Raw genomic sequence first — 144,179 nt, 5'->3', positions numbered from 1 at the left:
TTACTTGTTTTCGATGCAGGGAGAAAGGCCATTTCAAGCGGGAGTGCAAAGGAAGAGAAGCTAGCGGAGCACAAAATCCATTCGGGAAAGATGACTACTATCGCAAAGCTATCTATCAGCAAGTCGGCCAGTCCCAAGAACCTCAAACAGCTCATGGGAGAAAGATTGAAGATCCCAAGAGAGCATGTTTGGTAGATTTCAACTGGAGTGATTACATATCATCTGAAGTCAAAGCAGCACGTATTATCGATCAAGATGATGAGAAACTACCAGAAGGTTTCAGTTGGGATATGTTTGTGGATAAGAAGGGAGAGTTTAAAGCCTTCATTGCCAAGATTGTCCGAGAACCAGATTTGTTTGCTACTTGGATGAAATCTATTGGAGAGATTGTGAAAAGTGAAGATGAAAAGTCTATGTCATCTGATGAAAGTTCAGACAGTACTGATAAACTTTCAGAACATTCTGGGGGTGTTTCAGAAAGTTCAGATGAAGATTTACAGGGCTCAGATGAAGATATATAGAGTTTTGATGAAAATGTACAAAATGAAAATGTTCCAGAAAAGAATGTTGTTTTTTGATAAAACACCGACTGATTCTGATGTGTCTGATGGTGATTCTAATAAGTCTGTAAAATTTGATCAATCACCAGATCACAGTAGCAGAGATGATGAGGAAGAAAAGCATATAAATACTGCAAAAATTCATCTATCTCCTGAAAGTTTTCATTTCTATTTTGCCTAAAGAATGGAGAAACTGAAGGAGAAACGAGCTGCTAAAGAACAACAAGCTGAATCTGAAGGTGATATTCAAGACGCTGAGAATGTTGCTGAGAAGATTACTGAGGTTGTGAAAGAAGAAGAAAAGGTGATTGAAGTTGAAGAAGTGGTTGAAGTTGTTAAAACAATTGAAGTTGTGAAGATTGTTGAAGTCGTCAAGCCGTTTGAGAAGTGCTTGGAAGCTTGCAAGGATTGTGCAGCTAAAGACGACATCATAGCTGAGTATGAGAAGAAGAAGGAGCAGTTACTGTTCAATCTCAACTATGTGAAAGAATCTTACGATGTTTTGAATAAAACAGTAACTGGTCTTCAAAAGACAAACTCAGAGAGAGAACAAGCACTGACGATGTTGAATGCAGTTTTAATGACAAAACAAAAAGCAATAATTTTCTACATCGAAGAGAGTGCTAAGTGGAAGCAAGAGTTGGAGACGGAAAAGATAGAGAATGAGAGAATTAGACGTTTATTGCAAAGTTATTCTAGTTCTGATTATCTTATTGATCGTATTTACCCAACTGTTGCAGGTATGGAAGCTTTCAAAGATGAGAAGCTAAAAGACAAGAAAGACTGTGGTAAGAAATCGACTGTTAGTTACAACAAATGTCCGCCTCCAATTTGGGATGGTTATTCACCTAGGAGACCAAATGAGGAGCAATTGGATAAAGCAGTCAATATAAAGCTTAAAACCGACACAACTGACGGTTTACCAGATAACATAGATATCACGTATACCTCGTCCGATACTGATCTTGAGTCTGTTCTAATCAAAAAGGTGGTCGATCAGGTGTTGGATACTGATGAGGAGTCTGAGTTGAAATCTGGGTCTGGAAAGTCAAAGTCGTCAGTCAACAGTCAAAATTCGTCGGAAAAACGGTCTTATAGTAAAGAATTTTTATTGTAAAAGGCAGATTTGAATGATGAAACTTTCGAAGTTGTGTATACTTTGAATGGTTCGGACAAATTATATTACAATAAGGAGTTCCCAATAATGAGTATTAAAACGGAACTAATAAACAAAACTTTCAAACTTATAGAGGTGAATATTCCAGAATTAAAAGTTTTGAAAAGTTTTGAAAAATCTAAAAAATATACTTCTAGAGTTCAGCAACGTTTAAACAAGAAAAAAGGGTACAACTCTGGTCCTGGTTTTCCAAAGAAACCTAATCAGAATCGTAGCTACAAAAAGAAAGGTCTTGGTTTTATTCCACCAGAAAATGATAAAAATATGAAAAATTCTAAAACAAAATCTGAATTTGTGTCAGGTGGAAGTGCTGAGGAGGAACAACAGAAACCGTTCTGGAGACAGTCTAATAAAGAGTTTCTTGCTGAGAGAAAGAAGAATGGAGCTGATATATGTTATCTAAGAGAGACTAGAACCTGTTATAGATGCAATGAAGCTGATCACATTACATGGAATTGCTCAAAAAGTGCACAATCAAAACAGGGAGTTTCTCAGAAGTTGAAAGAGAAAGTTGTTGATGTTGACACACCAACTAATGGATCTAAAATTTTTGACAATTCAAAATTTGAGGTTGGCGAGTGTTCGAAAAAGAATTTTTACAAAAAGAAAGGAAAAGACAACCAGGTATGGGTGGCGAAGAAAGGTGAAGTGAATGTCGGCAATGAATCTGGTTCCACAAAGCCAGAAGAGCCACAGGTGAAGAAGAAGATTTCAGTGAATGATGAGGAATTTCCATCATTGAAGTTTGAGGAAGTAAAGAAGAAAGTGGGAAAAACTGAGATTTCTGATCAGTTTTATAAAGAAAAGGATGAATTTGATGTCGAGAAAACATTCAACGGGAATGTTAAAAAGATTTTTGGGAAAATGTTGAGTGGGAAAGCTAAGGGGGTAAAAGATTTTTATGCAACTAAAAAGGCAACATACAACCCTACAGCTCAGGAACTAAAAGCCATCAAGTCTGAAAATTGTTTTCCATGATAGTCTTAGGACTACGCCGGAGATCCCAAGTTTATATCGTGGATCAGGAATCGGCATATTTCTAGTGTTTGAAAAGTTTGTTTGAAAGATTTTGAATAGTGTTTGAATGTTTTTGCAGGTTGAAGGACTACGCCGGAGCTTCCAGGATGGTAATTGCGAAGCAGGAATCGGCATCCTGATTGGTAAAATGGTGATGTAGACGTAACATTCCTACAAGTGGTAATCTTGATCCCACAAGTGGTATTTGTGGTTAAATTTTGAGATGTTTGTATACTTTGAAGTAATTACATTTACAAGTGGTACAGAAGGTTCTTAAATGAAAATGGTAAATCAGGGACATTAAATTGTACTTGATTTACTATTTATGGCAAAAGATAGACAAGATGATGAACCACATCCCCGTTTTTAAAAGATAAGACCTACAAGTGGTTGTTATCAACACAAATTCATTTTCCGGAAAAGTCATTTCGATTAAAACAAAATTAAGTGTTTTGAAATCTAAATGAGAAAATGATTTGTGATAGGGGGAGTTCAGATTGTTTATGCTAAGTGAATGGCGATTTGAGGTGATTCGATATCAGTTGTCAAGTTTCTGTACAGTTTGTATTGTTTTCTATGTTTTTCAAGTGGGTCAAAAGTCTTTTTATTTTTCAAATTTCCTTTTAAATGTGTTTGCATTTTAGGGGGAGTAAGAAATTTTAGAAAATCGAAAAACATTTGTAAATTTGAAAAAGCCAAAAACATGATAAGATTGAAAAAATGAGTTTTGTTGTGAAAAAGAGGAAATGATAGTACATCAGTGGACTATCACGGCACGCTAAAGAAATGTAAAGTTAAAATGTGATAAACAATCTTACTGTGGATATGTCAGTAGATTTTCGCACATTTAGTAAATTGAAACGAGATATAAACCTAAATTCAAACTTGCTTGATTCGTGGGTAACTATTCTTGAATATATGGGTAACCTCCGAAATCTTGTTTGAAAGGTCCCATATTCTGAGATACTAGGTCTTTATACTCAGTGATATCTGGGGTATTATCCCGGGACTTCTGCTGTATGGAAGTACTGACCTAGTCCCCGGATAATACTTTCTGCAAATGTTTGAAAAAGCGCCGCCCTCAGCAATCTGATTAAACAATAAAATTGATAGTCATTGCTGTTGTAATTCAAAAGATCCTCTAAAGGGGACCCACCAAAAGTCGAGCCGTCATCTCTCTGCTGAACGGAAGTTCTGACCTGAGCTCTCACGGTTTCGCACCTAACCCCTTTACAGATATCAGTTGTGGTATACTCACCTGTAAGACTGAATATTTGGGATCTGGATACAGGAGTATATTCAAGTGGAGTGATACACAATTAAGTTTAAGTCTCTAAAACATTTAATATCGTATCTCGAATCGATTGAAATTTGTGTTGAGAATTTAAGAGGACAAACATACTAACAATCTAGGTAAATTGTTTAGAGCTTAAAATGAAATCAAGCATAACGGTGTTGGTGATTTGTCTCATAAACTGATATGATCCTCTTGCATGAACTCACAAAAATATTGATTGAAAATATTACATTTCTGTATGTTTTTTTACTAGGAGTGTCAGGTAATATCTCTCAGAAAATTCAAAAAGATTTTGTGTGTGTTTTAGCATAATTTTTGAAAAAGTCAAAAAGATTTTCGACAACTGATGTTGAAAAACTGATTTTCAAAATTCTGAGTGCTAAACATGATGAACAGCATTTGAGGGGGAGTGTTTGTGTAAATCTAACCGTTTTTCGTTAATTCTAACCTTCTTCAAGTGGTTCATCATAGATTGTTGAGAGAGAGTCATGTGTTGGTGCACAGGTTTTGATATGTGATGAAACTAGAAAATTTATTTCTGGGTTAAGATTGTGCAGGTAACCAGGTTTCGATTTTTAAAGATTTCTGTTAAAAGAGAGCCTAGTTTCAATCCTGGAAATCAATTCTGAAAGAATGAGTAGAGTCAGATTCTGATCCTGAAGATCACGTCTGTTGCTGATGCTGATGAACTTAAGGAATCAAGAGATCTGATCAAGGGAATTAGAGTGTTTTTAGAGCCAGGTTATTCGATTCCGAAAGCCTGTGAAGATCAGACAACGATCCTGAAGATGTTACTGAAGAACGAAGAAATACCAGTAAATCGAGAGGGGGAGTTTGAAGATAGAGAGAAAGAGAAAGCCCAGAGACTGATTAAGACTGAAGATGTGAAGACACGGAGACAGTACTTGATAGTCGACTCCATCAACATCTGAGGGGGAGTCTTTTGGTGCACTACATCTGTTGATTGCGTCTAGGTGTCTAGGATCAGGTCTTACATCGTATTGTATAGCATAGGGCACAAAATACGAGAAAACAGGAGTCTGTATAGGTGTTATATGCTAGGACCGCTCAGATGGACATAGGGTGTTAGGACCACTTATTTGTCAGGTATGGATCGCTTTAGTGAACATCTCTGGTCCGCTCTTATGGACATGTGTCACATGAGCGGACCCAAACCACTATATATAGGGGTCTTTAGGGCGATCCACACAACGTGTATGTGAAATTCCACGCCGAAGCTCTGCCGGTGTGACGATTGAGCTGTAAAACGTTTGATATCAATAAAACAAGCAGTTAGAAAGGAGAACAAGCTACTTCTACTTGTATTTCTTATTATTCCGCATCTGAAACACAAGAGATAACCTCTGAACGACTCGTTCGGGTCAGCAATCGATCCTACAACCCCCACCAACCCTACCCAAAAAGACCAAAAAGAAAATTACCAAAAAGCCCACCAAACCCCCCCCCCCAAAAGGATCTTCTGGAAGATGAGATCCCAGAAGTAACTCCTGTGACAACACAAAAGTCACGAAAAACCACTGTTGCTACTTCCTCACAACAGTTGGTTAGATCTCCACCTAAAGCCTCAACTCCTCCTGCTTCCTCACAAAAGAAATAGGTTGTAAGCACAGGGACACCACTCTATGATACATTATCCTCACTTGACGATATGTTCAATAGCCCTGCTCCCAGGGCAAATTCTCTTTCAACTCCTATCCATTCTTCACAAATAGCACCGTCAATAAAACCTCTGTTTGATGCCATTGAGCTTCAGAAACAAAACAACCCCTCTCACCAACACATTACTGAGAGTACAACCACAACTTTGGCTGTGTCTGAAATACCTCAATTGGTTATCCCACAAACAGTTGAGGAGGTTACACTGCAGGAGTTTCATGAAATTCCTATCAGTAGTTCAAGTGGAGCAGCTACTACAGGTGTTAATCCACTGATTTACACCTGGACAGTAGTTACATAAGTAAGCCTCCCTTGAAGGCAACCACTACTAATGCTATCAAGGTATCCACTAGTGTGTTTCAATTACCTACTGGTGTGTTTACTAAGATATCTAATGCAGAGGGAAATCCCTAGTACCAAGAAAAAGGGGCATCAGTGGATGAACCATTGGAGACTTCTCCTGGTCTAACTTCTGATACAACCACTGCTAGTGGGAAATCAGATGATCCTATTCACTTGGGTGATGGTTTAAGATACCAGGAATTGACGAAGAGAGTTACCAAAATTGAAACATCTGTGGCAGATATCAAAAATATGCTGCAACAGTTGTTACAATCCTCAAAGGCTCAATCCACTGCTTCATCATCTGCTCCCACCACAAATGAGCTATGGCAACTCCTACAACCTGTGCTACATCAACAAAGATAATATGCTGATCACCAGCATGAAATTCAGCTACAAATGTTCAGAAATGTGATGGATGCAAGGTATAAGGATACTCAACCTGACATTAAAGCAATAAAAGCTCATTTACTCCAAACCACTGGTACTTCTCCTCTTACAATTATCTATGTAAACACTGATGATGCCAAAAAGGGGGAGAAAGGAAAGAAAGGAAATGAAGGGTTACATCTAGAGCCTAATCCAAAAGCTAAACCTGTTGTAGAGATTCCAAAACCAGATTGTTCAAAGAAGGTTGGTGTGACTCTCAACCTGTTTGCTGAAGAAAAAGCAAAGGGAAAAGAGAGAATGGAACGAAAGGGCTCTGTAAGATTTGCAGAAGAAAAGAAAGTTCTGATGGCAAAGGAAGAGCAGGGTACTTCAAAAAGAAGAAGAACTACCAGAAAGGTCAACAAACCCACTTCCACACCTTCCAAACCCACTGAACAACCTTCTGAAATCCCCAAAAGTTCCTCATCTCAAACCACAAAGCCAACAGATGTTGAGACACCTGTTATATCAACAGCTGTTGATACATCAGTGGTTTTGAACAGATGTTGTTTCAACCAATGCTCTCATCACTTTAGCAACCACCACTCAATCCACAAATACACCTCCAAATTCAACACCACCAACCATACCAAAAATCAAGAGAAGCAGGAAACAAATTTCATACTTGAAGATGACACCATACCTTCTCTACTTCCAATATCTTCACAACCTCTGATCCTATCCACTGTGCAAAAACCAACTTCAACTACATCAATTCTAACCCCTGAACAAACAACTGCCTTGGTTCCTTTGGGAGTGAAATATCCTCTAGATCTTCCAGCAGTTAGAGAGGAGGTTAAATCCTTCTATTCTGAAGATGATCCTCAAAAGAGAAACCTCCCATCTCTTCATGGTTATCCTTTGACAAAGAACATTGATGAATACCTACAATTGAAAGCCAAACAAGCAGAGGATATCTCAAAAAGAGACACAAAAGGAAAATCTAATAAAGAAATACAGAGAAATCTGCAATATCTACTCAGCCAAGTCATAACATTAGAACAGTTTCAAAAGACCTTTGTCAGCAGTTATCAGAAAGAGATGATGAAAGTCTAAGGCAAGATTACATTGAGCACATCATGGAAAACAAGAAATACAAGGCAGAAAGGTATCAATTCAAAGACTGGACCATAAGTGAGCTCAAGCAAGAAATTAGAAGAATACAAAAGATGCTTGATGACTCAACAATAAAACCAACCCCACCAGTCTGGTCTCAGTATAAAATGAATCTACCTGAAAGGGTTTTGAAGTTGAAGAGAATGAAGGAAGAGCTTATAACTGCAAATTATGGCTTAAGGAGTCAAATCACAAGGTGGACAGAGACTAAAGTAATAGAGACATACAAAACGTTGGAAGAAAGAAGAAAGAAAGATCTCTCTCTTCCTAAAAAGCCAGATTATCTAGCATCAGAGGTTTCAACCAAACAGACCCAACCAACTAAAAGATCTGCTAGACCCACTGTTCCATCTGCTATTGCTGTCTATCAAAGAAAGAGGCAAAAACAGATGGATAAAGAAGAAGAGGCACAAGAAGAATCCGAAATATTTAAAGTGGCCATCAAGGAGATGCTAGTTGAAAATCCCAACTCAGCAAAGCTACAAGAAATAGCCAAGAGATTCATGAGCAGGCCTTTATCACCAAACTCCTCACAAATAAAAACTCTCCCAAGAAACCCACCAGACTCAAAAATACTAAAGTGGAAGTCTGATCAAAAGACCCACGTATTGACATTGCTCAAGTCTAATGGTGAAGTTGAACACATAACAAGGGAAGATGCACTAGGTCTGAGTGTAGATAACCTTCAAGACTTGTTAGAACTTCAACTGTGTAGAGATGAGGATGATGACGATTCCCTCAACTTTGAACTTCATGTAACACCCCGTGTTTCGAAAGTCAAAGTCAAAGTCAAGATTGAAGTCAAAGGGAGACAAGATTGCTAATTGCGATCTGTCACTCCTTGCTCAATTCCTGTTTTGACTTCTTTGACCTTTAGTTAGTCTATTTTATGCTTAACGTTAGTTGTATTATGTGGAGTAGTTTATTAATAATCGAGGTTTAATCGATAGTTACCGCCATTTATCACATGCTTTATCGCTTGTCGCAATCGCACTCGCAACTCGAATTACGCGCTCTGGATATTGTTTTACGTGTGTGCCTTATGTGTTACTTGTGCATGTTTATTTATGTTATGTTGTGGTGAATAATCGAAACGCAATCGAAACTCAATCATAATCAAATCGCAAACGCTAAACGCAAGTGAAACGGCAAAACTCGTCGCAATGAATGCTCGAATCAAGTGGCCAATCGACCAAGTGACCAGCCAATCGACCAGCTGTTCGATCGAGCTACCACTCGATCGACCAGCCATTCAATCAGGCTGCCACCCGATCGACCAGCCCTTTCTACATTGGGAAACCCTATAAATACCCCCCTGTCACCATCACAACTTACCACTTTTGGCACTCTCCTGCCCTACCAGCGCTCCAACCTTACTTTTTCTCTGATTTCTCACAATTCCGGTAAGATCTCCACCTAAATCTTGTACATCTTTGATCTACACATGATTCTACACCTTTCTATCTTTTGAATCTTAACTTGTTCTCACTAGAGTGTCCAACCAATCGGGATGTCGTTCGATCGAACGTCCGTCCGATCGACCGACCTGAAAGGTAGAGACATTTCTATGTTTTCAAAATACTACAACGAAAACTTCAAAAGTCAAGCCATCATACACAAACACATCCTTCCTAAAGGAAGAATCAATCCACCCGAAAGGTCACCCGATCGGATGACCAAACGAGCGGACTGTCACTCGAACGACCGACTATCCGATCCAACTGCCGTCCGACCCACTAACACTTGTATCGTTTTACGCGCCGCTTATCGTTATACTATGGTTCTGATCAGGCTAACCCTACTCTCTAGCGCTCCCTTTAATCCATCAATCGCTGTGAGTATACTCGATCCCTTTTTGCTTTACGCACTTTTGGGTGTTACATACGTTACTTATTCTAAATCACATCAAACACAGTACGCTATACTTTAACGCTAACCGTTACCGCATGTTATACGTGACTTAATGAATGCTTGTTTGTTATGTTTACACATGGAATGTTGTCTACCTGCCTTAGCAACGTTAGTACTATAGTTTGGACTCAGCACCTGTTCACTCAGGGGTTGTTAAGGACAATTAGTTACATGGCTCACAGTGGTGAGTATGTATCGTGAACTGCCTGGGGCAGTCAACCCGCAGTCATTGGTATCGATAGGTTCATGTCGATAACTAACATGCCTCATTTTACATTGTGTACGTGATGGTTATGCGTAACGATTTCGAACTCTATTATATCTATTAAACTTGTATGCTCACCTTTACACTATGTGTATTGACTTTTACTTTAACGTATGTGACAGGTGCTTAGAATGCTTATTTGCTTACCTTGCTGTGAAATCGAGGCTAGGAACAAGAAACAATTGTCTGTAATAAAAATTTGAGTTGTCGGAACAGAACAATTTGACTAGATATTTTCTATAATAATTGTATTATCATTTATGACATGGTATGGGACGTGTTGCTTTAAATATTTGGTTAATATAGTTGTTATGGAAACTTCTGGACAATCTGTTTTGCTCAGTGTCGCGCCCCGATGATTACGCCATCGGTTAGGGTGTGACAGATTGGTATCAGAGTCATAACTATAGGGAATTAGGCAAGACTTGACCTAGTCCGGGCCGATGTCTTAGAAACGACCTAGTCTATAGTTAGGTACCAACAGACCGACTTGTGCATATCCTGTAGGGATTCTATACGAGCTTGCTTACTATTCTCGCCATTCTCGCCCATGCTACACTATTACTGCACTTTAATTTTCGACAATGAACAAGCGATTTGGTCGAGATTAGGTGTGAATACCGCAAACTCTCGACTAAATTGCTTGTCTGAACCGCATTTTTATCTATAAACACGAGAATTTGCGTTGAATCAGGAGTGAAATCCATACTTTAACGCAGATTTTCGTCTCTATTTTTATCAAAACAGGAATAAAGTTGTTAAGTCAGGGGTGAAACCCGAACCTTGATGACTTGTTCCGACCTCTACTTTTGTTTTTAAAAACTCTCACCAAAGTCTCGACGGACTCCAACGACTTGAAGTCGCACTGTAACTGAAAGGATGCTTGCCGAACGCCCAGATTCGAGGCGAGAGTATAGTCCCGAAGGCCAAAGTGTGAACTAAAGTCCTTGTGAATAGTCGAATCACTTTGGTTAGTCAATGTCTATCTAGCCGCAGACAACCTATTTCTCGATTTTATGTGTTTCGATTCTGAGATCGCTACTGCCGACTCTGATATATGTCGATTTTATGTGGTTTATGTGATTTATCTATTTATGTGTTACAATTTTTGGTGATTTATTCGCTTTTCGCCCTTTGCTTAATCGACACACACGACTCGCACTACACCTCTATCTCAAAACGTTAACAAATCGCTACCATTCGTGGAACGACCATACGCCATGTAGTTTGTTATGATTATTCGCTTATGCTATACTACTCGCTATATCATTCGCGATCGCTATTCTCGAATGCGCGCAGGCTTTGAATGATAGGTTTCTGTATTCTGACTGCATCTTGTGATTACGTGCGTATGTGTTTCTGTGACTTAAGTGCTTACGTGCTTCTGTGCTTATGTGAATCCGTGATTATGTGCCTATATGTTACGTAAACATGTTCCTGAGCTTTAGTAGTATTAGGATTGTGAGGTGAGATTCGATTATATTGTGTTGAGTCCTGTGGCGATGTCTGTTGCAGACAATGTCGTCATCTTGATCTCGCGCTACCCGAGATGCTCGCTGAAAGCAAGCAGACAAACGCCTCGCTGATGATTACTAAGCAAAAGGCAAAGGTCGTACCCCAAGTCGTCAGTGAACTGTACGAGAACATGAGCAAATCGTCTGAGTAATCCTGGACTGAGACTCCCAAAGCTGCTTTCAGCTTCAAACAGTTCAAGGCCTGCGGACTGAAAGAGTTCACAGGAGAAGAAGGCCTTACGGCTTTGTTTCAATGGTTCGACTCGATCGAAGTCACCCTGCGACAGACCGGATGTCCTGATAATCTTTGCACACTGAACGCGATCGGCGTCTTCCAGTTCGGCGCTCTAGACTGGTGGACGGCCAAAAGCAACAAGCGCGGAAATGATGCAGCCTATGGTCTGTCATGGGACGAGTTGAAGAACGTTATGCTCGAAGAGTTCTGCCCTCCCCACAAGCGCCAAAAGCTGGAGGATGAGTTCTGGCACATCAAGCAGAAAGATGGTGACAGCGCTGCCCTGACTGCTCACTTCAAGCGGCTCAGTATCATCTGTCCCGATCAAGTGAAGACTACCGACATGGCGATTAAGAAGTATGTTGGTGCATGAAATGTCTGTTGACTACGTTTGTATTGAGTCTTAGGTCTAGAAAGGTTGTACGGAGTTGAAATTTAGAAATTAGGGTTTTAGAGTGTTAATTTCGCTCATAATGACATATGTGTCATTATAAGCGAAATCAGTTATATAGGTTTCGCTCATATGTACATAGTTAAGAGTAGGTTTCGCTCATTAGGTTAGTTAGGGGGTTTCGCTCATGGTTACCAGGTAATTTCGCTTTTATGATCACATCTATAAATACCCCATGTGTGATCTTCATTGTAACCATGGGAGCGAAATCTTGTCTTGTGCTATGTGACGAAACTCTGTCAAAATCTACTCAGAAAGCATTAATAGAGAAGGAAATTGAAAGGAAAAGCTGTTGTTACTTTGTCTACATTGATTCCGCCTTTGTACGCAAAGATGAACTACCTTAACTCGGGTCATAGAACGGTCCAACAAGTGGTATCAGAGCTCAGGAGGAGGAGTTCATACTACTACAGCTTGATTCTACTAAATTATCTTACTTCTACTCACTTCTTCTCATATTTTTCTAATTTGAACTGGTTCCTACGGTTGAAATGGCCTGAATTTCGAATATAACGTGTAAAACATAGAAATAACAAACCCTAGAAAGAATCAGGTTAAAATTCAGACTAAAAATGGTGAAAAATAACTAAAAACCTGATTTCGCTTTTACAGACATCGCGCTTATAACTGCTAATTTCGCTCATAAGAACCTGATTGATTTCGCTCGTAGGGACATATTTCTGATTTCACTCATAGGAAATTCTTGATTTCGCTCATAGGAACTTAATTTGCTGATTTCGCTCATAGGGACATATTTCTGATTTCGCTTATCAGTCATATACTACTGATTTCGCTTATCAGTCATATGCTGCTGATTTCGCTTATCAGTCACTGTTTTTCAAAAATATCAAAAATTTTTCTAAGTGTTCACTGATTTTTCAGGTACGTTCAAGATGGATGACATTTTCATGAACCCGTTTAGCGACATGTATGCATTTGCTGGAAATTCGGGAGATGATACATCTACAAGCAATAACAATGAGAACCCGCCAATCGCCAAGAAGAAATTATCGGATGCTTTGGAGGTTGAAAGTGCTTTCGGAACTTACAACAAACCACCGAAGTTGATGGCTATCGAGGATTATAGTCGGTGGGCAAAGAAATTCGAAGATTGGTTAATGGCATTTGCATTCCCTAGATGGAAGAGTCTCAAAAATGGCTATGATAATGGAGGCAAAGAGGGTGAAACTTTATCAACATCTGATGAGATAGAGTCATTTGTTGCTGAGCAGAAATGTATTGCGCTGTTGTTTCAATCTGTTCGTGAAGATATAATCTCTCTGATCAAATACTCTAGTGCAAAAGATCTCTGGAAAAAGTTAGAAAAGAAATGTTTAGGGAGTACTGAAATCGTGAAAAACAAAAAGAAACTTCTTAGGAAAGAATTTGATTTGTTTAGGTGTTTAAAGAATGAATCAGTTTCAAAAATGATCGAGAGGTTTGGGCACCTGAAGCTGGAACTAGCTAGACATGGAATTAAGTATCCTGAAGATGAGCTATTAGACAAATTGTTCGATTCATTGCCAGACGAGATGGATTGGCAATATTATGCAATGATGCTGAAAAATACTATCAAGGATCCAGAAGTATTAACTGTAGATTTGCTGATTGAGAAACTCGAGAGTCATGAATTGGAATTGAAGAAGACTCACAAAGTCAATCACTCATCATACCAGCAGAACTTGGATTTGTATTATCCAAAGAGCATGATGCCAAAGAACAATTCTCCCAAAACTGCGTTTTCTGCTGAGAATATCTCTACACCAAACAAAGAAAGTCAAAGCAGTGGATATCATAGTTGTTATCAAAGTGGATTGTCATCAAATTCAAGCCAGTCTGATGCAAAGAACTTGTTTCACTGTAACATCGCTGTAGACATGAAGAATGCTCAGAATTTTAGCGAGGAGTCGGCTAAGCAGCAGATGGTTTTCCTAGCGTCGGTTTTGGAATCGTATGAAAGCCTTGTAGCTGGGAAGATTGGCAATACTAACGTAACAAAAGAGGACTATGATCAAATTGATCCTGAAGAAATGGAACTAATTGACAAAAGGTGGTGCATGGCCAGTGCTGTTCGTCGAGCTCAGCGTTTCATGGAAATAACCGGCAGAAAGTCAATTGGTGGACCATCTACCAAGTTGGGGTTTGGCAAGTCCAAGGTGACATGCTTCAAGTGTAAGCAGAAAAGTCACTTCAAGCGTGAGTGCAGAAACGCGTATGCTAATAAGTCTGAGAACCCGTTCAGGGAAGATTACTACAAGAAGGCGATATATCATCAAAACAAATCGGGGCCGCCAAGAATGAAGCAGATTGAAGAGTACAAAGAGAAATCTAGAGCTCTTGCGGTGATTTATGATGATGAGGGTTATGACTGGAGTGAACTGCTACCGGAGGAAGATGCGGTTGGATACACTTTCATGGCAAAGAATGAACCTGTTCCGTGGAAAGACAACAGAAATGAAGAACAAAAGTATAATTACAGAAGGTTGTTGGCCACAAACAGAATGATCAGAATATCTGGTATCTTTTCGGAGGCTAAAAGAGCAAATAGATGGGATCCAGACAGGGAGTGTTATCTTGACCCATATGGAAACATTGCTATTGATCACAACACTCTTGATTTAGAGACCATAATCAAAGAGTTAAAAGATGATGATGATTACTGGCAGAATAAATGGTGGGGAACTAGAGACGAGAAAGAGAAGAAGGAAAAAGAGGAGAAAGAGAAGTCAAAGAAGGTTGATACTGGAATCATTGACACTACTCAGGAGTTGACTGCTGAAAATCTCGGAAAGATGGCTGACAAGGTGCTGGCAGCTAAGGCGATTGAGGTAGATTCTAAATCCGTCTCTGAGTCTAAAAGCCAGGTCAGTTCAAACACGTCAACGACTGAATCAGGTAAGAAAGTTAATGGGGATGTTGATTGCAAAAATTGCATCAAAAAATGCAAATTTTGTAATACGATCATGTATCTCAACGGTAAGAAGGTTGATGATCTGACAGCTAAGGTCAGAAGCGTTGAGAATCAAATTCTTGATTGTGACAAGATGCTAAAAGCTTCAAATGAACGGATAAAAGAATTAACTAACAAAATTGAAAATGAAAAAACTGATCATGAGAGGATTAGAAAAGAAAATGAAAAGTTAGTTCTTGAAAACCGTCAAATCACTGAAAAATTTGAGAAGCTTAAAAGCACAATGAAAGATAATGATGATCGAAATGGTAAAACCTATAAAGAAAATATTCAACTGAAAAACTGTGCTTAGATTAAAAGAAGAATCAATCAACCAACAACTGGATGAAATCGCTAAATTGAAACTTAAAGTTCAAGAGGCTGAAATTGAAAATGAGCGAATCCAGTTGAAGCTTAACAGTTACAACTCCGCAAGCTTTGTTTTGCAACACATTGTTCCAAAACCAATCGGGAAAAACAAAGCAGGTGAAGATGTTTATTCTGATGGAACTGGGGTGGGTTTTCATAGAGTTCCACCGCTAATTCTTGAAAACTATACGAAAAAGCAATCTGGGTTGGTTGAAATCGAGGAAGAAAATGAAGTTAAACTTCCGGAGAACATTGATGTTACTTTTTCTACATCATCTGATGATAGTGTTCAGACAGAGATTGTTAAGAGCACAGCTGAAAGTGTTTTGATGTCTGATTCAGCTGAAGATGATGGATGTTTCTTGGACAAATACATTCCGAAACAAAAGTCCAAAAACAACTTAAATGATGAACCTGCTCTTGTTATGTACAAGATGTCGGGATCTGATAAGTTGTATTCGGATTCAGAGTTTCCAATTGAGAATGTGAATGTGAAAAAGTTAACAAATGTTTTCAAGTTGGTTGAAGTTGAGTTGTCGGAAGTGAACAGTCTGAGTCAAACAAAGAGACAAATGAATTTTGAAAAAGATAAATCATACTATAAGAAACCTGTTATTTCATCGCGTTTTTATCATAACAAGAGTCGAAACAATTGGTCGGGTGGTTATCAGGGTGGTAAGAGTTATCAAAAGAGAAATGTTCAAAACAAAAGGTTTGTTGAAAAGAAAAAGTTTGTGAACAGTTCGAGTTCACTTGCTGATGAAGAGAAAGAATTTTTTTTCAAAATCGAATGAAGGATTCTTTTAGAAGAGAGCTTCACAGGCTCACTCTGAAGGCACGAGTCAGGTAGTTGACACTCGAACATGTTTTAGATGTAATCAAGTTGGTCACATTGCAAGAAAGTATACCAACGTGAAGCCTAAGACTGAAACTGTGAAGATTCAAAAGAAGAAAGTTGACGAGAAGGGTAAAGCACAAATGGTTGTTGAGAAAAAGAGTGTGAAAAATGACAACACCAAAGTGAAAAATGAACCCGTAAAGAAAATGGTAACTAAAAATGACAAATTTTACAAACGGGTTGCATTATCTCAACAAGTTTGGAAACCGAAAACTGAGAAAAAGATTTCACCTTCTGAGGATTCAATTGAAATTGATTATGATGCAAATTTTCCACCTCTGAAGGCTGGAAACTTTAAAATTCAAATTGCGAGAGTTAAAAGTGTCAAGGTTACACCCAAGGCTGATGAGGCTTGGGTGGACACAATGTTCGACTAAACAGTTTGAATTGCTGGAGCTTCCTTGATCGCGAAGCATGAATCGACATCTTTATTGAAGTGTTTAAATCATGTTGTTATATGTGCAGGATCTTCTGAGATTGGTCTCACGATGGATTATGGACAGTGGAGCATCTCGACATATGACAGGGAAGACTGCATTGTTGTATGATGTGAAGAATATCAATGGAGGTTACGTTGGTTTTGCGGGTAATCAAGGAGGAAGGATTATTGGTGAAGGAACGTTATCCAACGGGATTGTGACGTTTGAAAGAGTTAACTACATTGCTGAGCTGGAGAACAATCTGCTGAGTATCTCGCAGATCTGTGACAGGATGTATACCACTCACTTCACTGATAAAGAATGTTTGATCTTGAAACCAGGATTTGTTATCCCTGAGAAATGGATTATCATGAGGGCACCAAGAGTTAATGATCTGTACGTGTTGGATATGAGGGTAGCTACTACAACCACGGGTCAGGCTCATTGTTTCGTGTCCAGAGAAACTGAAAAAGAATCGAGATTGTGGCACCGGAAGATGGGACATATACATCTTAGAAAAATGAATCACTTGGTGCACAATGATTTAGTTCTTGGAGTTCATGTCAAAGGTTTTCATCTGGATGGGGAGTGCATTAGCTGTGTTAAAGGCAAGCAGAAGAACAAGTCACACCCTGCAAAGCAAGTCAATTCAGTCTCAAGACCCCTGGAGAGACTTCACATGGATTTGTTTGGTCCGGTGAATGTCAAGAGTATTACGGGAGATAAATATTGTCTTGTGGTTACTGATGATTATTCTAGATTTTCATGGGTTTCTTTCTTGAAAACGAAAGACGAAACGTTTGACGGTTTGATGGCGTTGTTCAAGAAGATTGAGAATCTGTACCAAAGGCGTATCAAAAGAATTCGAAGTGATAATGGTACTGAATTCAATAATAGTAAGATGGAAGAATTTTGTGATGAAAGAGGTATTTTGCATGAGTTTAGTGCTCCGTACACTCCGCAGCAGAATGGAGTAGCAGAACGCAAAAATCGGACACTAATCGAGACGGCTAGAATGATGCTCGCAGATTCAAAGTTACCAATTAATTTTTGGGCTGAAGCTGTTTCCGCCGCATGCTATATGCTCAACAGAGTTCTCACTGTCAAAAAGTTCAACAAAACATGCTTTGAGTTAATCAATAACCGCAAACCGAATTTGAAGTATCTTGAACCGTTCGGGTCACCCTGTACTGTTCTAGAGCCATATGGAAAGTTTGGTCCGAAGTGCATTGAGGGTATATTTGTTGGTTATTCAAGTCCTTCGCGACGTGTCTTCGTTCCAAGTGAGAAGCGGATTATTGAAGCTGCGAATGTTGAATGTCAAGGTTATACTATGCCGCCACAAAATCCAGGAGATTCATGGCGTTATCATCATGACAAGTTGTGGGATTCGTTTGATATGAGAGAAGAAGAAGAAGAAGAAGATTTCTTTGATGAGTTGGATATTTTGCGTGAGTACGAGTCACAGCAAAGATTCCCAGCTGAATATTCGAGGCAACCACGGGACACTTCAAATGACGATGAAGCAGGTCCGAGTAATGCAGGTGAACACGATGATGTCCAACAGAATGAAGTTGCTCAAGATAATCAGTCGATTGAGAATGATAATCAAGAAGCTGAAAACATGCCGATCTTTGATCATGGAGATTCAGATTCTGAGGGGGAGCAGATTCAGGATTTAAGTCAAATAAACCACATGAGTGAACAAGGTGCAAATCAAAATGTTACTATTCTGGAAGGCGATGTGGATGTTCCAAGTGAGGCAATGCCACGAACTCTTTCATATCATCCAGAGGAGTTGATCATAGGAGAATTGCAAGCAGGCGTTCGCACGAGACGTCAAATTGACCAGGGCCTTACATGTTTTTATTCTACAGTAGCACCTTTACAAACTAAATTTTCACTAAGTTGTTTTATCTCGCAGATCGTACCGAGAACTTACAAAGAGGCGCTTACTAAAGACTCTTGGGTCATACCGATGCAAGAAGAGCTAAGTCAGTTTGAAAAGTTGGGAGTGTGGAAGTTAGTGGGTTTGCCGGATGGTCATAGGAAAATCAATACGAAATGGGTATTTAAGTGTAAGAGAGACGACAGAGGAGTTGTTGTAAGGAACAAAGCTCGACTCGTTGTTCAGGGCTTTAGTCAACAGGAGGGGATTGATTTTACTGAAGTCTATGCTCCTGTGGCACGACTAGAGGCAATCAGAATTTTCCTTGCATTTGCGTCTTGGAAGAACTTCAAAGTATATCAGTTAGATGTAAAATCGGCGTTTCTTTATGAGAAAGTTAAAGAAGAGGTTTATGTCGGTCAGCCGCCGGGCTTTACTGACCCAATCCACAAAAACAAGGTCTACTTATTGGACAAAGCGTTGTATGGTTTACACCAGGCCCCGAGAGCTTGGTACGAGACTTTGTCTCAACACCTACTAGCCAACAGCTTTATACGTGGAAAAGTGGATGCCACTCTCTTCACTAAAGAGGTCGACGGTCATCTTCTGATAGTTCAGATTTATGTGGACGATATAATCTTTGGGTCGACAAATGAGAATCTATGCAAAGATTTTGAATCAGTGATGAAGCAAAAATTCGAAATGTCATCAATGAGGGAGATGAAATTCTTTCTGGGTCTATAAGTTGAACAACTACCTGAGGGAATTTTCATTCACCAGACGAAGTACGTTCATGATATTCTAGAGAAATTTGGGATGTCAAGTTCTACTCCAGCTGCTACCCCACTTGCAACAAATCATGGGATTCACCCAGATCTCACAGGAGACAGGGCTGATGAAACGTTTTATCGATCCATGATAGGTTCTTTTATGTACCTAACTGCTTCACGTCCTGATATCATGTACCCAACGTGCCTCGCAACAAGATATCAATCTAACCCGAGAGCTTCGCACATGATTATTGTGAAGAGGATATTCCGCTACTTGAAAGGAACTCCTTCATTGGGGTTGCAAAGTCAATTCCAAATCAACAACTGCAGGATGCCAGTTCTTTGGACCTAGATTGGTTACCTGGCAGTGTAAGAAACAAACGTCTATGGCGCTATCTACATGTGAAGCGGAGTATGTTTCTGCTAGCAGTTGCTGCTCTCAGATCCTGTGGATACAGCAACAGATGCGCGACTACGGTTTGCAGTTTCTTAACACACCTCTTTTTGTTGATAATGAGGCCGCGATAAATATAACAAAGAATCCAGTACATCACGCTAAAAGTAAACACATAGAAATTCGTCATCACTTTATTCGCGATTGTTTCGAGAAAAAGTTGATACGAATTGAGAAAATCCACACTGACGAACAGAAAGCTGATTACATACCAAAGCTTTTGATAAAAATCGATTTAAATATTTGTTAAAACTGAATGGTATGAAGCTTCTTTCGGTGTCGGATGGTATTATCGGCGTTGATGAGAGTACTGTTGCGGATGAAGATGAGAAACAATCTGCAATGGTTTGTTGATTTTTTACTTGTTTTGGTATTTAGGGGGAGTAGATGTAAATAGTTTATTTTCATAAAATACAAAAACAGTAAATAATGCAAAAATACAAAAACATGATAAAATTTCAAAATCCAAAAACAATAGAAAACCGAAAAAGAGCTTGTGTAAAAAGGGAAAATGATAGTACATCGGCTAGACAATTACAGTATGCTAGAGAATTGTAAAGATTAAATGAGTTAAACAGTCTCACTAATGATGTGTCGATAGGTTTTCGCACATTTAGTAGATTTATTCGGGATATAAACCTAAAATTTCAAACTTGCGAAATTTGTGGGGAACACTACTTGGATATATAGGTAACCCCTGAAATCTTGTTTGAAAGGTCCCATATTCTGAGATACTAGGTCTTTATACTCAGTGATATCTAGGGTATTATTCCGGGACTTCTGCTCTTTATACTCAGTGATATCTAGGGTATTATTCCGGGACTTCTGCTGAATGGATGTTCTGACCTAGTCCTCGAATAATACTTTCTGCAAATGCTTGAAACATAGCATCGCCCTCAGCAAGCTGATGAAACAATAAAATTGATAGTCGCTGCTGTTGTAACAAAAAGATCCTCTAAAGGGGACATACCGACAAGTCGAATCCGTCATCTCTCTGCGTATACGGAAGTATCGACCTGAGCTCTCACGGCCCTCGCATTTAACCCCTGACAGATATCATCTGTGGTATACTCACCTGTAAGACTGAATATCTGGGATTCTGGATACGGGAGTATATTCAAGAGGTGGCACACATGAATGAGCTAAGTTCATAAGACATCTAAATCGTATCCTGAGTAAATTGAAATTTGTGTGAGAATTTAAGATGGATCAGTATATCGACAATCGAGGTGAATTGTTTAAATCTGAGTATGAAATGAAGCTTAACGGTACTTGTAATTTGTCTGAAAAGCTGATATGATTCCCTGACACGCTTGCCAAAAATAAATTTGTAAATTGTTTACTTTGTTTAATTTCTGCAATTTAAGTTTTTGTATTTCATTTCTTAGTTTAGAACACTTTGCTAAAATCCAAAAAGATTTTATTTCTGCTTTATTTTTGACAAACCAAAGTGGTGAGTTAATCGTTGGATTCTCGAAGATTGAAGCAGATGTAGGAAAAGTTCTGAGCTGAAGAATGAGGAGAGCTTACGTTGATAGAAATTGGTTTGCTGAACAATGTTTAAACAAGTTCATTAATTTGATACTTGTTACATTTTTCAGAAAATGTTTGAAAAAGTTAAACAAAATCAGTCTGTATTGTCAAAAGATCAACCAAGGTCATTAAATTGGACTTGGTAGATTAATTGAGTAATCAGGGTCATTAACTTGGACCTGAATACTTGAGTGGATTTCTAGTACTGATAGATTGTGTGATGTTGTGAAAAGAAAAGGTTGTAATGTTTGATGTTTGAGACACAGGTTTTGGACTTCATTATTCCCACGGAAACTAATTGTCAAAGCTTGAACCAGATCAAGACCTTAGATTCTAGCATATTGAGAGGGGGAGTCTGTGAAAGAGGGAGTCTGGATCAACAAGTCAAAGGGAAGTCTGAAGATGGAGCTAGGAAGTGATTCTGAACCTGTAAAGATAGAGTTTTTATGATGAAAAGACAAAGTTGGAGAAAAGACCAAGACTGAAGACTCGGAGCTGAAGACTTCGTCAACATCCAAGGGGGAGTCTGTTGGTGCATGAAATGTCTGTTGACTACATTTGTATTGAGTCTTAGGTCTAGAAAGGTTGTACGGAGTTGAAATTTAGAAATTAGGGTTTTAGAGTGTTAATTTCGCTCATAATGACATATGTGTCATTATAAGCGAAATCAGTTATATAGGTTTCGCTCATATGTACATAGTTAAGAGTAGGTTTCGCTCATTAGGTTAGTTAGGGGGTTTCGCTCATGGTTACCAGGTAATTTTGCTTTTATGATCACATCTATAAATACCCCATGTGTGATCTTCATTGTAACCATGGGAGCGAAATCTTGTCTTGTGCTAGGTGACGAAACTCTGTTAAAATCTACTCAGAAAGCATTAATAGAGAAGGAAATTGAAAGGAAAAGCTATTGTCACTTTGTCTACATAGATTCCGCCTTTGTACACAAAGATGAACTACCTTAACTGACTTTTTCGGGTCATAGAACGGTCCAACAAAGTATATCCGCGCTCTGCCGGATTGTGTTGCCGAATTTGTGCAAGCTTCCAAGCCAGCAACAATCGAAGAAACTTACTTGCTTGCCGCTGAAATCAACGACAAGCGAGTAAAAGCTGGTTACTGGGATAAAGCTTCAAAGAACCTGCACCAAGCTACCGCCGCACCAACCACTGACGCCACCGCATCGCAATCATCCAAGTCCTCTCGCCGCAAGAAGAGGAACAACAACAGCAGCTCCAGCAACAAGAAATGTGCAGTCACTACCGCTGCTCCACTTCAAGCGGTACCAGCTCAGCAACAACAACAACACCAATCAGCCCCAACTCCAATCACCTATGCGCCGCCCGCAAAGCGTGCGTATACTGGTCCCCACCCTGCTTGCCCGACATGCACTTATCATCACCCGATGTGTCTAGCCTTCCGTTTTTGCGCGCACTGCAATATGTACAGCCACTTCACGGCGAACTGTCGTACTGGTCCCCGCCAACCACCAGCTGAAGCCACTGCTCATCAAGCTCTGCTCCCAGCCCCTAAAGGCCAACAAGCGACTCAGGCACCCGTGGTTAACGCCAGAGTCTGCTTCGCATGTGGTGATCCCAACCACTTTGCGAATATGTGCCCGAACAGGGTTGTGAAACAAGAGCCCCAGCAGCAGCAGCCTCAACAACAGCAACAACAGCAGTAGCAGCCTTAACAGCAACAGCAACAAGCCGCCCGCGCCAGAACGTTCAACATCAACGCGCGCCAAGCACAAGCTGACAACAATGTGGTTAATGGTACGTTCCTTGTGAATGGTGTTTATGCTTCGTGTTTATTTGATTTCGAGAAGCTCTTCAATCGTAAGCCCTCCCATCTTCACTCAACGTTCGATGTCGAGGTCGCCATCGGAAGAACTGTCGCCGTCAATTCTGTTCTTCGTGAGTGTACTCTTGAACTCAACAATCACATCTTTCTGATTGATCTTATTCCGATGCAGCTCGGAAGTTTTGACATCATAGTAGGCATGGACTTTCTTCGTGAGAACCATGCTGAAGTTGTGTGCTTTGATAAGATGATTCGATTCGCGCTCGCTAACGGTGATATATTGTGTGTCTATGGTGAAAATCCCTCGAAAGGTCTCAAGCTCATGTCATGTGTCCAAGCTAGTAAGTATCTCTGCAAAGGAATACAAAGCTTTCTTGGCCAACGTTGTAGTAGCGGAGGAGGTAAAGAAAGGGAAGACAGGAGTGAAAAATGTTCCTGTGGTTCGTGAATTTCCTACTGTGTTTCCTGATGATCTTCCTGGCTTACCGCCAAGTCGTGATATCGACTTTCGTATCGACCTCATTCCTGGAGCAAACCCTATTGCTAGAGCTCCTTATCGACTCGCTCCGTTCGAAATGCGTGAACTCTCGAGTCAGCTCCAGGAATTACTTGATAAAGGCTTCATTCGCCCAAGCACCTTTCCATGGGGCGCACCAGTCATTTTCGTCGAAAAGAAGGATGGGTCGTTTTGGATGTTCATCGACTATCGGGAGTTGAATAAGTTGACAATCAAGAATCGCTATCCCCTACCTCGAATTGATGATTTGTTTGACTAGCTACAAGGTGCTACGTGTTTCTCGAAGATCGATCTACGCTCAGGCTATCACCAACTATGCATTCAAGAGGAGGATAACCCCAAAACCGCCTTTCGCACTCGATACGGCTACTCTGAGTTCGTTGTTATGCCTTTTGGTTTAACTAACGCACCCGCGGTTTTCATGGATCTGATGAATCGGGTGTGTAAACCATTTCTTGACCGCTTCGCCATCGTGTTCATTGATGATATCCTGATTTATTCCAAATCGAAAGCCGAACACGCGCAACATCTACGTTTGGTTCTCGAGTTACTCCAAGGGAGTCGACTCTATGCCAAGTTCTCCAAGTGCAAAATTTGGCTGGAGGAGGTTCAATTCCTCGGTCACATTGTTAATAGTCAAGGTATTCATGTCGATCCCACGAAGATTGAAGCAGTTAACACCAAAGAACCCATCTGAAGTTCGTTCTTTTCTCGGACTAGCAGGCTACTATCGTCGATTTATCAAAGGATTCTCTAAAATCACTGTGCGGCTTACCGCTCTCACTCACAAAGACAAGCCTTTTGTTTGGGGAACCGAACAAGAGTCTCTTTCCAGACCCTCAAGCACATGTTTTGCAATGCTCTTGTCCTTACTTTACCTGACGGAAATGACGACTTCATTGTCTATTGTGATGCCTCAAAACTTGGTCTTGGTTGTGTTCTTATGCAACGAGACAAGGTTATCGCCTACGCATCTCGTCAGCTCAAGATCCACGAGAAGAACTATACAACCCATGACCTCGAGCTTGGCGCGGTTGTTTTTGCATTAAAGATTTGGTGACACTACCTTTACGGTACCAAGTGTAAGATCTTCACCGATCATAGGAGCCTACAACATATCTTTGATCAGAGAGAACTTAATATGCGTCAACGCCGATGGGTAGAACTTCTCAACGATTACGACTGTGAGATTCGTTACCATCCAGGCAAAGCAAATGTCGTTGCCGACGCTCTCAGTTGGCGAAGCTATCTACACAGTATTTCCAATGTTCCAGCCCAGCATCACCTCGAAACCCTTATTCGCGAAGCCCAACATGCGTGTTTTACCGAGCGCACTTTGAAGAAGGAAAGAATTCACCATGATGGAGCCCATTGTAGGATCGTTTTGTGACCCAACCGATTCGTTCAGAAGAGTTCTTAGACTATACGAAAGGCGGAAACAGACGTATAGACTCGAAACAGCTTGAATATCACTTTAACCTTCTTGTATATTGAATTGACAGAGATTACAGTTACAAGAAATACCGGCAGCACTTCGGTACAAGTTTCTGATTCCCCACCAAATGACATGATCACTAGCCTATTTATAGAGTTTCTGATTCCCCACGAAAGTGCAATGTTCATTTCGTGGGAAATCAACAATTTGTCATTTCGTGGGAAATCAACATTTCGTCATTTCGTGGGAAATCAACATTTCATGGGAAATCAAAATTAAAACCCTATTTTTCTGAACTATGTGACTCGATCTAACATATCTAGTGTAAGACTGGATACAAGACGAAGTTGACAGATGTATGCACTAACACCCATCTTGTTAATAAATCGAATGGGATATTCCACTATCTGGACCGAATTTGGATCCCTAAGCGGACCGATTTGCGACAGATTTTGATGGACGAAGCCCACAAATCTCGGTATTCTATTCATCCCGGTGCCGATAAAATGTACCAGGACCTTCGCTACAAGTACTGGTGGTCGGGCATGAAGAGGGATATCGCTCTATTCGTTGGAAAATGCCTGACCTGCTCGAAGGTTAAGGCCGAACACCAAAGACCCTCTGGCTTACTGGAACAACCCCCGATTCCTATATGGAAGTGGGAGAGTATAGCCATGGACTTCATAACTAAACTCCCGCGCACACCATCAGGACAAGACAGCATCTGGGTTGTCGTTGACCATTTGACCAAATATGCCCATTTTCTACCAATACGAGAAGACTACAAGGTAGAACGATTAGCCCAAATCTACACCGACGAGATCATTTGTAGTCATGGGACGCCTCGCGACATCATCTCTGACCGTGATGCTCGGTTTACCTCGCGACTGTAGGAAACATTTCAAGCGGCTCTCGGTACTACGCATAATCTGAGTACCGCGTTCCACCCTCAAATCGACGGTCAGACTGAGAGAACGATCCGTACTCTTGAAGACATGCTCCGTTCGTGTGTCATAGATTTCGGTGGTAATTGGGATGCTTACCTGCCGTTAGTCGAATTTTCGTATAATAACAGTTATAATTCCAGCATTCAAATGGCACCCTTTGAGGCTTTATATGGAAGAAGATGTCGATCGCCTATTGCATGGCACGAGATCGGGCACTCGCAACTAACCGGTCCTGAGCTATTGCAAGAAACGACTGACAAAGTCCTCCAAATTCGAGACAATCTGCTGAAAGCTCGGAGTCGTCAGAAAAGTTACGTCGATAGACGACGCAAGCCCCTTGAATTTGATGTTGGTGACTACGTACTCCTAAAGGTATCACCTTGGAAGGGTGTGGTCAGATTCGGCAAGAAAGGGAAACTAGCGACTCGATGTGTTGGACCTTTTAAGATTCTGGAAAAGATCGGAAAAGTCACCTACAGACTCGAACTACCAGAGGAACTTAGTAACGTCCACCTGACTTTCCATGTTTCGAACCTCCAAAAGTGCCTGGCTGAGCTAGATTTAATTGTATCTCTTGATGATCTCCAAATAAACGAAACACTACACTTCGTGGAGAAGCCTGTCGAGATCATGGATCGCCAAACCAAGCAGCTCAGACACTCGCGCATTCCTATTGTGAAAGTCTGATGGGAAGGTAAATGAGGCGCAGAGTTCACTTGAGAACTCGAAAGCGACATAAAAGCGAAGTACCCACAGTTGTTTGTTACAGCTTCGGCCTAATTTCGGGACGAAATTCCCTTAAGTAGGGGAGGCTGTAACACCCCGTTTTTCGAAAGTCAAAGTCAAAGTCAAGATTGAAGTCAAAGGGAGACAAGATTGCTAATTGCGATCTGTCACTCCTTGCTCAATTCCTGTTTTGACTTCTTTGACCTTTAGTTAGTCTATTTTATGCTTAACGTTAGTTGTATTATGTGGAGTACTTTATTAACAATCGAGGTTTAATCGATACTTACAGCCATTTATCGCATGCTTTATCGCTTGTCGCAATCGCACTCGCAACTCGAATTACGCGCTCTGGATATTGTTTTACGTGTGTGTGCCTTATGTGTTACTTGTGCATGTTTATTTATGTTATGTTGTGGTGAATAATCGAAACGCAATTGAAACTCAATCGCAATCGAATCGCAAACGCTAAACGCAAGTGAAATAGGATGATTGTATGTTAGATATAGTAGTTGGGATTAAAAGTAATTTGAATAGGAAACTCTATCGTATCGCGACGCTAGCAATCGCAATCGAAACGGCAAAACTCGTCGCACCGAATGTCACACCCCAAAATCCACATGCGGAGTATCACCGCTTGGAGGCGTGACTGACCAGGATCAAGCCACCATTCATATTGAACATAGCATATAAATAAATGCAAAACCCAAACGCAATAATGTTTAAAATCAAAGTATAAGTTCAAAAGTATGATAAATGTTTAACATGACATATGACTATCCATGTCCCACAACGTCCACGCCTCCTCGTGCAAGCTCCGAAAGTACCTATTGACCTGCAAGGCATGTAACAACGAGTCAACAACAAAGTTGAGCGAGTTCACAGTTGGTTGTTCAGTTTTACCAGTTCGTTTTGAAATCATAAGTTGTTTCGCAAACCACGAGTTAACCAGTACTTTTGTTTCCCAAACATATTTATAGTTTGTGGAGGCTTCCCATGTGAATTACCAGTTTACCCTGTTTCCTAAACATAACCATAACCAGTGCGGGGCTTCCCCTGTGAACCACTAGACCATACCATATCGACTACTAACGAAATATAAGTTGTGCCCTACATCAGTATCTATCATCACTGACAGTTTGCCATAGTCCATTAGTACATGTGATGTGTGTAAAATGCAACATATAAATTACATCAAATGAGGCATAAAACTAACCCTTTTTAAGTACTAATGTTGGAAAAAGTGTGCTTTTGTCTTCCTTTTGTATTTTCAGGGTTAAAAGAGCTTAAATGAACAAAAGAAGCAAAAATGCAGCCAAATCCAACATAAATACAAAGAAAAGGAAGAAACGTGGCATGCCCGACTCCTCGACAGCATCTCCCAAAGCAAAAACAAGAAGAAAGCTGAGCATGGGGCTGTGCCCAGCTGAACACGGGGCTGTGTCCAGCGGACACGGGGCGTGTCCAGCTCAACACGGGGCCGTGCTCAGCGAGCACGGGGCAGTGTCCAGGATGGTCAGCCCTGGCACAAAAGACAAAGTGGTAGAAGCTTCTATTACCCACCACGGGGCCGTGCCCAACGGACACGGGGGCGTGGTCAGAGTGCTGCAGGTGCATTTATTGTAATTGCGAATTACAATTAATGAAGAGAGAGAGTGTCAGACGGGCACGGGGCCGTGTCCAGCGGACACGGGGCCGTGCCCAGGCTTCTGTTCAGCCTATAAATAGGAGTGCTTTGCTTCATTTCAATTCATCCCTTGGCACACCACCTCTCTCACACTTCATCCACCACCCACCACCACCATAACACCATCATCCACCACCATCATCCATTGTCCATCGTAGAGTGTGTGAGTCTTCTCGGGATCCAAGATTGATCGTAAGAGTTCTTGACAATCAAGGCCATGTTTGCCTAAGTTTCTTACATCACTTGGTGAAGACAAGTGTTTAGTATAATACTTTTTATTTTTAATCTTTTGCACTTTTTATTTGGTTTTGTATTAATGACTTTAATAACTAGTTACTTATGTTGAAGGTGATCTTTCCTTATCGTTTGTCCGTGGTGTCTTGGCGTTATTTTACTGTCTATATAAAATAAAAGATTTTCACCATTCATATCTCCACGGTCTATATGGAGGAATGTTGGCTACCTGGTCGGGGGTTAAGGGAACGGTTTGGTAAGGGTCTTGCCCTTGTTCAGCGTTTAGAGGTCCTGCTTGGGACCTGGGTCAAATTTAGTAGGATCTCCTTCAATGCCCATAGGTATTGGATGGCGGGGATCCAAACTCTTTGACCCCCTCATAAGTTAACTACTATTAATACTATAACCCGGCTATTTAGGACTGTATCCCTGCTGACTCAGACTACTTAGCCGAGTGTAACGTCACCGCCGAAAGCGGGGCCTACCACAATTTGCATTAATAACTTAATTCATTATCTTTCAATAATCCGACCCTTTAGGATTGTATCCTTGCTGACTCAAACTACTGGGTTGAGGGTAACGTCGCCTTCAAAAGAGGGGCCTACTACAATAACTGAGATAATCTCTTAAACAAGTGCAAAAGTGCAAAAATAATCAAAGGTTATACTAACACACGTGTCGGATCCAAGTGATTCATCTTGTCTATCTGTTTTTATTTTATTTTATTTTTCAGCATTTAGTTAGTTTTTATTTTTCTTAGTTTAAAACATTTTTCTCACTTTTTGATTTGGTTAGACGTTGAGGATAAACCGGTATTAAAAGCTCTTGTGTCCTTGGACGACCTCGGTATCTTACCAACACTATACTACGTCCACGATGGGTGCACTTGCCCATATGTGTGTTTAGTGTTAGTGAATATCGTGTTTTATAAATTTAAAACTTGGCTAAAAGTGTAAAAAGGGCTTAAATATATATCAAAATTATATACACACTACACACGCATCAAGTTTTTGGCGCCGCTGCCGGGGACACAAGGATTTTAAGAAAGTTAGGAATCGACGGCGTAATCAGTTTTTCAAAACCTTTTTAAAACGCGCGCACATTTTTCTGCATTTTAGTTTAGTTTGCATTTACAGTAGCCTAAACACGGGGCCGTGCTCACTGAACACGCCCCCGTACTGCATTTTTTTTAGTTAGATACCCAGATACAGAGTCTGAACACGGGGTCGTGCTCACTGAACACGCCCCCGTGCTGAACGTGACCAGTAACTTTAATTAAAACACCCAGATACAAATCCTGACCACGGGGCCGTGTTCACCCAACACGGGGCCGTGTCCAGCTTCTGTTTCCATCTTTGTTTTGTTTTCTGGTCCCGAGACTCAGTTGTGGTCTGTTGAGTGATCCTTATGGATCAATACTCAGGAGGTTACAACTACACCTATGATGAGGATGATTATAGGGGTAATTATTGCACTAATTGTCGTAACACACACTCGGTTCAATATAGTAACTCATATCAACCATCCAATTTATACAACCATTATGAGGAGCCCAGGTACGAACCATCAACTTCATACACATCCTATGAAGACCAAAGGTATGAACCTCCTCCTTCATACTCATATTTTGATGAACCAAGGTATGAACCTTCATACTCATACTTTGAAGATTCAAGATATGAGCCACCACCTTCATACACTTATTATGAGGAACCATGGCGTGAACAACCCACCTCATATGAGTACTATGAAGAACAAAGTTTCGACCCTTATCCATCATATACTTACCATGAAGAACAATGGTGTGACCCATCTACTTCACATGAGTATTATGAGGAGCCAAGGATCGAACAACCGGATTCAAGCTTTGAGGATCCCAATTCTTTTTCTCTCACCGAAGTAACCAATAGGATATTAGAACACATTAAAACTATCGAACGTTGCATAAAAGAATCTCGCACAAGGGAAGAGGAATCCCGCGCAAGAGAAGAATTAAATTGTAATAATAACGTAGAGATAGTTGAAAATGTAAAAATGGAAGAACAAGAAAGTGAAAAACCGGCACATGAGTTAAACAACGAAAAAGGTGAGGGCGGTAATGTTAAATTACAAGAAGAGTCTAATTTTGAAAAAATTGATCTCTTGTCACCTACTTTCGAAAATCATTGTTTAGTAACCCCTCATGCAAAGTTTTTAAAAGAGTTAAAACACTAGTGCTAAAATCAAAGAAATGGTAAGTGTTAAGTTAACTAATGATCAAACCTCGCTAATAAAAGAAGATCCTTTTGAAATTAACATTACACCGGTTCCATGTTTCTTTCAAAATTCATTTATTAGTAATATCACCATTGATAAAGATTTTTGTGTTAACATAATGCCTAACTACATTTTTGAAAAATTAAGTATTAGTGATTTTTCTCCACTTCAAATACCCATTTTTCTATCCGATCGGAAAGTAATAAAATCAATCGGTGTAGTTGAGGATGTTTTGGTTCAAACAAATCAAATGGTAATCCCAACCGACTTTGTCATCCTTGATGACGCTCCTCTAGTCTTGGGAAAACCGTTTGTACAAACTCATAAGCTTTGAAAAACCGGAAATTCAACAATCTACCTCTTCAGTTAGGGGCATTCAAAAGGAGCATAGATCTTGAGCGTTCAATGAAATATCCTTTTGGCAATAATGACCCCCTAATTGAAGATGAGCCAGAACCACCCGATAAGGAGGGTCTAGCCAAGGACCCTTATAAACGTGGCGCACCACGGAGGCATTCCGCGGAACTATCCTTAGTTTTAGATTAGTTTAACTTTTATGCTTTCTAGTTTAGTTTTAATTTGCAGGAATAAAACACACTCGGGATGGTGAAGGATACTAAGGGAAGCTTGAACCAACACCCCGTACATAAAAACAGAGCCTTCCGACGATTTTTCTTCATTACAGCAAGTTCAGCACGGGGTCGTGCTTAACCCAACACGCCCCCGTGCCCAAAACTCTGCAGAAATGCCCAGTTCAGGTATCTGGACACGGGGTCGTGCTCACTGAACACGCCCCCGTGCCCAGCCTTCTGTTTACTTTTGGTACTGGCAGTCTGGACATGGGGCCGTGCTCAGCCAACACCACCCCGTGTTCAGCTACCCAGTAACATAAAATCTTGTTTTTTAACCCACTTTTACACATTTTAATCAACCGAAAATCTTATTTTTTGGAACACATTGAGGACAATGTGTAATTTAAGTGTGGGGGGATGCTAAAACCTTGAATTTTGCAAGTCCTAATTACAAGCCTTACACAAAACTCTATTGGAACCGCTAATCACCCGAAATTTTTTCAAAAACTTTTCGTTTTTTTTACTTGTCTTGGTTTAATTTGGGAATAACAAGTTCTAAAAAGGTTATATTTTTACAAATTTACAACCGATAGCGTCGTGATAAAAAGAACCAACATAAGAAAAGTATGAAAAGGCATGACAAATCTAGTTAAAATTTAATTATATATATTTGATCACATTATAAACCCATTCCCACAATAAGTGAGTTTTGAGCGTTTATTGAGCATACAAATACACATCTTTAGATTAAATGCTCATTTTTCGTTTCTTGTGTGAATAGCCGTTTGGTTTCTTACAACTCTAGAACTTGCCACGACGATACATTCCCGATCTTTACCAACTTAAACCCGAGTAAGTAAATGATGGAGGCATTAGGACTAACCCCTTTTTATTTCTACACCATTATTTTTCTTTTTTTTTACCACCTACCCAAAATCCCCCTAGTTAACCCCTTTGAGCCTAAACCTTTTCATTTCTTAACCCAAAACAAACACCCTTTTTCCCACCAAAACCCCTTTTTCATTTTAAACCCTTTATTTTAGTAACAAAGCGCGGTTTTTCTTATGGCTTCCTTATCCAAAAAAAAAAAAAAAGAGATGATAATAATGAAGCCAAAAGAAATAAACAAACAAGGTTATCAAAAAGAACTTTGTTTGAAAAAAAATTGCTTCATTAAAATAAAAATTCAAAAAATAAAAAATAAAAGTCTTACGAAAACCGACGCTTTTTACGCCTTTCGCCCTTTTCTACTAACCACTAACCCAACCACCTACCTTTAACCCAAGCCTAACCCTTCCCCCAAAAAGTCCTCTTGATATTTACAAAGGTATATAGTTAAAAAGGAGGAGGATTGATTGCTTGGCAAGCTTATGGTAGGAGTAAGTTCCATGCCGCTCTCGAGTGATTCACTAAAAATACACCTTCGGCCGAGTGTTGAGTGATCCCCCGTGAGGTATGTGAACTTGTATATAAATGAAATTTTAAAGAGGCATGTTATGCCCAAATAAGTAATTTCTCTTATGAAACGTTCTAAATAAATCATAACGAATAGGACTGTAAATAGTATAAAAATAAAACACAATAAAGATCTTGGATTCCCAACACTCAAAGACAAGCCCAAAACCTTCTCTTCTACCCATTCCATTTGGGAGTGTAAGCCACATATTAAAGAGTTTTGCTTGAGGACAAGCAAAGATTCAAGTGTGGGGGTATTTGATGTGTGTAAAATGCAACATATAAATTACATCAAATGAGGCATAAAACTAACCCTTTTTAAGTACTAATGTTGGAAAAAGTGTGCTTTTGTCTTCCTTTTGTATTTTCAGGGTTAAAAGAGCTTAAATGAACCAAAGAAGCAAAAATGCAGCCAAATCCAACATAAATACAAAGAAAAGGAAGAAACGTGACATGCCCGACTCCTCGACAGCATCTCCCAAAGCAAAAACAAGAAGAAAGCTGAGCATGGGGCTGTGCCCAGCTGAACACGGGGCTGTGTCCAGCGGACACGGGGCTATGTCCAGCGGACACGGGGCGTGTCCAGCTCAACACGGGGCCGTGCTCAGCGAGCACGGGGCAGTGTCCAGGATGGTCAGCCCTGGCACAAAAGACAAAGTGGTAGAAGCTTCTATTACCCACCACGGGGCCGTGCCCAACGGACACGGGGGCGTGGTCAGAGTGCTGCAGGTGCATTTATTGTAATTGCGAATTACAATTAATGAAGAGAGAGAGTGTCAGACGGGCACGGGGCCGTGTCCAGCGGACACGGGGCCGTGCCCAGGCTTCTGTTCAGCCTATAAATAGGAGTGCTTTGCTTCATTTCAATTCATCCCTTGGCACACCACCTCTCTCACACTTCATCCACCACCCACCACCACCATAACACCATCATCCACCACCATCATCCATTGTCCATCGTAGAGTGTGTGAGTCGTCTCGGGATCCAAGATTGATCGTAAGAGTTCTTGACAATCAAGGCCATGTTTGCCTAAGTCTCTTACATCACTTGGTGAAGACAAGTGTTTAGTATAATACTTTTTATTTTTAATCTTTTGCACTTTTTATTTGGTTTTGTATTAATGACTTTAATAACTAGTTACTTATGTTGAAGGTGATCTTTCCTTATCGTTTGTCCGTGGTGTCTTGGCGTTATTTTACTGTCTATATAAAATAAAAGATTTTCACCATTCATATCTCCACGGTCTATATGGAGGTATGTTGGCTACCTGGTCGGGGGTTAAGGGAACGGTTTGGTAAGGGTCTTGCCCTTGTTCAGCGTTTAGAGGTCCTGCTTGGGACCTGGGTCAAATTTAGTAGGATCTCCTTCAATGCCCATAGGTATTGGATGGCGGGGATCCAAACTCTTTGACCCCCTCATAAGTTAACTACTATTAATACTATAACCCGGCTATTTAGGACTGTATCCCTGCTGACTCAGACTACTTAGCCGAGGGTAACGTCACCGCCGAAAGCGGGGCCTACCACAATTTGCATTAATAACTTAATTCATTATCTTTCAATAATCCGACCCTTTAGGATTGTATCCTTGCTGACTCAAACTACTGGGTTGAGGGTAACGTCGCCTTCAAAAGAGGGGCCTACTACAATAACTAAGATAATCTCTTAAACAAGTGCAAAAGTGCGAAAATAATCAAAGGTTATACTAACACACGTGTCGGATCCAAGTGATTCATCTTGTCTATCTGTTTTTATTTTATTTTATTTTTCAGCATTTAGTTAGTTTTTATTTTTCTTAGTTTAAAACATTTTTCTCACTTTTTGATTTGTTTAGACGTTGAGGATAAACCGGTATTAAAAGCTCTTGTGTCCTTGGACGACCTCGGTATCTTACCAACACTATACTACGTCCACGATGGGTGCACTTGCCCATATGTGTGTTTAGTGTTAGTGAATATCGTGTTTTATAAATTTAAAACTTGGCTAAAAGTGTAAAAAGGGCTTAAATATATATCAAAATTATATACACACTACACACGCATCAACATGCCCGTTCGAACGACACGGTGTGAGGTTTGTTAAACCTAATAGCGCTATTAACTAATGACCCGCTCGCCATCGGCCTCGGCGATTAAGTCGATATAAAGACGAGGGACTTCATGATAGAGTTTTGTCTAGTAAGTTAAGGTTGTTGTCCTACCCAAGGAGGACGAACGTACGTAGTTCTACCCAAGGAGAATACGCAGAATTTATAGTGGCATCCTACCCAAGGAGGATGGCCGTACCTATCCTACCCAAGGAGGATATGTAGATTCCGTTTTAGTTTATTAACCCATTCCCTACCCTTGGGAATCCCATGCCTTGGAGAAAGTGTGAACTCACATCGGTTTGCTCGGTATGCTTAATTACTTGATTCCAATTAATCAGTCAAATCCTATGGTTTGCATGTACACACAATCAGTTGACATTCACAAGTTTCGCCTAACAGTCAAGATCATCACGTGCATGCAAGTAACCACTAACACATAGCATTTATCAGTTAAACAAGTTCATGCAAGTCATGCTTATCATTAACAACAGCTAACTAACCCAGTTAACCCTTAACAGACTTAACTGAGTTCACTGTGCAGTTTACCCATCTGACGAAACGCCCTAGTTTCGTCGTGATCCCCCTTCGACGAAACACTTGGTTTCGTTGTGCATTCTTTCGGCGAAACACCCTTTTGTTTCGTCGTGACTGGCGTTTCGTCATATCACATATGTTACGTCTTGTATCACTTTCAAACACAAAAAACCCTAATCGTCTACAGCCGTTACACAATGATCATCAACATCAGAACTTTATCCATGAATCACATGTTACCAGATTATTGACATGACGTAACTGTAATACTTATTCACTTAACCAATCTAAACAAATAACATCATGATTCACTAGCACCAACAGATTATGAACTGTGAACATAAACCATTACACCATCTCATACAGATCATCAAATCCTAATTTTACAAGTATCATACTCATCAAACGATTGAATCTCAACATACAGATCATCATATCCGTCTACCCATACAACCCTATGCAAAGATCATTAGACAGAAACAATCAAATGATTCTATCATGGCATCGTGCAAATCAAATACGACAGGAAATTGAATCGGTTAATTAATTTCTATACAGTAACCGGTTACAAGGCGAACAAGCAAGGATCCGAGAGAGATGATGGTGAAAGATGGCAGTTGCCGTCGCACAGAGAGAGTTCTAGGGTTGAAAACTGATTACTATGACATTTACGTAACCCTACCTCGTTAAATATGTAGTTGTAACGTGTTGGGCCCTAACTGGGCTTCGGAGAAACTGGGCCGGCGAAACACCCGTTTCGTCGGGGTGCTTATGACGAAACAACCCTGTTTCGTCGACCCTTGTTTCGTCGAAGTGGGGTTATGGCGAAACGCTTGGTTTCGTCGAGCTTATACAAGGTGAATTCGTTTTAAGTTTTTGTTTTCAAATAGGTCACATGATCTATCATCAAACACTTTAATCACATTAAACAGATAACATATCCAACAAACATCTCAACATACAATCCAACGTGTACAATTACAAGGCAAACAAGCAAACAACTAAACAATTAACGTGCAATTAATGTGAAGATGGAATCTTGGAAACTCGAGTTGTCACATTATCCCCAACTTGAAAGAAATTTCGTCCCGAAATTTAGCATGCGGTTACTGAGGAAGCTAGTCAGGTTGCATGGTTTACTGGTTTTCGTGGGGTGTCACATCATCCCCCCCGTTGATTTGGAATTTCGTCCCGAAATTCCGCAGTAGCTTCAGCCTCAGTAGTAGTCGCATTGTTCTCGAAGAACTGGGGATACTTGAGTTTCATTTGGTCTTCTTGTTCCCAGGTGAACTCTGGGCCACGACGGGAGTTCCAACAAACTCGAACAAGGGGTATTCTGGTGCGCTTGAGAACTTTCACATCTCGGTCAGTAATCTCTACTGGTTCCTCGACGAATCGCAACTGGTCGTCTATAGTGAGTTCCTTAGGAGGAACTATGAGGGTCTCATCTGACAGACACTTCTTCAGATTTGACACGTGAAATACGTTGTGAACTCCACCGAGTTCTGTTGTTAGGTTCAGTTTGTAGGCCACCTTACCTATTTTCTCGATGACTTCGAATGGTCCAACGTAACATGGGTTAAGTTTACCTCGTTTTCCAAAACGAACCACACCTTTCCATGGTGAGACTTTGAGTAGCACTCGATCCCCAACCTAGAACTCGAGTGGTTTACTACGCTTATCAGCGCAGCTTTTCTGACGATCACGAGCTGCCGCCATTCGTTGTTGTATCTGAGCAGTCCTTTCCGTTGTGTCTACTACAAGTTCTGGACCCGTGATCAGACTATCACCCACCTCTGCCCAACAAAGAGGTGATGGGCATTTACGCCCGTACAATGCCACAAATGGAGCGGCCTGAATACTGGTGTGGTAACTGTTATTATACGAGAACTCCACTAACGAGAGGTGTTTTTCCCAGCCATTGCCAAAATCAATCACACATGCTCTAAGCATGTCTTCAAGGGTTTGAATGGTGCGCTCAGACTGCCCATCCGTCTGTGGATGATAAGCGGTGCTCATATCTAAACGTGAGCCAAAAGACTTGTGCATTGCTTTCCACAGCTCAGAAGTAAAACGTGCATCACGATCGGAAATAATGGAAGTTGGCACCCCGTGCCTCGAAACCACTTCTTTTAAGTAAACTCCTGCTAGAGTAGAGAACTTGTCTGTTTCTTTGATAGCCAAGAAGTGTGCGGACTTAGTCAATCGATCCACTACCACCCAAATGGTGTCGTTTCCGCGTTGGGATCTAGGCAGGCCAGTAACGAAATCCATGGAAATTTGCTCCCATTTCCGTTGCGGTATCTTTGGTTGTTGAAGTAGGCCTGATGGTTTCTGGTATTCAGTCTTGACTCTCGCACAAGTCAAGCATTTGCCAACGTAGGTTGCTATGTGGGCCTTCATGCTAGGCCACCAGTATGTAGTCTTTAAGTCGTGGTACATCTTATCTGAACCAGGATGTACCGAGTAGCAAGACTTATGCGCTTCATCCATCACTAGCTCGCGTAAGTTTCCATAAAGTGGGACCCAAATACGCCCCGTTACATAGTAAGCGCCATCTTCCCTTTGTTATAACTGTTTCCTTGATCCGCGCAGGGCCTCAGCCCTGACGTTTTCTGGTTTCAATGCTTCAACCTGAGCTTCTCGTATCTGGGAAGGAAGACTAGACTGAATGGTGAGTTGTAACGCTCGCACACGCCTAGGTGTAGTATCCTTTCGACTGAGGGCGTCAGCCACGACATTAGCTTTGCCTGGATGGTACTTGATCGCGCATTCGTTGTGACAACTGGCAAATAACTGGTAATTCCGTACAATCTAATCACTATTTATATTTCTAAATCTCATGCATTTAGCGTAACTTAATTACGTAACTGTGTCGTATACTGGATAACAGTGTTAGGACAAGAAAACAAAGCTAAAACATATGTTGGTTTTTGTCGTAATGCGAAACCAAACAAACAATGTCCTAAAAGTGTTGGTAAAAAGTGTTGTGCGCACTATTCACGGTTACACTATTCATGCCAGCAAAACCGTGAAAAGAGAACGAAACACTGAAAAACGACACACTGATAACATAATTGAGTCCATTATTATAAGAAAACTCTAATACGAAAACATATCTTGCAAAGATACAAGACTTTCCGGTATAACGCCCAAATCTCAAAAATGCCCGTTTTGGCTTAAAATATAGCATTTTTAACGCGTCCGTACCTATAACAAAGCATTTCCGGGACTTCGGAATAATGTCAATTGATGAAAAACATACTAAAACAATAAGATGATATCAGCGGAATGTTCATAATCACAAGTTTCCGGCGTTACGTCACTATGCACTAAACTAGTCCGTTAGCGACTCGACGAACTAATAGGCGATATTTTTTGTCACGAAACAAACGAAGAATCTAGCGAGCTAGTTAAGCTAAATTTGGGACTCGGAATCACTTCATACAACCTACGGATACAAGAAAACAACTTGCGGAAAATCCTTGTCGGTACGACATAAAAGCATCGTAGGTGAACCGGCGCTTAACCGGGAACCGTTTAAACTAGTTAAACACTATTTTAACTAGTCTAGTGAACTAGTTAATAATAATATTGGTTCCGAATCCCTAATTACCCCACTAATGATGTACTTAAAATACTAATCACCCTACACCTCCTAATGACCAAAATATCTTACAATTAGTAACTTTTATAAAAAAAAATAAATAAATTAACATCTCCCCCCATGTTATTTACGTAAATCAAGGACCCCACCCCTTGATCTTGTTGAAAATTGAAAGATATGAAACATGGCACAAGTTGTGGGGGTTGTTGAAATATTGAAAATACTTACCATACTTGAAACCATCATTCCTTTCACAACTTTTGAAACCAAAACTTCTCTCTTGTTCTTCCATATTCACGGCAGCCATAGGGTAACCATAAACCCACCTTCAAGTTCCATTAAATTTCCCATTTTACACTACACTTAGCCATTTCAAGATCACTTATACATGGGATAAGCTTGGAGCATTATTTGGAGCACTTTTGGAGCTTAATTTCTTCTTATTTTCTTGTCTAACTAGTGCAATTTTGTAAGATCTCTAACCATCATTTTTTAGCTCCATATTATTAGTAGATTATTATTGTACAAGTTGATTATCTTGAATTTAAAGCTTAACATAATCAAAAACCCTAAACACAAAGCTAATAAACACTAAATATAACTATATTATGTGTTGATTTATTTGATTTGTGATAGCTAGTTAGCATAATTTATGTTGATTATGTTAAAGTAAGTTGTTTTAAATGGGTGATCTTTTTATGATTAATAAAATAAATGATGATTTAAACATGGTAATGTTTAAATCTAAACAAGATCATCAACCTCTTGTTCCATGAACTTTACTACAACTTTAAAATGATTTATTACACATAAGTGACTTTTATAAAGAATAACCACCATGATTCTTATTATGATAATCCTAAAAGTTTACTAAAAAAAGTGGTTTAAAGAGGAGATTTAGTTAGAAAATATAATGGAAATGGTGTCTTTAAGGTCCTACTAAATATGTGAAGATTTCATTATTTTTAATCAAGTTGTTAAAAATATACTTATAAAAGTTCATGGAAATAAAGAAGGGAAAAAAAAGCATGAATCATGCATGCAAAGTTGGTGTAAACTTGATTTGGAAATTGATTATGATTATGGGTTTAAACATGGTTTAAACGCGTTTTGAAAACGTGGGAAACGTTATAGTTTAGGGGAAACTATGGCGAATTTTTCTAAAAATCTAATCGCGATTAAAAATGGGATCAAAGGGTGATTAACAATGTTAAACGCGATTAGTGGTCATAAACGTCATCATGGAAACTTTGATGGGAATATTTAAGGTTTAGATATTCAAGAAGTTCTTATGAATTTAAACTTATATTTTTACAAAAATAAATGGGTAAAAATATAACAATGTGTAAATATAATTTTTGGTAAGAAAAATTATATATTTTCGGAAACTTGCTAAGTGCTTGCAATGTGTGCTATGTATGTGTATGTAATAGATATCTATAGGGTGATCAAAATAAATACACAAACATGTTCCTACATGGTCCAAGAAATGCTAGTAAAATCAGACAATTATATAAAATGGCCGAAATGGAAATACATAACACTTGATGACCAAAATTTGGGCGCATCGACACCGTAAACAAGTTACTACAAAGTCGAGCCTAAAATAACATATTTTGGACGTTTAAACGAGCACATATGTAAGTGACCTATAACAAGAATCCGGAAAGTCGAAAACTATTAAATTTACCATGTATTTTTCATAGAAAAATGAACTTATTTAAAGTTTGCTACTTGGTAACATTTTGGTAAAAATTGCAAGATTATGTTAATGGACTCATAAAGTGAGAATTGGGCCTATCAAAGTTAGTAATGGGCTAGGCCCAAATTCCTTAATACATGGGCTAGGGCCCAATGGCTATATAACATGGGCTCGGCCCAATAACAATAAAACATGGGTTAGGCCCAATAACATAGATAACATGGGCTCAGCCCAATAACAATAAAACATGGGTTAGGCCCAATAACATAGATAACATGGGCTCGGCCCAATGACATGGGCTCGGCCCAATAACATTAAAACATGGTTGGATACGATAACATAGATGACATGGGCTCGGCCCAATGACATGGGCTCGGCCCAATGACATGAGCAAAGGCTCAATGACATGCGTGCACTGCACGAGGACGTGTGAAGAACGAAGTCGTTCGCATATAATTCAATACGTATAGAATACATGAATACACATAACAATCGAGCGAGTAAACTATCAACGCTCTAAAATACAAAGTTGTTCCAAAGATGACAAACGAGAACATAATAAAGAATTCAAGATGAACAACTTGTACGAGGTCCGAAAGACCTAGTGCCTAACGAGATTAGTACAAATGTAGGTTACTGACACGTACGGACGCTCACTTCGATATCATATTACACGGAACGCAAATTTGTGAGTTCATGTCCCTCCTTTCACTGATTTCAATGTTTTGTTTTCAAAAACATCGAGGGGAAATACATGCTAAACTATTGGTATGTTAGTTACGGAGTAGAAGATAACATGATCAATGTGCATAAGTAGGACGATAACATTAGTAACCATTAATCACATAGTGACCAAGGTGCAAAAGGTGTAGATCTATTGGGCTTGAGGCACGCCCCACTCCTGGTTGGTATACCCTGGAGTGCTTTTGTGATCCCAAATGATGACAAAGTGTTCTCGGTTTGGTTATTTACTTATGGTACATTATGTCAGGGGGCTCGCTACCCACTGATAGATCCTTAACAGACTCCATGAATGAATCAGAACATACCATGATTACAAGATAACATTTACGAGATTTCATATGATAACAAATACTGCATGAACTCGCTCAACTTTTGTTGACTCTTTAAAACTACATGTATTTCAGGAAACAGGTCTTGAGCCGGTGATTCACTATGGGATTCGGGAAAACAAATGACAACGATGGCCACTTTTGGAGGGTTTGTCTTTTATATCCCAACTTCGTATGGGTATATAGTGGACAAAACCTTACTATGTTTTATGTCAAAAGCTATCTTTTGTTATGTGTAAATAACTTAGAACTATGCTATGTCAAACGTAGTTGAAAACTTGTAATCTTTTGTTGAAAACTATATATCTATGGCATCGTTGTTGGTTCATGTTGTTAATACATTTGGATGCAATGATTACCTTTCTTACGTCACACACAATACGCTTCCGCTACTAGCAGGGTGTGACAGATTGGTATCAGAGCTCCGATTGTAGTGAACCGGGGACAAACTTTTATAAAGTTTGGTCTACAATCACCAAGGGCTCTCACATGAAAACAAAGTTGATAACATTACAAAGATGATTTCAAAAAGTATGACAAAATGACAGAAGGTTTTCATTGTGTCACTATAACATGAGGATCTATCACACGGGCTAGTGCGGTGAAGGATTTTTCCTACTTTGGGCGATCGAGATCCATGGAGTATGGGATACACGTTGTAAAAATTGGAGACGACCGTTTGGTTTCTCCTTCTCAACGAGTTACTTCCTTTCCCATTTAGGCACATGGCTAATACACTCAAGAGGTACTATGCATTTTGGAATGCATTTATTCATGTAAACATACCAGAGCAACGCTGTCTTGAGGTTTCCATGACCAATCACATTCTTAATTCTTAGGCACATGATAGGCTATATCTGTCCAAATAAAAGCCTAGACCCAATGATACTATGTATCAAAAACAACGTGGCATCGACAAGAAAATCTACGCCTAGAAGAGGGTCAGTTAATCAGCGCCCTACTATTAAAGTTGAACTAGAGGTCATATGGAACAACGTGAGGTTGTCGAGTCGACACTAGTGATGGTACTGATGGTACCGGTAGTTCAAGTGGTTTAAATTCCGATGGGACGAGAATGAGTGGCAATGCCACATTTGGAGATGCAATCACACCAGATTTTAATCCTAAGGCTTTTCCGGATTATAAGCCGCGAGACCTCATTGATACGAAAGGTGCGGTGAGTTCTATCCGTTAGATAAAGACAAGGACGTCAGTTAACCTTGCTAATAAATGTACTCCTAAGTAAACACTTTGGGTAAACTAATAGCCTTCTGTTGAATGAGGCGTTAACTTGGTGGAATCTCCAAGTGCAAACTATAGGGAGTAATACAACAAGAGGTTATTGTGGGAAGAACTCAAGAATCTTAAGCGAGAAGAGTATTTCTCGTTAGTGGTAAATTCCAAGGTTGGGAACCGAACTCTAGAACTCGATTATGATTAGAGCGAACGTAGCTGGTTACCCCAACGCCTCTACGATCTCTCAAGGATTGTTGCATACTGGATAACACCCGAATTCAAACGCACTGAGTGCTAAATTTGGGGTTTAGCCCTGAGATCCGAAGCATGATCTCATCATGCCACCCTACCTAGATTTTTTTTGAAACCCTCGCAGTTAGTCTCATCAAGGATGCGGGGAACATGGGGAAATTATCAAAGAAAGGTGTAGAAGGGAAAGAAACGCATGTGGAATCTACTAGCAACAGGAATCGAAAGTTCTCACACCTTAGGAAAGGTTTAGGAATGAGTAAAAAATGAGAGAAAACGCCCACAATGAGATAAACGAAGGCATTTGCTGCCATAATCGATGTTCGCACCAAGAAATATGCTAGTAACTCGCCGAAATCCTGAATGAGATAAGTAAAACTTTCATCATGAGGGAACTTGCAAAAGTGCCAAGAGTAGCAGCGTGGTGAGACTGCGCACAAAACAGACACTAATGAGTTAGTTATACTCAAGAAAGAACAATGAGGTCTTAACTGTGGCAAAAAGATCACTACAATCATGGATTTCTAAGGACGAATCAAGCAAGAGAATAAGCGTGTGTACGGTTAGAACTATGAATGCTCCACGAAATCCCAATGTTGACATGGGTATGTTCTACTCTACAACCAACATGCATCAATTATTTGAATACCAACGCCGGCTTAACTTAGTGTCTCTAGATATTAATCCTATACATGAATTAGAGTCATGTAGGTTAGACATGTCTTACTCTCTCAAGTTAGCTAATGGGAAATTAGCAGACTCATGTGAAGTCATTAAGAGTCACCGATACGTTCCTACCAACCGACCCGTTGCATCCGTGTTGTTTAACATCGGTGTCGGTATTAGCTTCATCCCCATAAAATTCAAAGTATGCTTGGCCGAGTCAAGTAAACAAGACATCCTCCCATTCAATAGGATTGACCAATGGTAAATTAGTCAAGTCAGGAAAGACATCAAAGGATGCACACTCGAACTTGGAGCACGAAAATTCCGTAACGACTTTTCACTCATTCAATTAGGTTTTTACGACTTAACTTCTGGCATAGACTGGTTGGCCGACAACCGAGCAGAAGTAGTTGTGCTGCGAAAACTATTATTCTTTTTCCCCCTGTCCGACGAGAGAACATCTTTTGGTGCACAGAGAGAAACACGACACACGGCTGCTGACCAACAACTGTATGAAGGCTCAGAAGAGTCTGAGAACAGGATGCATCGCCTTTCTTGTCCATGTGGTCGACAAGAAGGATGAGTAGTGCAAGGGGCAGGATATCCCTGTGGTAAGGGAATACCCTGAAGTCTTTCCAGAAGACTTGCCGGGACTACCTCCGCAGCGACAAGTCGAATTCAGTATCGATCTTGTGCCAGGAACTGCATCGGTGGCGAAAGCTTCATATAGACTCGCACCCTCAGAGATGCATGAGTTATCTACTTAGCTTCAGGAACTTCTTGACAAGGGATTCATTAGACCGAGTTTCTCGCCTTGGGGAGATCCGGTATTATTTGCCAAGAAGAAGGATGGAACCGTACGGATATGCCTCGATTACAGAGGACTAAACAAGTTAACAATCAAAAATCGGTATCCTTTACCGAAGATCGACGACTTGTTCAATCAGTTACAAGGTTCCAATTTTTATTCCAATATTTATCTAAGATCTGGATATCATCAGCTGAGATTCAAGAAGAAAGCATTCCTAAGACGACGTTTAGGACTCGCTAGGGCATTACGAGTTCCTTGTTATGCCATTCGGCTTAACAAACGCTCCCGCCGTGTTCATGGATTTGATGAACCGAGTATGTGAGCCATATCTCGACAAGTTCGTGATTGTATTCATTGATGGCATTTTGATATACTCACGGACTGAGGCAGAACACGAACAACACTTGAGAACTATTCTGGAGTTGCTTAAGAAAGAACAATGGTATGCCAAGTTCTCTAAATGCGAATTTTGGATTCGCGAAGTCCAATTTCTCGGTCACGTTGTGAATGGGAATGGAATACATGTGGGCACAGCTAAGATAGAAGCCATAAAGAACTGAACCGCTCCCAAGACCCCAACGGAAGTAAGACAATTTCTAGGCTTAGCGGGATACTATCGTAGATTCATTGAGAATTTCTCTAAAATTGCTCAACCGCTAACCTCGCTCACTCAAAAGGATAGAAAGTTCGATTGGGGTGAAAAACAAGAAACGACATTCCAATTACTTAAAGATAAACTATGCCAAGCGCCAGTCTTATCACTCCCTGACGGTACCGATAACTTCGTGGTGTACTGTGATGCAACGCGTCAAGTCTTGGGCTGCTTGTTAATGCAACGTGAAAAAGTCATCGTGTACGCGTCGCGACAGTTAAGAGTTCATGGAGAGAACTATACCACTCATGACCTGGAATTAGGCGCGGTGGTATTCGCTATAAAGATTTGGCGTTATTATCTTTATGGTACTAAGTGTGCCATATTCACCGATCACAAGAGTCTTCAACATATATTTAATCAAAAGGAATTAAACATACGCCAACGTCGTTGGGTGGAGTTGTTGAATGACTATGACTGAGATATCAAGTACCATCCGGGCAAAGCAAATGTTGTGGCAGATGCTTTGAGCCGGAAAGAGCGAGTCAAAACCTTACGAGTACGAGCTTTAGAGTTAACCATTCAGAGGAACTTCACTACTCGTGTGCACGATGCACAACTAGAGGCTCTGAAGCCAGAGAACATCCAAGCAGAATCCTTGCGAGGATTAGAGAAACAAATGGAAGAGAACAAAAATGGCACAAGGTACTTCATGGGAAGAATCTCGATTCCTTACTTTGGCGGATTGCGAGACTTAGTGTTGGATGAAGCACATAAGTCAAAATATTCAATACATTCCAGACCTGATAAGACGTATCAGGATGTAAAGGAGTATTACTGTTGGCCTAATCTCAAAGGAGATGGTGCGACCTACGTTAGGAAATGCCTAACTTGTGCAAAGGTCAAGGCCGAGTATCAAAAGCCATCTGGACTATTACAGCAACCCGAGATTCCCGTTTGGAAATGGGAACATATATCAATAGATTTCATTACAGGACTCCCACGGACCTCTCGAGGTCATGACATGATTTGGGTTATCGTCAATCGATTAACCAAGTCAGCTCACTTCTTGCCAACTCGCGAGAAAGACAGTACAGAGAAGTTAGCTGAGCTTTATCTCAAAGAAATAATAGCACGTCAAGGAGTACCTATTTCAATAATCTCGGATCGCGATGGTCGCTTTGTGTCAAGAATATGGCAATCATATCAGGAATCACTTGAATCTCGTCTGGATCTAAGCGCATCATTTCATCCGCAAATCGATGGACAAAGCGAACGAACCATCCAAACGTTGGAGGACATGCTTCGCGCCTGTGTGATGGTTTGGGCGGAAACTGGGATACTCATTTACCGTTGGTGGAGTTTTCCCTATAATAACAGTTATCACACAAGCATCAAAGCTGCCCTATACGAAGCACTATACGGACGGAAGTGCCGATCACCGCTGTGTTGGGCGGGAGTCGGAGACAAACAACTCATTAGCCCTGAACTAGTCCAAGAGACTACTGACAAGATAGCAAAGATACGAGACCGTATCAAAGTGGCTCGTGACAGACAAAAGAGTTACGCGGACAGAAGACGTAAACCATTAGTCTTCGAGGTCGGAGACAAAGTCTTACTGAAGGTCTCACCTTGGAAAGGCATAGCCAGATTCGGGAAACGCGGAAAACTAAACCCGAGATACATTGGGCCATTTGAGATTCTAGAAAAGATCGGTACCGTCGCGTACAAGTTGAAACTGCCAGAAGAACTCAGTAATGTACACGACACATTTCATGTGTCGAATCTCAAGAAAAGTCCGACCGTTGATACAGTTATCATTCCAGCGGATGAAATTCATGTAGACAACACGCTCCAGTTTACCGAAGAACCCGTTGAGGTTATGGACCGGAAGGTCCACAAGACAAGGAGAAGTAATATCGAACTAGTCAAGGTCCGCTGGAATTCACGTCACGGACCCGAGTACACATGGGAACGTGAAGATTAGATTAAGGCAAAATATCCCACTTGTTTAAGAAGACTCCTGCAAAGGATGACTCAACTTGAATTTCGGGACGAAATTCTTTTTAACAGGGGGAGAATGTGACAACTGGCAAATAACTGGTAATTCCGTACAATCTAATCACTATTTATATTTCTAAATCTCATGCATTTAGCGTAACTTAATTACGTAACTGTGTCGTATACTGGATAACAGTGTTAGGACAAGAAAACAAAGCTAAAACATATGTTGGTTTTTGTCGTAATGCGAAACCAAACAAACAATGTCCTAAAAGTGTTGGTAAAAAGTGTTGTGCGCACTATTCACGGTTACACTATTCATGCCAGCAAAACCGTGAAAAGAGAACGAAACACTGAAAAACGACACACGGATAACATAATTGAGTCCATTATTATAAGAAAACTCTAATACGAAAACATATCTTGCAAAGATACAAGACTTTCCGGTATAACGCCCAAATCTCAAAAATGCCCGTTTTGGCTTAAAATATAGCATTTTTAACGCGTCCGTACCTATAACAAAGCATTTCCGGGACTTCGGAATAATGTCAATTGATGAAAAACATACTAAAACAATAAGATGATATCAGCGGAATGTTCATAATCACAAGTTTCCGGCGTTACGTCACTATGCACTAAACTAGTCCGTTAGCGACTCGACGAACTAATAGGCGATATTTTTGGTCACGAAACAAACGAAGAATCTAGCGAGCTAGTTAAGCTAAATTTGGGACTCGGAATCACTTCATACAACCTACGGATACAAGAAAACAACTTGCGGAAAATCCTTGTCGGTACGACATAAAAGCATCGTAGGTGAACCGGCGCTTAACCGGGAACCGTTTAAACTAGTTAAACACTATTTTAACTAGTCTAGTGAACTAGTTAATAATAATATTGGTTCCGAATCCCTAATTACCCCACTAATGATGTACTTAAAATACTAATCACCCTACACCTCCTAATGACCAAAATATCTTACAATTAGTAACTTTTATAAAAAAAAATAAATAAATAAACATCTCCCCCCATGTTATTTACGTAAATCAAGGACCCCACCCCTTGATCTTTTTGAAAATTGAAAGATATGAAACATGGCACAAGTTGTGGGGGTTGTTGAAATATTGAAAATACTTACCATACTTGAAACCATCATTCCTTTCACAACTTTTGAAACCAAAACTTCTCTCTTGTTCTTCCATATTCACGGCAGCCATAGGGTAACCATAAACCCACCTTCAAGTTCCATTAAATTTCCCATTTTACACTACACTTAGCCATTTCAAGATCACTTATACATGGGATAAGCTTGGAGCATTATTTGGAGCACTTTTGGAGCTTAATTTCTTCTTATTTTCTTGTCTAACTAGTGCAATTTTGTAAGATCTCTAACCATCATTTTTTAGCTCCATATTATTAGTAGATTATTATTGTACAAGTTGATTATCTTGAATTTAAAGCTTAACATAATCAAAAACCCTAAACACAAAGCTAATAAACACTAAATATAACTATATTATGTGTTGATTTATTTGATTTGTGATAGCTAGTTAGCATAATTTATGTTGATTATGTTAAAGTAAGTTGTTTTAAATGGGTGATCTTTTTATGATTAATAAAATAAATGATGATTTAAACATGGTAATGTTTAAATCTAAACAAGATCATCAACCTCTTGTTCCATGAACTTTACTACAACTTTAAAATGATTTATTACACATAAGTGACTTTTATAAAGAATAACCACCATGATTCTTATTATGATAATCCTAAAAGTTTACTAAAAAAAGTGGTTTAAAGAGGAGATTTAGTTAGAAAATATAATGGAAATGGTGTCTTTAAGGTCCTACTAAATATGTGAAGATTTCATTATTTTTAACCAAGTTGTTAAAAATATACTTATAAAAGTTCATGGAAATAAAGAAGGGAAAAAAAAGCATGAATCATGCATGCAAAGTTGGTGTAAACTTGATTTGGAAATTGATTATGATTATGGGTTTAAACATGGTTTAAACGCGTTTTGAAAACGTGGGAAACGTTATAGTTTAGGGGAAACTATGGCGAATTTTTCTAAAAATCTAATCGCGATTAAAAATGGGATCAAAGGGTGATTAACAATGTTAAACGCGATTAGTGGTCATAAACGTCATCATGGAAACTTTGATGGGAATATTTAAGGTTTAGATATTCAAGAAGTTCTTATGAATTTAAACTTATATTTTTACAAAAATAAATGGGTAAAAATATAACAATGTGTAAATATAATTTTTGGTAAGAAAAATTATATATTTTCGGAAACTTGCTAAGTGCTTGCAATGTGTGCTATGTATGTGTATGTAATAGATATCTATAGGGTGATCAAAATAAATACACAAACATGTTCCTACATGGTCCAAGAAATGCTAGTAAAATCAGACAATTATATAAAATGGCCGAAATGGAAATACATAACACTTGATGACCAAAATTTGGGCGCATCGACACCGTAAACAAGTTACTACAAAGTCGAGCCTAAAATAACATATTTTGGACGTTTAAACGAGCACATATGTAAGTGACCTATAACAAGAATCCGGAAAGTCGAAAACTATTAAATTTACCATGTATTTTTCATAGAAAAATGAACTTATTTAAAGTTTGCTACTTGGTAACATTTTGGTAAAAATTGCAAGATTATGTTAATGGACTCATAAAGTGAGAATTGGGCCTATCAAAGTTAGTAATGGGCTAGGCCCAAATTCCTTAATACATGGGCTAGGGCCCAATGGCTATATAACATGGGCTCGGCCCAATAACAATAAAACATGGGTTAGGCCCAATAACATAGATAACATGGGCTCAGCCCAATAACAATAAAACATGGGTTAGGCCCAATAACATAGATAACATGGGCTCGGCCCAATGACATGGGCTCGGCCCAATAACATTAAAACATGGTTGGATACGATAACATAGATGACATGGGCTCGGCCCAATGACATGGGCTCGGCCCAATGACATGAGCAAAGGCTCAATGACATGCGTGCACTGCACGAGGACGTGTGAAGAACGAAGTCGTTCGCATATAATTCAATACGTATAGAATACATGAATACACATAACAATCGAGCGAGTAAACTATCAACGCTCTAAAATACAAAGTTGTTCCAAAGATGACAAACGAGAACATAATAAAGAATTCAAGATGAACAACTTGTACGAGGTCCGAAAGACCTAGTGCCTAACGAGATTAGTACAAATGTAGGTTACTGACACGTACGGACGCTCACTTCGATATCATATTACACGGAACGCAAATTTGTGAGTTCATGTCCCTCCTTTCACTGATTTCAATGTTTTGTTTTCAAAAACATCGAGGGGAAATACATGCTAAACTATTGGTATGTTAGTTACGGAGTAGAAGATAACATGATCAATGTGCATAAGTAGGACGATAACATTAGTAACCATTAATCACATAGTGACGAAGGTGCAAAAGGTGTAGATCTATTGGGCTTGAGGCATGCCCCACTCCTGGTTGGTATACCCTGGAGTGCTTTTGTGATCCCAAATGATGACAAAGTGTTCTCGGTTTGGTTATTTACTTATGGTACATTATGTCAGGGGGCTCGCTACCCACTGATAGATCCTTAACAGACTCCATGAATGAATCAGAACATACCATGATTACAAGATAACATTTACGAGATTTCATATGATAACAAATACTGCATGAACTCGCTCAACTTTTGTTGACTTTTTAAAACTACATGTATTTCAGGAAACAGGTCTTGAGCCGGTGATTCACTATGGGATTCGGGAAAACAAATGACAACGATGGCCACTTTTGGAGGGTTTGTCTTTTATATCCCAACTTCGTATGGGTATATAGTGGACAAAACCTTACTATGTTTTATGTCAAAAGCTATCTTTTGTTATGTGTAAATAACTTAGAACTATGCTATGTCAAACGTAGTTGAAAACTTGTAATCTTTTGTTGAAAACTATATATCTATGGCATCGTTGTTGGTTCATGTTGTTAATACATTTGGATGCAATGATTACCTTTCTTACGTCACACACAATACGCTTCCGCTACTAGCAGGGTGTGACATTCGTAGTCATTCAAAAGCTCGACCCATCGACGTTGACGCATGTTTAATTCCTTCTGTTTGAAGATATGCTCGAGACTCCTGTGATCGGTGTAAATGGTGCACTTGGTACCGTACAGGTAATGTCTCCATATCTTAAGTGCGAAAACAACAACTCCCAGCTCCAGATCGTGTGTAGTGTAATTCCTTTCATGAACTTTGAGTTGGCGCGACGCATAAGCAATGACTTTATCCCGTTGCATCAATACACAACCAAGACCCTGAATTGACGCGTTACAATAAACCACGAAATCGTCTGTGCCCTCTGGCAATGAAAGAATTGGTGCGCTGCAAAGTCTATCCTTTAAGTGCTGAAATGCTGATTCCTGTACATTTCCCCAACGATAGGTGACGCCCTTCTGCGTTAGTGAAATGAGAGGTTGCACAATCTTGGAAAAATCCTTGATGAACCTTCTGTAATAGCCCGCCAAACCCAAGAATTGGCGGATTTCTGTTGGGGTACGAGGTGCAGGCCAGTTCTTAATCGAGTCTACCTTGGATGGATCAACATGAATCCCATCCTTGTTTACCACGTGGCCTAAAAAGTGGACTTCACGAAGCCAAAAGTCGCATTTTGAAAACTTAGCGTACAACTGTTCTGTTCGGAGGAGTTCCAAAATAGGCCGTAGATGGTGCTCGTGTTCCTCCTGACTCTTAGAATAGATCAGGATGTTGTCGATGAAAACAATAACAAACTTGTCCAGATAGGGCTTGCACACTCTGTTCATAAGATCCATGAAGACTGCAGGCACGTTTGTCAATCCAAAAGGCATAACCAGAAACTCATAATGCCCATAGCGAGTCCTGAACGCTGTCTTAGAGACATCCTCGTCTCGAACTCTCAGTTAATGATAGCCTGACCTCAGATCAATCTTCGAATAGTAGCTCGACCCTTGCAGCTGATCGAACAAGTCATCAATGCGTGGAAGTGGATAGCGGTTCTTCACAGTCACCTTGTTGAGTTCACGGTAATCGATACACATTCTGAAGGTACCATCTTTCTCCTTCACAAATAATACTGGAGCTCCCCAAGGCGAAGAGCTAGGAAGAATAAAACCCTTGTCCAAGAGCTCTTATAGTTGCATGGACAGTTCTTCTAGTTCCGATGGAGCTAAACGATAAGGTGCTCGAGCTATTGGCGCTGTTCCAGGAGCTAGCTCGATTTGAAATTCAACCTGACGATGGGGTGGGAGACCAGGTAATTCCTCAGGAAATACCTCAGGAAAATCACGTACAATCGGGATATCTTCTATCTTCTTCTCTTTCCTCGAGGTGTCAGTAACGAGGGCTAAAATAGCAGTGTGGCCCTTTCGCAAACACTTCTAGGCCTTAAGAAAAGAAATGATGCTCACCACGGCACCACTCTTGTCGCCATGAATCGTTAAAGGTTCTCCATTCGAACGAGGAATGCGGACGATCTTCTCCTGACAGAGGATCTCTGCTCGATGTTGCGATAACCAATCCATACCAATAACAATGTCGAAACTACCCAACACAATAGGAATGAGGTTGATAGAGAAGGTCTGACCAGCTAAGATGAGATTACAACCCTTAACTATGTGTGTGGTCTCTAAATTTTTACCATTTGCCAACTCTACGACATGCTTGGTGCTCAAAGGTGTTAGTGTGCGCTTTAACATTTGACTAACTTTTAAGGACACATAACTGGTATCGGCACCTGAATCAAATAAAACAGTAACAATAAAGTCGTCGAGAAGAAACTTACCCATCACTACGTTAGGATCATTCCTTGCATCACCCTGCCCAATCACAAACGCACGGCCCTGGACGCCATTGTTTCCATTGTTTCCCCCGTTTTTATTCCCGTTGTTGTTTCCGTTCCCCTGATTATTGTTGTTATTCTGGTTCTGGTTCAACTAAGGACAATTTCTCTTGAAGTGACCTTCAGCACCACACTGAAAACATCCTCTATTACCCTGCTGTTGCTGCGGCTGATTCTGTGGAACTTGCTGTTGCTGTTGCTGTTGACGATTCTGATTCACAGGTCGTGCGCCCCTACAATCCTTCGCTTCATGACCAAACTTGTTACACCTCTGACAACGACCCTTGTTGCACTGCCCACTGTGATGCCTGTTGCATCGGTTGCACTTGGGGTGGTTTCCCCTGTATCCACACTGCCCTTGACTACCCGAAAATTGCTGATCAGGACTCTGGTAGTCATCAGTCTTTCGCTGCTGAGAATGAGACTGAGCTGATGTCGAACCCTTGCTTGAGATCCCATCCCATTTACACTTGTTGTCACTGGGGGCATCAGAAGTAGTAGTGGCTGTAGTAGTAGTACCAATACGCTTGGGCAGTTTGTTCTGTTCCACCGCCTGATTAGTGAGACGATGAGCAAGTCGAGTGACTTGCTGGATAGTGGCGAGGTTTGCTGCTGTCACGTGACTCTGGATCTCTGGCACTAAACCTTTGAGGTACAACTCGATTCGCTTGATGGGAGGATCCACCATAGTAGGACACAAAATTGCCAGCTCATTAGACCTTTTCGTATACGCTTCGATTTCTGACCCCGACATCTTTAAGTTGAAAAACTCCACCTCTAGCTTATGGATGTCGTCGCGACTACAATACTCTTCCTTGATCAGTTCCTTAAAATCATTCCATGGGGTGGCGTTAGCATCAACAATCCCCAGCATTTGAACCTGAGCGTTCCACCACGTGAGCGCTAGACCTTCAAGAGTACCAGTAGCATACTTCACCATACGTGCCTCAGGGAATTCACACATTTCAAAAATTGATTCGAGCTTCTCAAACTAGTGGAGGAGGCCTAGAGCTCCTTCAGTGCCGTTGAAAGTAGTAGGTCGGCAGTCCATAAAAGTTTTGAAGGTACACACAGGAGGTTGTGTAGGTTGACCTGTCGTGTGTGTAATAAGAGACAAAGTTAAGCACAAGTGTTGGTTTACGAGAGTAGGATCTAAAGATCCTAGAGTAAGTTGCAACGGCAGGTTATACCTCCTGCCTGAGCGGCTGCTAGTGCTGCAGTAACTTGTTCATTGATTAGAGCCGTTAGCTGGGCTTGAGTTAGGTTAACGCGTCCACTCATGATCTTCATATCAAAGGAAACATGAGTGAGAGATGTTCGCGAAAGTGCGATGACAGAAGAGAGTAAGCACACATGTGTTTTCAAACAACAGTTGTTATGTTCATCTAAGCATACCATGAGCAAAGTTCTATGTAACTAGCAAGTAGGCAATACAAACATAAACCATACCACCTAGAATGTTGAGTCTTGCACGTGGAGCGAGGCGTCGTTGTGGATCGTTGAGCACTGTACAGGTTATAGTCTTATTTTACCAAAAAGCTTTTCCCCTTTTTAAAACCAAGTTCACTATAACCAATGGCTCTGATACCAATCTGTCACACCCCCAAAATCCACATGCGGAGTATCACCGCTTAGAGGCGTGACTGGCCAGGATCAAGCCACCAATCATATTGAACATAGCATATAAATAAATGCAAAACCCAAACGCAATATAATTGGTGTCCAAACAAACCATAGTTTAAATTGTAAGCAGAAGCATAATGTTTAAAATCAAAGTATAAGTTCAAAAGTATGATAAATGTTTAACATGGCATATGACTATCCATGTCCCACAACGTCCACGCCTCCTCGTGCAAGCTCCGAAAGTACCTATTGACCTGTAAGGCATGTAACAACGAGTCAACAACAAAGTTGAGCGAGTTCACAGTTGGTTGTTCAGTTTTACCAGTTCGTTTTGAAATCATAAGTTGTTTCGTAAACCACGAGTTAACCAGTACTTTTGTTTCCCAAACATATTTATAGTTGGTGGGGGCTTCCCATGTGAATTACCAGTTTACCCTGTTTCCTAAACATAACCATAACCAGTGCGGGGCTTCCCCTGTGAACCACTAGACCATACCATATCGACTACTAACGAAATATAAGTTGTGCCCTACATCAGTATCTATCATCACTGACAGTTTGCCATAGTCCATTAGTACATGCCCGTTAGAACGACATGGTGTGAGGTTTGTTAAACCTAATAGCGCTATTAACTAATGACCCGCTCGCCATCGGCCTCGGTGATTAAGTCGATATAAAGACGAGGGACTTCATGATAGAGTTTTGTCTAGTAAGTTAAGGTTGTTGTCCTACCCAAGGAGGACGAACGTACGTAGTTCTACCCAAGGAGAATACACAGGATTTATAGTGGCATCCTACCCAAGGAGGATGACCGTACATATCCTACCCAAGGGGGATATGTAGATTCCGTTTTAGTTTATTAACCCATTCCCAACCCTTGGGAATCCCATGCCTTGTAGAAAGTGTGAACTCACCTCGGTTTGCTCGGTATGCTTAATTACTTGATTCCAATTAATCAGTCTATGGTTTGCACATACACACAATCAGTTGAAATTCACAAGTTTCGACTAACAGTCAAGATCATCACGTGCATGCAAGTAACCACTAACACATAGCATTTATCAGTTAAACAAGTTCATGCAAGTCATGCTTATCATTAACAACAGCTAACTAACCCAGTTAACCCTTAACAGACTTAACTGAGTTCACTGTGCAGTTTACCCATCTGACGAAACGCCCTAGTTTCGTCGTGATCCCCCTTCGACGAAACACTTGGTTTCGTCATGCATCCTTTTGGCGAAACACCCTCTTGTTTCGTCATAACTAGCGTTTCGTCATATCACATATGTTACGTCGTGTATCAGTTTCAAACACATAAAACCCTAATCGTCTACAGCCGTTACACAATGATCATCAACATCAGAACTTTATCCATGAATCACATGTTACCAGATTATTGACATGACGTAACTGTAATACTTATTCACTTAACCAATCTAAACAAATAACATCATGATTCACAAGCACCAACAGATTATGAACTGTGAACATAAACCATTACACCATCTCATACAGATCATCAAATCCTAATTTTACAAGTATCATACTCATCAAACGATTGAATCTCAACATACAGATCATCATATCTGTCTACCCATACAACCCTATGCAAAGATCATTAGACAGAAACAATCAAATCATTCTATCATGGCATCGTGCAAATCAAATACGACAGGAAATTGAATTGGTTAATTAATATCTATACACTAACCGGTTACAAGGCGAACAAGCAAGGATCCGAGAGAGATGATGGTGAAAGATGGCAGTTGCAGTCGCACAGAGAGAGTTCTAGGATTGAAAACTGATTACTATGACTTTTACGTAACCCTACCTCGTTAAATATGTAGTTGTAACGTGTTGGGCCCTAACTGAGCTTCGGAGAAACTGGGCCGGCGAAACACCCGTTTCGTCGGGGTGCTTATGACGAAACAACCCTGTTTCGTCGACCCTTGTTTCGTCGAAGTGGGGTTATGGCGAAACGCTTGGTTTCGTTGAGCTTATACAAGGTGAATTAGTTTTAAGTTTTTTTTTTCAAATAGGTCCCATGATCTATCATCAAACACTTTAATCACATTAAACAGATAACATATCCAACAAACATCTCAACATACAATCCAACGTGTACAATTACAAGGCAAACAAGCAAACAACTAAATAATTAACGTGCAATTAATGCGGAAATGGAATCTTGGAAACTCGAGTTGTCACACCGAACGCTCGAATCAAGTGGCAAATCGACCACGTGACCAGCCGATCGACCAGCTGTTTGATCGAGCTACCACTCGATCGACCAGCCATTCGATCAGGCTGCCACCCGATCGACCAGCCCTTTCTACTTTGGGAAACCCTATAAATACCCCCCTGTCACCATCACAACTTACCACTTTTGGCACTCTCCTGTCTGACCAGCGCTCCAACCTTACTTTTTCTCTGATTTCTCACAATTCCGGTAAGATCTCAACTTAAATCTTGTACATCTTTGATCTACACACGATTCTACACCTTTCTATCTTTTGAATCTTAACTTTTAACCGTGAAATCACTAGATTTGAGGTGTTCTAGGATGATGTCATCATGGTGTTCTTGAGAACTTCATGTTTTTAGCCTCAATCCACCGAGAACAACTTAGATCTAAACGAGTTCCACACAAATAAACAAAGATCTTTCATAGATCTAGACATATTCACGGTGAAAAGGGATTGAAAGATGGTTTTCCAACTTTCTTTCAACTCTTTTACACTCAATGCACTCAAAACCGATAGAATCGGAGCTTGTTCTAACCTTCTACTATTTCTCGTTGATGTGTTGGTTCAAGATTTGGATCCTATCCACGAGACCACCAATTTTGGGTTAACCAAGAACAACCGTCTGGAATCGGTTAACTGGTTGAACTTGGGTGATTCCTGTTCAATCGGGTCACTAGGGTCAGAATGGGGTTCTGTTGGTTAGCACATTGTCACACCGTCTCGATAAAACTGCAAACTGTCAAAATGACCAAGGAAGAAGACGATCAGGTCGACCAGGTCAGAGTGTCGTCCGATCGGACTGTTGTCCGAATGGACTACCACCCGATCGGGTTGCCACCCGATCGGCTTGCACCCTGGGTCCCACAATTAACTTATCTTTCAAACATCTGAAGTTTTAAACGTTGAACGAATTGTTGTCCGATCGGATTACCACTCGACCATGTGACGATTAGACTTCAACACTAAAACAATTTTCAACATGTATAATGCCAGTGGATTGCCACCCGATCGGACTACAATCCGATCGAGTGACAAACTGCGGTGAACTTGTTCTCACTAGAGTGTCCAACCAATCCGGATGTCGTTCGATCGAACGTCCGTCCGATCGACCGACCTGAAAGGTAGAGACACTTCTATGTTTTCAAAATACTACAACGAAAACTTCAAAAGTCAAGCCATCATACACAAACACATCCTTCCTAAAGGAAGAAATAATCCACTTGAAAGGTCACCTGATCGGATGACCATCCGAGCGGACTGTCACTCGAACGACCGGCTATCCGATCGGACTACCATCCGATCGAACTGCCATCCGACCCACTAACACTTGTATCGTTTTACATGCCGCTTATCATTATACTATCGTTCTGATCAGGCTAACCCTACTCTCTAGCGCTCCCTTCAATCCATCAATCGCTGTGAGTGTACTCGATCCCTTTTTGCTTTACGCACTTTTGGGTGTTACATACGTTACTTATTCTAAATCACATTGAACACACTACGCTATACTTTAATGCTAACCGTTACCGCATGTTATACGTGACTTAATGAATGCTTGTTTGTTATGTTTACACATGGAATGCTGTCTACCTACCTTAGCAACGATAGTACTATAGTTTGGACTCAGCACCTGTTCACTCAGGGGTTGTTAAGGACAATTAGTTACATGGCTCATAGTGGTGAGTATGTATCTCGAACTGCCTTGGGCAGTCAACCCGCAGTCATTGGTATCGATAGGTTCATGTCGATAACTAACATGCCTCATTTTACATTGTGTACGTGATGGTTATGCGTAACGATTTCGAACTCTATTATATCTATTAAACTTGTATGCTCACCTTTACACTATGTGCATTGACTTTTACTTTAACGTATGTGACAGGTGCTTAGGATGCTTATTTGCTTACCTTGCTGTGAAATCGAGGCTAGGAAAGACCTAGGTCAACAATAAACAATTGTTTGTAATAAAAATCTGAGTTGTCGGAACAGAACAATTTGACTAGATCTTTTCTGTAATAATTGTAATATCATTTATGACATGGTATGGGACGTGTTGCTTTAAATATTTGGTAAATATAGTTGTTATGGAAACTTCTGGACAATCTGTTTCGCTCAGTGCCGCGCCCCGATGATTCCGCCATCGGTTGGGGTGTGACACTTCAATTCAAAGGGAAAGTTAGGGAAATGTTAATGAGGCAATAAAGATCAGAAATAATGAAGTATTTTGGCATCATCTGTTCTAGGGGGAGATTGTTGGTCCTAGAAGAACAGATGATAAGGAAAGTCAAAATTGGTTCAAAGCACTACTGATCATCATAAGCACTGTTGCACAAGGTTCTCCCCTTGACAGTAATTATTCAACATCTGATAGACTCCAAGCACTGATCATCACAACAACTGTTAGCCAAGACCTGATGAAGTATAAAGAACTAATGATAGACTCCAAGTACTCTAAATAGAACAGTACTCTGTACTGTTCCATAAGCTCTTTCACCACAAGTCATTCAGTACGAACAAATCACAGAGCTCAGGCTGAGGGGAAGTCTAGTGTGTACATGCAATTTAGTTGAATCTTGTAATAGATACAATCTTTCGACTGAATGAAATCATGTTTACTTAAAACTATTCTCCATTGATTGTGTTATCAAAGTTTATTTTCATATTCCGCTGCAATTCATATCTCTGTTTCATCTTCATTTTAATTAAACAACGCAATCTAAGAAACTCAGATCCTAACAAAATGGGATCGCGCAGGTTTCCTTCGTACGAAGCCAGGTGCCTTCATACGAAGCCTCTACCTTCATACGAAGCCGCCTGTTTCGTCAGACTTATTCCCGTTTCGCGTGTCGGGTGTTCGTTTGGTGCGTTTTGTTGTGTTAGTTAGTTCGAATATGTTAGGTATTTTAGCGAGATATTAAGAGTTGCGTTGCGTTGCGTTTTAGCGTGACAAATTGCATTGAGCGAGTGAGCGTTTGGTCGTTTTAAGAGAATAAACAACCACATATACATATTTAACATTCAAACACACAATTAATAACAATAACATAAATAAATCCGCGTTTTGAGTTTGCATTGAGTTTGCGTTGCGATGAGTGTTTAAGTAATAAGCGTTTAAATGAGATAAATAAGCGATAAAAATGCGTTTAAAATGTAGTTAACCCTTTCTTAATCATCGAATCTCAGAGTTCAAGTGTTTATGAGTAAAACAACGATAGAAATAGGAACAACCAAAAGGTCGGGTTGTTACATAACAACTAATATATATATTATCAATTAGCAACAACTCAATTTGCCATTTTTTCAAACCTCGTAGGTACGACATGGTTGCAACAAACACTGTCTAGCCAGATTACAACCACCGTCACAGACAGATTCTAGCTTCCCAATGAAGCCGACAACAAAGAAACCAAATCTAAATACCCAAATAGGTACAAAACCATTAACACAAACTACAAACCAAGAAAACACATAACAAAACCTAAGCATATGGTACAAACCAATATACCACACCTATGTTGCTAACTGACTATCTATAAACTGTCATTCTTAAAAAAGTCCAACCTCAGAACCTTCAGATAGCTATAATACACGGTGCCACGCCACATAAGAAGCACCATCATAGCCATTGCTCTCCGATCATTAAGTAACCATCTTCGTCGAAACTCAAAGAAATGGTTCACTGATAAAAAGTGTTGCATTAGCCTCCCAATGGCTGTAGTAAACACTACCGCGCCAAAATAGAGGCACCATCATAGCCATTTTTCTCACATGAGGAACAACACATCTTCATGGAGACCCAAAAGTAACAACTAATTCTACAAAATCTTAGATGAACAACAAAGATTCATCTTCATCGATAGCAAAAGACAAACAAATTAAACCAATTAGAAAAACCAAGCGGATATATAACAATTTAATCTTCACTTAAAAATATCGGATGAACAACAAAGATTCATCTTCATCTGTTGGAATTGAACCCTACCAGAGGAACAGATAATGTAAAGCCAAAACTGGATCACATCAGTGGACTAACAATAAGCAGCAGTTTACACTAAGCTCTCCCCTTGACAGTGGTTACATATCTGCTGATACACTCTAAACACTGCTCAGAAGAACAACTGATGAACCAAACTCTGATGAAACAACTAAAGACTGCTGGAGACAAACACTGAGCTCTATCTACTGCTGTCTCTTAAGTACTGCTGAAGATCCAAGCACTGCTCATTCAAAGACTGATCACCTTTTGAAGAAAGCACTGATGTTCAAGTAATCAGTGCTTAGGCTACAACAGTGGAACGTGAACAGTGTTAGACTTATTTTGCATTGTATTATCAATCAGTTGTTAGACATCAGTAGTTTTGTATAGATCAGTGTTTATAGGTTGTTAGGCTGTTAGATGTCACTATCCTGGTGACGTCAGCTGAGGTACATCAGTGGTTTGGTTTGCCTATAAATGGAACAGTACTCTGTACTGTTACATTTGATTGACTGAGTGGATTCTTCTTCTTCAGTCCGATCCTTTCATCTTGTGCAACCAACCTTGGGGTATTAGGCTGAGGGGGAGTTTAGATATGTAAGCATGCTTGTAATTTTTTTTTATTTTCATTGTAATCATTCAACTCAAAGTAAAGCAAGTGTTTATCATACTATTCTCTTCTTTGGATTGTGTTTACAAAGTTTGTATCCATTTCCGCTGCATAAACTGTTCAATTTATACAAACAAACACAATCATGAGAGCCTCAGATCCTAACAATTGGTATCAGAGCTTGGACAGTCAAATTCGATCTAACAATCAATTTGACATAACAATTCAGCTCAAAATTCATTGATACTAAGGATGGTTGTATTCAGTTGAAAAACAGAGTAACGAGTAAATCATGATCAAAATGGTTACTCAGAAACTCTGAAAATCAACCAAGATGTCATATGACACACAAATTTCAAGCAACAAGTGTTATCATGCACAAGTCACTCATAATTTTCAGATCTGTAAAATATCTGATAAATTATGGGATCGTTCGATTTTCTAAATTGATTTCAATTGTTACTTTGATATTTGTGATGTCTTCACTAAATGCTGAAGTATGAACCTCAGATCAGCAAAAACTATGTTCATCTAAACACTAGTATTATGCTAACATGGAAAGAGGGAAATACAGCTTTAGTCAAAATTTCTTATGTGCTCAAAGGCAAGTTGAGAATCCTCAAAAGGACAAAAACAACTTTGTCAAAACACATTAAGAAAATAAGATGTCTGAACAGTTCAAATCATACGTAATGTGAGATATGGTAATAAAACATACACAAATGTGGCTGGATCTCTCAAAACATTACCTCAAAATGATTTTGGACTAACCTTCTTCAAAATAACATCTCCCAGTGAGTATTTCTGTACTTGTGAATGGGAAGGGTAAAAAGGGTAAAAAGGGAAAAAGAAAATTCACAAAAACTCAGAAGTGTGTTTATCTCAAGACTTTTCAAGTCAAAAGAAAAGAGTATAAGCATAAAACACTTATGAGGTCAAAATTGGGCAAACAGTGGTCATCATGCAACTGTGTGCTTTCATCAAATACAGAAATTGTTCAGGTAACAATGGCATCTCCAGTGATTGTTCTTAATAGAAGTATTTACAATTAATTGACATGAAAATGGCCCCAAACAATGGTCAAAATAACTTGAGAATGATATGATCATGTTTGAAAAGCTGTCAGATCCTTTGATATTTATCAAAACTTCCTTTATTTTTTTTAAATGTGTTTTTCTCTAAATAAAACCAGATATATATTGCTTTTTATAAAATATATTTTGTACTTTTACTCATTTTTTATAGTAAAAGTTCTTCTCTGGTCAGGATGCAATTTCCTTATTTTTGTGTGAAATTACTATCCTAAATCTGATCAAATGGAAATGGCACACATATCTAGGTCATGTTAAGCTCAAGTTTGGTTATCACAAATCATAAATTGATTGCAAATTGATCTTGGACTACTGAGATACTCATGTTCTAGTTCAAAGTAATTAGACACAAAATGAGTAGCTCCAGTAGAAATGTCTTCATCATCTGGAATGCTAAGCCACTGTCTGGAATAATGGACATTTGGCAAAACCTTGAACAAAATTTCTGCAGATAACTGCTGGCAATTTAATCTTGATAATATACATCTAAAATGTATTTTGTTAAGAATAGCATCTCTGGTGCTCAACAGATGTTAGATAAGATATTGAGCTTTCACAAGACAAAATCAATTTCTACATCTGAACAAGCAGATGCTAACATTATTTGTCAAAAGTTAAAACACTGCTGCACTATTAGTTGTTGAAATAAAAGTCTTCATTTTATTTTCTACCACTGTTGTACCTAAAATGTTGTTGTGCCTCAACATCTGCTCTCTAAATATTTGTCCACTGCTGAAAGTCAACCCCTTCTCCTTGAGAACCTTCAAAAACACTGATGCTCAAAATCAGTGTTCTATCCACTGATACACCTACTGCTTCATTTCATTACCGTTGTAACTACTGATGCTTGATCCATCAGTGGTTGTCAAAACAACTGTCCTCCATTATTTACCATTCCATCAGGGGTTGGCACGTGGTCAGTTTTTAGCCGTCAGATCATTATAACCGCTGCCACATCAGCATTCACCTTTTCCCTAAAATAAAACCCTGATTATACCCAAACAGAGTTTTACTGTCGAATTGAATTCCAAACATTCTCTTCACAAAGCAGTTTCCCTCTCATAACTCCAAAATCTTCTTCAATCTTCTTCATCAAAAATGACAAAACCAAAATCGAAATCAAAACCAAGATCATCTTCTTCATCCGCTCCTAAAGACGCCACTCAAATGGCTATCGATCAAAACGAACTACCATACAAATCTCCTCACAACTACTTGGGTATTCTCTCCAAACCCTCATCCAACAACACTTTCGACGACATCATCAACACCCTATCTGCATCAAAGTACAAAACTTTGATAACAGCAGATGCTTCCATCTACGTACAAACCCTGAATGAGTTCTGGAAAATGGCTACCCTTGAGAAACAAGGAGATACTGTCAAAGCCATAAACTCCTTGATACAGGGTAAAGAAATTCATATCACTCCACAATCTATCTCAGAAGTCTTCAAACTCGATGATTTAAAAGGTAAAACCTCATTTTCTAAAGACGAGTTGAAAAAGGACTTCATAAACAGGGGCTATGTAGAGCAACCAAAAAGGGATACCTTACAAAAAGGCTATTTCCCTTCTGCACCCAGATTTTTGTTCCACACACTATTGATGTGTGTTTCTAATAAAACAACGTCTTTTAATGAAATACCAACAAAAATTCAATGCCTGGGGTATGCAATTTTAAACAACAAAGACTTTAATTACTCCCAGGAAATATTTGATGATTTGGTAAAAAACGTTGATAATAAGGCATTTCTGCTCTTTCCACGATTTCTAAGCTACTATTTTGAACAAAAATTTGTAAAGGAAGATGCAGAATTGCCCAAACAAGGTGCTCCTTTTAAAATAAACTGTTTAACACCTGAAACATTCTCTAGAATGTTGGCACCAATAAAAACAAAAGCAGAGGTGCCTGAGCAGAATTTAGCAGATGAAACTGCTCCTCAGGTATCTGCTGCTGAGCCCACTGCTCCAGGTGATCAAAGCAGCACACCCACTGTTTTGAAACCCACACCTGCCACCAAAAAGACAAAAAGAAAAACAACCAGAAAACCCACCAAACCCAAAAAGGCATCTCTGGAAGATGAGATCCCAGAGACAATGCCTGTGACAGCACAAAAGTCACCAATAACCACTGCTGCTACTTCCTCACAGAAGTTGGTAGAAAGATCTCAACCCCAGCCTCAAACTCCTCCTGCATCCTCACAAAAGGATCAGGTTGTAAGCACAGGGACACCACAATATGAAGCTCTGGATCCACTCGGTTCCATCTTCCACAGTCCTGATCCCAAGGACATGTCTCTTTCAACCCCTATACCCTCACCCATCACATTCCCACAATCAATAAAACCCTTGTTGCATACAGATGCTATTACTCAGACACAAACCAGTTCCTCTCAATCACCTATCACTGAGAGTATACTTCCACAAGTGACCGGGTCTAATGTTGATATCTCTGTTATCCCAGCAACAACTGAGGAGGTTACACTGCCGGAATTACAAGTAATTCCGGTCAGTAGTTCAAGTGGAGCAGCCACTACAAATGTTGAACCCACTGGTTTACATTTGGACAGTGGTTACATTCATAAGACTCCCTTGAAAGCAATTTCTTCCACAGCACCTCTGAGAACCACCAGTGAGTTTGTTATGCCCACTGGCACATTTACAAGGTTAATAAGTGCTGAAGAAAGAAGTCCCGAGTACCAAGAACAAGGGGCATCAATGGCTGACTTTTGGGACTCTGTTCCTAAGTCATTCATTGGTAAAACCACTGCTGGTGGGGATTCAGATGATCCTGTTAAATCAGGTGATGATTCAAAATATCAGGAATTGACGGGTAGGGTTGAAAACCTTGAAACCTCAGTTGTCGAAATTAAGGATATGGTGCAGCAGCTGTTAAAAGCTCAGAAAGCCCAATCTACTGCTCCTCCAGCTCAAGCATCTGCTCAACAAGCACCTGCTGCAAATGAGTTATGGAACCTATTCCAACCACTGCTGGAAAGACAAAAGCAGATGGCAGATCAGCAGCATGCCATACATGTTCAAAAGCTGACCAATATGGTGGAATCAAGATTCAAGGATACTCAGGCAGATATAAAATCTATAAAAGCTCACATTCAAAATGCCTCTGGAAAAGTTCCTTCCACTGTTCTTTTCATGAACGAGCCCTTCTCAGATAATGCCAAAAAGGGGGAGAAGATCAAGTGGAAGAAAAAGGGAATTGACGTTGGTATGTATGTTGAGCCAGAAAATAGTCAAATCAAAACTGCAGTATCAACACACACCACATCACCACACACCACCACAACTACTGCTCCACTACCATCTGTGTCTACAGCACAAAAACCACCATCGTCATAAAAAACAACCAAACCATCATCACCCCCTACCAAAAAGCAGAAGACAACAGATGTTACAACATCTGTTGTAATGGAAACAGTGGTTGAAACACCAGTTGTTTCAACTACTGTTAGTCAGCCACTGATCACCACTCCAACAACTGCCATCATAACCCCTGCTCAAAAGCAGAAGACACCTGCTGATACATCAGTAGTTGTAATGACAACAGCAGTTGAGACACCAGTTGTTTCAGCAGCTGTTAGTCAACCATCCACCACTGCTCTCACAATATCCACCTCTTCTGTATCACAACCAAAGCTCTTAAGCAGAAAAAGAAAGCCAATCGCTGCCAATGAGGGTATACATGATCTAAATGCTGCACAATATCCACTAGAACTTGAAGCTCTCAAAAATGAGATGAGGCAATTCTATACAGAAGAAGATCCTTCAAAAAGAAGATTCTCCTCACTCATAGGCTACATGCCACCAGAGGATATGGATGATTACCTAGAGATCAAGGCAAGGCAAGCCAAAGTAAAAGCTAAGGTTGATAGTCAAAGTGAAGGTCTAAGCGACGAAGGCATTGCTAAAAGACTGGAGTTCTACTCAACAAAAGTAAAGCAGATAGAAGAATTTGCACAAGAGCTAATCAAAGAAAACGCTGATCAAAAGAAAAAGTTAAGGAAACAATATCTAGCCTACATCATGAAAGAGAAATTCTATCCTGCTGAAGAACAACAGTTTGAAGAATGGCCATTAGTTGCATTAAAGCATGAAGCTGAGAGGATTGACAGAATCAAAGATGATCCTACAAAGAAGAAAAATGCTCCAAACTGGAGCAAATTCAAAAAGCTCATTGCTGACCTCACTGCTGAATACAAAAGAAAGAAGAAGGAGCTGGTGGATGCAAAAATAGACACTGCTGAAGCCATATCAAAATGGTCCAGGCAGCAGATTGATGAAGCCTATAAAAGGCTAAAGAAAAGAAAAATAAATGTCTCAAGTGCTTCAAAGAAACGAGAACATATGATGAAACTTGAACAGCAGATTGAAAACCTCAAAACAATGTTCAAATCAGCATATAATCCTACTTTTGTGTCAGACCAAAAGGAAGGCAAACAGCTGACTGAGGAAGAGGTCAAAGAAAAGGAAGCAGAGTACTTCAAAGACACTATCATGAAAATGGGTCTAAAAGAAGATAGCTCAACAAAGCTTCAAAACCTTTTTGAGAAGGTGTTAAACAAACCTGCATCACCAAACACTGTAACAGACATGTCAGAAATTGAAAGGCAAGAGCTCATTGAACAAGAAACTGCAGAAGACATAGCTGCAGCAAACAAAGTCATTGAAGAAGCCTTCAAACGAATGTCTGAAAGTATGCAAGTGTTCACAAGGCCATCATCCCCCAACTCATCAAAGAATAAATCTCTCCCAAGAAACCCATTTGGTTTAAAAATACTAAAGTGGATGTCTGATCAAAAGACCCACATATTGACTTTTGTCAGAACCAATGGTGAGGTGAAGTACATATCAAGGAAAGAAGCACTTGGCTTAAGTGTTGAAGATTTGCAGGATCTCCTTAAACTTACACTGTGTAGGGATGAAGATGACCAGAGTGCCAAGGAATTTGAAGCTGAATTTAGGAAACAAGCTAAGGAACTCTTGATGAGGAATAAAGGTCCTGAATAATGAAGGGTTTTGGCATTATCTGTTCTAGAGGGAGATTGTTGGAATTGAACCCTACCAGAGGAACAGATAATGTAAAGCCAAAACCGGATCACATCAGTGGACTAACAATAAGCAGCAGTTTACACTAAGCTGACAGTGGTTACCTATCTGCTGATACACTCTAAACACTGCTCAGAAGAACAACCGATGAACCAAACTCTGATGAAACAACTAAAGACTGCTGAAGACAAACACTGAGCTCTATCTACTGCTGTCTCTTAAGTACTGCTGAAGATCCAAGCACTGCTCATTCAAAGACTGATCACCTTTTGAAGAAAGCACTGATGTTCAAGTAATCAGTGCTTAGGATACAACAGTGGAACGTGAACAGTGTTAGACTTGTTTTGTATTGTATTATCAATCAGTTGTTAGACATCAGTAGTTTTGTATAGATCACTGTTTATAGGTTGTTAGGCTGTTAGATGTCACTATCATGGTGACGTCAGCTGAGGTACATCAGTGGTTTGGTTTGCCCAGGGCCGGCTCAAGGGGGAGTGAAATAAAGCAAGAGCTTTAGGCCTCCATTTTCCTAGGGCCTCAAATTCTAAGAAAATATATTATATGCTGGTAATTTTGGCTTTGAGATTGTTAACATTGAGGTTTATAATCTATAATTATGCGTATACAAAGATGATATATGAATAATAGGATCCATAACATTTTTTTTCGATTACAAAAGGGCCCCAATTTTGCTATCCGCTTTAGGCCTAGAAAAATTTAGAAAATTTTGAGCCGGCCCTGGGTTTGCCTATAAATGGAACAGTACTTTGTACTGTTACATTTGATTGACTGAGTGGATTCTTCTTCTTCAGTCCAATCCTTTCATCTTGTGCAACCAACCTTGGGGTATCAGGCTGAGGGGGAGTTTAGATATGTAAGCATGCTTGTAATCTTTTGATTTTCATTGTAATCATTCAACTCAAAGTAAAGCAAGTGTTTATCATACTATTCTCTTCTTTGGATTGTGTTTACAAAGTTTGTACTCATTTCCGCTGCATTAACTGTTCAATTTATACAAACAAACACAATCATGAGAGCCTCAGATCCTAACATCATCGATACCAAAAGACAAACAAAATAAAACAATCGTAAAACCAAGCATATTTAACCGTTTCTTGTTCATCGACACCGACGATGCATAACACTTTCACATCCCAAACAACCTCAACAATAGAACAACATGTCTTATGCCTTAACCATAAAGGATAACAACAACATCAAAACATCGTAGTGGTGACCATTTTAAATCTTAAAATCACAACATGCACCTAATAATCGTTGAATGCATATTAAAAAGTATATGAAACACATCAAACATAAATTGGACTAACTGATCCCAAAAAAGGGTTAAAACCCTAGAAATCAGCGACCAAAACATCGTATAAGGTAATCATTTACCTAAAATAAGATTAAAGAGACAGAGTTTTACAATGAAATAGACGATCGAAACACCTCACCGTCGTATCCAATGGGGGAGTGTTTAGGTGATGGTGATTATAGAGAACTATAGCTTCCAAATGAAGCTAAGGAAAAATAGACACAACATTATATACCCACTTTAGGTACAAAGCCAAAATCACAAAGTATAAACCAATAAAACAAAGAACACCACAAAAGCAAGTTGTACAAACCAACATAGCACAACAATGTTACAAATTAATGTGGTTACTAATCGCTAGTCAGCCGTGGGGTGGGGATTAGCGATTGATCGGGATTAATTGGAATTAATTGGGTTTAGTTGTGATTAATCGACGCCTAGTCGGGATTTTTGCAACCATGCTAATTAGTAATATTTAAATTTGAATAAATTGAATTTTTAGTTGTAAGAATTAGAATTAAATAAAAACAATACTATAGTAGGTTTTAAATGATTTATACATTTTTTAAGGACAATTGTTATCCCTGCTCTACTTTACTATAACTTTAAATTATTCCTTTCTCTATATTTGAACATAGGGTATGCCTTTTAAAAGACATGTATCTCTAGTTAGTAAGTGAGCTAACCTTACAATTGAAAATGATTTCTATTTGGAATATATCAACTTTTCCTTTAGCCGTGATAAGTTTCTAACAAGGTATACGCTCAAATGCCAAAAGGTTATACATATGTGTAAATCAACGAGTTATACCAGATCAAGATCACACGTGTGTCAGTTTTATAATATTGACATACGTTGACATAAATTCAAGTTTATTCATATATTAGTAACGACCCGTTTAACACACACATTTGCAAAGATGTTTTGAACTTATTATTTTTTACGGTTTTACGCCCTACCGTGTTACAAATACTAGTTAGACATTTAAAACTTAAATTTTTTTGACTCTATTCTGATAATGTGTGGCATTTGATTTTTATAATAGTTAATAATTTGAACACGTGCCAACACATAAAAAATGTAAGTTTTATCAATTAGAACATAAATTATTTTTGATATATTATAACTACGATATTAAAAATGATAATATACATACGCAAATTTTAACTTAACATATACCCACTGCACACATTATTGTACATGTATTCATCCTTACATCTAACGTAGTGAGGCGCGAAGATGGTGATTTTTGAGGCATGGCGCCCCATAGCGCCCGACAACACCAATACTGCCGGCGCTATGGGGGTGATTTAGGATGGGGGCGGTATGTACATAGCGGCGTGGGAGAAGAGGAGTGGGGAATGTTGCTGCCATTTATGGAGGAGAGGGGTGTGAAATGAAAATAATTAATAGAAAAGGTAATGATGGCTAGAGTCTTTATGAATACGGGCTCTAGTGATATAATACCCCATAAAGCCCCTGTATGACGTGACGCGACACGTGTCGCATAACGCTCTCAAAGGGGCGACCACATATGGCATTAAAGCCATAAACATTCACCAACCTATGTCTCATTCTATGATTGTACGTGATCGTAAACATAGTCGAATGAATATTTTTTTGTTTAATTGTTATGTAAAGGTGTTTCTAGTGTAATTGTTATTGTGAGATAATTTAGCATGACAAAATGTCTCAATCATCTCAATGCAAGTTAATTATAGCATAACTGTATTTTTAATGTTTTCTATTTTGTAATGGAAATCACATTGGTACCATTCAATTCACCTTGAGTCTATTACACCTCTAGAAATATTGGTTACCCGTGATCTAAGCTAGGGTAACCGTATTGCTTTGGGTATTCGGATAGAACGGTTCAGTTTTAGACCGTTGTCTGGAATCTGGATCACGGACGGAGGTAGTGTACAAGCAAGGGTAGTGTAAAAATACATTTCAACTCTGTCTACCTAGTTTAATTTTTTTATACATAGGATACCCCTAATACAAACTTTTTTGGGTACCCCTGAATTTTTGATGTAGATCCGCCACAAATTCTCAGATAGTTGCAAGAAAACTAGTTTACAAATTCCAAGCTTAGCGATAAACAAAACGTAAATAAATGACCAACCCATCTGAATAACCATTAAAAGAAGCCTAATAACTTTTCTTGATAGATAAAAATGTTACACATGCTTCAAACACAATTGTAGTAGTCTTTACTTATGCAATAAACATAATAAGTGGCAAGCCAACAGCTGTAACTGCAATGGTGGAAATAACACCAAATTTAAGGTGATTCCAAAACGTAAGATTGTACCCATAGTTTTGAGACCGACGAGCTTGTTCACACACAATCAGGATAGCGGCTGACCCGAGTAGTGACAAATTCCCGGCTACTGTGCTCACCCAAGCCAATATTAGCCATGCTTTTTTCTCCTTTTCGGGTGATATAGTAGCAGCCGCTGCTGCCACCCTTGATCCAAGCAAGAGTACTGAAAGTTAAAAAAAAAAAGATGCACTAATTACTTTGTCATTTATAAAAAATATACTTTCAACAACACTCTTTATCTTATGATATGCCTACCAATACCTCTGCTATAAGTGGGATAATACTCTACGTTTGTTTGTTTGTTTGTTAAACGCTTTCGAATAAGCAATCATAAACGCCCCTAAATAAGAGCACATTCGGTTTTTATGTTAGTAGAAGATGGAAAGAGTACCTGTTGGCACATTTGAAGCAAGATTTGATAAAACAACTATCACAATAGCAAGAACCGCGATACCGCTAACTTGATCAATTTTGGCATAAGGTTCCACAAAGTTCCATATCGCACTTGGGATTCCTGTTCTATTGAAGCCTTCAACGGTCACAAACATCCCGCAAAAGAATATCAACCGTGAGTAAGAAACATGGATGATAAAATGAATGTAAGTCAATGAATAAGGGAATCAAGTTTAAACATAGTGCATTTTTTAGTCTTGAAATTTTCTTTTATTTATATAAAATTTATAAAACAAGGAATGGACATAAATCTAGGTTCTTTCAAAGGTATACCTTTTCTAAGCATGGTCTAGCATCCTTGAAATCAAGAATCACAAGAGCCATTGCAGCTGTAACGGCGGTCCATGACATGTCTAATTCCATGAGGAAACATACTAACATTCCCAGTGTAATAACATAAACTCCTATCTTCCATAATATCAACTTCCATTTAGCAAACTTGTGCAATGGTCCATTTTCCATAACATCTTTCGTGCCATTTGCATCACCGAGACCAACTACGCGATTCCTAAGAGCATTAACGTCTATGCGTCCACTACGACCTGGAAAGGTATGACTATTTATGGCTTCATTGAGATCTTGAGATGTAAGATGTGACATTGTAGCGGGTGAAAACCTATGCGAATTCACATCTTCTTCTGGCCGGTTAATTACCTCTGTTGGAGGTTCTTTTTCGTCTTTCTGAACAGATAACACCTTCCAAAACATGCATAACAGAATCAAAGCATTTACACAACTGCCCACCACCATTGCTAATACAATCCCCAACAAGAATTTCCCAAATGGTATCTTGCTTTGAACTGCTATAACCAAATTTTGAGGGTTACCGATCGGTGTAGCAGCAGACCCAATATTTGAACTGGAAGCAAGTGCTAGTAAGAAAGGACGGGGTGGGAGGTTTTGTTGTCTAGCAATTTTGAGTACAAACTCAGTTAATACAACACATGACGTGTCGTTGGTGAAAAAAGCACTAGAAACTGCCGAAACTAAGCAAACTCGACAAAGCAAATCTTTAGGTCCTTGGCTTTTCCATGTAAGCAACGTGCCTAAATATTTGAATATATCAGCTCTTTCAAGATAGATACCTACGACCATTGTACCAAAAAGAAGACCAAGAATTGGAAGATTGATAGAATCATACGCTTGATCAGGCTTTAAAACTTGAAAAAGAACCATGAGCATGGCACCAAGTAGTGACCTTGCTGTTCTTCCAATAGGCATAAAGGGGACAGCAGGAAAAACAGCCAAAACCCAAAATACAGCAAAAGCAATAGAGCCTAGAACCACCTTCACAATAGGAGCCATACCCAATTCTCTTGTCAATAATCACCCTACCATATAGAAATGAACAGTTAACAACTTGTTGGTAGATTATGTATCACAACCAATCAAATTTAGCAACATTTGAATATATTAACAAAGTAATAAGCGTCACATTGTTCAATACGCATATACATAAGTCTTTTTATCAAACACATGGAGCGCACATTACCATAATTACTAATACGCATTATGATCAATGCACTTAGAAACATCATTGAACGTAAAAGAAAGTTAAGGGGAAAAACCATATTCAGAATAGCACGCTAAACTGGAAATTTTTAATTTGATATATAATGATCAAAGAACTTAAGATTGTTACATGTTACATTCAAATAGTGTAATATTGATCTTATCAAATGTATAGTATGAATGATTGGAAAAGGTTACATCTTCTCATTGAGAAGCTATGAATATATACATATTTACAAGCTCCATTTTAGGAGAGAAATGAGCAAAAAATCTTGACCAAAGAATGAATAAAAGACTACCTAAAATACTATGTAACTGAAAATACAATAAATATAAATGACAAGGATCATGGCACAAATCATGTATTGTTAATACGCCCCCGCAAGATGGAGGATTCGTTGGAGACTCCAATCTTGGGCCGAATTGAGAGGAAGGGCGCCCGTGGTAGTGGTTTAGTGAGAACATCCGCGAGTTGATCTTTAGAGCTTATATGCAAAACTTGTAGCTTGCCCGCATTGACTTGTTCTCTGACAAAGTGGTAGTCCCAAGGCGACATGTTTCATTCTAGAGTGGTATACCGGGTTGGCACATAAGTAGGTGGCACCGGTATTGTCACAAAATAACTGAGGCGTGCGTAGCGGTGGAATTCCAAGTTCATGAAGGAGATTCTGTACCCAATCGATTTCGGCAGCTGCGTTGGCCGCGGCTTTGTACTCGGCCTCGGTAGATGAACGGGAGACCGTCTTTTGGCGAGAAGAACGCCAAGAGATAATATTAGCACCAAGGTATAAAATATATGCTGTAGTAGACCGCCCTCCAACATTGACCCATCCCCAACCCGAATCAGAGAATGCACGAAGTGTCAAGGGAGAGTCTGTAACGCCCTGCGTTTTCAAACTTCCTACATTTAGAAACCTTACGTGAAATTCTAACTTTGGAAATCTTGTGTTCTTATAACCATTCTTTCATTGTAATCGTTGTAAAATACGGAACTTGCTTCGTAAATAAAACTTGTACATTACACTTTTTACCTAGTTAAATCATGTTTTATTTCATATTTCACCCTGTTACAAGTTAGGGGAAACATTGTTGCACATTATTACACAACTTAACTAACAAAATTACTCATTATAATGTTTTAAAAAAAATAAAAAAAATAAAGAAATATGGCAGCCCAATTCAGCAAAATTCAGCCCCATATAGTTGGGTTTTGTGGGCTAGTTTCAAGGTGTAACCCCTTCTAAACACTTCCAAAGTCCAACCCATTGAAACCCTAATCCTTCTCCCTATAAATACCACTTATAACCAGCCTCCCTACCACTTTTACAACCCTAAAAACTCACAAAACATCCACCAAACCGTAGCTGAAAGCAAGGGTTCGAGTAGATTGACACCCCTTCACGAAAATGAGCATAACTCACTCAATTCTTATCCGGTTCACTCGATTCTTTTTCCTACTTGCTTGTATAATCATGGGGTTCGATTCCTAGACTTCTCCTTGGAGAAATCAGACCTAGAAATGCCCCGAAATAGTCCATAAACTTTCTGTTTGTTTTTATGTTCATCAAAAACTTGTTTAAACCTATGCAACTTGTGTCTAACACATCTCATACCTATGTCCTAATGCTTACAACTTATCCCATGGTTGGTTAAGCTTAAAAACAAGGTTGAGACATTTAAAATCAGAGGATTAAACCTCATAAACTTGGTGTTTTGTTTAGGGTTTTTAACCCACAAGTCATGTCAAACTTTGTCTTTGATACATGAGTGATTATGGAACAACTTGGGTTGTCCAAACATACAATCCTCACATGATTTGATGATTTCTCTTAGTTAGTGTGTATATTTCTTATTCTTTATTGTATGTTCATGACCCTCCTTGGTTGTTTTTTTTTACATCAAGTGTAGTGGTGAACACATAGAGGTGCCTAAATGGAAGACTTGATCTTCCTACCTCCTACATGACTTCTATGACATTTAGAGGTACCAAAATGAAGATTTTAATCTTCTACCTCATGCTTGAACTATTGGACATATATTATATAACCTAAATATATTATTCGAATAATCGAATCTTTGATGATGAACTAATGTTCATATGTCGGGGTACTAGATTACATCATCCTAGACTATGATAACTTGTCACGATTCTAATGGAACCTTGTTCCATGAAAACATCTAAACTCCTTCGAGTTTCCTAGTGTCAAGAACAAGCATCATATGTACTAAATGATTATTTTCCATGTTATTCTCATGTCTTATTTTTATGTTGTTTTAAACACCGAATCTCGACTCTAAACATACTTGAACCTTAACCCTTATACATTCGGACTCTAAATCTCTACTCGTCAACAATTGGATAATCGGAAAACATATGCAAACTTTGTGAGTATACTCGTACTTTTCCCCTTTTTACTTTTACTACTTTTGGGGTGTAACATGTTTACCTATTGAAACTTACACATGAACTTTTGTCTAAACACATGAACATTCCTATAACATGCTTGTATATGTGATGGCTTGATACTTTAAATTTGGGTGATTCTTATGTGTTGAACTTATCATTAACTTCGTACGAGCCAAACCTTGACATATGTAGCGCTATAGGATTAACGACCCGCCTCTACTGAAACTTTGGTTATGTCATGAGCAAGTTGCGTTTTCTTGGTTTGATATGTTAGACACATGCCATGTTTAAATGTTTATCTTGAATCACATGCATGCTATGAGGAATTGTTCAAACTTATCTTTTGCTATGTACGTATCAAACTTGTATACTCGCCTTTGCTTTTGCATTGAACTTTATTTTAAACATGTTACAGGTTGAGGACGATGATGCTATGAAATGAAGTAGCGTTGATGCCTAGATACACATATAGACGTTAGGGTTTAAAATGTTGTATCAAAATTTTGTTATGTTATCATGTTGTTTTGTTAAACTTGTCGTATTTGAATTTCTTGTAATGTTGACTATTTGAAGTTATGAAATGAAATGAAATTTGGATTTTCTAAATATTGTCACAAATAGCGTTATGATGTCTCTAGCAATCTTCACACTTCGTCTCATCCCGATGTTTCCGCCATTGGTTGGGGTGTGACAGATTGGTATCAGAGCCATAACTATAGGGAATTAGGAAAAGTAGGAATGCTTTAGCCTAGTCTATAGTTTTAGAGCCTTATTCTTATGTTTTACTTGAAACTACTTGCATGCTACCTTATTTGCTCTTACTTATTCTCTTTTGATCTTGTAAGCATATGTGTCACTTGTGGGTTAACACTTAACATGCTATACTTGATTTTATTATGTGTTAATACTTGTTTCTTCATTTTATCCTTTATGTGTGTTCTTGACATACTTTTTATGCATTAATATTCGTTTCATCATTTCACTTTTATTGTGATGTTCTTGACATGTTATACTTGTTTGTTTAATCTTTAATATAAACTTTTCCTCACGCGTTTTACTCGATTATTCTAAATCCGACAACACACATATTACACAAACGTGACGAGTTCACCAAAATAGGCGTGAAACCCATAATTTGGTGAACAACTCTCAATCCATCCACTTTCCTTTTCTTTTTACATGAAATTCACCATCAAGTTAGGAGTGAAATCCTCACCTTGATGGAGAAGTTCAAATTTCAAATTCTAGTGGATCCTCGTCAAAGTGTTGAAATTAAATTTTGACCCGACGAGTACCAACCACACTTAGGATACGAAACCGTCAAGTTAGGGGTGAAACCCGCACCTTGGCGACTAGTTCCACTCCTTGATTTTTTTCATAAATCCCGCCAAGTCTCGAAATTTCGATTGATTTGGGACATGTAGTAACCAGAAGGGTAAATACCGTTAACCGACTTGTCGGCGAGAGTATTTTACCTATTAGGCCAAAGCATGCTCCTCAAATTCAAAAGACTTTTCGACCACTTTGGTTAGTCAAAGTTCCGTTTGGAACACTCCAAACTTTGGTCAAACATGTGTTTCTATTATTTATTTATACGATGCAATCTTTCAAACTCGAGTTTACTTTCGATTTCTCTTTTCACACACACAACATATTGAACCTTTTCCATACATTTATACATATGCATGATTTCATATAATTTAAATTCGTTTTCCTTGTAACGACAAGTGGAGAAATATCATCGAGATGGGAGTGACTTCCTTACCTTGACGATTAGCTCCACTCCCTTTTCCTCAAAACGACCTCACCAACGAGTTAGGGGTGATTCCCTAACTTAGGTGACCGTTACCAAAACTTCTCTTTCGAAACATCTTATTATGCAAACTCGATCATACTTTATACCCAAATTGTTTCATGTTATTTAAAAATACCCACTCATACAGATTTCGAAATACATTGTTTTATCAAACGTACTTTTTATTCTACAATCTATTTTCACTCAACTCATATACGCGAAATTCATAATCATGTCTTAAAACGTTTTATTACTCAAACTTCAAAACCTTACGAAATGCTACCTATCAATTTAATCGGCCCAATGAAACTCTTGCCCATGAACTTCGTATTCGACTTAATCACTAAAACTTGCTCACATTATATCGTCATACTAGAGACTTCCATTCTAAATTGAAACCAAACCAACCTTTCTCAATTACCTATAGGATCTTATAGATATTATGAGATCGTTTTACCAAAGAATATTTCCAACATCAAGGAACCATTTGTCTAAACCCTTTAAAATGAACACTAAGACCTTTGATAAATCCCTTTTCCAAGGATCAACGTATTCACAAAAAACTCCAAAATTTCTTGTTAGATGAAACGAACTTACCTTTTTCCTACACCTATTTCTCAAAACACGTGGGCAAGAAGACTCCATGGGGACCGACCATCTTCGGATCTCGTAAACTCTTTTAAAACAAAGGTAGCATTTCCATTCATTACGAAATGCGATATGCATGACCAATAAGTACTTTATATACTCTTACATATGCAAACTATATTCTACCCTTTTAAACCAAGCTCAATCTAAATTTGATTCAATAAACTCAATGTTTCGTTTAAACAACTATACATGCATATCATCGTACACATTTTGGTCGATACCTCGCGATAACATCATTTATATCATTCGTATTACATACTCGACCTTTTGAATGCTTTATACACTTAGATCCGTGGTGTCCCAACAAACACTATATACGCAATATTTATTTTTCATACCTACACCTATGTTCATACGTTTTATGCTTCTACTTATATGCATACTACTTATACGTTTTGCGCTTCTACTTGTACACATACTACTTACACGTTTTATGTTTATGCTCATACATACATGCGTATTCATACTTAAACTTATGCTCATACTTTCATCCTTACTCATGATTCGTACATTCGTACCTATACGCGAGCGTAATCCGAGGGATTCGCTTACGTGGGTCCCATACATGCTTAAACATAAACATGCTTACATACGACATTCTTCTACGTACACATTCTTATTTTCAAATTCATGTATACCTTGGTTCATACATAACTAGTACAAGCTATGTGGATCATGCGACGATCAGTATAATCGCGGGTGCACACGGGATTATAGTGATAGGCGTATGAGAACCATAGAGTGTACTACTGTGTATGGTAAGACACGGAACGTAACATGACCCCGAGTAACGAAACTGACGTAATGTGGTTAAAACATGGTGGATACGCCGCTGGTACTTCCTATATATAAGTGTTTTCACCATGTTACCAAACTTTCGTAAAACGTGCCATGAGAAATTCAGTGTGTTGCAGACCTTTTGGACCTAATACAACTTCACGCAACTCACCAACGCATTATATCCGATTAATGACGAGACTTCATCCTTAACACACTACGTTTATCTATCCAACACTTATGCTATTCACATACTTGTACTCTTTAAGAGCCATTCTTTCATTCTATACTCGTATTATTTTATACAAAACTCGTTCGCAATCCAGCTTGTTTAAACATTTGAGTCCTAACTTACCTCATTACCTATAAAATAGCCTCCCTATTCTTGATTCTTGTGTAACTATACTTAGTATCTCTCTATTGCTTTATTTAAAGTAACAAACCTTTTCGTTCCTCTCAATAAACAGGTTTTACAAAAGTATGATTTTTTTATACTATCCTTAAAAACTTCCCCTTGTAAATCTACCTTGATGTTCTCCAAAATTTGGTACTTTTCAAAACTTTCAAACTTCCCAAGTTTCAATTCTTAATGATCACCTATATGCCAAAAACTCTTTCAAGCCTTCCTCTTGAATAAATTTCGGGACGAAATTTCCTAAAGGAGGGGAGACTGTAACGCCCTGCGTGTTCAAACTTCCTACATTTAGAAACCTTACGTGAAATTCTAACTTTGGAAATCTTGTGTTCTTATAACCATTCTTTCATTGTAATCGTTGTAAAATACGGAACTTGCTTCGTAAATAAAACTTGTACATTACACTTTTTACCTAGTTAAATCATGTTTTATTTCATATTTCACCCTGTTACAAGTTAGGGGAAACATTGTTGCACATTATTACACAACTTAACTAACAAAATTACTCATTATAATGTTTTAAAAAAATAAAAAAATAAAGAAATATGGCAGCCCAATTCAGCAAAATTCAGCCCCATATAGTTGGGTTTTGTGGGCTAGTTTCAAGGTGTAACCCCTTCTAAACACTTCCAAAGCCCAACCCATTGAAACCCTAATCCTTCCCCCTATAAATACCACTTATAACCAGCCTCCCTACCACTTTTGCAACCCTTAAAACTCACAAAACATCCACCAAACCGTAGCTGAAAGCAAGGGTTCGAGTAGATTGACACCCCTTCACGAAAATGAGCATAACTCACTCAATTCTTATCCGATTCACTCGATTCTTTTTCCTACTTGCTTGTATAATCATGGGGTTCGATTCCTAGACTTCTCCTTGGAGAAATCAGACCTAGAAATGCCCCGAAATAGTCCATAAACTTTCTGTTTGTTTTTATGTTCATCAAAAACTTGTTTAAACCTATGCAACTTGTGTCTAACACATCTCATACCTATGTCCTAATGCTTACAACTTATCCCATGGTTGGTTAAGCTTAAAAACAAGGTTGAGACATTTAAAATCAGAGGATTAAACCTCATAAACTTGGTGTTTTGTTTAGGGTTTTTAACCCACAAGTCATGTCAAACTTTGTCTTTGATACATGAGTGATTATGGAACAACTTGGGTTGTCCAAACATACAATCCTCACATGATTTGATGATTTCTCTTAGTTAGTGTGTATATTTCTTATTCTTTATTGTATGTTCATGACCCTCCTTGGTTGTTTTTTTTTACATCAAGTGTAGTGGTGAACACATAGAGGTGCCTAAATGGAAGACTTGATCTTCCTACCTCCTACATGACTTCTATGACATTTAGAGGTACCAAAATGAAGATTTTAATCTTCTACCTCATGCTTGAACTATTGGACATATATTATATAACCTAAATATATTATTCGAATAATCGAATCTTTGATGATGAACTAGTGTTCATATGTCGGGGTACTAGATTACATCATCCTAGACTATGATAACTTGTCACGATTCTAATGGAACCTTGTTCCATGAAAACATCTAAACTCCTTCGAGTTTCCTAGTGTCAAGAACAAGCATCATATGTACTAAATGATTATTTTCCATGTTATTCTCATGTCTTATTTTTATGTTGTTTTAAACACCGAATCTCGACTCTAAACATACTTGAACCTTAACCCTTATACATTCGGACTCTAAATCTCTACTCGTCAACGATTGGATAATCGGAAAACATATGCAAACTTTGTGAGTATACTCGTACTTTTCCCCTTTTTACTTTTACTACTTTTGGGGTGTAACATGTTTACCTATTGAAACTTACACATGAACTTTTGTCTAAACACATGAACATTCCTATAACATGCTTGTATATGTGATGGCTTGATACTTTAAATTTGGGTGATTCTTATGTGTTGAACTTATCATTAACTTCGTACGAGCCAAACCTTGACATATGTAGCGCTATAGGATTAACGACCCGCCTCTACTAAAACTTTGGTTATGTCATGAGCAAGTTGCGTTTTCTTGGTTTGATATGTTAGACACATGCCATGTTTAAATGTTTATCTTGAATCACATGCATGCTATGAGGAATTGTTCAAACTTATCTTTTGCTATGTACGTATCAAACTTGTATACTCGCCTTTGCTTTTGCATTGAACTTTATTTTAAACATGTTACAGGTTGAGGACGATGATGCTATGAAATGAAGTAGCGTTGATGCCTAGATACACATATAGACGTTAGGGTTTAAAATGTTGTATCAAAATTTTGTTATGTTATCATGTTGTTTTGTTAAACTTGTCGTATTTGAATTTCTTGTAATGTTGACTATTTGAAGTTATGAAATGAAATGAAATTTGGATTTTCTAAATATTGTCACAAATAGCGTTATGATGTCTCTAGCAATCTTCACACTTCGTCTCATCCCGATGTTTCCGCCATTGGTTGGGGTGTGACAGAGTCACGATGTAAGTAAAGCCCATGATGTACCATTCCTTTCAAATAGCGGAGAACCCGTTTAAGGGCTTGCCAATGAGATTGTCTAGGGGTGTGCATGAATTGGGAGAGTTTGTTGACAACAAATGAGATATCCGGTCGAGTAAAGGCTAGGTATTGTAAGGAACCAACAAGTTTTCGGTATTGGGTGGGATCAACGGTTGGGGTGGAGTCAACCGGAAGGAGGGGATTAGATACACTCATGGGAGTGAGAACATCCTTGGCACCATCCATTTTGAATGCCGTAAGAATGTCATGAATATGGCGATGTTGAGATAGAAAGCGGCCTTGAGGTGTAGGGATAACCTCAATGCCTAGGAAGTGATGAAGAGAGCCAAGGTCCTTGATGGAGAAGTTGTGACCGAGGGAGGTAACGAAGGTTTCCAGAAAGGTGTTGTCGCTACCGGTTATGACAATGTCGTCAACATAGACTAGTAGGTAACACGTGACACCTTGATGATTGTAGATAAATAGAGATGGATCAGATAAGGATTTCCGAAATCCGAAGTGCAAGAGGAAGGCAGTAAGTTCATTGTACCATGCCCGCGGGGCTTGTTTGAGCACATATAGAGATTTTCGAAGTTTGTAATTGTGATTTGGAAACTCCGAGTGGGCAAAACTCGGTGGTTGTACCATGAAGACATCCTCGTGTAAGGTACCGTGGAGGAATGCATTGTTGACGTCTAGTTGACGTATGGCCCATTGTTTAGAAAGAACAATGGATAAAATGGTACGAATCGTGACTGGCTTTATGACCGGGATAAGGTGTCAAAATAATCTGTGCCAAATTGTTGATGGAAACCTTTCGCAACAAGGCGTGCTTTGTACTTGTCAATGGTGCCGTCGGCCTTTCGCTTACCCGAAAGATCCATTTGCAGCCAATAACATGTTGGTTGGTTCGAGGAATGAGCTCCCATGTTTGATTGTGGAGTAACACATTGAACTCAAGATCCATGGCATGGCACCATTGAGGATCTTTCATAGCTTGTGTGTGGGTTGTTGGTTCAAGTGTAGGAGGTATAGGGTGGAGGGAGGTGGAGTTTATGAAGCTTGGGTTGAAATATTTGCGGTTGGGTTTGGGCTGCCGTTTGGCAGGAGAAGGCGAGGATTGGGCTGTAGTGGAGTGTTCAATAGATGAGGGAATGGATGGGGTGTTGGTGGGAGTGGAAGTAGTGACAGGAGGTGAGGTCGTAGAGGATGAGGGTGCTGAAGTGGGAGTATTAGGTGGTGTTGAAGTGGGGTTATCGGAGGACTGATTTGGGTCGGTTGAGGGTGGAGTGGAGGGTGATGTTGAGAACATGTGGGGAGAGGGTGGTGGGGTTGGTGAAGGACTCGGTGTGAGGTTGGATATCTCGGGTTGGGATGTATGGTTGGTTGGGTAGGCAGGAGTGAAGATGGGAGGAATGACAAGTGGTGTATTGTTGGAAGGAGAAGTGTTGGTTGTTAATGTAGAAGATGTAGGTGAGGAGTGGTCTAGATTAGGTATGGGAAAGGAATAAGTTTGAGGATGATTAGATTTTGGGTGTTCACTGGGATAAGCAGGAAACTTGTTGGGTATGAATTCTACATGTCTTGAGTGGTAGAGTTTGGATGTTGGTGGGTCAAAACACTTAAAGGCCGACTTCGATGTCGAGTACCCCAAGAAAATAACGAGCAAGAACGGTGTTGAAGTTTGGAGGTAGTGTACGGGCATAACCATGGGTAGCAAAGACACCCGAATGGTTTGAGTTTCATGTAGTTTGGTGGTTTTTCGAATAGCATGTCATGCGGGGTTTTGTTGTTAAGAATGGGAGTAGGAAGGCGGTTGATAAGGTAGACGGCGGTTTGAAAGGCATGAGACCAAAATTTTTGAGAGAGGTTGGCATAGTGAAGTAATGCGAGACCCGTTTCAACCACGTGACGATGACGCCTTTCGGCAACACCGTTTTGTTCGGGTGTGTGCGGTGGTGTTGTGTAGTGGGAGATTCCATTTGAAGTTAGATAGGGTTTGAGGCCAATGTATTCACCGCCATTGTCGGTAAAAAGAGACACGAGGGGTGTTTTAAAAAAGCGTTCAACAAGTGATTTAAATTGTGAAAAAAGTGTGGAAACGTCGGATTTCCGTTTCATGGGGTATAACCACACATATTTGGAGAAGAAATCAACAAAGATGACGTAGTAGTTAAACCCGTCAATAGAGGTTTGTACCGGTCCCCATACGTCCGAATAGATAAGTTCTAGTGGTTTGTGCACAACAAATGAGTTTGAGCCAAATGGAAGTTTGTGACTTTTATTCAAAGAACAAGATGTACAGTGAAACGACTCGGGTGACACTTTATTACCTTGTAGTCCTAATTTGGTAATTAAAGACTTAAGCACTTGGTACGATGGATGTCCAAGAGTGTGGTGCCACTCGAGTAGTGATCTTGTTCCAGTTGCATGAACTTGATGAGATGAAGGAAATAGTTCGTAGTAAACATCATTGACGTTTACTCCCCGCATGAGATGCGCCCCCGTGTGTAGGTCCTTAACCAAGAAATGGAATGGAAAAAATTCAACAGAGACACGGTTAGTACGACATATTTTAGCAACGGAAATGAGATAACTTCGTAAATGAGGGACAACAAGGACACGGTTAGCAACAGAGACACGGTTAGGAATTTTTGTATGACCAATGTGAGTGATGGGTAGAGATTTACCATCACCTAAGACAATCTCATCTGGGCCTCCATATTCGGAAAAAACGGGCAACGAGTTTTGATTTGGTGCGGTATGGCCAGATGCTCCGGTGTCCCACATCCATGGTGGTGTAGAACCTGCAGTAGGATAAGCAGAAGTATAGTTAACTAATGATGTGGAGCCTGTAGGACCGTGACCTGGGTAGTTGTAGTCGCGAAGAAAGCGTCCTAGTTTGCGGCAATCCTTAGTCTCATGACTAGGAATGTTGCAAAAGTGGCAATAAGCATTGTTGCGGGTGTGACGGTTTTGGTTTGAAGTGTGGGGTTTGTCTCGGGTGTTCCAGGAAGGACGAGACGGGTTGGGTTTTTGGTAGCGGAAATCGGTTTGTGGTTTGGGATAAGTTTGGGCAGGTTAGCGTTGGGTATGATTGATTGTGGTAATGAGGGGTTCAGCGGATGCGTCTTTAATGGTGCGTTCATGGTCAAGCAATTTGTCAAAGAGTTGGGTAAATGAGATTGTGGTGTCTCGTGACTTTAGGGACTGAACGAGTCCGGCGAACTCGTCACCAAGTTGATTCATGGTATGAATCACTAAGTCTTCTTCATCAATAGGGCTCTGAGCGAGGGCTAACTCGTCTGAAATGGATTTCATATCGTGCAGAAAATCGGTCACAGACCGAGTACCTTTTGGGTTCTTGGAGAGTTTGGACTTGAGGGAGATGATGCGTGAGAGAGAGAGCCGCTGGCATAGCTGACGTTTAGGGTGTCCCACGCTTGTCGAGCAGTGTCGGCAACTAAGACAAGGGGCCGAATGGCATCCGAGCAACTGCCAAGGAGCGCGCTAATTATCATTTGATCCTGCCGAAACCAAAGCAGGTAGTCGGGATTCGATTTGGAGACTTCACCAGCGGCCACAGTTTTGGCCGGTGGTTCAGAACTTCCGATGATGTGGTGGTCGAGTTCGAGTCCGATGAGGGTCGATAGGACCTGTTTGCGCCAAGAAGGGAAATTATTTGAGGTGAGTTTGATGGGGAAATGGGTGGCTGCAGTGAGGGACACGCTTTATTTGGTAGCCATGGCTGGGTTAAGGCTAACGAGATAAGGTTGCAGGAAAAAAAAAAGCAGTAGATGATGCAGGCTGCTGTGAAGAGGTGGTTGCAGGGTGTTTGTGGATCGGAAAAAAAAAGGAACTCGTAGGAGTGTGTATTAGGCTCTGATACGATATCAAATGTATAGTATGAATGATTGGAAAAGGTTACATCTTCTCATCTTCTCATTGAGAAGCTATGAATATATACATATTTACAAGCTCCATTTTAGGAGAGAAATGAGCAAACAATCTTGATCAAAGAATGAATGAAAGACTACCTAAAATACTATGTAACTAAAAATACAATAAATATAAATGACAAGGATCATGGCGCAAATCATGTATTGTTAATAGATCTATCCTACAGAAGAAGTGTTTTCCTTATTATATAACTCATTATTCTTCCTTGTTTCATCTTTATATTATTTACCATGTCATAAAATCACTTGGGTCATCATATTCTTACATTCATAAACCCCATAAATATCAGATAGATTGTTCGGGAAAAGCCGAAGTAACACAAAGTGGTTCACCACTGTCATTAGTTATCGTTCATAAAAACAACGAACACGCATATAATTTGGGTTGTGTGCCCTTAAAAAAATGGGGACTTCTGGTCTTTACTTGTTGCTTATTAAGCCTATGTTCATCATGGCAAATCAACAACATATTTACCTATTAGATACTACTCGGTCTCGGTGGCCCACCCAACACTATACAGATAATAACCCTTGTATCCCACATGAATCGTAACTAATTATACAACTCTTAAAGAATGTCTTACCAACTCTTAAAGAATTACCAAAAAAAATTACCAACTCTTAAAGAATGTCTTACCTTAATTATACAGAACCACCAAACCGAGCCTGATCATCCCAATTTCCTACAGTTATAAGGAAAACACCTTCTAAGATATTGTGGAATACTAATTTCGATTTGTTGACTAATTAAGAAATAAATGACACTAATCTATACTATATTATAATACATGAGGGAAGGATTCTCAAAAGTTAAGAACTTCTTACTCCATTATTTATAAATAAACCCCTAGAATGAGGGTAAAGTGGTCTTTTAAACCATAATTATTTTTTAGTCCCTCAATCTATTACATTTAAATCCTTGACATTTAACATAATTATGGGTAATTAGTTACACTCCCCCCCCCCCTCTTTAATTCTTTAATGTATTCCTGCGATATCTTACAACCTGTAATGTTTCAAAAAAATCCGAAGGTACCATGACGATCGGCACATTTTTTTAAACGTTTCGACAGTTGTCTTTTTTAGTTTTGTCGTGCGTTCATAAAGTACAAATAGCCGATGCGTAAATGTACAATTGATTAAAGCCAACATTTGTTTTTTACCCAAGCCAGCTTTGACCATTACCTAGTTACCGTACATTAACATTTGTTTTTTACCCAAATTTTTTATTTTGAACGGCATTAATAAACTAAAATATTCTCTAATTTTACTTGTACAGAGTCAGTTTGTTGTGGCATGTTTAATATAGTAAGTATAGATAAAACTCACAACAAACTTCATATTAAACATGCCACAACAAACTAAACAGGATATGTGCATCTTATTTTAAAACTTAAAACTCACAACAAACTTCCTAAATAAATGGATGACCAATCTAAAACTAAACCCAAATGGACTACTATAAATACATAGCAAACACTCACAATTCTACATTTCTATTGCTAAACAGATTTAAAATATGGAGCCAGTTCTGAATTCACTTGATGCGAAAAAACAAGCATGCGATATTGAAAAATCTAAGGTCGGTTCTATGAGAAAATCATTATAAAATGGCGGTTTTTATGCAGGCTGTGAGCTTGTATGTGCTCATATAATTGTTAAATATAATTTGTCTGTTATTATTATTTTGACTTTTTTATTTACTTTTTTGTATTTCAGGTGCGTATAGTTGTAGCTCACGTTAGGTTTGTAAATTAAAAAAAAAAGTATAATATATAATGATTATACTTTTTTAAAACAAAGTTTGTAATGTGCAGCTTAGTCCGTCAACATTAGAAGTAGATGTTGATCTTTTGATAACCTGTGTACTTTCATATGTTAGTAGTGCAATTCTTTATTTTGTTAGTTAGTTGATTAATATGTAATTAACTGTATTCTACCTCTCTTAAGATTTAGAGTTGCAAACATATATTATATTAAAAAAAATGAAATCTTGTGATTATATAATTCTTGATCAAGAATTCAAGATGTATCTTGAGTTTGTTGCATCATTATGATAGCGTATACTGCTGTCATTTTATTTATAAATTTTCATTTGTTTATTTGCATTTACATTTTCATCTAGCGTTTAATTACTATTATCCATTGCTAATTGTTTTTTATGCGCAATTTGCATTGAATCATAAAAATCCTTAATGACTATATCATCACATAGATTATTGATAAACTAACAGGAAATGACTACCATATTTTAAAAATTCGCCTCTGCCGCATCGCGCGGGTTCTCACTTGCTATATATAATGCATTTCACAAAGGTAGTTTAAGATGTACTTCGGTTCGGGATAATAACCGAATCCACCGAACTACGTACACCACAATGTAATAGACTAATCGATGACTTTGCTTATGAACTTTGGTTCAGGATAATAACGAGTACCGCAATGTAAAGTGTTGCCCCCGCCGCATCGCGCGGGCATCCTGCTAGTACTTTATCAATGTATTTTAGATAGTTGTTAATGATACATATTATATTTGACTGATTTGATTATTTTAGCACCCACAGGAGAAGCCAAACTTCATCAATTCACTCAAACAATCGACTAGCAGAAATCTACGTGATATGACCACATTAACGAATCCGAACCTGATAGCACAAAACACGTATGTTGGCTTACTCCCGAACACGTTTACTCTAACTAAGAAATCTGACTCTGAAACTTGATTACTCTAACTAAGAAATCTGACTCTGAAACTTTATATAGCTAACCTAAGGCGTTAGACTATAGCTAGGATTAATTAATAAAAATCCTCTACAATTCAGATATTTAAAATTTAAAAAAAAAATCCTAATCGAATAAAAACCCTATTCACATACAATTCAGATATTTAAAATAAAACATCCTAATCCAACAAAAACCCTATTCACATGTTAAATCTCTAACTAACATTCACCGTATAATATTTATGAAGGGAAAAATTAAATTAGCATATTTATTGTTTAACTCAAGAGATTAACGTACTTAGGTCACGTGTAGTCATAAAGCCCTTTTGTGGGCGTTATGCGACACGTGTCGTGCCACGTCACACAGGGGCTTTATGGGGCGTTATGTCACTAGAGCCCGTAGTCATAAAGCCCCTACCTCATCATAACCAAAGTGTAAAATGCAGGGACCAAAGTGTAAAATGCAGGGACCAAAGTGTTTTAATGCAGGGACCAAAGTGTAAAATGCAGGGACCAAAGTGGAAAATGGAAACAACAAAACGCCGTGAAAAAACTAGCGCCCTCCCCCCATTTCCATCTCATAAAGCCCCCCGTAATGGTGTTCAAGGACTTTATGGGGCTTTATGGGGCTTTATGAGGTGAGATGGAGCCCCACTACACAAGGCCTTACTGTAGTTTAAATTTCAAATTAGTTTAAACCACCACTCACTATTCAATCTTGGTAAAAGTCCCCCTTTAACTTTCATTATTTTGTTTTTCATGACACTATTAGGCAAGTCATCTCCAACGTGCTTCTTTGATCATTCTCCAGTGTATATATTAACAGCTATATTTCATAAACATAAGGGTGTCCGGGGCGTCTTCGGTGGGTGGCTTCGGTGAGGGGTTTCCCCGATCGGGAACACCGCCGCCATCAAAGCGGGGTCCCGATTCGGGGTTGAACTTGGGCGTGGGTTCACCGATGAAGGAGAGGGAAATGTGTGGGGCCAGCCGAGGATTCATCCAATCAAAGCTTTTCTTGTTTTTTTTTTTTTTTTTTTTTGAATAAAAAAATAAGGGGAGTTAAGAGGGGAGTGGCGCCATCAAATGGGGGTGTTAGGGGAGTTTAAGAGGGGAGTTGACGTGGCACACGGGGATTGGTTTGGCGTAAGAGAGTGCACTCACCTATTAGGTGTGCACCCCCTTCACCCTAATATTCATACAAGTTATACTTCTTCAAACAATAATCTAATCGAATTAATGTTCTCTACTAATGCTATAAAGTTTATGAATGTTACACTGACCTCATGGATTTGGTTTCTTAATCAAGTCTCAATCGAACACCCACCCAATATCAAAAGCACTAAGTAAGGTTGTATTCACTCCGAGTAAGATACTCCAAACCCTTAAATTTTTAGCTTCTGATGCCAACTTGTAACACACTTTTATAAGACTGGATGTTGAATTTAAGCGAGAAATTTGATCCCAAAATTTTCATATACAATACACATGAACGTGATTTATACGTATACTGTCCAAAAATCAAGCTTCAATCTAGTTCGTACACTCCTCAACAAAAGGAAGCATCGTCGTGTGGTGAACCGGGTCAGGCAATGTTATTTAACGGGCATGTTCATCCTTCCTATTGGGTTGAGGCATTGCCATCAGCTATTTATACTATCAATAAGCTTCCAACTCCGGCTTTGGATGGTTAGTCACCATATGAATTTTTGTTCTCATGCAAATCTTCTATAGCAATATTTGGGCTTTTGCATGTCGAGTATCCACGTATTTACGTGATTATGCACCTCACAAGTTATCACCACGGAGCCTTTCTTGTATTTTCTTGGGCTACTCATCTCAACTCACACACAAAACTCACAATACAATTCTTGTAAAGAATGGGATGTGTTAATAGAAATTATATGCAGCAAATATTGAAGACTGTATCAAAAGAAAAGGGTTACTCTGTTAGATATTTTAGTGTAATCGGGGGATTGACTTGGTGATCAAAGTGAATAATAATACACATCAAGCAAGTTAGGAGGTGCGGGAGTGCACGTTTGTTTGAGTTATTATTATTCGAAGTGTACGGGCAGAGCCCGTACTCTACGGGGGTTCCAAGGGGGCAGCGCCCCCTTGGCGGGGGTCCGGGGGCAGCGCCCCTGGGAGCAGGGTCCAAGGGGCAGAGCCCCTGGCTGGGGTCGAGCTAATTTCGTATTCAATTTCGTATTCAATTTTTTGATCACAATTTTTCTGGTTCATCAATTCACACAAAGAACATACACTAGTTCAATTTCTCGAAATTAGAGTTGTATCCGATTGAATTATTCGGGTGAACCACTGAAATATTTGATCTGAGAGTGATTACACGCCTCTCTGATCGTCCGGTTTCTGAAATTCCCCAACAAAGATCAAATTAGTTTCTGTGAAGATGGCAAGCGGATCGATGAAAGATATGATAATCAAGGAGAACAAACTGGAGAAGTTCAAAGGTGTGGACTTTCGAAGATGGCAGAAGAAGATGCATTTTCTTCTGAGTTCGTTGAAGGTTGTGTACGTGTTGACTACTCCAATCCCGGAGATACAGGAGGTGGGAAATCTGGAGCAAATCAGGAAGAGGTCGAAGTGGGAGAACGACAATTATATCTGTCTTGGCCACATCCTGAACGGTATGTCTGATCCCTTATTTGATGTTTATCAAAATGTTGAAACTGCAAAATTACTGTGGGACACGTTGGAAGCCAAATACATGGCAGAAGATTCTTCTAGTAAGAAGTTTCTTGTCAGTAATTTCAATAATTACAAAATGGTTGATGAACGGCCTGTGATGGAACAATATCATGAATTGCTACGAATTCTGGGGCAGTTTGCCCAACATGATATGAAGATGGATGAATCCATCTCTGTTTCGAGTATCATTGACAAGTTACCTCCTTCCTAGAGAGATGTTAAACATAATCTGAAACATCAGAAAGGAGAGTTAACTTTGGTTGAACTTGGAAGCCACTTCAGAATTGAAGAAGGCTTGAGAGCACAGGAAAATGTGGTGGTCAATGATGATAAGAAACGGGCTGGATCAAGTTCTGTAAACATGGCTGAAACGGGTGAATCGTCCAAAGGAAACAGTAAGTTCAAAGGGAAACGCAAGTTTCAAGGAAACAACAATTCGGGTTCAAACAAAAAGCCGAATTACCCTTGCTGGAAATGTGGTAAGGTTGGTCACTTTAAGAAGGACTGTAAGTTGATGAAGAAAAACAAGAAATCTGGTTCAAAGGACAAGCAAGAGGCTGGTTCTAGCGGGTCCAAGGACCCGGGCAAGCAAGGTCAGAATTTAGTACAATTTAATAATTCGGTTCAGAATTATGTGTCACTAATTTCTGAGGCATTTTATGTGCAGGATGATGACATTGCTTGGTGGGTTGATTCAGGTGCAACAAGTCATGTGTGCAAGGATCTTCGTTGGTTTAAAGACTTTCAACCAATCGAAGACGGGTCTGTCATAAAGATGGGGAATGTTGCAACTGAACCAATCAAGGGAATAGGATCTGTTAATCTTGTGTTTACTTCTGGGAAAACTTTACTTTTGAACAATGTTTTGTATGCGCCCGGGATTCGAAAGAATCTGTTAAGTGGCATTGTGTTGAATAATTGTGGGTACAAACAAGTATTGGAAAAATGACAAGTATATCTTGTCAAGACATGGTACCTTTGTTGGTTTCGGTTATCTATGTAATGGTATGTTTATGTTGAATGTTGATGTCTCGTTCATGAATGAATCTGTTTGTGTTGCTTCAACTAGTAATGTTAATGATGTACCTTCAACTAGTAATGCAAATTGTATAGCTTCAACTAGTAGTAAAAACAACTTGAATGAATCGGAATTATGGCATGCTAGACTAGGACATGTACATTATAAAAGGGTTAAAGAAATGTCTAAAATGAGCTTAATTCCGCCTATTAACATAAACAATGATAAATGCCATGTTTGCAAGTTGAATAAGATAACTAAAAAGCCTTTCATGCAACATGTTCATAGGGAAACTAAAGTGTTAGATTTGATACATAGTGATCTATGTGATTTTCATGCTACACCATCTCTAGGTAATAAAAAATATGTAGTAACATTTATAGATGATGCTACTAGATTTTGTTACGTTTATTTGTTGCATGCTAAGGATGAAGCTCTTGAAAAGTTTAAGATTTATAAACAAGAAGTAGAGCTTCATCGGAGTGGGTTGATCAAAACCCTACATACGGACAGAGGTGGTGAGTACTTTGATCCGGTGTATTTCCAATCTACTGGAATAATACACCATACCACAGCTCCCTACACACCGGAACAAAATGGTGTGGCGGAAAGGAAAAATAGGACTTTAAAGGAAATGGTCAATACCATGTTGTCCTATTCGGGCCTAAGTGAGGGCTTTTGGGGTGAGGCTATGTTGACAGCCTGCTATTTGCTAAGTAGGGTTCCAAATAAAAGGAACAAGACCACCCCTTATGAGCTATGGTATAAAAAACCACCTGAGCTGCATAAGCTGAGAGTTTGGGGTTGTAGAGCCGTGGTGAGGCTCACTGATCCTAAGATAAGGAACATAGGGGAAAGAGGTGTTGACTGCATTTTCATTGGGTATGCGGAGCATTCATTTGCTCACAGGTTCTATGTTATAGAACCAAATGACTACGTGTCAGTGCATATGGTTATTGAGGCAAGAACTGCAGAGTACGATGAGAATAGATTCTCTTCAATGCCTAGACCTAGAGACGTGGTTCCCCACTCTAGTAACTCTCACGTGGCTGATCAAGTGATTGATACTCCTCCGGAACTTAGGAGGAGTGGTAGAGCAAGAAAAGCTAAATCATTTGGTGATGATTTTCAGCTATATTTGGTTGAAGGATCTAGAGAAGAAATTAAAATTCAATATCAATATTGCTTCAATATTGAGGAAGATCCTAAAACCTATAGTGAAGCCATGGCATCTCGAGATGTAGCTTTCTGGAAAGAAGCTATAAATGATGAGATGGACTCTATTATGCAGAATAACACTTGGAAACTGTCTGATCTACCCCCTGGGTGTAAACCACTTGGTTGTAAATGGATCTTCAAGAAGAAGAGGAAAGTAGATGATTCAATTGAAAAGTTTAAAGCCCGATTGGTTATCCAAGGCTTTAGACAAAAGGAAGGAATTGACTACTTTGATACATATGCTCCTGTAGCAAGAATATCCACTATTAGATTGTTGGTTGCCTTGGCTGCAATACACAATCTTGTAATTCATCAAATGGATGTGAAAACTGCTTTCCTGAATGGTGACTTGGATGAGGAGATATATATGAAACAACCAGAGGGTTTTGTTATGCCTGGCAATGAGCATAAGGTGTGTAAGCTAGTTAAGTCATTATATGGCTTAAAGCAAGCACCAAAACAGTGGCATCAAAAGTTTGATGAAGTGGTTTTGTCTAATGGTTTTGTATTAAACCAAGCAGACAAGTGTGTATATAGCAAATTTGATGATTCTAGGAAAGGAGTCATAATTTGTCTATATGTAGATGACATGTTGATCTTCGGTACTGACCAGGATCAAGTTGATAAAACAAAGAAATTTTTGTCATCTTGTTTTGATATGAAAGACTTGGGGGAGGCGGAAGTGATCCTTGGTATAAGGATCAAAAGGGAGAACAATGGCATATCTATCTCTCAATCTCATTATATTGATAAGATATTGAAAAAGTTAAATTTTCATGATAGTTCTCCGGTTAGCACTCCAATGGATCCTGCTTTTAAGCTCTCACCTAATGAAGGTGTAGCTGTAAGCCAACTTGAATATTCAAGGGCCATTGGATCCCTCATGTATGCCATGATTAGCACTAGACCGGATATAGCTTATGCTGTTGGAAAGCTTAGTAGGTATACTAGCAATCCAGGTGCAAGTCATTGGCAAGCAATGAATCGAGTATTTAGGTACTTGAAAGGAACCATGAAATATGGTTTGACGTATACTGGATTTCCTTCGGTTTTAGAAGGTTATTCGGATGCAAGCTGGATTAAAAACAAGGAAGATCATTCTTCCACGAGTGGATGGACTTTTCTGCTCGGAGGAGGTGCCATATCTTGGGCATCTAAGAAACAGACTTGCATAACTGATTCGACAATGGAGTCTGAGTTTGTAGCATTAGCCGCAGCTGGCAAAGAAGCTGAGTGGCTAAGAAACTTGATTTATGAGATTCCATTGTGGCCCAAACCTATATCACTAATATCTATTAGATGTGATAGTGCTGCTACCTTGGCTAAGGCATATAGCCAAGTGTATAATGGGAAGTCTAGACACTTAGGTGTTAGACACAGCATGATTCGTGAGCTCATCACGCAAGGGGTGATATCGGTGGAGTTTGTGAGAACTCAACAGAATTTAGCCGACCACTTAACCAAAGAGTTATGTAGAGATCTTGTGCACAAGGCGGCTGTAGGGATGGGATTAAAGTCCACCTGAGATTTCTCGTGTTAAGATACCCAATTCCCACCTAATATGACGTTAGGTGCTGAATTCAATGTGGAAAGCTTAACATCTAGAAATTGGAACACATTAGTAGCATCATCCCAAGGTATGTGTTCAGACCTGCAATTTAAAGGAGGTTGAAGGTTCTCTTCTTAATAGTTCTTTGAAAAATTGCATATGCAGGTGCAAGAATAAAGAGCTACCTATATGAGCATGAAGTTTAGCCGCTTCAAGAAGCTAGGACTTGGCTTTGATATGTTCATTGAAGGATGGGACACAGGCTAGTAAAAATAGTGTCAAGAAAGAACATTAGAGTATGTAAACTTGTGTGTATATTATCTTCATGTATTCACTGAATAGAAAGGGTTCAATCCTTAGCGACACCCCTATATTCGAATATTTGGAATGTGTAATATACTAATGTGAAATTCAATCGTTGCGATATTTCATTTATGCATAAGTTTGATTTGTTGTGAATTTGTTAAGTTAATCAAGGATTACGCTAAAATGGGGGAGGAATGTTAGATATTTTAGTGTAGTCGGGGGATTGACTTGGTGATCAAAGCGAATAATAATACACATCAAGCAAGTTAGGAGGTGCGGGAGTGCACGCTTGTTTGAGTTATTATTATTCAAAGTGTACGGGCGGAGCCCGTACTCTACGGGGGTTCCAAGGGGGCAGCGCCCCCTTGGCGGGGGTCCGGGGGCAGCGCCCCTGGGAGCATGTCCAAGGGGCGGCAGCCCCTGGCGGGGTCCAAGGGTGGCTGGGGTCGAGCTAATTTCGTATTCAATTTTTTTATCACAATTTTTCTGGTTCATCAATTCACACAAAGAACATACACTAGTTCAATTTCTCGAAATCAGAGTTGTATCCGATTGAATTATTCGGGTGAACCACCGAAATAATTTGATCTGAGAGTGATTACACGCCTCTCTGATCGTCCGGTTTCTGAAATTCCCCAACATACTCTATTCAATAAAACAAAGGGATTTAAATAGCCACAACATTACAAACGTGGGAATATAAAAACCAATAAGAAATTAAACTTTATCCTTAACAACCGGTACTATATTTGACTTCTTATTCTGCCCAACGTTCATTTGCAATAAACTCGGTCAATACTAGACCAAATCTTAACAAGTTACATACACTTCAGGTACTAAATGACCCATCAACCCCTGGTTCATTTGCTTCCTTATCCGCAACCGACACTAATGCCACCAACAATGTCCTTGAACCCCATACCGATGCTACTTCTCAACAGACTGTCACTATTAGGTCATCGATCTCTATACCTTCAACTATCCCATGGTGACTTGGTCTAAGGTAGGTATATTTAACGATCACTCGTCCTGATATCTCATACGTTGTGAACAAGGTGAGCCAGTTTCTCCAATCCCCAACGGTTCTTCGTTACCAACATGTCAAACAGATTCTTCGACACTTTGGCATTCGGTCTCAGCTTTAGCAAACCTACATGTTTGCTTTGGGATACTCTGATCCAGATTTGGCACGCTGTCTTTAAACGTGTCGCTTTACATACGGTTATTCCATATTTCTTGGCGCCGATCTGGTATCCAGGAGTGCAAATAAGCAACCAACGATTTCCCGGTCCATTTGTGAGTCTGAAAATCATGTTATGGCATCTGCTGTAGTTGAGATTATCTGGGTTACTCACTTACTTCGTGAACTACAAGCTCTTCCCCAGATCATCCCACTTTACTTTGTGATAATCACCATTTCATTCTAAGAGTCTTCCTCGGTCCTAGTTTGAATTCTTTCACTTGCAGCTACCACTTGGGTTGCCACCCTTTCGCTTGAGGAGGGATGTTAGTTTATAATGTGACATGTTTTTAGTATCATACTTATTTGTGATTTACTCATTCTTTGTAGTATTGATCCCCCTAATTGGGGCATTCACTTCCAAATTTTATCTCATTTTTTGAACGCCCAACGAATAAAAGCCCAACTATCATGTATAACCCAATGGCAAAAGGCGACACTATACGCCCACGATAGCAAACAATGTTGGGTAACCTAAGCCACCATCTCCAAATCTGAGGAAGACTCACTGCCTAAGAGGCCCATTGCGGTAAAACCCTATTGGGATTGGATTCGACTTTGAGACCTATGGCCGTCAACCCCGAAACTTCAATTCCCTCCAATGCTAGTTGAACTACAGTTCATTCGCCACTTCCAAATTATATCACATAAATGATAATGCTTTTAAGATTAAACTACATTGTATTTGCTACTGCAACAGTGGCAGATATCAATGTGGCTGATTTGGCTCAATATGTTGGGATGACACGACCCGTTTGACTCGTAGGGGAGTCGATTTCAGGCAGGGGAGGATGATGCCGGGGCATCCGAGCCGTGGGGGATGATGAAGACCTGATGCTAAGCGGGCCAGAACCAGGTGGGGGCGAATCCACCCCAGGCAAATAGTTGTATTCCAGGAAGCAATCGGATGATTATGTTTTTCTTTTGAAATTTAAATTTCACAGTCTTTTAGTTATGTTTTGTTTGAACTGTTTATTAGGTGGTATATGTCTTTCACTCTTTAATTTGGACGTATATGTTTAACGTATATCATATTTCAATTTACAGTTCGATCATTATACATAATTCTTCAATCAATCTTCAATACTTGCATGATGAAATGAAATGAATTCAAATTAGTCATACAATGAATAAATTTGAAAAATTCACCATGAATGGATTGAAACTGAAACAAAATTCACCATTGAACCTTGCTTGATTTCAAATACCATCCAGCCTATACTTTGTGTTGTGTTCAATCGATCATCAGTATTCAGTGTGTTCAAGTCAGTCAATCATCAATATTCAGTTGCTTTTGAGAAAAAATGGGGAAAAGTATAGGTTGGTCATATAACCAGGAACCCATATACCCGATTACGAAAATAACTGGAACCGAGACTATTTACTCGGGTAATGATTCACTAAGTTGTCGGTTCTAGGGTGGGTTGGGTAGTTCTAGGGTCGGGTCGGGTAGTTCAGTTTGCTCACCCCCTGCAAAATGGTTGGTTCTTCTAACTTTCTCGAACTTATAAGCTTCAAATCATCCGGTTCCACCGATCATCTCTGTTAATTCAAACCACCATCATCACTTCCAACAATCCCTATAATCACAATAATCCCAACACCACTAAACCCCAAACCCCTATATATCTCACCGTCAAACCCCCCTTCCGATTCGATGCTAATTCAACAATTGTATACCACCATCCCCCAATCCAGTCTCAACCCATTTTTCCTCACCAAAAAACCCCCAAACCCTTTTCATATCATCACTCAATTCACCCCCAAAATCTCCAATTTTCAAACCCCCAAATCAATTTCAAGCATGTCCGAAAACTGGAGGCCCGCCGGAGCCCAAATTCCGGATATGGAAACCGCCGACCGGACGGAATTATACCGGGCTCTGGAATCATCAATGGGTTCTTCATTCAGTTCAGAGCCATTAGGCCCAAGTTCAAGACCTTTGGTGATTGTTATTAGTGGGCCAAGTGGTGTGGGCAAAGACTGTTTGATAAAATGTCACTGAAGTTAGAAAAAATATTCACTTTGTTGTGACTGCAACAAGTAGAGCAATGAGGCCTGGTGAGGTTCATGGTAAAGATTACTTTTTTTGTGGGTAAAGAAGATTTTTTAACCATGGTGGAAAATGATGAGCTTTTGGAGTATGCATTGGTGTATGGGGATTATAAGGGGATACCGAAACAACAAATTCGGGATTATATGGCTAAAGGGTATGATATTATGTTGAGGGTGGATATTCAGGGTGCATCTACATTGAGGAAGATACTTTTGGATTTTGTGGTTTTCGTGTTTTTGGTGGCGGAGAGTGAGAGTGAGTTGGTTATGCGTTTGATCGATAGGAAGACGGAGAGTAAGGAGTCATTGATGGTGAGGGTGGCTATGGCTCGAGAAGAGTTGAAGTAGATGAAGAATTTTGATTATGTGGTTATGAATGCTGAAGGGAAGTTGGAGAGTTGTGTTAAGATGATGGAAGCGATTATAGATGCGGAGAAAGCTAAAGTTGTGCAAAGGAGAGTGATGGTCTAGCTTTGTTAACAATGTATGTTGTTTGAAACCTTTGTTTTCGTATCATTTTTGGTTGATTAGTTAAGTGAATTATGAATGGTTGTTTGATTTTGTCATGTTTGGGTTGTATCCTGAATGCAGAAACTAGTTTTACACTGTCTTGACTCTAAAAGATTTCTGTTGTTTGGCTTTAAGAATGATCTGAGTCATGTTGCTACAACAAAACCGATAAATGATACGACAAAGCATAACATACATAACTGCAACAACTGAACAAGTATATTTGTCCAAAACAGGATTTTGATAAACTTGTCAACAGAGTGTCATACAAATTCTAATACAGAATGCATAATATGATTATAAAAGCTGCTGAATGATCTCAGTTAAGCTTGTGTATGTTCCAAACACTGTTGAGACCAGTTGTGATGATTAACACGCAAAGTGATCCCTACCAACCAAACAATAACATGGAAGAGTAAGAATTAGGGCTGATAGGCATACACAACCTGTTAAGACACGAACACGAAATAGGCAAACACGAACATGACATGAAATCTTATCGTGTCAATTTTTTTCAAGCACGAACACGAACCTGATAATAAATAGGTTACACGTACATGACCTGTTAAAACACAAAAAACTTACCAGAGTATCATAAGACATGCTAAGAGTTAGGACGCGAACATGACCTGTTAGAACATGAACACGCCATGGAGGAGTGGAGTGTGGACGCCGATTGTGAAGATGTGGGTGGAGTTGAGAGAGAGAGAGGGAGAGATGCGGCTGCGAATAAGAATGAAAGAAAATGATTCACAAATACTGTTGGACACTTCTTGTTGTTCAACAAGAATTTTGTTTTTTGGTATGTTAAAGTTGAGGAGAGTATATTGATCCTTGAAAGTGAGTTATTTTCCTTTGACGATGCGCAGAAAACATGCATAAGGAAATATCAATGACTGGAACAACAGAACTCACGTTAGTTGGTACCGGTACCGAATATACCCGGTACGGTTTATGTAACACCTCGTAAAATTGTGTCCAATAATGAGTTGACACGTGAAATGAACCCTAATAAAGTCAAACGTTGACTGTGAGGGACTAATTTCATCAAAATCTAAAACCTTGATTATAGAAGTATTGAAAGTGTCAACATGCCTAAACTAGGCCTCTGAGTGACCTTATACGGTGTCCGTATTCTCAAACGAGCCACTTGTTGGACGAGAGGAGCCGTTTGTGTAATTATGTGAATGTTTGCGCGTCGAAGGGTTAAAGGTGTCAACATGTTAATTCTTACCTCTGAGTGACCTTTTAACAAACCGAGAGCTTCATTATGTTTCATCATGTTCTCGGGAATGCCTAATATTGGCTATTAAAGGCTTTTATGCCAATAAGTGAAGTTACGCGCAAGTTTGCGAGTTAGAGGGGTTAAAAGCGTCAATATGTTTCATTATACCTCAGAACGACCTTTTAACGAACCCGAAGCATTTTGATGTGCCATCATACTTTTGAGAATCCTTAATATGGGCTACATAGGGCTTTGATGCCATTAAATGATGATAAGCGCAAGTTTGCGCATTAGAGGGACCAAAAGCGTCAACAAGCCGAAACTACGCTTTCGAGCGACCTTTAAGAGAACCAGAGACTCCGTATGCTCGGTCACGTTCTCGGGAATCCCTATATGGGCTATATAAGACTTGGATATCAAATAATGGCTTTACGCGTAACTTTATGCGTTCAAGGGACTAAAAGCGTCAAAACGGCGAAACTATGCATATTCGCGCGTATTCTACATTCTGGCCATACCCGCACATCCATAAATGTTTGTAATTATTAAAATATTATATTTTAGTGATGGGAATACAAAAATACCATCCGTCGCGAAATCTGGATTGTTTTCGCGTCCGTTCGAACATTCGTCGTAATTAAGCGGAAAACGCGACCGTACGACCGAACGAACTGGCACCCATAATATTTTTGAGCATGGTTGAAGTTAAATATACTTTAACTTCCTTATAGAGCTTAGAAATGGGGTTAACGGGGGTTAGAAGTGCCAAAAACTCAACTATGCAAGTGCAAGGGCCAAATGTGTCAATATTTAAAAGTTTGTATGAGCTGGGCAGGTCCTTACGGACCGTATACAGGACCATACGATCCGTATACCAGTGCCAGATACGAATTTTTCTTGGTCTCTACTCTATTCCATTCTTATCCAATCAAAACCGAATCCTTGGACTTCAAGGCAATTATACAACTGTCCTAACAGGTGTAGTGATCTGGTTAACCCTTCCAAACACTTGTCTTAATCCTAATCTTATCCAAAAACTATAAATAGGCCTTTGTTCAACACTTTCATTTGCTCATTCATTCATTCTTCTCTTCTTTCAAGTTCTGGAGCTTCTTGATCTGATTAGGACTTGTTTTCTTGTAGAAAAGATAGCTAGGACCTGTTGTAAGTGTCTTGGCTCCCTCCTTAGTTCAGTTTTATGTTTTAAAAAAACCAAAAAGTCAAGATATCGTAAATTAACTTTGACTTTCGGTTTAAACTCTAATGGTCCAGCCACTGATCAAATTGAATGTGGGTATAAGACCATAGATAGGTAGGTGATTAACCCTTAAAAGGCACCTCCTAATTCCTTCGTTTGCTTAGTTAATTGTCGGGTCAAACTATTTAATTAAAAAGTCAAACTGAGCAAATTTGTGTATAATAGTTAGACCAATAATGCAAGGGTTACAAATTATATTTAACACTTTAATAACTTGGTATCTATTATTTAAACATGTTTAACCCAAAAATTCTAAGTTTAGGATCGGTTTGCAACTAAAAGTCGCATAGTTTGACTTCTACGTTGACTTTTGGTTATAAGCCGAATTAGACTAGTATGCTACTGATTTTAGGTTCTGTTATGATCGTATTTTAATGTAGCATAACCCTCTGGGATTATATTACATGATCATACTAGTAATCCGAGTCTTATGCAAGTTTCCGTTAATATGCCATACTTTGACTATTATGCCCTTTTTAGCAAAAATAAGGTTTTAGACACTAATAAGCTTTCAAACAACTTAGGTACTGATATGTTAACATGTTTAACATATTTTGATGTTATAGATCTGATCATAAACTGAGTTCGCGTATAATGTCGTGAATTGTGCTTTAAAGTGACCAAAATGCCCTTTAGGCGCATAGATCGGTTTTAAGCATAATTCCTTATACCAAACTCATTACCTACTGATTTAATATCATAATTAGGATAATTTAGGATATCAATTCAGATTATAAACTGAGTTTACGCACAAGTTCTTGAATTATGTCTTCAAATGACGATAATGCCCTTTTGGCACCTAAAATGGTTTAAAAGCATGATTATCATACGAAACCTTTTTACTACTAATATATCATATTAAATAACATATTTTGGTCATATAAACCTGACCGTAATATCACTTTTCATAAAAGATCGCATATATCGTCATTTAGCGACTTAATCGCCGTTTCGGCGCGTAGTAAGGTTTTAAACCATAACTACCAATCAAGACTTGTTACCTACTGATTTTATAAATCATTATAAAAATATTTTTACAGTAGGTATATGTTATAAACTCAGATTCCAAAATTAGCCTTCAAAACCATGTGTGAAATTACCAAAAGGCCCCTATGGAGCATACTGATATTATATCATAAATAAAGTATTTTAAAAGAATGATTATGATCATAACATCAGATTGTACCCAAGTTCCTTTTATACGTCATTAAATGACCAAAACGCCCTTACGGGGCATAGTTTGATTTTAAAACCTAAACGTGTCGCAACCCCCGATCCCAAATCCCCAGAAACGGGCGGCCGCGAGCCAGTTTCGGTGGTATCACGTTATTGTATAATTGAAGCCATGAACAATTTCCACTAATTATATAATTTACCCTAATTGAAGCCATGAACATGGAATATAGGATTTAAATGAACATAGTGGAAACAAATGAACATAGTTTAATCGAAGGAACACAGTAAAAGCGATGTACATGTAACTTTAATAGTGGATGAACAGAGTAAGAAGGCTAGAGGAATAGGGAGAGGGTTAATTTGGGCGGTTGGGATGTGGGAAGAAGAAGAGGGATGAAGAATCTTGAGTATCCTAAATGGAATGGTTAATTTGATTATTATTACCCGTTTATAGATCCGCGTGTTACACGATTGTAAATATATATATATATATATATATATATATATACATACATATACATATTTAAATACATCAAAGGACTTAAATTATATTTTTACATATGATAGTGGAAACGGTCAAAGAGTCGTATTTTGTCGGAAATATTCAACTGAGTAACATGTTTCATTTTTTAAAAAGCAAAAAAGTGAAATGATCAAACGTGTCAAAAGTATTTGAATGCTTAAAATGTTCTTAATCTTTTTATTAAAAGAAATCTTATATTATACTTTTAATAATATGTTTTCGCTACTCATAAACAATACATCAAACATTACAAAATGTATATAAAAAAATACAATGCACAAAAGGTGTTGACACGTTGGCCTAACATGACTCAAATCCTTTTAACCCATAAAAATTATCTGTTTTGAAATGAACCCTTTATAACCTGAAAAACAAGAATAAATAAGATTCAAACATTTCCCATTAAAAAAATAAACAATATCCTATTACAAATATGTGATTGGCGTAAATCCTATTACAAATAAATAAGTTCACAATATTCACCTTAAGCATACATTATTGTGAAATACAAGAATAAATCGGAAAACGAAAACTAATATGTGACATGAAAATTTTAGATCATATGAAAAACTTAACCATAATTATTCATTTAAAAATTATTAAAATCATAGGTTTTGAAAATTATAGATAACCGCCTTTAAAATAAAGTTGCAGTATTATTTTTAATAAAATCTTTAAGTATTTTTTTATGCATTAAGTAATCTTGAATTTTAATTAATATTAATAGCATAATATTATTAATAATCACTAATTAGAATTAGATGTAAATTAAATAATATTATTAATGATTTAAAGAAGAAAATGCCATGTGTCATTAGTTAGAATTTTGAATAAGAAAATGCCATTTGGCATTAGTTGGAGTTTTTTTATTAGAATTAGATATATAGCATACGTATATGTAGTATAAAGTGGGAATAAGATAAACCTAAAGCGATTATTAATTAAAAATTTAATGAGTGTGGGGGAAAATAATATTAAAAGGTGTATTATTTAAGGGGTATGATGTGAAGAGACACAACTATTGAGTTAGCCAAAGGTATCTTATGTTACTTTTTATAGGGTTGTATTTATATCTATATATATCTATAATAAAGTAAACTAGTATTAAGCCCCTGCGTTGCAGCGGTTGTCGTAAAACTGTGTCAAGTAGTATTAATGCTATACCATTATCAGCGATTACCAACACCGGAAAACTTGTAAAACAAAATAAATAAAAACGGAAAAAATAAAGCCGAGCGAAAAGCAGACGTAAAATCTTTGAATTACGCACGCTCGTTGCAGAGAAATTAAATCGAAACGTAAAACATAGAAAAAATAACTAAGTTAATCCAGGACCAGTGCGTTGCGGCGAACGTGTCAAACGGAAAAAAATAGATGTGTTTTGACGGGCCAAACGGGAAAAATATACGAAAAATGTTGAACCCCACACGCACGTTGCGGTGCGTTAACTCACAAAATTTAGAACGAAACGAAAAGCTTGGGAATGATAAAAAGTATGGTGGAACAAAATTGAAAATTAAAAAAGTTGGGGCTTAATTGGAAAAGAGGAAAAACTTTAGATTAATAAGTAAAAAAACAAAGGGTCTAAATTGCAAAAGTATAAAAGTTTTGGATAATATTATTAATAAGTAAAAAAACAAAGGGTCTAAAACAAAGGATATTAATAATTTATTAGATATTAGATTTAGATATTTATAATATTATTAATTGGATTTATTAATATTAAAATAAAGATAAGGATAATAATAAAGATAAGTGATATTTATATATATTGGTTATTAGTATTAAAAGAAATATATTAATTAAACTAGTGGGAATGCCCGCGCGTTGCAGCGGGTTTGTTTGTTTTGTCGTCTCATAATTGTTATTGGGGTTTGTTGTGTGTGTGTGTGGCGTTTGTAGGTTATTCGTTACGGTGAGGTGAGGTGAAGTAAGAAGCAACAACCTAGTAGTAGGGTGCAAGTCGTAGACGCAAGTTTTTAAAATTTGAAACTCATATATATTGGTTATGAAGATTTTAATCGAGTACATTATAATTATTACGAAGCAGGTTGAGTTTTAAGATAGATGCAAGAAATGGCAACATTAGTGCTTCCTAACTTTGTTACATAGCAATAATTACTACGCTAGTATTTTTATTTATTCATTACACCAAAAAGTTAGCGGGGACGTAACGTACACCAGCATACACCAGGCAACAAAAACAAAACAACCACACAACTATCACATACCAACCTAATCTGTGCAAGGAGAATCCATTCCAGATCTCCCAGTTCAACACAACTTGTTTCGCCCTTGCCTTTATCCGTAGAAAACTCATTTTTTATGTCACCAATCACCTTCTCTGTAGACATATGGCATGAATTGCCTTTTTAACCTTTGCAGATCCATCATGAAGATTTAACATGTCTCGCATACCAAAAGCAAAAATAGGCGATAGTTTGCATCAGTGGCGGCGAAGCTTGAGATTTCCGACTGGGGGGTCGGAAGTCACCGGACCTAAAATTATACCTTAAAAATTACAAATCCGGGGGGTCGAAAACGTATATATCTAAAAAATTCTATACGAAACATACATACATAACACTACTGAGCGAAAAGTTCGGGGGGTCGGGCGCCCCTCCCGGCCCCTTCGAAGCTACGCCCATGGTTTGCATCATTGAGCGATTGAACACTTGCCATACAGTGTGCGAAAATGAAAAGATGCTCCGTTATTTCAGGTGCATCCCCACACATAGTTCAGAACCCACGTTCATATTTCTTCTAACCAAAGAACAAAAAGTCGGTAATCTCTCGTGCTCCACTCTACAGGCCAAAATCAATACTTTACTCGGTACCCATCTGTTTCGCTTCACCACATATTCTGGAGGCTAGACCCACTGAATTAGTAAGTTAACGAAAATAATAAAACTAAAGATACATATAGAACAGATAATTAATGACAACAATGACATATATGATTAGTAATTCATAATCATAATTTTTTTGAAAAAAAAAAGCATTTCATATTAAAAGAACTAAAATGGGTCCTTCTAAACAGATTCTAGATTCTGGACTACCAGAGTAAGAAAGGAGTTGGGTGCATAAATAAGTCATATTTTCCATTTTGTTTTGGTTCGGCAATATGTAGTTCACATAAGTATATGTTTTTGTTTTCTAACACAAATAAGTAAACAACTAAAAGTATAAACATATAGCATATTTGAAGTTAAAAGATAAGAATGCCATATCAATAAAGACTACATACATTTGAACCATTAGTCATGAGAAATATTTGAAGTATTTGCAAGCAGTGGCGGATCCAACCCTATTTTGTGGGTTCATATGAGCCCACTTGGTTTGGTAAAAATAGGAAAAAAAAAATTAGTGAAAACCTTGTATGATTTGGAAAAAATTAGTGAGAATATATCAAAAAGAACCCACTGAAAAAATTTCTAGATCCGCCACTGCTTGCAAGCAAACATTGTCACAACAAAACTATTCATTGCCTATATTAGTATAAAAATTCATGTGGAAGTATATAAAATGTGACTTGCTAAACAAATGATCTTTTCTAAAACTACATAAATACACCTTCTCCATAGAATGCAAAATGAAACCAGTGATATAATCCCCAAACAAAGGGACAAACTATATCTTTGTGTATAGAAACAAAATTTATAATTTAATCGTGATTATCGCCTTATCGGGTGATGTCATAACCTAACCCCGTGTTACCTGTATGACTAAAAGAAACGTTGTCCGCCTGCGCGCCGAGTCATCTGCAAGCGTCTATATACCACGAAACCCTGAAGCACCTATATAAAAAGCGTCTATATACCGCCTGAAGCGCCTCCGTTATTTCACAAGACATGAATAAAATTCCAATGCTGGGCACCACCTTATAGTATTCAGGCAAAATTCCTCTATATATACCACGAAACCCTGCGGTGTCATAAACCGAAAAGCTAATTGCTAGATTCGGACCAACACCCTGTAAAAAGTATTCAGTCAGTTGAGTGATATTTTAGATATAAAAAACCATTAGCGTATAGAAATGATACCAATAAACAAGCACCGAGTCCTTTATAGAGGCCGAAGATGCCCTCTTCCCTGCTGATGGTGCGTAACGCGTGCGATATACCTCTGTAATATATAACATTTCTCTGCAAGATATAAGAAAAGGTTTATATACAACAAAAGGCGTGAGGCGCTACGATGCGTTTAGGTCCTAAAAGCCAACGTGCGAGATGTATATGATGCATTGCTACGACGCGCTTTTTAAGCACATGTTTTTAAGTTTATGATAATCGATTATTCCTAATTTCCTACCTGTGCTGAAAGGCGGGTCCGTACAAGATCCAACGGGTATGTAACAGAAGCGACAGTTATCCCAGCCAATCCACCACCAGCTAGTCGTATAAACAAGCCAGTGCTTATATTCGACTCACCATTCTCGGCTCTCATTATCAGTTGCAGAAACTATAAATTTCCAAAAAAAAGAATATTATAAATTTAATATTTTTAAGCAATTTATATAGTCAAGAATGGTCAACCAGCAAAGGACGTTTGTACCAGCATTCTTGTAGTGTTCAAATGCACAGAAACTAAAGGGCGAGTAAGGCAGACGGTGAGCAACCGTGACCAGATTCCCCTTCCAGAATGCGCGAAATCCTTCTTCGTTGACTATACGTGAAGCCTCACGCTATAACGCTGACTTTCGTAATGTGGATGCATCAGAGTGCATATCTTGCACCCATGTTGAGAATGGTATACGAATCAATAGACTGGTTAACAATGTTTTTTGATTACATGGAAGTAGCGTGCGGGAGCATGTTCTCTTTCGAATGTGTGAGTCGATAGTAATGCACACCAGTCCTTGCAGTTGCAGACACTCTTACACTTGGCCGCTTCCTTGGCTGGTAGACAACGCTTATGTACCATTTTTAACCGGGTCTGCAGGCAAATCTTTAGAGCAATGTTTGCATCTTTTGCTTTTGGTCCCCGTCATTGTCTTTAAACTTCTGAAAATCAATATAAAAAAACCACAAAGTTAATACAATTATGACCAGTCAAGTTTTTTGCGACTTTGCGCTAAATTAGTTACAAGTATGAGTAAACCGTAATTTGCGTAATCAATATGTACGGGTCAAACGGGTCTATATGCACATAATTTTTTGTATTCACCTCGGATTCGCACTGCATCAACCTGCGAACAGCCCTGTTTTCAGCCCTGTTTTCGACTATTCATGTGCTTTTGTGCAAACTGGTATGGTGTTACATGGTCTCGAGTATGGAGTTATCTACTTGTTGACTGTTTGTGCGCTTTTTTGTGAACGGGTCAGGTTTAGAAAAATTAAGAGTTACTAAAATTTAAGAAATTGTGTTATAACAATAGTTGACCCGTTTGGCTGGGCTTGTGTATGGAGTTATCGAGTCTTCATGCGTTTTGACTTCAACGGGTGAGGTTTAGGAAAAAAAATTAAGAATTAGTAAAATTTAAGATTTAGTGTTATAATAACGTTAGACGATAGCTGACACGTTTGCTCGGGATGCAAACTGGTATGGTCTTACAAATTGGTCAACAGTTATCTCAAAAACAACGCAGCTACAATCAAATTTCACTATTTACATTTGTAAAAAAAACAAAAAGAATCAACAACGACTTCAACAGAAACATCGTTTAAGAAAGACAGTAACCTTTTATTTCCCATGCAGTTCAAGCCTTTAGCTATACTCAGCCATCTATGTACCTGTAATGATGACAAACAGATATATGATTTTAACATTAGAATCTTTTCAACAAAGCAAATGTATCAATTTCTTGAGAAACGCTAATTTCAAATAATATGTTGAAAGTAACAACAAACTAATGCATACCAGATATGAGAATTGGGTTTATGCTTGACAGACTCGAGCTGAAGAAGGCTTGATCAGGTATGTAACTGGTATGTAAGTTTGACTGATTGCCAAAGTCAACAAGCTATAAATTTCTACAAGAAGTTGTAATTTAGCCACCAAACCCATCCCATTTGGTCTATTACCAAATTCAGATCTATAATAATGGGTCAAAACGACTTAGTCGAGCCGAGTGAATCTAGCCACCAAACCCATCCCACATCCACTCAACCTTCCTCAACAAAGAAGCTGCTAACGAGCATAATCTTAACATCTAATGATGAATTGTTCGTTATGTCGTTGAATAAAAAAACAACTTTATTTAACAAGTAGTGAGCGCCGGAAAAGAATGTTCAGAACCTTACCTCGTTATAAATTTCTTGACAATTTGCCCCCTTCACAATAAAAATTTAGTCTGCACACCATTAATAGAGCTGCGAAAAATCTGAAATCCAGATCTCATACCTTCAATTTAATGATGTACTCCTCTTAACAAAGAAGGAAATGACCTTCACGACTTAATTCCTTTTTTAGCTTTTCAAGCAACTGACCTACAATCGGAGAAGCAGTAACCACAATGAGAACAACCATGATCTAAGCCTTTAATCGACCCATCCACATGCCAATTACTTCTCTGGAGACTTACATTAACCTCTTTGTCCACCATATACAAACCCTAATTCTAAAAAAAACAAATGCAGTTAACTTATGAAAGCAACACAAACCAAAAATGTTAAACAGAAAAAAAAACACAAACCTCAATGAAATGACCCGTACCAATATCAACAAAAATCTTCTGAGAATCATCTTACGAAAAGATGAAGCAATTGCAGAACACCAGAATAGAGTCATGGGGTGATTGTAATATGAACAAAAACTTCAAGCGACATTTATACGAGACATCTACAAATCGTTCAAATTAGGTTACACTAAACAAAACAAAAATTAACACATATCTTAAATTCGAATCATGAATACTTTACCAGAGTATAAACCTCGATGAGAAGGAAAAATAGGGTTATGATGAGGTTTTGTGAAAGAGATGATACTCGTATATAGCCGCAATCCTCTTCCTGGCACCACCATCTTCATCGGAACAGAGAGGGAAACCTAACAGATGTAATCGCCTGGTTCGAGTTGTGATCTATTGATTTCAATTGATAATGGGATATTCAATCAGCCGTTTCATTTGATAGTTGGGATTCTGGATCTTAAATGCAGGAGGAGGGTTTCTCGAGTTTACCCCTAGAGCGTCTTAAAAAATTGTTCAATTTCCTATTCTATCTGCTTGGACTTATTTGTACATATTGTTTCAAAACTTGTACATATAGCAAAATTACATTTTTGTACATCACTTCTCCTTTTTATAATAATATAGATAAATATAAATAAAATTTATGTGCTTGAAGGAGAAAATGACATGTGACATTATTTGTAGTCTTTTATTAATATTTAGATTATTAGACTATTGGGGGACACATGTCACCCCTTGGTTAATCCACATAAGCAATCCACATGGCTAAATGGTGTGCAAGTATTAGACACACGGGATCCGAATTCTTTTAAAAAAAAATCTGTTTATCATCTTTTCGACCCGACTATATTTAGAGAACAGAAACCCTAATTTTGTGAAACCCCTCATTCGTTCCTTTCATCTGGTGATCCTTCTTCTCTACACTAATCAACCTTCTTCATATATTGGAGAAACACTAATCAAACACTCTGTTTATACTTGAATCCAATGATTTCTTCAATCGGTGGCTTTGTTGGGGTCTCGAAGTGGCCGCTGTCATATCTTTTCGCCGACGTCCTCTGTTCATATATCTCACCGTTTATTCAATTAAGGTTTGGTGGTGGATCGAATTTTTTGGTGACTTCTGGTTTAGTGTCGGATATTGGTGACAACAAGGAAGGTAAGGTTGAAGTTTAAAACTTTAGATGTTATTTGCGTTTGATTTTCAATGTTTAACCAGGATTGTTGCATCTGATAATGTGGATTTTTAATTCATTTATGTGAGGTTCTTATTCTAGGGATCAAATATTAGAAACTAATGTGGATTTTTGATTCATTTATTATGGTTTTGAGTATTTTAAAAACCGTAATCTGCTCCTTTGAAGTATTGAAATCTCTAAGGTAAGTATGAAAATCAAGTAATCCACTCAACCCTTTCTTTGTTTAAATAAAGGATGTTGTACTTTTTGTTGAACAATTCTGGGAAGAAAAAGAAACTGATATGTTTGAAAATTGATTTTATTTGTATTTTTCCTCATATTGTCAATTTTATTCTTTTGTTTTGCGAGGGAGGGAGAAGGCAACGTCCAATGATTTAGATAAAATCTTAAGGATTTCACTTTGGTTATTTTGGCAGCTTTGATAGATATTTATATGCAACTATTGACCAGGTTAGTTTATTTGTTAATGATTCTTCGATCCTTAATTTCTTGAAGTGAGGTGATGCATTTGTTTCTCGCTAATTTTTGTAACATAAATATGATACCAGATTGTTAATTGCAGGGAAGAAATGTCACAAGTTATATATTGGAGCTGGCATGGTATGTGTGAAGATCCTTTTCTTATCAGACAGTCATTAAATGCCCTTGTTATATCTCAGAAGATCCTTTTCCCACCCATTTAGTATGTGTGAGTCCCTTAAGAGACAAGTATCGTTATTGGGCGTTAACAGTTAGGCCTACATGATAGAAGCCCAAGATGGGTCAAGTTAGGCAACCGGTTGGCCTGTCGTCAATATTTATTTTTAAGTTTTTCGTTTATAATATATATTAGATTTCTCAATTTATTTAAATTAAATTAACATGTAACCTTAATTACTTGCATCTGACCTTTACTTTTTATTAGTTTTTGTGTCAGGTCTTATTTGGGTCTAAAGTTACAATGGCGGCACAAGATCCGTCATGATCATAAATAAATGATTTAGGGGCTCTAATAATACAGATCCGAAACAGTCAACTTATACTTCTTTTTTTTTTTCGCTTTGACCAGATGCCAGAGGTTGGTTATTAGGTTGAAATAGGTTATTTTTGGACAATGCAAAACAGGCTGGGTGGGGTTGGTTAGGTTGACCCTTTTGACTCTCAACCACATTTGTATGAATGCTTATAAGTAATCAATACATTAGTTATTTGTTGTAAGGAACCTGCCTAAAAATCGTTGTTTACATATCTGAACACATTTACAGGTGCTGCGTAGTAAATTGCCTTTGAAATCTATTCAGCAAGTAATGACTGTGGCCACCAAGTATGAACTCTTGGCATGATGCTTTTTTAATTGTTAATTTGTTACATCTTTATGATTCTTATTAATAAATGAATGCGGATGTCATTCAGGCTACAAATTGAGAATGAGAAGGTGTTCAAGAAAATTTCTGATGTTCTTGCACAAGCTGTGTTTGGAAGAAAAAGCAAAACATATTCTTGCGGGTGAGGTTCAAATGTCTGATTTTGAAGACGTTGTAAGGTATGGATCTTCTGTAAATATTAGTACATTTATGGCTAGAACATTAAAAGCTTCTAACTGGTTTAATTTCAGGACGTCAGAGGATGTCTATGCACTTTCAATTGCAAAATCGTGGTTAACAAAATCTAAACCATATTTAGTTTCTGATCTCTCTTTGACGTCAGTTGCAAGTTCCTTGCTTAAAGTTGACGACTTGAAGGTTTTAACTATTTCTGTTCACGATGGTTGTTTTAGGTGTTTCATATGAGTGATTTATGACTCATATTTGTCAATTATGATGTAATTCTTTAGGAGTTGGTTTCGGAATCAAATTTATTAAAGATGTATTTGGAAGAGCGGGTTTTGCTTGAAGATGTCTTACAGACATATACGCAATGGGAGCGTGATGCGTTTTCTGCTCTAAACGATGTTGAGTTCCTTTTGAATATTCTTGATGTGGGTGATAAGATTTTGTTTGATGTTATCTCCACATTTAAAGATCATGTTACCAAGATGGAATCCATAATGGAAAATGAGTTATCACTCCCTTTTGACTCTATTGTGATTCCAAAACTACGAGAGACTTATGCATTTTTCAATTGGTGTTCTAAAGCCCTAATTTTTCATGATAGTGTTCCCACACTCAAGGTGACCGTGAAGTAAAAATAAGGTTTGTAACTTCGTACACATGATGTGATAATCATATAATGATATTTAATCTTTTTTCTTTCTGCAAGAGGTTCAATTGTTGTTGGTGGATGCCAAGTGTTATCATGTTACATATGCATATCGTTCTTTTTGGAAGTCATTGATTGACGGGTTCAATTGGCTTAAGCAAGCTGTTGAGATTATCGGTTCATGTAATGTTAAAAGATTTAATTTGAGTGATGTTGAAGAAGCTTGGAGACAATCTAAGGTATTAATCCTTCCACTTTTCTTTCTGCCTTGATATGCAATTATTTTTCTGTCTTCCTTTGTTTTTCGTCTATTTGCAGATGCTGTTTTATTATGGTAGATGATTAAAATATCTTTTCCATTGATTGTTGACTGATTACTGGATGCTATCAATAGACATAAGTGAGTTTCATCCATATGTGCCATCCGATTTTCCCTTTATTGATTGACTGGATCTTAATCTGATTTTATCGGGATTTGAATAATTTTTTCTTCTTCGAATGTATGTGTTTTTACATAATATTAAATTCGAACACAAATAATTGGATTTTTGTTGAAGCCGCGTTTAACGCGGGCATTAGCCTAGTATAATAATTAAATGAAAGAGTGTGAGTAAAATAAACTAAAGGGTGCAACTTTTAAACAAATTGGACATAACCCAAGTTGCTTAATTAAATGAAAGGGTGGGAGTAAAATAAACTAAAGGGTGTGACTTTCAAACAAATGAGACATAACCTAAGTTGATAAATTAAATGAAAGGGTGTGAGCAAAAAATAAACTAAAGGGTGTGACTTTTAAACAAATGAGACATAACCTAAGTTGATAAATGTATAAGGGTATAATTATACACACAAACAAACACACATATATAACTTTGACCAGCGGACCGGTAGAAAAATGGTTTCCGGCTATAAAAATATTTAGGGAAAACGGTTAACTTCTCGTGTGAGATACACTTACATACAACTCCACGTACAATATTATCTGCACCAAAACAACAAACATGAGAATCCAGTTAGTTGATAAATAATAATTAGTTAAAATGTTAACTCCAACAACAGTAATCTTTCTTTTCTCATCAACTATAATAATCTTTATGTTTGAGCAAAAGTTAAAGAGTTTACAAAAAAACTTCTTTTTCTATATACTCTTGATGCGTGTTAGTGTGTATATGTTTTTGGTATATATTTTAAGCCCTTTTTACACTTTTTAGCCAAGTTTTAAATTTATAAAACACGATATTTACTAACACTAAACACACCTATGGGCAAGTGCACCCATTGTGGACGTAGTATAGTGTTAGTAAGATACCGAGGTCGTCCAAGGACACAAGAGCTTTTAGTACCGGTTTATCCTCAACGTCTAATCAAATCAAAATGTTAGAAAAAGGTTTTTAAACTAAGAAAATAAAACTAACTAAAATGCTGGAAAGTAAAATAAAAATAAAAACAGATAGACAAGATGAATCACTTGGATCCGACTCGTGTGTGGTGTAACCTTTGATTATTTTCGCACTTTTGCACTTGTTTAAGATATTATCTTAGTTATTGTAGTAGGCCCTCTTTTGAAGGCGACGTTACCCTCAACCCAGTAGTTTGAGTCAGCAAGGATACAATCCTAAAGGGTCGGATTATTGAAAGATAATTAATTAAGTTATTAATGCATAATGTGGTAGGCCCCTCTTTTGAAGGCGACGTTACCCTCGACTAAGTAGTCTGAGTCAGCAGGGATACAGTCCTAAGTAGTCGGGTTAAAGTTTTAATAGTAGTTTAACTTATGAGGGGATCAAAGAGTTTGGACCCCCGCCATCCAATACCTTTGGGTATTGAAGGAGGTCCTACTAAATTTGACCCAGGTCCTTTGCAGGATCTATACACTGAACAATGGCAAGACTCTTACCAAACCGTTCCCTTAACCCCCGACCAGGTAGCCAACATACCTCCATATAGACCGTGGAGATATGAATGGTGAAAATCTTTTATTTTATATAGACAGTAAAAAAATGCCAAGACACCACGGACAAACGATAAGGAAGAATCACCTTCAACATAAGAAACTAGTAATTAAAGTCATTAATACAAAACCAATTAAAAAGTGCAAAAGATTAAAAATAAAAAGTACTACACTAAACACTTGTCTTCACCGAGTGATGTTAGAGACTTAGGCAAACATGGCCTTTGATTGTCAAGAACTCTTACGATCAACCTTGAATCCCGAGACGACTCACACACTCTATGATGGACAATGGATGATGGTGGTGGATGATGGTGTTGTGATGGTGGTGGGTGGTGGGTGAAGTGTGAGAGAGGTGGTGTGCCAAGGGATGAGTTGCAAGAGCTCCAAACACTCCTATTTATAGGCTGAACAGAAGCTTGGGCACGGCCCGTGTTCACTGGGCACAGCCCCGTGTCCATCTGACTCTCTCTTTCTTCATTAATTGCAATTCGCAATTTCATTTAATGCGTATGCAGCAGTTGACCACGCCCCCGTGTCCGCTGGGCACGGCCCCGTGGTAGGCAATAGAAGCTTCTATCACTTTGTCTTTTCTGCTGTCACTTGGGCTCGGCCCCGTGCTCACTGAGCATGGGGCGTGTTCAGTCTTCTGTCTTCTTTGTTTTGCTTGAGAAGATGCTGTCGGGAGGTCGGGCATGCCACGTTTGTTCCTTTTCTTGTATTTATGTTAGATTTAGCTGTCTTTTTGCTTCTTTTGTTCATTTGAGCTCATTTAATCCTGAAAATACAAAAAGAAGACAAAAGCACACTTTTTTCAACATTAGTACTAAAAAAAGGGTTAGTTTTATGCCACAATTGATGTAATTTATATGTTGCATTTTGTGCAAATCAAATACCCCCACACTTGAATCTTTGCTTGTCCTCAAGCAAAACTCTTTATAATGTGGCTTTTTTGACTCCCAAATGGAATGGGTAGAAGAGAAGATTTTTGGGCTTGTCATAGAGTGTCGGGATTTCCAAGATTTTTTATTTAGGTTTTATTTTTATTTATTTACAATCCTATTCGTCATGATTTATTAAAAACGTTTCATAAGATAAATTATTTATTAGGGCATAACATACCTTTTTAAAATTTCATTTATATACAAGTTCACATACCTCACGGGGGATCACTCAACACTCGGCCGAAGGTGTATTTTTAGTGAATCACTTGAGAGCGGCATGAAACTTACTCTTACCATTAGTTTGCCAAGCAATCAATCCTCCTTCTTTTTAACTATATACCTTGTAAATATCAAGAGGACTTTTTGGGTGAAGGGTTAGGCTTGGGCTAAAGGTGAGTGGTTGGGTTAGTGATTAGTAAAAGGGTGAAAAACGTAACAAAAAAGTCGGTTTTTGAAAGACTTTTTGTTTTTCACATTTTTATTTTATTTTGATGAACCATTTTTTTCAAACAAAGTAATTTTGGATGAACTTGTTTGTTTATTTGGTTTCATCATATTTTTTATTTTTTTTATTTTTTTTTCAAGTCATAAGAAAAACCGAACGTTGTTACTAAAAGAAAGGGTTAAAATAAAAAGGTTTAGGTGGGTAAAAAGGGTGATTGTTTTGGGTTAAGAAATGAAAAGGTTTAGGCTCAAAGGGGTTAACTAGGGGGATTTTGGGTAGCTGGTAAAAAATGAAAAATAATGGTGTAGAAAGAAAAAGGGTTAGTCCTAATGCCTCCATCATTTACTTACTTGGATTTAAGTTGGTAAGGACCGGGAATTAGGGGTGCAAACAAGCCGAGCGGCTCGCGAACTACTCGAGATCGGCTCGAGAAAAAGCTTGAAACGAGCCGAGCCTTACCGAGCCCGAGCCGAGCTTGAGCCTCAAAACAAAGCTCATTTGTTTATCGAGCCCGAGCTCGAGCCTCGCATGTGAAGCTCGTCAGGCTCGTCGAGCCTTATCGAGCCTTAGTGTAAACGAGCCGAGTCGAGCTAAGCTTATTTAAACTTGTTTACAAGCCGACCTCGAACCTAAAAAAGCTTATTTAGTAAACAAGCCCAAGCCCGAACTTCACTTATCGAGCTCGCGAGCCTAAAAAGTCTATTATTTATATTATTTTTATTTAATATACTAATTAATAGATAATAAACGCGCCGAGCCCGAGCCAAGCTCGAGCTTGAGAAAATACAAACGAGCCGAGCTCGAGCTTTGAAAATAAAGCTCGAATCGAGCTGGGCCCGAGCCCGAGCTCTCATAAGTTAATCGAGCCCGAGCTCTCATAAGTTAATCGGGCTCGGCTCAGCTCGTTTGCACCCCTACCGGGAATGTATTGTCGTGGCAAGTTCTAGAGTCGTACGAACCAAGCGGCTATTCACACAAGAAACGAAAACTGAGCATTTAGTGTAAAGATATGTATTTTTATGCTCAATAAAAGCTCAAAACTCACTTTTGTGGGAATGGGTTTTTTATGTGATCAAGTATATATAATAAATTTTAACTAAGCTTGTCATGCCGTTTCATAATTTTCTTATGTTGGTTCTTTTTATCACGGCGCTATCGGTTGTAAATTTGTAAAAATATAACCTTGCTAGAACTTGAATTCCCAACTTAAACTTGGACAAATAAAAAGAAAATGAAAATTTTTGAAAAAATTTGGGGTGATTAGCGGTTCCAATAGAGTTTTGTGTAAGGCTTGTTATTAGGACTTGCAAGATTCAAGGTTTTAGCATCTCCCCCCCCCATACTTAAATTACACATTGTCCTCAATGTGTCCTAAAAATAAGTTTTTAGGTTGATTGAATGTGTAAAAGGGTGTTAAAAGCAAAATTTTAAGTTACTGGCATTCTGTACACGGCCCCGTGTCGGGTGGACACGACCCCGTGTTCAACTGCCTGTAATGAAAACTTACAGAAGGTGGACACGGGGGCGTGTTGGCTGGGCACGACCCCGTGTCTGGCAAAAATCTGCAGAAATTAAACAAACAGCAGGTCTGGGAGGTGGGCACGTGGGCGTGTCGGCCGGACACGACCCCGTGTGGACAGTCTGCAAGGTTGAAAAACAGGTTTCTTTCTTCGGTTTTCCTGCCCCGGCTTTAGTAGTACTAATGTTTAGCACTCTAAGCCTCGTATGTACCTGTTTTATCAATAAATACCACACCAAACAACACCAAACGTCCTAGATTACCAAGTTCAACATCCAAACCATCAAGCTAAAAATAAAAACACAAGCAGAAAATAAAAAGAAGTTAGGGAAAGTAAATTGTTCAACACTTCGGCACGCATGCCGGAAATTGTTCGATAGAAAGGGGTTTAACCTATGGGATTACCAACCAGCTGCTCCTACTCCTACTCCACCCGCCTAGTCCATATATTCATCATCGTCATCATCTCCCCCTCCATGCCCCGCCATGTACTCCCGGATGCTTCCGATGTCATCTTGAATATCGGAGATGTTTCTTTCAATGGCTCCGACCTGGTTGTAAGTGTTGTTGGCGAGGTTGTAGGTGTTCCTGGTGCACATAAGGTTTTCCTGCAAAAGATCATGCAAACTCTGAAAGTTAGGAAAACTACCTCCTTGTGAGGAGGATTGACCCGGTTCACCGTGAGGTTGGTACTGGTAGTGGGGAGGTGGAGCGTGAAGAATTAGCGCCTCTTGTGGGTTCCATGCATGGCCATGCATCCTCTGAAAGCTTACCGACCCGTCTTCCGCCTCATAGATTAGGTTCATGGAGCGACAGATGTGTACATCGACTCTTCCTGACCATGGGCTCCTTTCAAGAGACCTAGGAATGTTCGCGAAGTGCCTATAGAGACGGTACACCCATCCCCCGAAGAAGATAGGGGTCGGTGCATGAGCTAGCTGGTTCAGATGCATGTTTCGGAGTAGGAGAAATGGAATATCGAGGGGTCTTCGATTGTAAATGCAGTGAGGGACTATCAAATCTCTCAACCCAACAACACCACCACTATCATGCCTTTGATTTAGAGAGTACCCGAGGACCCTATGGATGTATATATAGAGTGGGTCCCTCAATTTGATACTCTTGGTGCTGCTTGGGTTGCAGTGCCCTTCACCAATCTGAGCCCACACGGCTTGGCGCTCGTTCTCATCCAAATCTCGCATCCCTCCGGTGTTCTCTTCACTTCCCGAATCCTCCTCCGTATACAGCCCAACTATTGCCCCGAATTGTGCCATAAAGATCGAGTACCTAGTTCCACCACACCGAAATGCAACCCCCTCATTGTTGAACGGGTCGCACCTTGAATTGAAAGTGAAGGTGCTATAGAACTCCATAGTGCACTCATGCACTGAGCGAAGTCGAGTGGTAAGGGCAACCCTTAGTGGGCCGGTAACGAGGTTGTTGAATCGGTCAAGTTGGTTCACCATTATCAAGAGATCCGTGCACACTTGTCTTAGGTATTCTTCCGATCTCGTTTGAAGTATATCATATCTTGCCCTAGCATCGAGCTCATTCGCGTTGAATCTTGTGAACTTCTTCGACATCTGAAAGAACATACCAAAAGTTAGCACGAAATAATGGGATTTTCGGAGAAAACTGCAAACAGTGGGATGGACACGGCCCCGTGCTCAGCGGGTACGACCCCGTGTCCAGGTGTCCGTTACTCAAAAATTTCATTTTTCGACCCAGTCCCGAAAATCTGAAAATTTTTGGCCAAGTAGGTGCGGTTTCCCCTGAAAATGAAACCCTAAGTGCCATTTTTCCCAAAACAAACCGTTTACCCTTTCGATTTTATCTTTTTCGGTTCAAAAACAAGGGTTTGGGGTTTTTGTGCGAAATCGGACAAATCTATCAACAATACAAGTGGGTTTACCTTCTATAACACTAATCTAAACTAATGCTAACAGATTTAAGCAAAAATTTGAGGTTTGATCTGGATGAACTTCAAGAACCCTAGATTTTTCCCCAAATTTTTAATGTTTTAACTACATGCAAGTAAATAATCTAACTACTAATAATGATAGAATCATACCTTGATGTTGTTAGAATGAGAGGAGACGTCGAAAATCTGTGAAAAATCACCTGGACCAGAGCGTTTTTCGGGGAAACGGGGCGTGTGGAATGGTGTAACTTTTATAAAAAAGGGGTTTTATCCCGACAGTTGCGCGGACACGGCCCCGTGTTCAGCGGACACGGCCCCGTGCCGAGCAAGTTTTTTTTTATAGTGCTCGTGTGAGTGCCCTGTTTTTCCCAAAAACTCGGTTAGAAGACTTACCGGTTTCGATGTTTTATCCGCTCGTTCGTAACGTACCAGGTATGATGTTAATGCCTTTACTCGTCGACCGTTTGAAGCAAGATTTCTTCCTCCTCATCCTCAATGGATCCTTGATAGAGTTTCAGCCGTTGGCCATTGACTTTGAACGGAATTCCATTCCGAGATTTAATTTCTACTGCACCGTGAGAAAAATTATGGGTGATGGAAAAAGGTCCTGACCACCTAGATTTTAGTTTACCCGAAAATAATCGAAGTCGTGAATTAAACAATAGAACTTGATCTCCCACTCGAAATTTATTAGGTTTAATGTGTTTGTCGTGTAAATTTTTCATTCTTTCCTTATAAATTTCAGAGTTAGAGTGTGCATAATTCCTTAATTCGTCTAATTCATTTATTTGACAAAATCGATTTTTACCTGCAATTTCTAAATCCAAGTTTACATTTTTTATTGCCCAGTAGGCCTTGTGAGCTATTTCTACCGGTAAATGACAACTTTTTCCATAGACGAGCTTATATGGGGTTGTGCCTATAGTTGTTTTATAAGCAGTTCGAAAGGCTCATAAAGCATCATCTAATTTGTCGGCCCATTCCTTTTTATTTAAACCTAAGATTTTTTCAAGTATTCGTTTTAAACCTCTATTAGTCACTTCGGCTTGTCCGTTTATTTGAGGGTGATATGCTGTTGAGACCCGGTGATAGACCCCATATCTTGTTAAGATTTTTTCGAGTTGATGATTACAAAAATGGTTACCTCTATCACTTATTAATGCTTTAGGTGTTCCAAAACGAGAAAATAATTTTTTTCAGAAATCTTACCACGACTCTTCCATCATTTGTTGGAAGTGCCTCGGCCTCGGCCCATTTAGACAAGTAATCGACCGCCACAAGTATATATTTGTTTCCTTTTGACGGTGGGAAAGGTCCCATGAAATCAAGTCCCCACACATCAAAAATTTCACAAACGAGAATGCCATTTTGTGGCATTTCATTTTTGGAAGAAATATTACCTGATCTTTGGCAAGCATCACATGTCTTGACAAGACTTTGCGCATCTTTGTAAATGGTCGGCCAATAAAATCCTGAATCAAATACCTTTCGTGCGGTACTAGCGGCACCATGATGTCCTCAGTGGTTGTGTAATTTTCTTGTGCATCGTTAAGTGTTTTACTAGCATAATACATTGGGTGGAAATGCTTTTCTTTTCTTTGTCCCAAGACTGCTCCAACTGCAAAGTCACTTGCATCACACATGATTTCGAAAGGTAATTTCCAATCAGGCGCTATCATGATAAGTGCATTGACTAGCATTTCCTTGACGGTTAGAAATGCTTGATTGCAATTCTTGTCAAAGATGAAAGGCGCATCTTTTTCAAGTAATTTTGTTAGAGGTCTTGAAATTTTCGAAAAGTCTTTGATAAACCGTCTATAAAATCCGGCAAGCCCTAAGAAACTTCTGATTGCTCTAACGGAGGATGGTGGAGGTAATCGAGAAATGGTGTCTATTTTTGCTCGATCAACTTCCATTCCTTCGCTCGAGATCTTGTGACCGAGTACTATTCACTCTGTTACCATGAAATGACATTTTTCCCAGTTAAGGGCGAGGTTAGTTTCCTCACATCAGGATAGCATTCGCTCAAGGTTATCGAGGCATTGGTCGTATGAATCTCCAAATATAGAAAAGTCATCCATGAAGACTTCCATTGTCTTTTCTATCATGCCATGGAAGATGGCCACCATGCAACATTGGAATGTTGCGGGGGCATTACATAGACCGAATGGCATGCGTCGATAAGCAAAAGTTCCGTAGGGACATGTGAAAGTTGTCTTTTCTTGGTCTTCAGGCGCTATCGGAATTTGAAAGTAACCTGAAAAACCATCCAAGAAACAATAAAATTTATGACCGAATAGTCGTTCTAACATTTGATCAATGAAGGGCAAAGGAAAGTGATCTTTCCTTGTTGCTTCATTTAATCGTCTATAGTCTATACATACTCTCCATCCTGTGACGGTTCTCGTTGGTATTAGTTCATTCTTTTCATTAGTTATTACCGTCATACCTCCTTTCTTTGGGACTACTTGGACGGGACTCACCCAAGGACTATCGGAGATAGGATAAATAAGTCTGGCGTCAAGTAGTTTGATGACCTCGTTTTTAACCACTTCTTGGACATTTGGATTCACTCTTCGTTGTGGTTGTATTACGGATTTGTAGTCATCGTTCATTAGAATTTTGTGCGTATACATGGAAGGGCTTATTCCTTTTATATCTACAAGCTTCCAAACGATCGCATTTTATGTTTTTTCAAAAGTTTAATTAATTTTTCTTTTTCTACACTACTTAATTTAGACGAAATAATTACAGCTGAATTACCATCTTTGTCTAGAAAAGCATATTCCAAACCTTTCGGAAGTTCTTTGAGCTCAAGGGGTGGGTCTTTAGGAAACTCCCTATTTGGCGACTCATTTTGATCAAGAACTTTAAAAGTTTGTTCTATGGCGATCTCTTCTTCAACAAAGTGGTCAATCTTTTCACTTGTATCAGGTGGCTCATCTTCATCTTCAATTAGGGGGTCATTGTTGCCAAAAGGATATTTCATTGAGCGCTCAAGATCTATGCTCCTTTTGAATGCCCCTAATCGAAGAGGTAGATTATTAAACTTCCAGTTTTTCAAAGCTTTGTGAGTTTTTACAAAAGGTCGTCCCAACACTAGAGGAGCGTCATCGAGGATGACAAAATCGGTTTGAATAACCATTTGATTTGTTTGAACCAAGACATCCTCAACTACACCGATTGATTTTATTACTCTCCGATTGGATAGAAAAATGGGTATTTGAAGTGGAGCAAAATCACTAATACTCAATTTCTCGATGTAGTTAGACATTATGTTAACACAAAGATCCTTATCAATGGTGACGTTACTAATATATGAATTTTGAAAAAAACATGGAACCGGTGTAATGTTAATTTCAAAAGGGTCTTCTTTTATTAGCGAAGTTTGATCATTAGTTAACTTAACACTTACCATTTCCTCAATTTTTGCGTTAGTGTTTAACTCTTTTAAAAACTTAGCATGAGTTGATACTAAACAATGATTTTCAAAAGAAGGCGACAAGAGATTAATTTCTTCGAAATTAGACTCTTCTTGAATTTTAATGTTATCAGCCTCACCTCTTTCGATGTTTAACTCATGTGTCGGTTTTTTACTTATTTGTTCTTCCATTTTTAACTCTTCAACTATCGTTTCTTTATTTAATTCTTCTCTTACGCGGGACTCCTCTTCCCTTGCGTGAGATTCTTTTATGTATCGTTCGATAGTTTTAAGTTTTTCTATTATCCTATCGGCCTCTTCGGTGATAGAGAAAGGATCGGGATCCTCAAAGCTTGAATCCGGTTGTTCGATCCTTGGTTCCTCATAGTACTCATATGAAGTAGATGGTTCACACCATTGTTCTTCATTGTAAGCATATGATGGATAAGGGTCGTAATTTTGTTCTTCATAGTACTCATATGAGGTGGGTTGTTCACGCCATGGTTCCTCATAATAAGAGTATGAAGATGGTGGCTCATATCTTGACTCCTCAAAGTATGAGTATGAAGGTTCATACTTTGGTTCATCAAAATATGAGTATGAGGGAGAAGGTTCATACCTTTGGTCTTCATAGGATGTGTATGAAGTTGATGGCTTGTACCTGGGCTCCTCATAATAGTTGTATGAATTGGATGGTTGAAATAAGTTACAATACTGTACCGAGTACGGGTTACCACAATTAGTGCAATAGTCTCTCATGTAATCATCCTCCTCATAGGTGTAGTTGTAGCCTCCTGAGTATTGATCCATAGGGATCACTCAACAGACCACAAACAAGTCTCGGGACCAGAAAACAAAAATAAAGGCGGAAACAGAGGCTGGATATGGCCCCGTGTTCAGTGGACACGGCCCCGTGTTCAGGATCTGTATCTGGGCGTTTTAATAAAAGTTACTGGTCTTGTTGAGCACGGGGGCGTGTTCAATGAGCACGACCCCGTGTTCAGACTCTGTATCTGGGTGTTTAACTGGAAATATGCAACACGGCCCCGTGTTCAGTGAACACGGCCCCGTGTTCAGGCTACTGTTAATGCAAACTAAACTAAAATGCAGAAAAATGTGCGCGCGTTTTGAAAAAGTTTTGAAAAACTGATTAGGCCGTCGATTTTAAGCTTTCTTAAAATCCTTGTGTCCCCGGAAACGGCGCCAAAAACTTGATGCGTGTTAGTGTGTATATGTTTTAGGTATATATTTTAAGCCCTTTTTACACTTTTTAGCCAAGTTTTAAATTTATAAAACACGATATTTACTAACACTAAACACACATATGGGCAAGTGCACCCATTGTGGACGTAGTATAGTGTTAGTAAGATACCGAGGTCGTCCAAGGACACAAGAGCTTTTAGTACCGGTTTATCCTCAACGTCTAATCAAATCAAAATGTTAGAAAAAGGTTTTTAAACTAAGAAAATAAAACTAACTAAAATGCTGGAAAGTAAAATAAAAATAAAAACAGATAGACAAGATGAATCACTTGGATCCGACTCGTGTGTAGTGTAACCTTTGATTATTTTCGCACTTTTGCACTTGTTTAAGATATTATCTTAGTTATTGTAGTAGGCCCTCTTTTGAAGGCGACGTTACCCTCAACCCAGTAGTTTGAGTCAGCAAGGATACAATCCTAAAGGGTCGGATTATTGAAAGATAATTAATTAAGTTATTAATGCATAATGTGGTAGGCCCCTCTTTTGAAGGCGACGTTACCCTCGACTAAGTAGTCTGAGTCAGCAGGGATACAGTCCTAAGTAGTCGGGTTAAAGTTTTAATAGTAGTTTAACTTATGAGGGGATCAAAGAGTTTGGACCCCCGCCATCCAATACCTTTGGGTATTGAAGGAGGTCCTACTAAATTTGACCCAGGTCCTTTGCAGGATCTATACACTGAACAATGGCAAGACTCTTACCAAACCGTTCCCTTAACCCCCGACCAGGTAGCCAACATACCTCCATATAGACCGTGGAGATATGAATGGTGAAAATCTTTTATTTTATATAGACAGTAAAAAAATGCCAAGACACCACGGACAAACGATAAGGAAGAATCACCTTCAACATAAGAAACTAGTAATTAAAGTCATTAATACAAAACCAATTAAAAAGTGCAAAAGATTAAAAATAAAAAGTACTACACTAAACACTTGTCTTCACCGAGTGATGTTAGAGACTTAGGCAAACATGGCCTTTGATTGTCAAGAACTCTTATGATCAATCTTGGATCCCGAGACGACTCACACACTCTATGATGGACAATGGATGATGGTGTTGTGATGGTGGTGGGTGGTGGGTGAAGTGTGAGAGAGGTGGTGTGCCAAGGGATGAGTTGCAAGAGCTCCAAACACTCCTATTTATAGGCTGAACAGAAGCTCGGGCACGGCCCGTGTCCACTAGGCACGGCCCCGTGTCCATCTGACTCTCTCTTTCTTCATTAATTGCAACTCGCAATTTCATTTAATGCGTCTGCAGCAGTTGACCACGTCCCCATGTCCGCGGGGCACGGCCCCGTGGTGGGCAATAGAAGCTTTTATCACTGTCTTTTCTGCTGTCACTGGGGCACGGCCCCGTGCTCACTGAGCACGGGGCGTGTTCAGTCTTCTGTCTTCTTTGTTTTGCTTGGGAAGATGCTGTCGGGAGGTCGGGCATGCCACGTTTGTTCCTTTTCTTGTATTTATGTTAGATTTAGCTGTCTTTTTGCTTCTTTTGTTCATTTGAGCTCATTTAATCCTGAAAATACAAAAGGAAGACAAAAGCACACTTTTTCCAACATTAGTACTAAAAAAGGGTTAGTTTTATGCCACAATTGATGTAATTTATATGTTGCATTTTGTTCGCATCAACTCTTAAAAGCCAAAGTCGGTGGAAACCCCACCGGCTTTGCCTCCCCTCCCCCGTACTTTTACAATGTTTCAATTTTAGCCCATTGACTTTGGTATCTTTAAAGTTTCATAAAATGTCGAATTGAGTCCCTAAACTACTACGTCATTTTACAAATAGTTTGTTTTTGACACCCCAACTTTGTGATAGTTTCCTTTTCTGCCCTAACTTTGTTATAGTTTCCTTCTTGTCCCAAAATTTTATCAAATTTTCATAGCCCTTAAGTTTGGGAAATGCAATATTTAACCACTTAACTTTTTATAAACTTTGTAAATGCCACTTTGACCCCCTCAAGAGTTTTTGGCTTGACGATATAAATTCAAGTTAGTCAGGTCACGTATAACACGTTATGATTGTACGATATAAATACGATTTACGTTATGTTTTGATCCAATCGCAATGCAACTATAGGATACATTGAGTTCCATCGGATACATCAGAACGTGCGTTTTCATATGGTTAACACATCACATAACACTTGGACTAATCCGTTCGATATTTGCAAAGTACTCGCGCTGCAAGGCGCGCGTGTCTTATTACTAGTTTACTCTTTTATCTTAAAGAAACAAGGGGCAATCCCAAATAAAATGAAACATGAGGGACTTGTTTTAAAAACTTACATTCTCATTTAAACAACGCTTCACTCCGCTCCTGAAAACCCCAACCCTCTCATCATCCACAAACCCCCGAAACCCTAACCATAACACCTCAAAATGTCGATGTCAAAGGGCTTAAAGATGCTCCAATTCATCAACTATCGTATGCGGATCACAATCCAGGATGGCCGGCAGCTAGTCAGCAAGTTCATGGCCTTCGACCGCCACATGAACCTCGTAATCGGCGACTGCGAAGAGTTTCGCAAGCTTCCACCAGCAAAAGGTTCCAAATACTCCGAAGAACGCCAAGATCGTCGCACTCTCGACCTCGTTCTTTTACGTGGCGAAGAAGTTATCTCCATGATCGACGCACTCTCGGCCTCGTTCTTTCCATGTATTGATCTATCCGTTCGTTATCCCGCTGCCTTATAAGCATGAGTTCATTTGGGTTTTTGACCACCTTCCTTTGTTGGCTGAAGTTTCTCAGGAACTTCTCGCTCAGTTCCTCATAGATGTCGATTCCCCCAGGAGGAAGGCTGTCGAACCAGAGCCTGGCTCCCTCCGTTAGGGTTTGTGCGAACATGTGACAACCCGCATAATTACAGGTACTGTACAAATTAATTAACCCTAATTATGTGCTTAGTGACTGTGCTTGATTTCATCTGACACTTTAAACTACTTACTGATTCATGTTACATACATACATGTGCATCCTTTACATACAATCACTCCATTTATTTCATACAGACTCTTAGTGACAAACCTGATGCACAACGCACAGTTAGCACAGTAAGCGGATAACTCAGACACGTGCTAACAATGCCAGCACATAGACAGATACTATTTTTAGGCCAGTATGGGCCAGAGATAAAGCACTACACTAGTATGGAGTGTAGGGAAGTGAGGACCATAAGACTATGTCACTAGGTGATAGTTTGAGTGCCGGAAAGTGCCTAAAACGCAATTTAAGTACAGAATTCCGCATTTTCAGTAACAATTCAGCTTTTAACACGCTCGTATTATACAGAGTATTGACTAAATGGTCCTGAACGCTTTCCTAAGTGTTGGAACTAATTTCGTTACAAAAGATGCACAAAAGACGCTATACGGTACAATTAAACGCTTTAACGGAACGATGCATAACCGAACAACCAGACAATATCCGAGACATGAAAATATTGTCAGAAATATTATTTTATCATTCTTAATTAATTACGGTCACAAAAATCCTCATACGCCATGTAAACATGACATGCACCCACTATACTTAAAAATACCCTTAACCTTCTAATTTAACACCTATTAGTTAACAAAAATTTTCACTTTACCCCCCCCCCCAACCGAAAATCTGCCATGATCACTTAAAATATTTTGGTTAGATTGTTGTAAAGGTAATCTTCAATTCTATTGGCCAAGAATATTGAGTATGATGACCCTAGATTCTAGAATGCATGGTTCCAAGGTAAAGCTCATCATCACCATCAAGCTCTTCACTCAACCTCACCCCCTCCCCTTATTTTCGGCTCCCCCTTCCCCCCATAACCGAAAATCATCACCACCACCTCTCACTACCTTCATCTTCTTCATACAAGTCTCATTTCAAGCTTTGAAGTTCCTCCATAGAAGTGCAAGTTGAAGAGTTTTCAAGGAAGCTTGGTTCAAGCCTTTGTCACTAACATTTCTTCATCATCTTTGCCCTAAGATTGTTACCCTAGCCTTGTGCTAGTAGTAAGTCCCTTCACACCCTTGTTCCATCTTGTTCTTTGTTATGAATACTTAGTAGGAGGATGATAATCATGTAACACAAGAAAATGAACACTAAAAAGTTGAACTTGAAGTTCTGCATAAAAACCATATATAAAAGGGTTGTATGAAGTTGAAATCTGGATGGTTTAGGGTTGGTTAAAGCATGATTGAAGTTTGAACATTAAACCATCGATAAACCATGTTTAAGATCTTTGTTGATACGTTTTTAGTAACTTTTACAATGTAAACAGCTTGCTGAGTTGTATTTCCAGCCAACTTTAACAGGCTGTAACTGGACCGTTTTAAATCGAAAAACTGATTTTCTGAAGCCTAAAATGTGTATTTTGGAATAACCAAACAAATGGCACTGGAATCGTAATTTTTCGAGACAGTTTACTATTTTTAAAAGACTGTTTTTGGACAGCAGCTCAAGCTGCATTTTTACTGCAGAAAAAGTGTGTTGTTTTCAGAGACATAACCTGAAACCTGAGTAGAATCAGCTCATGGAATTTTTACAGGAGATGGTCACCGCTGTCAGGATGATCCTCCAACTGGAATTTCGTCAATCGGACTTATGGTTAATTTTTAGTGAATTATTCCGTAAACTGCAATCAGAAAGTAACAAATCTGATTGCAGTCGGGAAAACGATTTTCTATAAAATATAGGTAGCGAAATGGACTCTGAAATTTTTACATAATAAATTTTGGAACATATAAAACCTTCTGTAAAAATTTGAGAATTTTTGGAAAAGGATAACTATTTTATAAAAACCCTCGAAAACAGTCCGGTTTCGAGTAATAAAGCTAAAATGAAATATGTAACGTTTCGTATGTCTATATGTCGGTTTGATTATTGGAAATGAACTACGGGATATATGTAAAAGAAAATGATATGCTAACTAAGCATGGACACCTCTATTTACAAAGAAAACTATGGCGAAATTTTCCAAAAAATCTGAACACTTAGTAAAATATTCGAGAAATATAGATACAAAATAGTTGTCTAACTATTTTTCTAAAGACAATAGTTAAGCTAAAATAATTATTATTATTTTAACAAAATAATACCAAAGTGACATAACTCAAAACACCAAACTCTAAGCCAAGGCACGGCCCGTTCGTCTAATAGACATTAGTGCGTTGTAGGTTGTCGTGTAGCGGAAAGAGTTAAGATTCGAGTTAAGACGTACTACGCTGAGTTCATGACCCCCTTTTCTTTTACTGTTTTCGGTTTTATACTTCGGGGGTGGAATACATGTTTACAATTTACTTCAGACATTTTATACATGGTATTGTTAGCTTAAGGAGGGTTTTTATTACGCGATCAAGTGAGTGGTGGGCATGACACTTAAGGCCATTAATCCTCATCGTAGGACCACGGGACATGAGTGATAGATCTATTTGGGTGTAGCGAGCCCACACCCATGAGGTCGGGGGCCCATAGTGGTGACTATGTCTTCATACCGGAGACAAATTTGCTAGGTTTGAGTCTTCCTGCATCATTCACATATACTATTGGCTTTGCAACCCAATGGTGATCAGTTTTTCCTTATTGCTACATACCAGGGACTATTTTTACTTACAGACATATTAAACGGTTTATACACACAGACTTATACATGAACTCGCTCAACTTTTTGTTGACTTTTTAAACTACATATATTTTAGGGAATTAATTTGGATCTGGCAAGTGTTGCATGTTAGACAAGCTGCGTACTTAATAAGGATGTCATCCAGAGTTGTAGGGTTTGGGAAGTGCAACTCCTTCCTGGACGAGTTGCATGTCTCTTATCCTTATGTTATTGGTAGTCTTTTGTCGAGTCTTACGAACTCGTTTTAAACAAGTAATGTTTTGTAATGCATTTTGTGGTTGATGTTTTAAGACAATATGTTATGCATTTTTCCAAACTATTTTAATGGATGAACATCATATATTTTTATCATATAGCATTGTTGTGATTGTTGCTATGGTATTAAGAAGTCACACCAAATAAACCCACGCTTCCGCAAAAGCCAGGGTGTGACAGAACATGTGGCACCAGACAGGCATGGGTCATCGTCCTTGTTGGATCGTCGTGCAACCTGAATGAGTCGATCAGAAGAGTTTTTAATCCATATCAAAGGCGGAATCATTGATATGAACTTGATAACAACTTGATTCTCCTTAATTATCTTCTTTTTATTGATTTCAAAGCTTTACAGATCAGTTGACAGTTCGGTAGCACCTCGGCTCTGAAATCTGGATCGTTACAAATGATGAACCATGCTCTCCTATATATAGACTTCTCATTTCGTACGAAATGAGTATTGTTCATTTTGTGCGAAATGAACACTTGTCCTTTTCGTACGAAATGCCTTTCTCATTTCGTGCGAAAGGATCTATCAACATACAAAACCTAATTTTCCAACATCTGAGCACTGGTTTATCCTATCTAGGTACAAGACTCGATAAAGACAAAGTTAACAGACATCTATGCACCAACAGACCCCCCTTGGATGTTGACGAAATCTTTGGCATCGAGTCTTCGATAATCTTCAGTCTTGATCTATCTTCGAACATTTCAAACTGTTTTGACACTGTAAGCTTCCTCAATCTCTTTTCTTCTTCTATCAACAGCAACAGCTAGCACTCCCCTTTGAACTTTGATCCAGAATCTTTATCTGACTCTTACATCTTTAGACTCCCCCTTTCAATATGCTGGGATAGCAGTCTTGAATGTCCTAGCTCAAACTTTGTTCAAACTTAGCCATGGGAATCAAGCTTTGCTGCTTTCATAGGTTCAAACTGTTTCCTGCTTCTAAAAAACTTGACATTAAACTCTAATAACCTTTCAACTTCATTTGTTGTTTTTATCAGTTTTAATAATCCACTTAAGTCTCCAGGTCCAAGTTAATGACCCTGGGTACTTAATTTGTCTACCAAGTCCAACTTAATGACCTTGGATGACCTGAGACAAAACAAAACTGTTTTTATTCAACATTATTCAAACATTTTCTGAGAATTACAAGTTTCAACTTAATGAATCTTGTTTTGACTTTTCAATTTCACAGGTTTAACATAATAAGCTCCCAACTCATCTTCCAGTTTAGAAACTTCCTGCATCTGCTTCAAACTGTGAATCTGAAGATCAGCTTTCCACTTTGATTTGTCGACAAAATAAAGCAGAAATGTAAAATCTTTTTGGATTTTAAGAAAATTTCTAGACTAGAAAGCTATGAAATCTTCTTGAGTTTTTTAAGGATAACCAGAAAATGAAATGCAGTAAATGTAAACTATTTATAAACATATTTTTGGTGAGCTTGTTAGGGAATCATATCAGCTATCAGACAAGCTACGAGTACCGTTAAGCTTTGATTTCATACTCAGATTTAAACAATTCGCTTAGATTGTCCATATATACTGATCCACTTTAAATTTTCAAACAAATTTCAATTTGTTCAGGATACGAAGTTAGTGTTTGAAGATCTTCACTTATTCATGTGTACCATCTCAGAATATACTCCCGTATCCAGACCACTATATTCAGTCTTACAGGTGAATGCACACTAATGATATCTGTAAAGGGTAAATGCGAGACCATGAGAGCTCAGGCTAGAACTTCCGTTCGTACAAAGAGATGATGGCTCGTCTTTTGGTGGGTTCCCTTTGGGAATCTTGTATTTCAACAGCACATGATTAGCATTTTGCAATGTTTCATCATTTTTTATGCTGAGGGTGAGCTTTTAAGAATAAAGCAAGTGCAGAATATTATACGAGGACTAGGCTATTGATTCCGCAAAATAAGAAGTCCTGGTATAATATCCCAGATATCATCACGTACAAAGACCTAGTATGTCAGAAATAGAGCCTTTCAAACAGGATTTCAAGGGTTGCCTATATATCTGAGAGATGTTCCCCATGAAATAAGCTAGTGATGATTTAATGTTTATATCCCAAACAAACTTACTAAATGTGTAAAAACCTATCGACACATCATCAGCGAGACTGTTTAACACTTTTTAAACTATACAATTCTTTAGCATACTGTAACTGTCAAGCTGGTGTATTATCATTTTCCCTTTTTACACAAGCTCTTTTTCAGTTTTCTATTGTTTTTGGATTTTAAAATATCTCATGTTTTCGTATTTTTTGAATTGTTTACTGTTTTTGTATTTTCTGAAAATATATCTAACTCCCCCTAAATACCAAAACAAGTAAAAAATCGACAAACCATTGCAGATTGCTTTTCAACATCATCTACAGTGGTACATTTATCTATGCCAAGAATCTCCTCCGACACCGATAAAAGCTTCATACCGTTCAGTTTTAAAAGGTATTTAAAACGAGTCTTATCAGACGTGGTATGTAAATCAGCTTTTTGTTCGTCAGTGTGGATTTTCACAATTCGTATCAACTTTTTCTCGAAACAATCTCGGATGAAGTGATGACGAATTTCAGTGTGTTTCGTTTTAGCGTGATGAACAGGATTTTTCGTTATGTTTATCGCTGCCTCATTATCAACAAAGATAGGGGTAGTAAGAAATTGCAAACCGTAGTCGTGCATCTGTTGCTGGATCCACAAGATCTGAGAACAGCAACTGCTGGCAGATACATATTCAGCTTCACATGTGGATAAAGCTACAGAGGTCTGCTTCTTACATTGCCAGGTGACCAATCGTTGTCCGAAAAACTGACATCCCGCAGTTGTTGATTTAGCGTAAACTTTGCAGCATCCAAAGTCGGAATTGGGATAACCTTCGAGCGTGAAATCGCCTTTTTTTGGATACCACAACCCCAGTGATGGAGTTCCTTTCAGGTAGCGCAATATCCGTTTCACAGTCAACATATGCGAAGCTCTCGGGTTTGACTGAAACCGTGATGCGAGGCAGGTAGGATACCTGATATCGGGTCTTGAAGCTGTCAAATACATTAGCGAACCGATCATGGAACGATACATCGTTTCATCCACCTACTCTCCGGTGAGATCAGGGTTTATCCCATGGTTTGTTGCTAACAGGGTGGAAGCTGGAGTAGTCCCGGACATCCCAAATTTCTCTAAGATATCATGAACATACTTCGTCTGATGTATGAATATTCCCTTAGGCAATTGCTCAACTTGAAGACCCAAGAAGAATTTCATCTCACCCATCAATGGCATTTCAAATTTTTGCTTCATAACTTTTTCAAAATCTTTGCACAAAGTTTCATTTGTTGACCCAAATATGATGTCATCCACGTATATCTGAACAATCAGAAGATGACCATCGACTTCTTTGGTGAAGAGAGTGGCATCCACTTTTCCACGGATGAAGCTGTTGGCAAGCAGATGTTTAGACAATGTCTCGTACCAGGCTATTGGGGCCTGGTGTAAACCATACAGCGCTTTATCCAGTAAATAGACCTTGTCTTTATGGATTGGGTCGGTGAAGCCCGGTGGCTGCCCAACATATACCTCCTCTTTTACCTTCCCATAGAGAAAATCTGATTTAACATCTAGCTAAAAGACTTTAAATCCCTTCCACGATGCAAATGCTAAGAAGATTCTAATCGCTTCAAGTCTAGCGACGGGAGCATATACTTCGGTGAAATCTATACCCTCCTGCTGACTGAAACCCTGGACTACGAGTCGAGCTTTATTGCGAACAATAACCCCCCGGTCGTCTCTCTTGCATTTAAACACCCACTTGGTGTTGATCTTCCTATGACCATCAGGCAAGTCTACCAATTTCCACACTCCCAACTTCTCGAATTGGCTCAGCTCTTCTTGCATAGCATTGACCCAAGAACCTTCAGTTAGTGCCTCCTTGTATGTTCGTGGTTCAATCTGCAAAATAAAACAACTTAGTGAAAACTCTGTTTGTAAAGGAGCAACTGTAGAATAAAAACAAGTAAGGCCTTGGTCAATTTGTCATCTAGTGCGGACGCCTGATTGCAATTCTCCAATAATCAGTTCTTCTGGATGGTATGAAAGAGTTCTTGGCATAACCTCGCCTGGAACATCTACCTCGCCTTCCAAATTTGTGACATTTTGATTTGCATCTTGTTCACCGACTGGATTTGTTTGACTTGAAATCTGGACTTGCTCCCCCTCAGAATCTGAATCACCATGATCGAATATTAGTCTATCATCAGATTCTAGATTATCGTTGACCGCCGTCTGATTGTCAGGAGCATGTTCACGTTCTGAAGATGATGGATGTTGCTGAATATCATCATGTTCTCCAGCATTGCTTGGACCAGCTTCATTATCATTTGAAGTTTGCCATTGACGTCTAGAAGATTCTGCTGGAAACCTTTCTTGTGATGACTCATACTCTCTTAGAATATCCAACTCGTCAAAGAATGGTTCTTCCTCCATGTCAAACGAATCCCACAGAGTATCATAATTAAAACGCCATGAGTCGCCGAGATTCTGCGGTGGCATTGTATAACCTTGACATTCAATATTATGTGCTTCGATGATCCGCCTCAAGCTTGGAACAAAGACTCGTTTCAGTGGACTTAAGTAACCCACAAAAATTCCTTCTATGCTCTTTGGACCAAACTTTCCGAAAGGCTCTAGAACAGTGCAGGGAGACCCAAATGGTTCAAGATACTTCAGGTTCGGTTTGCAGTTGTTAATCAGCTCAAAACACGTCTAGTTGATTTTCTTTACTGTGAGAACCCGGTTGAGTGTATAGCAAGCGGCTGACACTGCTTCTGCCCAAAAGTTGACAGGTAATTTTGAATCAGCAAGCATCGTTCTGGCCGTTTCGATTAGCGTCCTGTTCTTTCGTTCTGCTACTCAATTTTGATGTGGAGTGTAAGGAGCACTAAATTCTTGCAATATAACTCTCTCATCACAATACTCTTCCATTTTTTTGTTCTTAAACTCTGTACCGTTGTCACTCCTGATTCTTCTGATTCGAGTTTGGTATAAGTTTTCAATTTTTCTGAACAACGCCATCAAACTTTCAAATGTTTCATCCTTTGTCTTCAGAAATGATACCCACGAAAATCTGGAGTAGTCGTCAGTAACTACAAGACAGTAGAGATCACCAGTTATGCTTTTGACGTTCACTGGACCAAAAAGATCCATATGAAGTCTCTATAATGGTCTCGAAACCGAGTTGACTTTCTTTTGAGGGTGTGACTTCTTATTTTGCTTGCCTTTGATGTAGCTAATGCACTCCCCTTCCAGATGGAAACTTTTCAAATGAACACCGTTTACTAAATCATTGTGTACCAAGTAGTTCATTTTTCGCAGGTTAATGTGGCCCATCTTTCGATGCCACAATTGTGATTCTTTTTCCGTTGCTCTTGACATAAAACAATGAGCCTGACCCGTGGTAGTAGTAGCTACGCTCATGTCCAACACGTGCAGATCATTGACTCTTGGTGCTCTCATGATAATCCATTCTTCGGGAACAACAAATCCTGGTTTCAAAATTAAACATTCTTTGTCTGTGAAGTGCGTTGTATACATTCGATCACAGATCTGAGAGATACTCAGAAGATTGTTTTCTAGCTCTGCGATGTAGTTTACTCTTTCAAACGTGACAATACCATTCGATAGAGTTCCTTCACCAATTATTTGACCACCTTGATTGCCTGCAAATCCCACATATCCTCCATTAAACCCTCGAACATCCTATAGTAGGGTTTTCTTCCCTATCATGTGCCGAGAAGCTCCACTATCCATAATCCAACGTGAAACGGATCTTGGAAGCTCCTGCACATGTCACGAGTTCTTAGTTAGATTTTGATGCCACCCAAGCCTCTTTCGACTCAGGTAGCTTGATGTGTGTGGTTTTTGTGTACAACGGTGGAAAATTCTTGTCATTCATCTTCAAACTCTCTTCAGATCCAATCTCAACCTCTTTGTATAAAAAGAAATCATTTTTCGGAGGTTGACCAGATAATTGATCTTTCTTTGGTACATACTTCCTTTCAGAAGCAGTAGACTTTCGTTTTTCAAGTTTCTCATAATAATCCAAAGGGACATTCATCTTTATCGGTGTGGTAGAAGATGATTGTTTTGTTGACACTGAGACCTTTGGTTCTGGAGAACTTGCTTTCTTTTCAATAAATTTTGGCTTCCATGTTTGTTGAGATGATGCAACCCGTGTGTAAAACTTGTCATTTTTAGTTACCACATTCTTTACAGGTTCAGTTTTGAATTTTGTGTTTTCATTTTTCAAAACTTTCTTCTCAACAACCATTTGAGCTTTGCCTTTTGCATCAACTTTCTTTTTCTGACTTTCAACAACTTCAGACTTAGGCTTTGAGTTGGTACACTTTCGTGCAATGTGTCCAACTTGATTGCATTTGAAGCATGTTCGGGTGTCAACTACCCGACTTGTGCCTTCTGTCTGAGGTTGTGAGGCTTTCTTTTCAAAGAACTCTTCATTTGATTTTGAAAAAATTTCAGATTCTTGCTCAGAAAGTGAACTTGAACTTTTTACAAACACCTTTTTCTCGACAAATTTCTTGTTTTGAAAATTCTTTCTTTGATAATTTTTACCACCCTGATATCCACCCGACCATTTGTTTTGATTGTTTTTAGAAAAGTGCGGTGGTATAACAGGTTTTTTGTAGTAAGCTTTATCTTTTTCAAAGTTTAATTGCCTCTTTGAACATTTCAAACCTTCAATTTCATTAACATCGATCTCAACCAACTTGAACACATTTTTCAATTTGTCAGCATTCACATTCTCCAAAGGAAATTCAAGATCCGAATACAACTTATCCGATCCCGACATCTTGTACATCACAAGATTAGGTTTTTCATTTAAGTTGTTTTTGGATGTTGATTTCGGAATATATTTGTCCAAAAAACATTCTCCATCCTCAGTTGAGTCACTTTTAGATTTCAAAACATTTTCAGCCATACTTTTAACAATTTCAGACTGGACACTGTCTTCATCGGATGATGAAGTGAATGTGACATTAATTGTTTCTGGAAGTTTAATTTTATTTGTCTCTTCTTCGTTAACCAACCCAGACTTTTTCTTTGAAAAATTATTTAAAACTGGCGGTGGAACCTGATGATACCCAACCCCAGTTCCATCCGAGTAAACATCTTCGCCTGCTTTATTCTTCCCAATTGGTTTAGGAACGATATGTTGAAGAACAAAACCTGCAGAGTTGTAACTGTTGAGTTTCAGATTGATGCGTTCATTCTCAATCTTAGCTTCCTGAAACTGAAGCTTCAGATTAGCAATCTCATCCAACTGTTGATTAATTTGCTTTTCTTTCGACTGAAGTACTCCTGAAAGTTGAAAATTTTCTTTGACTGTTTTATCATTTCTTTCATCAGAATCTTTTGTCGTTCTTTTTAGCTTCTCATAATTTTCTGAAATTTGACTATATTCATGAATTAACTTTTCATTTTCTTTCCTAATTCTTTCTACATCAATTTTATCTTTTTCAAGTTTATCAGTTAATTCTTTTATTCTATCACTTGAAGCTTTTACCAACTTGTCACGACTCAAAATCTGGTTTTCAACTTCTCTGACTCTTTCTGTCAGTTCTTCAGTCTTTTTACCACTGAGGTAAGCAAGTGTGCTACAAACCTTGCAGTCTTTCATGCAATTTTTGCAGTCACTGTCACTTTTAGCCTTTTCGGTCTTACCTGATCCATTGGTTGAATCATTTGAACTGACCTTGCTTTTAGACTCAGGACTGGACTTAGAGTCTACCTCTAACTCTTTCGCTGCAAGAACTTTATCAGCCATTTTCTTCAGATTTTCTACTGTGAACTCTTTTGTCGTATCGATTATTCCATCATCAACCTTTTTCGACTGTAGTTCTTTTTCTTTCTCTTTTTCATCAGCTTCTCCTCCCCACCACATTTTCTGATTTGCTTCTTCTTCTTCTGCAATTTGTTCGATCAGAGTCTCGACAAGAAGTGTTGATGGTTCCACAAGTATATTTCCCTTAGGATCCAAATAACATTCTCTATCAGCATCCCATCTCTTCGCGCTTTTAGCCTCTTTCCATGCACGAAATTGTCTGTCTTTCATGGTTAGGGCTAAACTCTTCCTGGTGACATATTTTTCTTCCGCTGTTCGTGTATCTTTGAAAGGAACAATCTTTGCCATAAAAACATAACCCACTGCGTCCTCTTCCGGTAACATATCACTCCAATCGAATCCCTCATCATCATGGATAACAGCTAATGCTCTTGATTTTTCTTTGGGATTTTCTTCTATCTATTTCATTCGTGGAGGTTCGGATTTGTTTTGATGATAAATAGCTCTTTTGTAATAATCCTCACGGAATGGGTTTGCCGTTTCATCAGCAGCTGCATTTCGACATTCACGTTTAAAATGCCCCTTTTGCTTGCATCTAAAGCATGTAACCTTCGATTTATCAAAACCTAGCTTTGTTGAAGGTCCGCCAATGGAGTGTCTGCCTGTTATCTCCATGAATCTTTGAGCCCTTCTGACCGCACTCGCCATACACCATCTAATATCTATCAACTCCATCTCTTCTGGGTCGATCTGATCATAATCTTCCTTGGTGAGGTTAGTGTTTCCGATCTTTCCAGCCACAAGACTCTCATATGATTCCAAGACAGATGCTAAGAACACCATTTGCTGCTTGGCAGATTCTTCACTAAAGTTTTGTGCATTTTTGAGGTCTACAGCAATGTTACATTGGAACATGTTTTTCGGAATTGACTGTTGTTGTTGTCTTGAAGCAGCTGACGATGATCCTCCATGATAACCACTGCTTGGACTTTCTTGATTTGTCATGTTTACATTTTCTGCTGAAAAAGCAGTCTTTGGGGACACAATTTTCGGGATCATACTTCCTCGATAATACAAGTCAACATTTTGCTGATACGAGGAGTTGTTGACTTTATTCGTTTTCCTGATCTCCAATTCATGACTCTCCAACCTTTCGATTAGTAGATCAACTGTCAGATCAGTCGGCTTCACTGTGTTCTTCAGCATTAAAGCAAAATACTGCCAGTCTTTCTCATCAGGCAGTGAGTCAAACAACTTATCAACCAACTCTTCCTGAGTATACACGATTTCATATCTTGCTAGTTCCAATTTTAAATGCCCGAATCTCTCTATCATCTTTGACACAGACTCATTTTTTAGACACCCAAACAGGTCGAATTCTTTTTTCAACAATTTTTTTCTTATTTTTAACAATTTCAGCACCACCCACACATTTCATCTTTAATTTCTCCCATAGATCTCTCGAATCTTTGTATTCAATCAATGAGATAATATCATCTCTCACTGATTGATGAAATAAAGCGATGCACTTCTGTTCAGCAATGAAATTCTCTTGTGGGGTATCAATTAAGTTCTCATAATCAGTTCTTCCGATGTTAAAACCACTTTTCATGCTCTTCCAACTCTGATATGCAAATGCCTGTAGCCATTCTTCAAATCTGCTGGCCCATCTGTTGTAATCCTTTATGGCCATCAGCTTTGGTGGTTTGTTGTTGGTGCCGTAGGCATTATCAACACTCAAAGAATCAGCAACGGTTTTCTTCGAACTCGGTTTTGGTGCATTTTCATTTGTGTGGCTTGTTGTGTCATCTCATGTGCTTCCAGTGTAAGCAAAACCATCACTAAACGGATTCAGAAAGTCATCCATCTTCAAGTACCTGAAGCAATCAACAAACACTTAGACAAATTTTTGTGAATTTTAAAAAACAATTTCAAATGAAATGAATTCCAAGCGAAATGGACCAATCTTCAAGCGGAATGACTTCAAGCGAAATGGACTTCACGCGAAATGAAAATAGCTTTCACACGAAATGCACGTTTCAAGCGAAATGATCCTTTGGTACGAAATGAAAGTCTATTTCGTACGAAATGAAATACTCAGTGACTATTTCGTGCGAAATGAAGTCTAAGATGTTGATTCCGTGCGAAATGAGGTTCTCAAGGTCGATTCCGTGCGAAATGAGGTTCACTATTCCGTGCGAAATGATGATGACATCATCCTGTCGGCCACATTTTTGTCCAATTGATCTGGTTTTAGGTTGATTTTAGGTCCAATTCTTTCAAGGATTTGTTAAAACAGTATTTTACGTGATATATGTGAAATTCAAGCCATTTTAACCGTTAAATCCTGATTAATTTTGAAAATTGTGAAGAAGAAAGAGTAGAAGTGAGATATTCTGATGAAAACAAGCTGAATCAGTATGAACTCTTCCTTTTGAGCTCTGATACCACTTGTTGGATCGTCGTGCGACCTGAATGAGTCGATCAGAAGAGTTTTTAATCCATATCAAAGGCGGAATCAATGATATGAAGTTGATAACAGCTTGATTCTCCTTAATTGTCTTCTTTTTATTGATTTCAAAGCTTTACAGATCAGTTAACAGTTCGGCAGCACCTCGGCTCTGAAATCTGGATCGTTACAAATGATGAACCATGCTTTCCTATATATAGACTTCTCATTTCGTACGAAATGAGTATTGTTCATTTCGTGCGAAATGGACACTTGTCCTTTTCGTACGAAATGCCTTTCTCATTTCGTGCAAAATGATCTATCAACATACAAAACCTAATTTTCCAACATCTGAGCACTGGTTTATCCTATCTAGGTACAAGACTCGATAAAGACAAAGTTAACAGACATCTATGCACCAACAGTCCTAGTTGTCCTGCACCCTTGAAGGCATGAAGGTGATCCTCCGGGTCCCATATCCCATCATATCTATCGAAGTTCAAGGGCAGTTTGAGCTTAGGGGGCATGGGAGCTTCGGCGATCCTTTTGGTAAACTTCGAGACCTCGGCTAAATCTCGGGGAAGATAGGGTTGATCCAAACCACCGTCACTTTGATTCTCCTTCTCTTTTCCTTTTGATTCTTTCCCTTTTATGAGGTTTTCCCTTTCTTTCGACGTCATTTGTTTCAGAGCTGTCATGAAATTTTCCAAAGGATCAAAACTGTCGCCCTTGTTCTGTAACACCCCGTGTTTCGAAAGTCAAAGTCAAAGTCAAGATTGAAGTCAAAGGGAGACAAGATTGTTAATTGCTTTACGATAGTCGTATTATGTGGAGTACTTATTAATAATCGAGGTTTATTCGATCTTTATCGCATGTTTGATCGCTTTATCGCTTATCACAATCGTACTCGCAACTCGAATTACGCATTCTGGATATTGTTTTACGTGGGTGTGTGCCTTATGTGTTACTTGTGCATGTTTATTTATGTTTATGTTGTGGTGATTAATCGAAACGCATTCGAAACTCAATAGCAATCGAATCGCAAACGCTAAATGCAAGCTAATTAAGGATGATTGTATGTTGATATAGTAGTTGGGATTAAAAGTAATTTGAATAGGAAACTCTATCGCATCGCAATGCTCGGCACGTGAATCAAAATAGCAAAACTTATCGCGCCGTGCCCTCCTATCGAGTGGCCAGCCGATCAAGCTGCCACCCGATCGGGCTGCCATTCGATCGTGGTGACACTCGATCGAGCTGCCACCCGACCAGGGTAGCCACTCAATCGACCAGCCTTCTCCTCCCCTTTCCATTTATGGAAACCCTATAAATACCCCCTGTCAGCATCATAACTTCACCTTTTGCACTCTCTCGTCCGACCAGCGCTTCTTGCTCGCTTTTCTTCAGATTTCTCGCGATTCTTGTAAGTTTTCCACCTAAATCTTGTACTTTCTTGATCTACACGCACTCCTATACCTTTCTATCTTTTAATCTTAAACTTTTAACCATGAAATCACTAGATTTGAGGTGTTCTAGGATGATGTCATCATGGTGTTCTTATGAACTTCATGTTTTGGCTTCAATCCACCAAGAACAACTTAGATCTGAACGATTTCCATACAAATAAACAAAGATCTTGCATAAATCTGAACATATTCATGGTGAAAAAGGATTGAAAGATGGTTTCTAACTTTCATTCAACTCTTTCACACTCAATGCACTCAAAACCGATAGGATCAGGCCTTGTTCTAACCTTCTACTCCTTCTTGGTGATGTGTCGGTTCAAGATCTGAGTTCTACCAACGAGACAACCGATTTTGGGTTAAGCAAGAACAACCGTCTTGAACCGGTTAACTGGTTGAACTTGGGTGATTCCTGTTCAATCGGTCACTTGTGTCAAGATGGGGTTCTGTCGATTAGCACGTTGTCACACCGTCTCGATAAAACAACAAACCATCGAAAACAATCAACTGTAAGACGATCAGGCCGACCAGGACGGAGTGCCGCTCGATCGGACTGCTGTCCGATCGGATTGTCACCCGATCGGGTTGCCACCCGATCGGCTTGCACCTTGGCCTTACACTTAACTTTCATTTGAAACTTCAAGAGTTTTGAACACCAAATGGATTGCCGCCCGATCGAGTGACAAACTGCTGTGAACTTGTTCTCACTAAAGTATCCAACCAATCGGATTGTCGTCCGATCGAACGGTCATTCGATTGACCGACGTGAAAGGTAGAGATACTTCTATGTTTTCAAAATGCTACAACGAAAACTTCAAAAGACAACCGATCATACACAAACACATCCTTTCCAGTTGAGGTAACAATCCAATCTCATGGTTATCTGATCGACCGGCTGATCAGATTGCCATCCGATTGGATTGCCATCCGATCGGATTGCCATCCGATCGGATTGCCATCCGATCGGATTGCCATCCGATCGGATTGCTGTTCGACCCACTGACACTTTGCTTCATTTTACGCGTCGCTTATCGTTATGCTATCGTTCTGATCAGGCTAATCTTACTCTCTAGCGCTCCCTTCAATCCATCAATCGCTGTGAGTATACTCGATCCCTTTTTGCTTTACGCACTTTTGGGTGTTACATACGTTACTTATTCTAAATCACATCGAACACACTACGCAATACTATAAACGCTAACCGTTACCGCATGTTATACGTGACTTAATGAATGCTTGTTTGTTATGTTTACACATGGAATGCTGTCTACCTGCCTTAGTAACGATAGTACTATAGTTTGGACTCAGCACCTTTTCACTCAGGGGTTGTTAAGGACAATTTGTTACATGGCTCACAGTGGTGAGTGTGTATTACGAACTGCCTTGGGCAGTCAACCCGCAGTCATTGGTATCGATAGGTTCATGTCGATAACTAACATGCCTCCTTTTACACTGTGTA

At 38.9% G+C, this 144,179-nt stretch overlaps 3 protein-coding genes, 1 long non-coding RNA gene and 1 pseudogene across 10 annotated transcripts; 2 read left to right on the top strand and 3 right to left on the bottom strand.

The window, feature by feature from the left end:
* Positions 1–71,520: 71,520 nt before the first annotated feature.
* On the bottom strand, positions 71,521–82,390 carry LOC110882713 (silicon efflux transporter LSI2). Its single transcript, XM_022130663.1, has 5 exons — positions 82,151–82,390; positions 74,219–74,478; positions 72,356–73,397; positions 72,021–72,210; positions 71,521–71,792 (listed from the first exon to the last, which is right to left on the bottom strand). The coding sequence occupies exons 1-5, from the start codon at positions 82,388–82,390 to the stop codon at positions 71,521–71,523; spliced, it is 2,004 nt and encodes a 667-aa protein (XP_021986355.1).
* A 15,962-nt stretch (positions 82,391–98,352) lies between these two features.
* Positions 98,353–99,529, top strand: LOC110882732 (annotated as a pseudogene).
* Positions 99,530–99,753: 224 nt separating this feature from the next.
* Positions 99,754–109,570, bottom strand: LOC110885819 (succinate/fumarate mitochondrial transporter). The gene is made up of 8 exons (XM_022133536.2): positions 109,476–109,570; positions 109,296–109,348; positions 108,171–108,619; positions 107,928–108,077; positions 107,660–107,761; positions 107,437–107,589; positions 100,020–100,157; positions 99,754–99,822 (listed from the first exon to the last, which is right to left on the bottom strand). Exons 3-8 carry the CDS (start codon positions 108,174–108,176, stop codon positions 99,754–99,756), a joined length of 618 nt encoding a protein of 205 aa, XP_021989228.2. The 5' UTR covers positions 108,177–108,619; positions 109,296–109,348; positions 109,476–109,570.
* Positions 109,571–109,714: 144 nt separating this feature from the next.
* Positions 109,715–110,736, bottom strand: LOC110885820. Its single transcript, XR_004876094.1, has 3 exons — positions 110,251–110,736; positions 110,140–110,175; positions 109,715–110,044 (listed from the first exon to the last, which is right to left on the bottom strand). It is a non-coding gene; the product is annotated as an uncharacterized LOC110885820 (long non-coding RNA).
* A 342-nt stretch (positions 110,737–111,078) lies between these two features.
* On the top strand, positions 111,079–114,173 carry LOC110885821. Of its 7 annotated transcripts, none has more exons than XR_004876093.1 (8): positions 111,079–111,896; positions 112,009–112,046; positions 112,691–112,749; positions 112,839–112,968; positions 113,041–113,167; positions 113,260–113,595; positions 113,685–113,863; positions 113,963–114,173. XR_004876093.1 is itself a non-coding variant. In XM_022133539.2 (8 exons), exons 5-8 carry the CDS (start codon positions 112,853–112,855, stop codon positions 113,757–113,759), a joined length of 654 nt encoding a protein of 217 aa, XP_021989231.1. In that variant the 5' UTR covers positions 111,079–111,406; positions 111,795–111,896; positions 112,009–112,046; positions 112,691–112,749; positions 112,839–112,852; the 3' UTR covers positions 113,760–114,038. The 7 variants fall into 7 exon arrangements, 5 of the variants coding, with proteins under 5 accessions (XP_021989231.1, XP_021989230.1, XP_035837426.1 ...); XR_002562440.2 differs by having other exon boundaries at positions 113,943–114,038; XM_022133539.2 differs by having other exon boundaries at positions 111,079–111,406; positions 111,795–111,896; positions 113,685–114,038.
* Positions 114,174–144,179: the final 30,006 nt, after the last annotated feature.

This window comes from Helianthus annuus, chromosome 13, assembly GCF_002127325.2.
Source record: "Helianthus annuus cultivar XRQ/B chromosome 13, HanXRQr2.0-SUNRISE, whole genome shotgun sequence".
Taxonomy (NCBI): domain Eukaryota; kingdom Viridiplantae; phylum Streptophyta; class Magnoliopsida; order Asterales; family Asteraceae; genus Helianthus; species Helianthus annuus.
Note: the sequence above shows the minus strand (reverse complement) of the source record. Positions and strands in the feature narration are given on the sequence as shown.

Excerpts from the sequence above, each read along its gene's own strand:
- LOC110882713 (XM_022130663.1), bottom strand. The coding sequence starts at position 82,390 with ATGGATGGTGCCAAGGATGTTCTCACTCCCATGAGTGTATCTAATCCC. Across the intron at positions 73,398-74,218 it reads CCACCGCTACGCACGCCTCA|AGAATTGGGTATGGCTCCTA; the intron begins GTTATTTTGTGA and ends ATTATTGACAAG. Across the intron at positions 72,211-72,355 it reads CTAGACCATGCTTAGAAAAG|GTTTCTTACTCACGGTTGAT; the intron begins GTATACCTTTGA and ends TTTATCATCCAT.
- LOC110885821 (XM_022133539.2), top strand. The coding sequence starts at position 112,853 with ATGAGAAGGTGTTCAAGAAAATTTCTGATGTTCTTGCACAAGCTGTGT. Across the intron at positions 113,168-113,259 it reads TTAAAGTTGACGACTTGAAG|GAGTTGGTTTCGGAATCAAA; the intron begins GTTTTAACTATT and ends GTAATTCTTTAG. Across the intron at positions 113,596-113,684 it reads ATAGTGTTCCCACACTCAAG|AGGTTCAATTGTTGTTGGTG; the intron begins GTGACCGTGAAG and ends TCTTTCTGCAAG.
- LOC110885819 (XM_022133536.2), bottom strand. Across the intron at positions 107,762-107,927 it reads GGACCCGCCTTTCAGCACAG|AGAAATGTTATATATTACAG; the intron begins GTAGGAAATTAG and ends TATATCTTGCAG. Across the intron at positions 99,823-100,019 it reads GCATGTCTTATGATACTCTG|GGATCACTTTGCGTGTTAAT; the intron begins GTAAGTTTTTTG and ends TTTGGTTGGTAG.